The sequence below is a fragment of the Hyperolius riggenbachi genome, chromosome 8 (assembly GCF_040937935.1).
Source record: "Hyperolius riggenbachi isolate aHypRig1 chromosome 8, aHypRig1.pri, whole genome shotgun sequence".
Lineage (NCBI taxonomy): Eukaryota > Metazoa > Chordata > Amphibia > Anura > Hyperoliidae > Hyperolius > Hyperolius riggenbachi.
Window position 1 is genome coordinate 36945586 of NC_090653.1, and position 144179 is coordinate 37089764.

The following is a 144179-nucleotide window of genomic DNA, read 5'->3' on the forward strand; positions in this document are numbered from 1 at the left end:
TAGCGTTTAATGCGAAATTACGGCATGAACGAAACGCGAAATTTCGCATTGAAAATTACGCTTACGGTATTTTCAATTACGATTTTAATGGCAATTTCGCTACGCTAATTTCGCATCGTAATCGCAAATTTCGCATGCGTAATTATAGTAATGCGAAATTACGAAAATTTCAGCTCAACTCTACACCCAACACTAACCTACCCATTATCTATGTTTAACACTAAATCAACCACTATCATAGCCACAAGCTGGGGCAGGGCCTGTTCTTGTAGCAATGGGGCCCCTGGGCAAAATTAACCCGCCCCCCCAAAAGACACCCCCCCACACACAGGTAGCAGCATGAGGGATCCTTTGTTGCAGCCAGATTTCCTCCCAGGGTCCCAGAGCCAGCTGCCGACCCATTCCCCCCCCCCCACCGCCACCACCCCCCCAACTTAAAGGAACACTATCAATGCCCAAGTGTTCTAAAATGACAATACACAAATAATGTCTTTTAGATTTTAGCTATGTTTGGAATGTCTCATTTGCAGAGGTGTGAATCTCTGACATGCTAAGAACAGTGTAATATTAACCTTCTGCCGACCGCGTCACGCCGATGGGCGTGGCCGCGGCGGCAGCCCCAGGACCGCCTAACGCCGATTGGCGTAAAGTCCTGGGGCTCTGTTTTGCAGGAGATTGCGTGCTGGCTGCGCGCGCATCTCCTGCTCGGTGGGCTGAGCGTAGCTCCACCTTCAGTCTCCGAGCGGCGATCACCACTCGGGAGACTGTTAGACGGCGTAATCGCCGTCTAATTAGTGGTACAGCGCTGCGATCAGCAGCAGCGCTGTACTGGGGACAGCCGTGTGACACGGCTGTCCCCTCCATATGCTGGGAAGTGATCGGCTGTCATAGGCTGAAGCCTATGACAGCTGATCACGCTGATTGGCTGGTGGAGGGAGGGAGCAGGGCTACAAGGGAAAAAAAAGTCATTTTTATTGAAAAAATGTAAACATAAATATTGATTTGAAAAAAATAAACACAGGGGGGGTGATCAGACCCCACCAACAGACAGCTCTGTTGGTGGGGAGAAAAGAGGGGGGGAATCACTTGTGTGCTGTGTGGTGTGGTCCTGCAGCTTGGCCTTAAAGCTGCAGTGGCCAATTTAATAAAAAAAAGTGCCTGGTCTTTATGGGGGTTTAACACTGCAGTCCTCAAGTGGTTAAAGCAGAGTTATATTAAATGATTCTGGTATCAGGTTTCACACAAACAATTACAAATGTTTATGTTACACATCAGATACATTTCCTCTGCTCTCTGTGAGAGAAAGCTCTGCCTGTCTCTGACTGAGCTCTCTGCACACACAGAGTTAACAGATGCACTGTAAGGGAATTCTGCCCTCCCCTCATTGATCACTCTGGCGTCAGATTACAGCAGACTGCCTGTCAGAAAAGTGTGAATGGAATTAGATAACAGTAAACAAAGATATAAAGATTCAAATGTATACACCAGTACTTAGCAGCACTTCCCAAACATCTCAACTTGAAAAGAACATGTTAATCGATAGTATTCCTTTAACTGCCCCTGCAGAGTCTTTGGCAGAGTAGCATCTCACCTGCTCTGGCGGGCGTGATGATGATGGGAGTGCACAGAGCCACAGACTGACAGAGGAGTGTGCTCATTGGGACAGGTGAGATGCTACTCTGCCCAAGTCTCTGTAGGGGCCTTGGGAAGCAACAGTTAAATTGGGGGAGAGACGCCTTGTGAGGACCCTACAGGGCTCTGAGGCAATTGCCCCCTTTACCTCTATGGTAGCGCCGGCCCTGAAATGGGGTCCCCACTGCTACCCCAGACTACACAGTAGCTGAACTCCACCACCGCTATTCCTGCAGTCACTGCTGCTACCTGGTAACCCCGCCACTACTCAGGGTTTTACTACAAAACAGCCAAACTCCACTGCTGCTATCCCCGCAGTACCCGCCACTATCTGGTTCCCACCCCCATTACTCGGGGCTTGGCTACACCGTAGCCAAACTCCACCATCCCTGTCCCCACAGTCACTGCCATAGTCACTGCTGCTTCATAGAGTTTGGCTACACATTAGCTGATCTCCAGCACTTCTGCTGCTACCCGATGCTAGTCTAAGTTCTCAGGTGCCTCTGACTCCCAAATTACTCTCCATAGCTGCAATTTGTTTAAATATGCTTGGGCACCTATTCATGTGGCATGTTTCACATCCAAATTACCTGTTCCGCTGAGCACGCAGGTGAGCTCCTGTCACCCACTTATCCTTCTCCGGAATTAATTTGCTTAGCTCTGCTGGGTGCAACATAAGTTACAATATAAACTGCAAGTACCCTAATTTCAGAGTTTGTTCACTTGGTTTCCTCTGTGTCACACACCTGCATGCGCTGTGCTGTGTGTAAAGACATATTCTGTCACATCTGCAGGTGCACAATCCTTTTACATGTACAAAATAATCATATCCTAGAAGGTCTCAGGATTCTACTTTCACTTTCCAGCTACAGCTCTCTCATGTTATTGTCTGTCTGCCTGATAACTGCTGACATATATTACTAACCATTCTCCTATCAGAGAGCAGAGCCCATCCCATGGGCGGGGCTTCCTGTGTGCACAGAACCTGAGTCATAGTGTCACTGTGTTTGTGCATGAGAAGTTATGGTGACAGTCTTCATGGTGTCTCAGTGTATTCAGCCCCCTGGAGGATGACGATAGCCCCCCTCATCCTGCTTATCTTAGGGGTGTCAGCCGTGTATGGTGGTGAGTAGAGGATGTGAATGTTTATCTGTGGTGGGATATTTCCTCAATGTTTGTCACACATAGGCCTCGATTCATAAAGCATTCCCGCATTCGGAAATGCAGAAAACCGCTCACTTTACCGACCACACAGCAAAATCTGTATTCATAAAGGCTTTTTCCGTATGAAAAGCCGACATACGCGAGCAGAGTGATAAATCACCGCCTTGCGCGGTGATTATCATAGCAAAAGTAACAAGTAGTTAATTCATAAAGATTAGAGGTAGCGGTATGCGGACGGGTATTACCGCTACCTCTGATGTGGCGAGAAGCGTGCGGAATACAGTGCAGTGAATGGGACAGACCTCCCAAGCAGCAGCAGAGAGAACACCGCACGGAGGGATTCCGCCTGCTTCTCCTGTTTCCGCATGTCTCCTGACAGCCTAACGCCTGCCTACAGCGGAATATCTCCGCACGCCTGTCACATCTAGCTACATTTTTATGAATTACCACCCTGAAGGCGGAAATACCGACAGCGGTGTTTCCCCGCTCGACTTTCCCCGCTCGACAGCACTTTTATGAATCGAGGCCATAGTGTAGGTGTAAATGACATGAAGACATGACAAGACAAGGCACAGTAATGTTGAGTACGCTCACTAGACCAGTCTTTCTCAACCTTTTTAACCGGGAGGAACCCTGCAAATATTTTTGGGATCTCAAGGAACCTCTGAATTTAATTTTCAGGAGGCGTGAACTCTAAAAGAAGGTGTAGCTGTTTGTCATCATTACCACCTATTACAGTGCCCCTCATTATACTGTCTCCTTATTCCAGTGCATTTTAGTAATGTGGTCATCATTATTATAGTCCCCATTCAGCAATTATTTTTACAATATCCTCTATCTTAGTGTGCTCTATCATACTTCCCCCACGATGGGGGGAAATGCCAAGGAACCTCTGCAGAGAACTCAGGGAGGCCTGGTTGAGAAAGCCTGCCCTAGACTGTTCTTCACCAAGGCGGCTGGCCATCTCTGCTGACAATCTAGCATTAGTACAGGTGTCCCCTGAAGTTCAGTGTATACTACACATAACAGTCCATTGCCCCCCATCTCCAGAGCGACAATCTCATTTTTGGAGCCAAATTCTTCTGTTCCTCTTCAGCTGTAAACAGATGAATGTCTTTTCTAAAACTGTGTTTATATGAATCTAAATCAGGCCCGGATTTACATCACAGGAGCCTATAGGCACAGATGTTCTGGCACCTTAGACTTCTCCCTCCTTGAACTCACAAACTCCCGAACTGAACCGCACCACAAGTGTGCTGTCTGGCCCAGATGTCACTTCTTTCCTACTTCCCCTGCTCAGTGTAGGCAGCCACAGGTGTTCCTTAGTATTAGGTAGCCAGAGTAAACTATCATTTATGCTCCTCTCAGGACTTTGCATAGGTAAGGAGGGAGGGAGGCTCTTTGGGACAGGAGTGAGCCGCCTCTCCATCATCAGGTGCCTGTAGGCAAGCGCCTACAGTGCCTTACGGAAAACCCGCCCCCGCTCTAAATGTTATACCCAGCCTCTAAATTGATATATATATATATATATATATATATATATCTTATTTTTAAATGCAATGCATCACATCTCGACTGGACTACTGCAATGCTCTCTACACTGGCCTTCCAAAAAAGGTCTTGTACCGCCTACAGCTGATACAGAATACTGCTGCCAGACTGCTAACCAACCCCGTCACTGCCACATAACGCCAGTCCTGCATTCCCTTCACTGGCTACCTATAGAATGGAGGGTCCTATTCAAGATCGGCCTACTGACATTTAAATCCCTGAATAATCTGGGCCCTGGATACATGAAAGATATGTTGCAGCTGCGTAGCAATCCCAGCATTCTCAGATCAACAGGTTCTTATAATCTAGTCATACCCAGAGTCCACTTGGAAACTTTTGGTCCCAGAGCCTTCTGTCATGCTGCCCCTACGTTTTGGAACTTCTTACCTCAACAGATCAGGACAGCTCCATCCCTGGACGTGTTTAAATCCAGACTGAAAACCCACCTGTTCAGTTTGGCATTTGCAGAAATATAACTTTTGTTGTGTGAATACTTCATCCTACTACCAATTACTGAATCTGAGAGAGCCTAAGCGCTTTGAGTCCTATGGGAGAAAAGCGCTATAGAAATGTTATTGTATTGTATTGTATTGTATTGTAAAAATGTTGATAAGGAGCAGTGTGGTTAAAACTATGAGCACAGTGTTATTATTACATGGTTCTGTGCAGATACAATAGAGTCTCGGTTATCCGGCTTTCTGGTTGCTTGAGACTGTGGACCATATGCAATTCAATTCACCTCAGTTTTCTCCCAGGTGACGCATTCACGCATTATTAATAAAATGCCTTGTAAGCCACCAGCAAGCAAGAAAATACTCAAAAGTACTTTTTCAACTACAGAGTGTTGAAAAAGTTATTGTAAACAGAAGATTAAAAAATGATCTCCTAGGAGAAAACTTAGGGGACAAAATGGCATGCATACACTGTATATGGCCCCTTAATATTAAAAATAGGTTTAGCTAATAATAACACATCTTTATACAGTACATACTCTATATACATACCATTAACTCTGTATTAAATGTAAAAATACAGTAATTGAAAGTATATTAACCTTGGGGGAGCAGTGGAATCCAGTCTTTAAAGCGGTACTTGAAGAGACTCTGTAACAAAATGTTCAGCCTTATTTCTTCTCGCCTATAAGTTTTTATACCTGTTCTAATGTGGTCTGGATTACTGCAGCCTTTTCTAGTTGCACTGCAATATATCTATTCTTGTTACCTTTGTCAGGCTTTGTCAACACAGAGAGGAATGCACTGCCTCTGCTGTGATAGGGAGAAGTTATGCATGCCGTCTGCACGCCCTCTGCAGGCTCTGTGTGTGTGCTTTGTTTATCCCTCACAGACAGGTCTCTGCTCTCAGTTTCAGCTTGTCGTGCTGAGAAACTGAGAATCCCTGACAGGATTGCAGATAATTCACAATGTAATAAGAACTTGTAGTATACTGTAACATCATATATATTTACACATACATCACTCTGGTTAGCGGTCATGATTTTTGTTTGTAAACACTGCATAAAACTAGTGATTAAAAGCCAGGATTGTGGCAGGGAGCGGCGGAAACGGCAAAGAGGGATCCAGGAGATCAGTGACTCGATTGGTATGTTTTTTATTGTACAAATCGGACAGTACAGATTCTCTTTAAAGTGGAACTGAGGAATAAAAAAACCAAAGTGTTTCACTTACCTAGGGCTTCTGCCAACCCCTTGCAGCCTTCCTGTCCCGCACCAATCCTCCACGATCCTCCGTTTTCCTGCCGCCATCTAGTTTCGTTGCCACCAACTTGTTAGTCGACGGCAACTGCGCCTGCGCAACCCTGGCCACGCGTAGCTTTCTTTGCTTTCCTGTCCGCAATAGCATCCCATTATTAGCGCACGACGCTATTGCAGACGAGAACCCAAAGAAAGCTATGCATGTCCAGGGCCACGCAGGTGCAGTTGCCGTTCACGGTAACAAAACTAGCTGGCGGCGGGAGGACGGAGGATCGTGAAGGATCGGTGCGAGACCGGAAGGCTTCAAGGGTTTGGCAGAAGCCCCAGGGAAGTGAAACACTGTTTTTTTTTTATTCTTCGGTTCCGCTTTAAGTAAAAATAAACTGATGAGATGCATAATTGTATTAATCCTCCTACTCCTAAAATGACTTTTAGATATCCCACAATTTTATGTTATGTTTAAAAACTTTAAAAAAAAGTAGATTTATTGTTTTGTCTCAGCTCAATGAAACAGTCTGCCCCTTATCTCTGAGTGCTAAAATGTATGAACCATTGACCTTTTTATCTATCCCCTGCTCTCAGTAGCTCAGTTCTCCACCACTAAAGTTATAATTTCTTATCAGTGAGGAGGCTATAGTCCCACTGGAGAAAAACTCAGCATAGCTGAATATTAACTCTTTCAGACAGAGAAAAAAGAAAAGCAACACAGCATATATATTTGTGTGCTTGGCACTGTATATACAAATGGTTATCTCATCATGTCACATGCCACTTACACTTCCCTTTAAGCACAGCAGAGCTCACAAACATCCTAAGAAGTTGGCGTTCCCCATTGTGAGTCCTGCAGGCAGTTTGTGCTGGTTAGATGCTGCTGTTAGTTGAGTTCTGGATAACCAGGGACTCTACTGTACTGTATATATCTACAGAGACAGAGGAGTGAAAATAGGGTCTGCAGAGGTAGCAACTGCACCAGGGCCCCTAAACTAGAGAGTCCTTCGGGTGCCCTCCTTTAACTGCAGTATTAGATCTTCATTGGGCCATGCTTGTAATGATCACTTCTATATGTGCTTTGAATAGTGATAATCATTAAAAAAAAACTCTTTTCCTCCCCTGCTTGCACCTTTTGAACAAATGGTCCTGAGAGCTCTGTCTTCTACTACGTACGATTTTGCTGTGTTTTCCAATAGTATTCAAAACAAGTAGACAAATTACATTGTAAAATTGCAGCAAAATGGCAATGGGGTTGATTCATAAAGCAGCGCAGCTTAATGTAAGGAGCGCGAATCGTGTGCACGCTATGCATGGTAGTGCAGCTTACGCGCGCTCCTTTCAAATGGTGGCTGCTCCACTCATACTGCCAAGAGCCCTGTCGGGTCGATTGGCTTTATAGGACATGATCCCTGCATTTTGATTGGCCCAATAGCCTGCCTGTCAATTGACATGCAGCCTATTGGGCCAATCAAAGTATGGGGATCACGTTCACGTCCTATGATGCCATTGGACCCTACGAGGCTCCTGCCGGGATGAGTGGAGTGGCTGTTATGTGAATGGAGCATATGTAAGTTACCTGTGCACGCTAGGCAGCACTACCGTGCATAGCGTGCACATGACTCGCGCTCTTAATGAATCAACCCCAATGTGTTTGTGATTGCGTTTTGCAATTTGCAGTGTACAAGAGTCCTCAGTCTACAGACTGTTGCGGGGGGGGGCCCCGGGGTTTAAGACTAGGAGACCTATTAGCATTGATATAAGCCCACCGTTGACATCAGTTTCTAAATATTTGTGTACCTTCCACTGAAATGCAAATGCAAGCTGCTATATTTGTGAAACGATTATCTCCTCATATTTTCCTTTACGTTGATATGTCAGAGAGATCTGAGTTCTGGGAAGAACTACTGTATTTATTCTTGCTCTACTTGCCAGAATTAATTAAACACATGCTCATATTACCCTTAAAGGGAACCATAGAGGATCAAGAAAAGGTTTTATACATACCTGGGGCTTCCTCCAGCCCCATACGCACGGATCGCTCCCACGCCGCCGTCCTCCGCTGCCTGGATCCACCGGTACCAGGTCCAGTCATTGCCGTGAGTTGGCCAGTCGGCCGGCAGACGCGGCCAATTCTCCGCACACGGAGCTCCCTCCATAGACGTACGCATATGGCTGCCTACTGCGCAGCCGCATGCGTACGGCTATGGAGGGAGCCCCTGTGATGCGGACAATTGGCCGCGTCCGCCGGAAGTGACGGGCCCGGTACCGGCGGTTCCAGGAAGCGGAGGATGGCGGCGTGGGAGCGATCCGTGCGTATGGGGCTGGAGGAAGCCCCAGGTATGTATGAAATCTTTTTCTATTTTAAGAAACCATTCCTCTCTGGTTCCCTTTTACAGAGAGAATGACCTCAAATCCTCAATTCACTGACTGCTGTTTGGTAATAATCCTGCATTTGTTAAAATACCAAATGCAGGTTTTCAGACCTTTTTTTATGAATTCACTAAGTTTTTCCTACATGTGGGAGTCGAGCAATAATTTACCCACAGGAGTCTTTGGCAACTGCGCGGGGGTGAAGGATGCTGGTGGCAGAGCTCTCGTCTTTAGCATTCAGCTGCTGTGCTTTGTTACGTAAAAGTTTTTCAAAACACATTCCCAGCATCCCTTTAGTCAGTATGGCTCCCCCTAGTCCTGTGTATCAGCTATTCCCCTATACCTCTAAAGAGATACAGGGGAATCATTTTGAATGTGCTCTGCTCCTGCATCTGTCTTTTGTTACATGTGATGACCGCCCAGCAGTATATCGGCACCAATGGGCCGAGTAGCAGGACAGGGAGGCACTTCATGTTGGATGTCTGATTGTAAGTTACTGACAGCTCTAGCCTGGTCTTAGTTGCACTTTTACTTGTTTTACTGAATGCTGAAATCTTTGTGAATTCACAGTGTTAGACATAGCACTCCAATGGAGATAGGAGTGTGCTAAAGCTGATATGACCCTGATGCCCAAGGTTCACCAATTCAAAAAGCCAAGATCAGCAGCACCACTCTTATTCAGACATGTAATTAAAATCACATGCCAGTAAAATGGGCTTAAGGCCCATACACACGGGGCACAACTGTAGCTTGTTACATGTGGTGCGCGCCTGTCCGTGCGACAGTTCGCATGTGTGGATGAGGCGCGCGCCACGGACTGTCGCCAGGTCCCTCTGCGATTGAACGGTTCAATCGCCGGCAACTTCTGTCTCAAGAACCGTCCCTAGTCTGCCTCGCGTACCGACGTGTGTATGCGGACTAGGGACTAGAGACAACAGGCAGTGAAGGGAACATCCGGCGGGGGGACGAACCCTCCGCAGACAGCTTCCGCCCCATCTCTGTCCCTCTGTGCTACGTGTGTACAGCTGTCGCACAGAGGGGCCTCCGCCCCATCTCTGTCCCTCTGTGCTACGTGTGTACAGCTGTCGCACAGAGGGGACCTCCGCCCCATCTCTGTCCCTCTGTGCTACGTGTGTACAGCTGTCGCACAGAGGGGCCTCCGCCCCATCTCTGTCCCTCTGTGCTACGTGTGTACAGCTGTCGCACAGAGGGGAGCTCCGCCCCATCTCTGTCCCTCTGTGCTACGTGTGTACAGCTGTCGCACAGAGGGGACCTCCGCCCCATCTCTGTCCCTCTGTGCTACGTGTGTACAGCTGTCGCACAGAGGGGACCTCCGCCCCATCTCTGTCCCTCTGTGCTACGTGTGTACAGCTGTCACACAGAGGGGACCTCCACCCCATCTCTGTCCCTCTGTGCTACGTGTGTACAGCTGTCGCACAGAGGGGACCTGGCGATGAACTGTCGCTGCTTTGTCTCTTGTCTGCTTGCAACTGCAGACATTTGTGCCTCATGTGTATGAGGCTTTAGACGCAGCTACAGCCGCTGTTTTGAATGCTTCTTTGTCAAGCTGCAAGCTCATAATGACATGCTAGATAAACACACCACTTTATATACCTCTGGTCAGATGCAAGCTGACCAATCAGGCATACTATCTAAAAGGAGCGACCAATCAGCAGGTTCCTGTAGTAAGGAGGACCTGATGGGGAACTGAGATAAAAATAGAACTCCCTCTGACATCACCAATGACATCACTTAGGGGAGGTAATAGCTGGTAAAGGAGAGTAGGCTTGGCCAAAAGCAACTCCCAGCCAATGAGGGCTGTAGGTGGCTGGATAGTGTAATGGTTAAGGGCTCTGTCTCTGACATAGGAGTCCAGGGTTCGAGTCCTGGCTCTGCCTGCTCAGCAAGCCAGCATCCACTCAGCAGGAGACCCCAGACAAGTGTCCCCAACACCACCACCGCCCACAGAGCGCACCCCAGTGGACGCAGCCCTGGCCCCCCCAAAACAAAAGACGAGCACTTGGGTCGTGCTCTTCTCTTGGTGGACTTGGGCGACAGGGCTGCGTCTAAGCCCATTTTACTGGCATGTGATTTTAATTATGTGTCTGAATAAAGAGCTATTTCTTCAAGAGTGGTGCTGCTGATCTTGGCTTTTTGAAATCTTTGTGAATTCACATTTACTGGCAAGTATTAAAGGGAAGGTTCAGGGAGGGTGGGTAAAAAATAAAAATCAATTTCCACTTACCTGGGGCTTCCTCCAGCCCGTGGCAGGCAGGAGGTGCACTCGCCGCCGCTCCGCAGGCTCCCGGTGGTCTCCGGTGGCCGACCCGACCTGGCCAGGCCGGCTGCCAGGTCGGGCTCTTCTGCGCTCCAAGGCCTGGAACTTCTGCGTCCCACGCCGGCGCTCTGACGTCATCGGACGTCCTCCGGGCTCTACTGCGCATGCGCAGTAGTTCTGCGCCTGCGCAGTAGAGCCCGGAGGACGTCCGATGACGTCAGAGCGCCGGCCCCAAAGATCAGTGGCACGTGCCCCGTATCTATTCTGTGGTGCCCCGAATGTCCCCCAGGCACAGTCAGGCAGCTGGCAGCAGTACTCACCTCCGGACGCTTGGTCTTCAGATTCTACAGACATCTTTTCTTCCCGGCTTCTCCTCTAGTGTTTGAGAATGAATCAGATGCTAGAGCTCCTAGATTCTCAGATGCTAGGGGAGAATCACCAGTTACAGCGGATGTCTCCAGACTTAGAGAGCAGAGAGAAAAGAAGACGAGTAGTTCTTCTACTCTGCTAGGGGGGTTGGACTGAGACACAGTGAGGAGTGAGAACACACCCAACGATGCACGCTCCTATGGAGGCTACACGCACCACAACTTCCAGCATGTCACCACACCAGCCAGCATGCCCCATAGAGGCACCACAGCACCCAGCATGGCACCACACAGCACCCAGAATTTCCCATAGGGGCACAACAGCATCCAGCATGGCACCACAGCACCCAACATGGCACCACACAGCAACATTCCCCGTAGAGGCACCACAGAATCCAGCCAGCACAGACGTGGGTCAGGTGTCAAGTAGGTAGTTTGTGCAGGCAGATGGGTTTTAAGGGTTATGTATCGGGGGCAGGGGGAGGGTGTGTTACAGAAACGGCACCAACAACAAAATGGATCATAGTTTCAGGCTAAAACTACCTCCGTGGCTCCTAACCACCCGCCCCCTCCCCCACTTGCCACCACCAACTTTGCTGCAAAATAAAAGTAAATTATCTGGCGTCGACCATAGGCGCCTATAGATATATCACCATTCGATAGCCCGCGGTGCTTGATATATAGCGGGCTACCAGACACCCAAATTTCCACTTCGGCACCCAAATGCCGATAAAATACATTGGCATCTATGGGCGGCACCCACTTAGTCCACATGCCGCATAGGACCAACTTTCCTGCTTCCCTTGCAGAGCATGTGCTCTTATTAATGTTTTTTGCTAATGTTTAATCAATAATTGCAATAAAGCTGTGGCCTTTAAACTCTGATTCAGGTCACAACATCATTTGTGGTAGATGGTAAGGTCTTCTCATTGTGCCCTGCCTAGGGCATATACCTGGATTCTGCAGCAGTGCGAAGCTGTCAGAGGGAAGGTGCTCAGTGCTCTAACATGAAGAAATGGACAGGCCTGTTTCTGTTCACCTGGCTCTCTATGGTCTGGATGGTCAGTAATGTAAGTCAATGGGCGACACAGTGTCGACAGCGGGAGTGCAGTGCAACGGGAATCCCAGTGAAGTCCTTCCTGCCTGGCAGGAACTTACACAAGCTCTTTTTAGCATGTAGTTTCTACGGTATGTCCAAAAACGGGTTAATAGTGCAAAAAGGTTTGTGCATTGGGTAAAATGAAAGCATTGTGAGGGGGTGGGCATATTCCATCCTCAGGCAGTTCCTGTAAGAGAAGATGATGTGTAAAATGGCACTATGGGGGATGGGTATAGTCCAACCAGTGAGGTGATTTCCTGTCAGAGATCTCATTTGAAGACAAACCACCAACTGTCACTGAGCTGAACTCACAAGGAATGTGAAATAATTTACCAGCTTTCACTTTCTACTTCAACTCATAACATTTTTCAAATGCACCTGACCTGTGTCCACATCTTGTGTGGCTAAATTAACGCTAAATCATTATTTCTCCATATCTGGCTTCACTGTTAAACAGGGCTGGTTCTCTCATGAAGCAAGGTGAAACATCTGCATCAGGCACAGAGATTACAGGGGCAGCATGTTTGTACTGTGTGTTTACACTAACAGCATGCAGCCAGAGTAGGAGGAGAGCGAGGTGAAAAGGTCATCATTGGGGAAAAGCAGCTTGTTGTGCTGTGTGAGGAGTCTGACAGTGAGCGAGGAGGGGGGAGGCAGGAGAACAGCAGTGTTTCATTTGACTTGCACAGCAGAAGGGAGGAGGTGGCACTGCTGTCCTGATTGAGGAGGAATGGAGTGGCTGAGGGTGAGCAGTTGCTTTGTGACACACTCACAGCCAGCCAAGTGTGCTATTGTGTTGAGCTGCAGCATGTCATGTGTGAACATTAAATGAAGCAGAGCAAATTGTTGGGTGCTGTGTGATCATTCCATCCTCACAAGTTTGCCTCAGGCAGCAAAAAGTCTAGAACCGGCCCTGTCTCTGAAATGCCACATTTTACTTTTGCATGTAGGGAGACTTCACTGATCAATTCTGCTGGCCGGCCACACCCCCTCAGTAATCTGCTCCCATTGGCTGACAGTAGCAAGCTGTATTCTTGAAAAGAAACAATATACAGGTGAAACTCGAAAAATTAGAATATTGTGCAAAAGTCAAAGTCATCTATCTATATATATAATAGACTAAGTGCCTCAACCTTGGAGCAAGAAGAAGAAGTACTTTGCATGAGAAAATTTATGCTTGCTCAATTACCAAGTTTAAGGCCTCTTTTCCACGGACTGTTGAGCTGTGTGCTCAGCAAGCTGTTACCAGGCAGCAGCAAGCAGTTACCAGGCAGCAGCAAGCAGATATCAGGCAGCAGCAAGCAGTTACCAGGCAGCAGTGAGCAGTTATCAGGCAGCAGCAAGCAGTTACCAGGCAGCAGTGAGCAGTTATCAGGCAGCAGCAAGCAGTTACCAGGCAGCAGCAAGCAGTTATCAGGCAGCAGCAAGCAGTTACCAGGCAGCAGCGAGCAGTTACCAGGCAGCAGCGAGCAGTTACCAGGCAGCAGCGAGCAGTTACCAGGCAGCAGTAAGCAGTTACCAGGCAGCAGTAAGCAGTTACCAGGCAGCAGCAAGCAGTTACCAGACAGCAGCAAGCAGTTACCAGGCAGCAGCAAGCAGTTACCAGGCAGCAGCAAGCTGTTACCGGGCAGTAGTGAGCAGTTGTAAGAGTTTGAGAGGCATTTTACTGCCTATCAACTGTCCGTGGTAAAGAGGCCTACCCTAGCAAGTCTGGCTTTGCAAATCTGGCCTAATTGGCTATTCATGAGGCAATGCTAATGCAAATTTGCTTTTGCATGCCAAACTATGCAGGGTCAAAAAACCAATACCGCAAAGCGGTCGCCCTGCTACATGCCAGTGATGAGCGAAAATGCAAAAATTTGTTTCGACAAATTTTTACCGAATTTTCGCCTAATTTCGTGACAAGCAAATTTTTCATCTAATTTTTTCGCGTTAATTTTCTCCTAATGCCAGTCATTTTCGCGTTACTTGCGTATTATTGCTGACATTTTCCGCATAAGGGCATTAGCGTCCGCATTCAGAGAAGTTTCTTGCGCATCATTGCGGACATTTTTCCGTATAAACTTCCGCATAGACTGAATTTCCATGCGGATTATTGTGGACATTTTTCCGCATAAGGGCATAAGCATCCGCATACAATGAATTTTCGATGCTGGTCGAAAACGCAAATATTTCTGAAGATTTTCATGAAAATTCGCCAAAAACGAAAACGGGATTTTCGATGCGAAACTGCTACATGCTACATTAGCACTATCCAGGAGCGCCACAGGGAGGATTCCCAATGCCCCCTTTTTATACAATCGGGGGGACCGCGGGTCCCAGGCTCTCTCACTGCCTGGGAACCACAACGGCATCCCGGAGGGGGAGGCTAGGTGGTGCAGGCGACCCCCCCCAAGCGTGGCCAGTGCCGGGAGAGCCGTCTGCACCCACCTCCCAATATTAGAAACAGGCACTTACCTTAACGTCCATTGCGTTCTGCTACATGCGCATTAACTTGGGGGCACCACATGAGAAAGGAGTGAAGCATGGGTCACCCCAAGCTTTAGAGCTCAGGGCTGGCTCACATACAACACTCCAGAGGGGGGGGGGGGGGAGGACAGGCGCAGACTACTCACTCCAGGGCTCACACCACCAGAGCAAGCCATCCACCACCTGCCTCCAAAGGATACAAACTGCAAAAAATGCTTTCCATGAGAAAATTAATGCGCATGTAGCAGAACGCAATGGACGTTAAGGTAAGTGCCTGTTTTTAATATTGGGAGGTGGGTGCGGACGGCTCTCCCTGGCTCTGGCCACACTTGGGGGGGGGTTGGCTGCGCCACCCAGCCTCCCCCTCCGGGGTGCCACTGTGGTTCCCAGGCAGTGAGAGAGCCTGGGACCCTGCGGTCCCCCCGGTTGTATAAAAAGGGGGGCATTGGGAATCCTCCCCGTGGCGCTCCTGGATAGTGCTAATGTAGCATGAACTTATTCCCGCAGGGCGACCGCTTTGCAGTATTGGTTTTTTGACCCTGCATAGTTTGGCATGCGAAAGCAAATGCATATTTGCATGAGCATTGCCTCATTAATAGCCAATTAGGCCAGATTTGGAAAGCCAGACTTGCTAGGGTTAAACTTGGTGTTTGAGCACGCATACATTTTCTAATGGAAAGCCTAAAGGTGGGTACACACATCAGATAAAAGACTTTGGAAAATGAAAGATCACAGACCAATGTTACCCCCTTCCATGTAGTATGAGAGCCATACCTACACAGTCTATTCTATTGAGCTGAACTCCCCGTCAGATAAAAATTTTTGCAAGATGCTGCACACAAAGATGCTGTACACATGCAACAGATCAGTATCTGCAAAAGATCTGTTCCTGCAAAAAATCAGTTTCTGCAAAATGCATTCATAGTCTATGATATCTGCAGATCTCATGCTGGGCATACACGGTATGTTTTCTACCATGTAATCGAGCCGCTGATTGATAATTTCCGACGTGTCCGATACCCCGCCGGATCGATTCTGCGCTCGATACCGGCGGGCAGGACAAAAGAAGAAACGAGTGGAAAATAAGAAAGCGCTCGATTACACGGTAGAAAATGTACCATGTATGCCCAGCATAATACACACCTTGTTTGACGGACATTCATCTGCAGATCAGACAATCATCTGCAGATCCAAAGATCCATCCTGGTTGATCTGATCTGCAGATGATTGTCCGTTAAACAAGGTGTGTATGAGATCTGCAGATATAGACTATGAATGTATTTTGTAGGTACTGATCTTTTGCAGGAACTGATCTTTTGCAGATACTGATCTTTTGTGTCTGTACAGCATCTGTGTGTGCAGCATCTTGCAAAGATTTCTATCTGATGTGGAGTTCAGCTCCATAGAATAGACTGTGTAGGTATGGCTCTCATACTACATGAAGGGTGGTAAGATTGGTCTGTGATCTTTGATTTTCCAAAGACTTTTATCTGATGTGTGTACCCACCTTTATTCTTCTTGCTTCAAGGTTGAGGCACGTACTCTATTAGATAGATAGAAGATGCGGCGTATGCTACGACGCGGGTCGGCTAGTAGGTTATAATGTTGATGATTATGGCTTACAGCTTATGAAAACCCCCAAATCAAGATCTCAGACCATTCGATTATTGTGAAAATGTTCAATATTCTAGGTTCAAAGTGTCAGACTCTAATCAGCTAATTAATCCAAAACACCTGCAAAGGGTTCCGCCGGGTCCCCGCTGCTCATTAGCCCCCCGGGCCGGCTCCCGACCCCACAGCCCGGGTCGGGCTCTCCTGCCTGCAGTACAATGGCCGCTTGAGCCGGCCGCGGCTGCACAGCTCTAGGGCCTCCCCCCGATCCACGCTACAGGAGACAGGATGCTGTGGATAACCCACACATTTTGCTCACCCATTTGTCCTGGTTATTACAAAATGTAAAATACTGTATGTCCCTAGTACAATGTATGGAACAATATTTTATTTGGAAGTTAAGGTGTATTTTTTCCTTTTTGCGTCCGTCACTAATTACAAACCCTTATGTGCAAAAATAACAGTAATATACCCTCATGACATACACTCACCTAAAAGATTATTAGGAACACCGACCATACTAATATGGTGTTTGACCCCCTTTCTTGTATATCAGTAGAAAAGAAGCTTGCACCCTCCGTCACTAGCTTTATTTGCAAGTAGTCACAAACAGACATTGTGGAGTGAGATATAACATGAAACGTTGCGCCCATGTAACGCTAGGCCCACCGTTGTCCCCTACTCCCACCTCCAACACCAGCAACATCCATGTGACATTTAAAGGTACACAACGTTTGATGTTATATCTCACTCCACAATGTCTGTGATTTCTTGCAAATAAATGTGCCAAGTTAGTGATGGAGGGTGCACGCTTCTTTTCTACTGATATACAAGATATGCCAGACTTTCTTCCTTTGTGTATAATTGGAGCACATGTCAAGCAAGCTAGTGGAAGAGATAGCAGGTTGAATGTATAAGGTGTTTGCCACTAGTAGATGATTTCTCACCTTTGAGTATCACGCTAAAGGGGAAGTGCCACATTTTCTTTTTTTTTCTTGGCTTTAACAAGTTTGACCCCCTTTCACCTTCAGAACTGCCTTAATTCTACGTGGCATTGATTCAACAAGGTGCTGAAAGCATTCTTTAGAAATGTTGGCCCATATTGATAGGATAGCAGCTTGCAGTTGATGGAGATTTGTGGGATGCACATCCAGGGCACGAAGCTCCCGTGTCATCATATCCCAAAGATGCTCTATTGGGTTGCGATCTGGTGACTTTGGGAGCCATTTTAGTACAGTGAACTCATTGTCATGTTCAAGAAACCAATTTGCAATGATTCAAGCTTTATGACATGGTGCATTATACTGCTGGAAGCAGCCATCAGAGGCACATGGTGGTCATGAAGGGATGGACATGGTCAGAAACAATGCTCAGGTAGCCCGTGGCATTTAAACAATGCCCAATTGGCACTAAGGGGCCTAAAGTGTGCCAAGAAAAAATCCCCCAGACCATTACACCACCACCACCAGCCTGCACAGTGGTAGCAAGGCATGATGGATCCATGTTCTCATTCTGCTGTTGTAGCCCAGCCGCCTTAAGGTTGTGCGTGTTGTGGGTCCACAAATGCTTTGCTGCGTACCTCGGTTGTAACGAGTGGTTATTTCATTCAACGTTGCGCCTCTATCAGTTAGAATCAGTTGGCCCATTCTCCTCTGACCTCTAGCATCAACAAGGCAGTTTTGCCCACTGGACTGCTATATACTGGATGTTTTTCCCTTTTCACACCATTCTTTGTAAACCCTAGAAATGGTTGTGAGTGAAAATCCCAGTAACTGAGCAGATTGTGAAATACTCAGACCGGCCCGTCTGGCACCAGCAACCATGCCACACTCAAAATTGCTTAAATCACCTTTCTTTCCCATTCTGACATTCAGTTTGGAGTTCAGGAGATCGTCTTGACCAGGACCACAACCCTTAAAGCATTGACGCAACTGCCATGTGATTGGTTGATTTGATAATTGCATTAATGAGAAATTGAACAGGTGTTCCTAATAATCCTTTAGGTGAGTGTACATATTAAAAAAGTTGAGTCCTTAAGGTAACTTAAGTTTTGTTTTGTTTTTTAAATGTCACTTTTTTATTTTTTTATACAATTGTTTTATTTGGGTAACTATGGGAGGGGAGGTAAGGGACTAATTTATTGGGGTATTTTGTGTATTTTTATTGCATGTATTTTTAATATTTGGCCACTAGATGTCCCCCCCCCACTTTATCTTCCTGTGCATACTGTTAGTACCCCAACAGGAAGTAATGTGTGTTTGTTTTACCTTCAGTTTGTCAATGACCACAGCACCTTATTGATGCCGGTGATGATTGATCACAGGCGCTTAGAGCGGTGAATTGGAACTGATGTGTCTACTAACTGGTGGCGATGAGATCGCAGCCGGAGGTGTATATCTACACCCCTGGAACGGGTACAGTCCTCCCAGGGGGCGTAGATATACCGCCGCCAGAGCGGTAAGTGGGTAAGTTGAATTACTGAAATAAATGGACTTTTGCATGATGTTCTAATTTTTCGAGTTTCACCTATAGAGTTCTCCCAGGGATATCTCTTGCCAGATGGCCACATTGGGACAGAGCTCACGAACATCGATGGGCTGATGAGAAGAGCTTTTAGGCATGATGTGTATTCTGACCACCTCCAGTTTTTTATTTCAATTTCATGATGATGCAGCATAATGCTTCAATTGTTTAAATTACCCCCCCTCTCCCCTGTATTAATATACACTCCACACCTCATAATTGTCAAGTGAAAAAAGAATTTCAGATAGTTTTGTAAATGTATTGAAAAGAAAGAACTTAGAGACTCTGAAGTCTCCCAAAAATGAGGTTTTTACTTTAAAAACCTCATTAACATTATTGCCCCTCTTAAAACGCAGCAGAACCGCGGCTGAAAACACCCTAAATCACCCCAAACTCACCTCTTACTCGGCAGGCAAAATCCACGATGGAAACAGAGAATCCATGCTGTTCATATCGGCGTGTCGTTCGTAAGTCAGGCGTCCGTAAATCGGGGACTACCTGTCTCACATTTCAGTGTGTTTCATGTAAGTCTTTTCAGTCACTTTACCTGTTTACTACATACATTTCATAAGATTCTTTGATTTTTTTCCTCCATGTTGTTGTACATCTTTTTTTTCTGTTCTGCATAAGTCAAACTTTTTTCGGTATCATAGAAGAAAAAAATAAACTGAAGTCTTTAAAGTGAACCTCCAGACTAAAAATCGACTCAGCAGCACTGAAAAGGCCTGGTGTTTCTTTAACAGTTTCACAGCATCAGAACCTTGTTTCTCTAATACAAGCCTCATTTTTAGCTGCACAGAAGAAAACTGCCCGGGCAGTTTTCCCCTTATGCTGTGCAAAGCATGATGGGATTTCTGATGATGTTGTTCTCGTTCTGCTGTTTTGGTGCAATTATTTTTTTTTTTACATTTTGAATTTGACATTTGAAGCCTAGTGTGTGCAGCTGGGAGGGGTTATCAGGACACAGGACAGTTGGAACTGTGTCTCCTGCTCCTTGTCACCTCCTTTCAACCAAAAAGATGGCTGCCCCCATGACAAAGATGGCAGCCCCCATGAATCACAAACATTTGCCTGTTCTTTTAAAACAGTGTTAGTAAAAGATTATATTACCTATCTATTCTAATTAACATAACTAATGTAACTTAATAATAGTATGTTTGTTTAGGCTGAAGTTCCCCTTTAAGGAAGAAAGTGAATATTAACTTTTAAGGTAGCCATACACTGGTCGATTTGCCATCAGATTCGACCAACAGATAGATCCCTCTCTGATCGAATCTGATCAGAGAGGGATCGTATGGCTACCTTTACTGCAAACAGATTGTGAACCGATTTCAGCCTGAAACCGTTCACAATCTGTTGTGGTGGTGGTGGTGCTGCCGCCGCTCCCCCCGCCCGCATACATTACCTGCTCCGCCGGCGCGACTCCAGTCCCGAGGTCTCCGCTGTCTTCTCCGCTCTGGTCTCCGGGTCCGGCATGCTTTACTTCTTCCTGCCCGGCAGGAAGTTTAAACAGTAGAGCGCCCTCTACTGTTTAAACTTCCTGCCGGGCAGGAGGAACTGAAGCATGCCGGAGACCAGCGCGGACACGGAGCAGCGGTGACCGGGGGTAGTCGTGCCGGCGGAGCAGGTAATGTATGCAGCTCTATTGCGTCGGTCGTCGGGTACTCGAACGCCGCTAGCGACGCGCTCCCTACCCGCAGGCGATCGACAGTAGTTTTCCGCACGGAGCGATCGACGGGATCGGACGAAATGGATCGAAATTCGGCGTGTAGCGCGAACGATTGGCAGCAGATTCGATCCCAGTGATCGAATCTGCTGTCGAAACGGCGGCAAATCGGGCCAGTGTATGGCCAGCTTTACTGTAAAAGAAAAGAATTTTCATATCCTCTGAGAATGTTTGGGTGTGCACGTATGATATGTACAAAGAAAAGTATTTAACAAACAAAATTGTTGACGAAGGTATGCGGTGCAGCCATAAGGTGTCAGAAATGACAAATGATGTTAAATCATTACATAAAGGGGTGTACAGCATGATGGGACCCCCATGTAGCTATAGTAATTCCATAGAGGCCTGGGCCCATATACAACTAACTTTTCCACCTGAGTTATCTCCCAGGAGATCATTTTCATCTTCTCTTTAAAGAGAATCTGTATTGTTAAAATCGCACAAAAGTAAACATACCAGTGCATTAGGGGACATTTCCTATTCCCCTCTGTCACAATTTTGCCGCTCCCCACCGCATTAAAAGTGGTTAAAAACAGTTTTAAAAGGTTTGTTTATAAACAAACAAAATGGCCACCAAAACAGGAAGTAGGTTGATGTACAGTATGTCCACACATAGAAAATACATCCATACACAAGCAGGCTGTATACAGCCTTCCTTTTGAATCTCAAGAGATCATTTGTGTGTTTCTTGCCCCCTGCAGAATCTCATGCACTGAAGTTTCAGGCTGCTCTTTTCTTCCTGCAAACAGCTTTGCCCTTGTCTGTAATCCTCAGTATGTGAAAGCCCAGCCAGCTCAGAGGATGGTTTATCCAGCTTGTAAAAGATGAGAGAGAAGAGAAAATCTGCCATAATCTAAACAATACACAGGCAGTGTGCAGAGAGGGGCCTGGAAAGGGGAGTTCATATCAGAACCACAACACTGAAGAACTTGGCAGCCTTCCAGACACAGGCTGACAAGTCTGACAGGGGAAAGATACATTGATTTATTACAGAGACTGTGATAGTAGAACTTACTGCAGTAAGCCAGAACACATTAGAATAGCTTTTGGAACTTGTAGGATGATAAAAAACAGGATGAAATTTTTGTTACGGAGTCTCTTTAAACTAACTTTTCAGCATATTACAATTGAATAAGTAATATCAAATGTATTTTGAGTATATATATATATATAATATATATGCTTGCTGGTGACTTAAAAGGCATTTTATGACAAGGTGTGAAAATACCACCTAGTAGTAGAAAACTCAGGAGAAAAAGTGAATTGCATATGAGCCCTGTAGTCAAGACAAATAACATTTATATTGTGCTTTTCTCTTGGCGGACTCAAAGCGCCAGAGCTGCAACCACTAGGGCGCGCTCTATAAGCAGCAGCAGTGTTAGTAAATCTTCCCCAGGGTCTCCTACTGAATTACTGAATAGGTCAGGGGGTTGGGCAAAGTTTAAGCGGCCTGGGCCACATGCTGCGGACCACGGGCCGCATTCCTTAAATTTTGTCCCCTCCCTCCCTGCAGAGTTACAAGTGGGCGGCGGTGGATTTGAAACTCACCTCAGTCGCCGAATCCCGCGTCGCATCTCCAAGGCAACAGAGCGTCACGTGACAGGATGTCGGGACGTGCCAGCCTATCCCCTGCTGCCAGCTCGCAACTCTGCAGGGAGGAAGGATGGAGAAGAGAGGACTCCGGCCTATACAGCGTGATGGGAACCAACAAGGCTGTAGTGATTCCACAAGGGCCTTATTATATGGAGATTCAATTGCTATTGCTTTGTTAAATGGATAACACAATGCATGCATTTGATATAGGGATATAATGGCTCTACTTGTTATATTGGTTGCATGATGGCTACATTTCTAATGGGGAGACGATGCCTGTGCAACTTTTTAAGCCTGCACATTCTTATGATAGTATGCATTGTTGTTACGAATCCTGCATTTTCCAGTTCTGCCTGCTGGTGGCAGTGCTTGCCAGGGCTATGTAACCTTCTATGGTTCACCAGCAGGTGGCCTTCGTCAAAGACTTGCAATTCTTTGGCAGACCTGCAGGCAGAGCCGGGACAATGTCCTTCAGCACCCAAGGCTGAGACAGCAAAGTGCGCCCCCCCATCCCTCCCACCCTAGCTGTCACACACTAATTGCTATTAGACTAAGAGGCGCCCCAGGGCCCCCAACATCCCCAACACCTTAATCTCTAGTTATCTGGCTTGCAGTCACTGCTGTGCATGCCCTTTTCTTATTTCTTTGTGCTTCAAACACAATTGCGAATGACAGCTGAATGAATTGTGCGCCCCCTCCTACACTGCGCACTGAGGCTGGAGCCTCTTCCAGCCTCTGCCTCGGCCCGGCCCTGCCTGCAGGTGTTGCAAAAGAGCAGGCTCAGCAGGATCACTCACCAGCTGCATCTTGTTTATGCTAAATGCATTGTCTATTTAAAGCGGAACTTCAGCCTAAACAAACATTCTGTCATTAAGTTACATTAGCTATGTTAATTAAAATAGATAGGTAATATAATCTCTTACCCACCCCGTTTTAAAAGAACAGGCAAATGTTTGTCATTCCATGGGGGCAGGCATGTTTTTGGTTGAAATTAGGTGCCAGGGAGCATAAAACACAGTTCCAACTGTCCTGTGTGCTGATCACCCTTCCCAGTTGCTAGGCAATGAGAACAACAACATAGGAAATCCCATCATGCTTTGCACAGCATCAGGGGAAAAATGCCCGGGCAGTTTTCTTTGACGAGGCGGAGCTTAGCTTCTGTATAGCTAATAATCAGGCTAAGGTAATTAAAACAAAGTTCTGATGCTGTAAAACTGTTAAAGAAACACCAAGCCTTTTCCGTGCTGCTGAGTAGATTTTTAGTCTGGAGGTTCACTTTAAGGACTGCCCTTTCCTCTTTCCAGTTGCCAAAATATCCAGTACTATCTGGTGTTGCTGAACTCCTGGTCTCTCCCTTGATCTGTTCCTTGCCTCTGTACCTGCCTGCTCTAGTTACTCTTGGTTTGTTCCCGATCTGAATTTTGACCAATCTTCTGCTTGCTTATTTTCTTGCCTTGTATATTTGTAAATACTTCTTGTTTGCTATTAGATAGCTAGTTAGGATTCTTTGTATTCGAGGATTTGATTCTTGTGGCGTGTTTTTTGCTTATGTTTTATTTTCACTTGTATATAGTGCACTATTCTAATAAAGTATTATATTTTACCATATTCCTGTGCCCACTGCCCAGTCTTCAGTATTGCTGCAAATAGTGGTCAGTGGTCACTTGCTGATTTGTGCATGCACCCGTAACAATTGTGCTGCAATGTATGATCAGCGCTCTCTTTCTGTCTCCTCCTCAGACAGTCACTCGCTGCGGTACTGCAGAACAGCAGTCTCAGCTCCAGGATCTGGGCTATTTTTCTTCTCCTCTGTGGGATATGTGGACGACAGGGAGATCACAAATTATAACAGTAGCACCCGCCAGTGTCTTCCTATGACAGAATGGGTGAAGAAACTGGATCCTGAGTACTGGGAAAGAAACACCAAAATTAATCAAGGTGCTGAGGCTGTGTACAGGCGCAGAGTGCAGGTGCTGATGAGCCGATTCAACCAAACTGGAGGTAAGATAATTATTACGGTGTGTGTTAAAGGGTGACTGTAGGTTAGCTCTAACAGTGCAATAGCAATGCCCATTGCAGATTATGAAGCTAATTACAAAAAAGATATTGCAGTTTTAGAGCAGGTGCAGAGACGAGCAACAAAATTGATACGTGGGATGGAAGGTCTCACTTACCAAGAAAGGTTAGATAAACTGGCAGTGGCGTAGCTACAAACCTCAGGGCCCCGATGCGGAATTTGGACCTGCCCCCCCCCCTACATTAAATAGCCAGGTATAGGTACCTAGGGTATAGGTAGCCAGGTATCGGTGTTCCAGTATAGGTAACCCCGGAATAGGTGCTCCCAGTATAGGTAGCCAGGTAGGGATTAGATTGTGAGTTCCTCTGAGGGTCAGTTAGTGACAAGACAATATACTCTGTACAGTGCTGAGGAAGATGTTGGTGTTATATAAATACTACATAATAATAATAGGTGCTGCCAGGAATAGGTGCCCCAGTATAGGTAGTCAGGAATAGGTACCTCAGTATAGGTAGCCAAGAGTAGGTGCCTCAGTATAGATAGCCAGGGAGAGAGACAGGGACACGGAGAGAGACAGGGACACAGGAGAGACACAAGGAAAGAGACAGGGACATGGAGAGAGACGTGGACAGGGAGAGACAGGGACAGAGGGAAAGAGACAGGGACACTGTGGGGGAGACAGCCATAGGGAGAGACAGGGACGGGGGGACAGCCATAGGTAGAGAGACAGGGACACGGGGGGGGGGGGGGAGCCATAGGGAGAGACAGGGACACAGGGGGGGAGACAGCCATAGGGAGAGACAGGACACGGGGGGGGGGGAGACAACCATAGGGAGAGAGACAGGGACAAGGGGGGGGGGGGGAGACAGCCATAGGGACTAGGGAGAGAGACAGGGACACAGTAGGAGAGGCAATGCAGCCTGGACTTACAAAGCTCCAGACTCCTCGACCTCCCCACTGACTGTCTATGGCAGCAGTCCAGCAGAATTGCAGGCGACAAACACGACTTTCCCACACTGACTCTGGCTGAACCTGCAGCTCACTCGAGGGATGTGGGAGGAGCCAGGCCAGCCAGAGATCAGTGAAGGGCCAACTGGAGTGTGGAGGGGGCGGTCCGGAAGGTCAGGATGGAGTGAGTGACAGCAGCTGCAGAGAGGAGATGACGAGTAATCTCCTCAGAGATCAGAGCCAGCCCAGACAGCGTGACTTTGTTGTGTGTGTCTGAGGTATAGCAGTCACACACACTGAAGTGGCCACTGCTGTCTGAAGAGAGTGAGGGAGGGGAGATAATTGTTCTGGAGACCAGGCAGGCAGACAGTGCGAGGATGTGTCTGCACGCTCTGTGTCTGTCTGGGAGCCGCAAATGGAGTCGGCCAGGTTAATTAAGTGCCTGCCGCTGCCAGTATACACACACGCACAGGCGGGGCCCCGGGCCCCTCCCCTCAGGCTGCAGGAGCCGGGCCCAGTCGCGGGTGCGACCGCTGCGACCTCGGGCCCTACGCCCGTGTAAACTGGGTTTATTTAGTCTAGAGAAAAGACGCCTTAGAGGGGATCTAATTAACATGTATAAATACATCAGAGGGCAATATAATAGCTTGGCGGATGAGCTTTTTGTCCCTAGGCCTTCTCAAAGGACTAGAGGACATGATCTGCGCATGGAGGAAAAATGTTTTAGCCATTTATTTAGGAAAGGGTTCTTTACAGTAAGAGTGATTAAGATGTGGAATGCATTGCCACAGGAAGTCATTATGGCAAACTCTATACCTGCATTTAAAGGGGGCTTAGATGCTTTCCTTGCGTTGAAAGACATCCATGGCTACAGTTACTAGGTAATGCCTAATGATGTTGATCCAGGGATGTTATCTGATTGCCATCTGGAGTCGGGAAGGAATTTTTCCCTTTTGGGGCTAATAGGGATCGCCATAGCAACCATAGCATTGCTATGGGGCCCCATGGCTGGCCCTACGCCACAGGGGGCCCGAAGCTGAGACTGAGGACTTTTTTTTTTTAATATAAATAACTAACAAAGCTGGGAACCACCGCCGGGCCCCCCCTCCCTGCCGAGTCCCCGCATATAGCATTTAATGGGGGACTATCTTGGGCTGCGGATTGATCTCTCCTGGCCGGACCCGACAATTACTCTGTAGTTCCGGCCAGGGACTCTCTTCACAAGTGACTGGCTGCTGTTCTCCTTGTTCTGCCCCTCTCCAGCCGCATTAGCCAATCAGAAGAGTAAGGGGAGGCTCTCAGTCCTTTGAACCCAGGCGCGCCAGTTTGTCATCATCAGGAGATAGGATAGATTACATGCTGCCACTGCCACAGCTTCCCGGAGGAAGAGACTAGAGAGCCATCCTCAGCACACATTCAGCTAGCAGTGCACTGTCCTGTCCCCTACAGCACACGAGTGCACTGCTGCTGAGAGAGAGAGAGGCTCCACAGACGTGCCTGACAGCGTGCAGCCCTGCAATGTCTGCAAACTAATCCTATGGCACGCTGACAGGCTGTGTTCAGGAAGCTCACTCTGCACAGAGATGGGGGAGGGAGATAGATGTCTGGGTGCAGACAGAGAGAGGCTACTAAAGGAAGTCTGTAGCAGCCGGTAGTGTTGTCCGGATCATTGACGATTCGGATCTTAGATCCGAATCTCTTTTGTGAGTCGAATCATCCGAATCATCAAAATGAGTGATTCGGATCGCAAAAGGGGTGTGGCCAGGAGTGACACGCCCCCTCTCCACGGGCAGCGGGGTCCTGGAAGCAGAGCTCTGTTGGAGGGGACTCAGGGGAGCCAGCCTTGCAGGGACAGGTAGAGGGGACATGGGTGCCACTGCCAGATATGTGTATAGCACACATACTGGCTATAACGTGCTGCTGATTACAGGCTGTCTGTTCCGTAGTTGTGCACAGTGAACACATTGGAAGCTTTTGGCACAGCTCAGCATAGCTCAGTAACTTTGCAGTCACTGTGATTGCAGGGCAATATGATCCTCCTGCACTCGCTCTAAACATCTGCACTTTACTTCTGGGAATGCTTTGGGGAATGCTTTCTTTCACTGTGCGACGTTTGCATTAAAAGTATGACAGATGAACATATAGGTGAAATATATGTAAAGCATATGATTGCAGCATGTGGGTATTGTGTGCAAACAAACATTTCTGCTCTCTGCTCGTCCCTCCTCCCTTCTCTGTCCACTCCCTGCCCTCTGTCCATCTTCTCCCCTTCTCTGTGTGTCCACTCCCTCCCCTTCTCCTGTCCTGCTAGTCATTTCACCCCCCGAATGTTTCCCTTGTAAAATGATCCGAGATTCGGATCAAAGATCCGGATCTTTTCAATGATCCGATTCGAATCATCCGGATCATTGAAAAGATCCGAACTTCGCATCTCTAGCAGCCAGTGATCAGTTATCTCCTTTTTCCTGCTTCTTCTCTTCCTGGTCTTCTTTTCTTTCTCTCTCCCCAGCTGTATTTTGCCTCTCTACTGTCTCTTTCTTGCTCTCTTCTTGCCATCTCTCTGCCTGTTAGCTATCTCTATCTGTCAGCTGTCTATTTGCCTCTGCTGTCTTTCTCTCTCTCTGCCTCTAAGCTTTCTCTCTCTTCCATCTCTGTCTGCCAGCTGTCTTTCTCTCTCTCAGCTGTCTATCTGCCTCTCTCTCTCTCTCTCTCTCTCTCTCGCTGTCTCTGCCTCTCTGCTGTCTCTCTCTACCATTTCTATCTGCCAGCTGTCTCTCTTTGCCATCTCTATCTGCCAACTGTCTCTCTGCTGTCTCTCTCAGCTGTCTATTTACCTCTGCTGTATTTCTCTCTGCCTCTTAGCTGTCTCTATTCCATCTCTGTCTGCCAGCTGTCTTTCTCTCTCAGTTGTCTATCTGCCTCTCTCTCGCTCTGCCCCTCAGATGTGTGCCTCTACCATCTCTATTCACCAGCTGTCTCCCTTTCTGCTGTCTCCCTCCCTTTCTCCGTGCCCCCTCTGCTGTCTCTGTGCCCCCTCTGCTGTCTCTGTGCCCCCTCTGCTGTCTCTGTGCCCCCTCTGCTGTCTCTGTGCCCCCTCTGCTGTCTCCGTGCCCCCTCTGCTGTCTCTGTGCCCCCTCTGCTGTCTTTATCTCTCAGCTGTCTCTCTGCCCCTCAGATGTGTGTGTCTCTGCCATCTCTATTCACCAGCTGTCTCCCTTTCTGCTCCCTCCCTTTCTGCTGTCTGCCTTCCTTTCTCCCTGGCTCTCTGCTGTCTCTCCCTCTCTGCCTCTAGCTTTCTCTCTGCCCCTCAGCTGTGTCTCTCTGCCATCTCTATCTGCCAGCTGTCTTTCTGCTATCTGCCTCAGCGGTCTCTCTGCCCCCTCAGCGGTCTCTCTGCCCCCTCAGCGGTCTCTCTCTTCCATCTCTGTCTGCCAGCTGTCTTTATCTCTCAGCTGTCCCTCTGCCTTTCTTTCCCTCTGCCCCCCAGATGTGTGTCTCTGCCATCTCTATCTGCCAGCTGTCTCTCTCTGCTGCCTCTCTCTTTCTACCATTTTTATTTGCCATCGCTCTCTCTCTCTCTCCTGTCTCTCTCTCTGCCTCTTAGCTGTGTCTCTCTGCCATCTCTAACCGCTAGCTGTCTCTCCCTGCCGTATCTCTCTCAGCTGTCTATCTGCCTCTGCTGTCTTTCTCTCTTCCACCTCTGTCTCTCTCTTTCTCTGTCTCTCTCTCTCTCTCTCTCTCTCTCTCTCTCTCTCTCTCCCTCTCTCTCGTTAAACTCTGTGCATAAATACTGGGTGTGTTTCTCTCTAATTCCCCCTCATTTATGGCTGATCACAAGCTGTAACTTGATCTCTCCCCATGTCAACTGACTGCCATGGCAGATAAGCTCATATGAAAGCACATGATGTTAACAATTCGTCTACCTCCATGGATGTAGAAACAGTGCAGATTTATTGAATGTTATTCTGCTGTTATGTATCTTTTACAGCAGAGAGGAAGTTATGAATTCAGATCCACTTTAAAGGAAACATCAGGGTTTTTAAAAAGAGCAAGTCTACTTACCCGGGGCTTCCTCCAGCCCCTGGCAGCAGCTTATGTTTCCCTCCCAGCAGCAGCTCCGTTCCCAGCCGGTCCGGGTCCCCTCCGTTGCAGCAGCCGACCTGGTGAGGTCGGCAGGCTCTGCGCTTGCATAGGCACAAAGGCTGTCAACCTCGCCAGGTGGACTGCTGCAATGGAGCGGACCTTGGGCCACCAGCTGGGAAGGAAGCTGCGGCGAGGGACACTGCTAGGATTTGGAGGAGGCCCCAGGTAAGTAGATCTACTTTTTTTTTTTTTAAGTTTCCTTTAATCAATAGAGATTTTTCCATCCAGTCTGATTAAATTTTAACATAAAATGGATCAAAAATATTGTTCTGACTAGATGAAAAATCTTTGTCGAGGTTGAGGGTTTGGGAGGGGTGTGTGTGTGGGGGAGGGGGGCCCATGAAAAAAATTTGCTATGGGGCCCAGCCATTTCTAGCTACGCCCATGAATTGGACCATGCCTTGTAGGGGTTTTTTTTAGCCTTCCTCTGAATCAACAGGGATATGTGAGGGAGCAGGCTGGTGTTGTACTTTATACTGGTTGAACTCGATGGACGTATGTCTTTTTTCAACCAAAATAACTATGTAACTATGTAACTAATTCACAGCTTAGATCTGGGGGAGGGGCTTCAGGAAGAGATAACCTCTTCCAATCATTCAGTGACTCATAACTTGTTCACATGACCTTTGATGTAATTTGCCTCACGATACAATAAAATGATCCGATTTTACGTTAATTCAATAAAAATGATCGGATCTCCCGAAAAATTTGAAAGCTTTTTTTTTCATTCGACTGAAAAATCCGATCGGATTTCACGTTTTCTTCTATTTTAAACGATCCGGAATGCCAGATATTTTTCTTCAATCTTTCTAAAGATTGTATGTTGTGTGTTAGATTGTCAATTTATTAATATACATACCCTAGCAATTTTGTCAGAGTTTCCAATCATGTTTATCATAATTGGGGAAAAATTGAACATAGGTGTGTGGTACATTCGTCATATTTTTGAAATGTTACAATCAGTCAGAAAAATGTATTGCAATTCTTAAATGGAACAGATATTTAAAAATTGTATGGTGTGTGGCCACCTTTAAAACAGAAGGAAACTAGCTAAATTATTGCACGTTTCCTTCTGTTTTAAGAACACAAATTACATCAAGCATTGCTTTTTAGTAGGAGGGATTTTCGGTCTCTTGTAGCCCCCTATACATTCCTAGTGGTTTGGGTCACCCTGAGCTGCTTGGTGATGCTATGGTAACATTTGTCTCAGCACCACACAGACATGGGACTTGATTCACAAAGCGGTGCTAACTGCTCCCGCGTGCAAAACTTTGCGCGTGCGAAACGTCACATTGTGGTGCGACGAAAACGCACAGTGCGACGTTAAGGTCGCACTCAATGCGACCTTATAGGCACGTCGGGTGCGCCGTGTTCGTTGCACCGCAATGCGACGTTTTGTGCGCGGGACTTTGCTTGCAGCCTGATTCACAATTCTGCGCGCTAACTACTTTGCCCCCTAGTTATCACGCCCATAGCCTTTAGGCGTGATAACTAGGTTTGCACCGCTTTGTGAATCAAGCCCCTTGTGTGTGGGCAGCCCTTTACAGCCCTCTGTTAGGGGTTGTTGCTAAGGTGTGCCAGTAGGATCCAATGACCTGATGAACTCCATAGAGGCTCATGTGCTTCCATTGTACAAACCCATAGGCTGTTCTAACAGCAGCATACATACAAAAAATGGTGATGGGAAATTCGGGTGCAGAGCAAAGCTGGAAAATATCTCACCCTGTTCCTGCAAAAGTCCTGGAGGCGTTAATTACTATTCCTTCTGCAGGCCGCCATGAACTGTGGGTTAAGATGTAATTTGGCTGTCAACCTTTGCTGGCGGCTGAATTACGCAGGTTTTTTTTAAGTAATTTGGGCTCCTTCTTTTAATTTGTGCAAGGTAAAAGCAATTTTTTTACAGACACAATATCATTATTTATTATTATTTATTGACAATATCACAATCTTAGGTAGTCCCCAAACTTATGAACGCCTCACCTAGGAACGACCTGCCGATGAAAACGGGCCAAAAATGTGAAATTTGAGTCTGCAGGAACAAGTCAAAAACATTTTTCAAAAAGACCTTGTAATTTTTAAGAAAAAATTATTTTCAAAAATTCAAAGAATTTTTTTTTTTTAAACCATTTATGCCCATGGATATTTTTCACCTTACGCATCAGAGCAATTTTCACCTCCCATTCATTTACCAATAACTATATCACTAATTATCACAATGAATTGATTTATAGCTTGTTTTTTTTCCTCCACCAATTAGGCTTTCTTTGGGTTGTACATTTTGCTAATAATTATTTTTGTCTAAATGCATTTTCACAGGAATATTAAGAAAAAATGGAAAAAAAATCATTATTTCTCAGTTTTTGGCCATTATAGCTTTAAAATAATACATGCTACCATAATTAAAACCTATGTATTTTGTTTGCCCATTTGTCCTGGTTATTACACCTTTCAAATTATGTCCTTATCACAATGTATGGCGCCAATATTTTATTTGGAAATAAAGGTGCATTTTTCAGCTTTGCGTCCACAACTATTTACAAGCTTATAATTTAAAACATTTTCGTAATATACCTTCTTCACATGCATATTAAAAAATGTAGACCCTTAGATAACTATTTCTGTTTGGTTTTTTTTAATTGTAGTTTTTTTTTTTTTTTCATAAAATAAATTGATTTGGGTAATTTTTGGTGTGGGAGGTGAACAGTTAATTTTAAATGTAATAATGTGTGTTTATTTTATTAAAAAAATGTATGTAGATGTAGTTTTACTATTTGGCCACAAGTTGGCCACAGTGAAATTTCATAATTTTTTTAGCCCTGGAGGCAAAGTGCTCGCTTACAGGAAGCATATGGAGGACGGAAAACTTTTTTTTGTCAGAAAGACGGTGGCTTCTGATGAGAAGCCGTTGGTCTTTTTACCGGGGACTTAGATCAATGAATGGGAACTATGTTCCAATTTATTGATCACCGGGTTAATGGGGGGTGGCAGGGGAGTGTGCGGGCGAGCGGCTTATTAAATGGTTAAAACTGGTAAAATGACATTTTTCTGTGGTGCAATGAAGGCACAGGGGTGGCGGGGAGAGGTGGCACAGAGAGGGACACTGGAGGTACAGGGAGGGGGGCATAGAGGAGGTACAGGGGACAGAAATGGCCCAGTGTTTTGACTTATGGACAGATTGGGGTTAAGAACTAACCTACAGTCCCTATCTCATTAGTTAAATGGGGAGTACCTGTGCAGTGGGTCGCAAGTTTACATACACTCTCTTCCTATTTGGTGGCGTTGTCTATAATGTTGGTGTTTGAATTTGGATCCCAAATACAGCACTTCAGCACTGGACCTGTGGAGAGGGTCGGGCGGAGTTCGCTTGTGAAGCACAAATAATTGAACTCCCTCTGACCCTGTCCACAGGTCCAATGCTAAACGGTGCTGAAGTGTTGTATTGGGGTGAATTCTGAACTATGTTCTGAATTTGAACAACAGCACATCTACTACACATACAATTCATTACCTCATAAGTGTATTTGCACTTCAGGTTTCCTTTATTTAAGCAATTGGAATTTACTTTGCATAACTTCTGCTCGTCTATCAGTATGGGCCCATTTCCACTTGCTGCCGCACACGTCAGTGAGACGTGCGGCGGCACTTCCGGGTGTGCAGGATTGCAGGCAAATCCCAGAAGCCATGCCATGCACAGCTATGGGATTCGCAGCCTCCCGCACGAAATCTGTGGCCAGTGTCAGCCGAATCGTTAGGGTAAGCGATTCGGCCCGCGGGGCCATAGATTCCTATGGCAGAGTTTCCACGCGCGATTTGCCTGCGGGGAAACTCTGCGGATTCAGAGCGGTTTCCGCTCCAGTGGAAACGGGCCCTATTTCATCTCCCATTTACGTAAATAACTTTGCTCTATCCCTGTGTAACATGTTCTGTGCTGTGTGCAGGCCTCCATACTATCCAGGTGATATACGGCTGTGAGCTGAGAGATGACGGCACCATTGTGGGCTATGAACAACATGCATATGATGGCAGAGACTTCATGTATCTGGACATACAGAGCGGTATCTGGATCCCGACTGCACATGAGGCTCAGATCACCACACAGAGATATAATGGGCCAGACGTCAGAGAGGGAGAGGTAGACAAGTATTACCTGGAGAATGAATGCATCCGCTATCTGAAGCAACACATCATCAATGGGAAAGAAGATCTGGAGAAGAGAGGTGACTAACACTAATGACACAGCGCATGCATGACACAGCACATACATGACAGCGCATGCATGACACAGCACATACATGACACAGCACATACATGACACAGCGCATGCATGACACAGCACATACATGACAGCACATGCATGACACAGCACATACATGACACAGCACATACATGACACAGCGCATGCATGACACAGCACATACATGACAGCGCATACATGATACAGCGCATGCATGACACAGCACATACATGATACAGCGCATGCATGACACAGCACATACATGACACGGTGCATGCATGACACAGCACATACATGATACAGCGCATGCATGACACAGCACATACATGATACAGCGCATGCATGACACAGCACATACATGACGCAGCGCATGCATGACACAGCACATGCATGACACAGAGCATGCATGACACTGCGCATACATGACACAGCGCATGCATGACACAGCGCATACATGACACAGCGCATGCATGACACAGCACATACATGATACAGCGCATGCATGACACAGCGCATACATGACACAGCGCATGCATGACACAGCACATACATGACACAGCGCATGCATGACATAGCGCATTCATGACACAGCGCATACACAGAACCACCGATTTACTAATGCTTGTTGGTTGCTGGATTTCCTTAGACTAAAATTTGACAATTTTTCTGAAAATTTTGCCAAAATCCAATTAATTTTTTGCTGATTGTGATTTATGGGGATAATTCTTCCTATAAATTCCCCAGGGGTTTAGTGTGGTGTGCCTTCTTAAAACAGAAGGTATTTGCAATAATTCACCTTTAAATGAGTAACTGTGGTTACCAACAATGCATCACTACTAAATATGCAAATTAACTCTTTATGCCCCCGAAGCCAGGCTTACATCCAGAAAAGCTGGTGTATAGCAAGCCTATAGCTTGCTTATACATTTTGCAGAGCCACATCAACCCAACATGCAGGCAGCCTGTTTCGGACTGTTGGTCCTCATCAGTGCATGGCAGGGATTGATATGGTTCTGTGGGATGGGGACTTGGACCAGTACAGCAGAATACCCAAACAGCTCATGGTGACCACTAGGAAAATATAGGGTACTAAAAGCAAATCACACTGAGCGTTGCTTTTTAGTAGGAGGGCTTTTTTGGTCTCTTTTATTTTCGTAGTGGTTCTGGGTCACCCTGAGCTGCTTGGGTATCCAGGTTTTTAGGTTAACCTGATTGCACTATACGAGGCGGTGCTGACTAGTGTTAAAGGATTCCCAAACTGACATGTGACATGATGAGATAGACATGGGTATGTACAGTGCCTAGCACACAAATAACTATGCTGTGTTCCTTTTTTCATTCTCTGCCTGAAAGAGTTAAATATCAGGTATGTAAGTGGCTGACTCAGTCCTGACTCAGACAGGAAGCGACTACAGTGTGACCCTCACTGATAAGAAATTCCAACTATAAAACACTTTCCTAGCAGAAAATGGTTTCTGAGAGCAAGAAAAAGATAAAAAAGGGGAATTTCTTATCAGTGAGGGTCACACTGTAGTCACTTCCTGTCTGAGTGAGGACTGAGTCAGCCACTTACATACCTGATATTTAACTCTTTCAGGCAGAGAAAGAAAAAAAGGAACACAGCATAGTTATTTGTGTGCTAGGCACTGTACATACACCAGGGGCGTCGCTAGCCCTGTTTTGGGGGGGCACGTGCCCCCAATCTATCCTGGGGTGCCACGGATCTCCGCCCGGCCCCCTCTGGCAGCGGCTCCCTCCAGCCGCCGCCGCCGCGTCACTCAGACCTCAGGATCAGGCGGCGAGACGGCGACCAATCGTGCGGGCGCTAGGACCCAGCGCCCGCACTGATATGCGGAAGTGACATCACTTCCGCATATCGAGCGGGTGCGTCCAGCGCCCGCTCTTACTGGTCGGGTCGCCGCTGATCCTGAGGTCTGCTACAAGGTAAGGGGGGTGGGGGGAGCAGCGGCGGCGGGGGAGCCTCCCTGGCACTCACTCACTCCCTAAAGGGGCTCCCTGGCACTCACTCACTCCCTAAAGGGGCTCCCTGGCACTCACTCACTCCCTAAAGGGGCTCCCTGGCACTCACTCACTCCCTAAAGGGGCTCTCTGGCACTCACTCACTCCCTAAAGGGGCTCCCTGGCACTCACTCACTCCCTAAAGGGGCTCCCTGGCACTCACTCACTCCCTAAAGGGGCTCCCTGGCACTCACTCACTCCCTAAAGGGGCTCCCCCTGGCACTCACTCACTCCCTAAAGGGGCTCCCTGGCACTCACTCCCTAAAGGGGCTCCCTGGCACTCACTCACTCCCTAAAGGGGCTCCTTGGCACTCACTCACTCCCTAAAGGGGCTCCCTGGCACTCACTCACTCCCTAAAGAGGCTCCCTGGCACTCACTCACTCCCTAAAGGGGCTCCCTGGCACTCACTCACTCCCTAAAGGGGCTCCCTGGCACTCACTCACTCCCTAAAGGGGCTCCCTGGCACTCACTCACTCCCTAAAGCGGCTCCCCTGGCACTCACTCACTCCCTAAAGGGGCTCCCTGGCACTCACTCCCTAAAGGGGCTCCCTGGCACTCACTCACTAAAGGGGCTCCCTGTCACTCACTCATTCCCTAAAGCGGCTCCCCTGGCACTCACTCACTCCCTAAAGGGGCTCCCTGGCACTCACTCACTCCCTAAAGCGGCTCCCCTGGCACTCACTCACTCCCTAAAGGGGCTCCCTGGCACTCACTCCCTAAAGGGACTCCCCCTGGCACTCACTCACTCCCTAAAGGGGCTCCCTGGCACTCACTCACTCCCTAAAGGGGCTCCCTGTCACTCACTCACTGCCTAAAGGGGCTCCCTGTCACTCACTCATTCCCTAAAGGGGCTCCCTGGCACTCACTCACTCCCTAAAGGGGCTCCCTGGCACTCACTCACTCCCTAAAGGGGCTCCCCCTGGCACTCACTCCCTAAAGGGGCTCCCTGGCACTCACTCACTCCCTAAAGGGGCTTCCCCTGGCACTCACTCACTCCCTAAAGGGGCTCCCTGGCACTCACTCCCTAAAGGGGCTCCCTGGCACTCACTCACTCACTCCCTAAAAGGGCTCCCTGGCACTCACTCACTCCCTAAAGGGGCTCCCTGGCACTCACTCACTCCCTAAAGGGGCTCCCTGTCACTCACTCACTGCCTAAAGGGCCTCCCTGGCACTCACTCACTAAAGGGGCTCCCTGGCACTCACTCACTCCCTAAAGCGGCTCCCCTGGCACTCACTCACTCCCTAAAGGGGCTCCCTGGCACTCACTCACTCCCTAAAGGGGCTCCCTGGCACTCACTCACTCCCTAAAGGGGCTCCCTGGCACTCACTCCCTAAAGGGCCTCCCTGGCACTCACTCACTCCCTAAAGGGGCTCCCTGGCACTCACTCACTCCCTAAAGGGGCTCCCTGGCACTCACTCACTGCCTGAAGGGCCTCCCTGGCACTCACTCACTGCCTGAAGGGCCTCCCTGGCACTCACTCACTGCCTGAAGGGGCTCCCTGGCACTCACTCACTGCCTGAAGGGGCTCCCTGGCACTCACTCACTGCCTGAAGGGGCTCCCTGGCACTCACTCACTGCCTGAAGGGGCTCCCTGGCACTCACTCACTGCCTGAAGGGGCTCCCTGGCACTCACTCACTGCCTGAAGGGGCTCCCTGGCACTCACTCACTGCCTGAAAGGGGCTCCCTGGCACTCACTCACTGCCTGAAGGGGCTCCCTGGCACTCACTCACTGCCTGAAGGGGCTCCCTGGCACTCACTCACTGCCTGAAGGGGCTCCCTGGCACTCACTCACTGCCTGAAGGGGCTCCCTGGCACTCACTCACTGCCTGAAGGGGCTCCCTGGCACTCACTCACTGCCTGAAGGGGCTCCCTGGCACTCACTCACTGCCCGAAGGGGCTCCCTGGCACTCACTCACTGCCCGAAGGGGCTCCCTGGCACTCACTCACTGCCTGAAGGGGCTCCCTGGCACTCACTCACTGCCTAAAGGGGCTCCCTGGCACTCACTCACTGCCTAAAGGGGCTCCCTGGCACTCACTCACTGCCTGAAGGGGCTCCCTGGCACTCACTCACTCCCTAAAGGGGCTCCCCCTGGCACTCACTCACTCCCTAAAGGGGCTCCCTGGCACTCACTCACTCCCTAAAGGGGCTCCCTGGCACTCACTCCCTAAAGGGGCTCCCTGGCACTCACTCACTGCCTAAAGGGGCTCCCTGGCACTCACTCACTGCCTAAAGGGGCTCCCTGGCACTCACTCACTGCCTGAAGGGGCACCCTGGCACTCACTCACTCCCTAAAGGGGCTCCCCCTGGCACTCACTCACTCCCTAAAGGGGCTCCCTGGCACTCACTCACTCCCTAAAGGGGCTCCCTGGCACTCACTCACTCCCTAAAGGGGCTCCCTGGCACTCACTCCCTAAAGGGGCTCCCTGGCACTCACTCACTCACTCCCTAAAGGGGCTCCCTGGCACTCACTCACTCCCTAAAGGGGCTCCCTGGCACTCACTCACTACCTAAAGGTCCTCCCTGTCACTCACTCACTCCCTGAAGGGCCTCCCTGGCACTCACTCACTGCCTGAAGGGCCTCCCTGGCACTCACTCACTGCCTGAAGGGGCTCCCTGGCACTCACTCACTGCCTGAAGGGGCTCCCTGGCACTCACTCACTGCCTGAAGGGGCTCCCTGGCACTCACTCACTGCCTGAAGGGGCTCCCTGGCACTCACTCACTGCCTGAAGGGGCTCCATGGCACTCACTCACTGCCTGAAGGGGCTCCCTGGCACTCACTCATTGCCTGAAGGGGCTCCCTGGCACTCACTCACTGCCTGAAGGGGCTCCCTGGCACTCACTCACTGCCTGAAGGGGCTCCCTGGCACTCACTCACTGCCCGAAGGGGCTCCCTGGCACTCACTCACTGCCCGAAGGGGCTCCCTGGCACTCACTCACTGCCTGAAGGGGCTCCCTGGCACTCACTCACTGCCTAAAGGGGCTCCCTGGCACTCACTCACTGCCTAAAGGGGCTCCCTGGCACTCACTCACTGCCTGAAGGGGCTCCCTGGCACTCACTCACTGCCTGAAGGGGCTCCCTGGCACTCACTCACTCCCTAAAGGGGCTCCCCCTGGCACTCACTCACTCCCTAAAGGGGCTCCCTGGCACTCACTCACTCCCTAAAGGGGCTCCCTGGCACTCACTCACTCCCTAAAGGGGCTCCCTGGCACTCACTCACTGCCTAAAGGGGCTCCCTGGCACTCACTCACTGCCTGAAGGGGCTCCCTGGCACTCACTCACTCCCTAAAGGGGCTCCAAGGCACTCACTCACTCCCTAAAGGGGCTCCCTGGCACTCACTCACTCCCTAAAGGGGCTCCCTGGCACTCACTCACTCCCTAAAGGGGCTCCCTGGCACTCACTCACTACCTAAAGGGGCTCCCTGGCACTCACTCACTCCCTAAAGAGGCTCCCTGGCACTCACTCACTCCCTAAAGGGGCTCCCTGGCACTCACTCACTCCCTAAAGGGGCTCCCTGGCACTCACTCACTCCCTAAAGGGGCTCCCTGGCACTCACTCACTCCCTAAAGGGGCTCCCTGGCACTCACTCCCTAAAGGGGCTCCCTGGCACTCACTCACTAAAGGGGCTCCCTGGCACTCACTCACTCCCTAAAGCGGCTCCCCTAGCACTCACTCACTCCCTAAAGGGGCTCCCTGGCACTCACTCCCTAAAGGGGCTCCCCCTGGCACTCACTCACTCCCTAAAGGGGCTCCCTGGCACTCACTCACTCCCTAAAGGGGCTCCCTGGCACTCACTCACTCCCTAAAGGGGCTCCCCCTGGCACTCACTCACTCCCTAAAGGGGCTCCCTGGCACTCACTCACTCCCTTAAGGGGCTCCCTGGCACTCACTCACTCCCTAAAGGGGCTCCCTGGCACTCACTCACTCCCTAAAAGGGCTCCCTGGCACTCACTCACTCCCTAAAGGGGCTCCCTGGCACTCACTCACTCCCTAAAGGGGCTCCCTGTCACTCACTCACTCCCTAAAGGGCCTCCCTGGCACTCACTCACTAAAGGGGCTCCCTGGCACTCACTCACTACCTAAAGGGGCTCCCTGGCACTCACTCACTCCCTAAAGGGGCTCCCTGGCACTCACTCACTCCCTAAAAGGGCTCCCTGGCACTCACTCACTCCCTAAAGGGGCTCCCTGGCACTCACTCACTCCCTAAAGCGGCTCCCCTGGCACTCACTCACTCCCTAAAGGGGCTCCCTGGCACTCACTCCCTAAAGGGGCTCCCTGGCACTCACTCACTAAAGGGGCTCCCTGGCACTCACTCACTCCCTAAAGCGGCTCCCCTAGCACTCACTCACTCCCTAAAGGGGCTCCCTGGCACTCACTCCCTAAAGGGGCTCCCCCTGGCACTCACTCACTCCCTAAAGGGGCTCCCTGGCACTCACTCACTCACTAAAGGGGCTCCCTGGCACTCACTCACTCCCTAAAGGGGCTCCCCCTGGCACTCACTCACTCCCTAAAGGGGCTCCCTGGCACTCACTCACTCCCTTAAGGGGCTCCCTGGCACTCACTCACTCCCTAAAGGGGCTCCCTGGCACTCACTCACTCCCTAAAAGGGCTCCCTGGCACTCACTCACTCCCTAAAGGGGCTCCCTGGCACTCACTCACTCCCTAAAGGGGCTCCCTGTCACTCACTCACTCCCTAAAGGGCCTCCCTGGCACTCACTCACTAAAGGGGCTCCCTGGCACTCACTCACTCCCTAAAGCGGCTCCCCTGGCACTCACTTACTTCCTAAAGGGGCTCCCTGGCACTCGCTCACTCCCTAAAGGGGCTCCCTGGCACTCACTCACTCCCTAAAGGGGCTCCCTGGCACTCACTCACTCCCTAAGGGGGCTCCCTGGCACTCACTCACTCCCTAAAGGGGCTCCCTGGCACTCACTCACTCCCTAAAGGGGCTCCCTGGCACTCACTCACTACCTAAAGGTCCTCCCTGTCACTCACTCACTCCCTGAAGGGCCTCCCTGGCACTCACTCACTGCCTGAAGGGGCTCCCTGGCACTCACTCACTGCCTGAAGGGGCTCCCTGGCACTTACTCACTGCCTGAAGGGGCTCCCTGGCACTCACTCACTGCCTGAAGGGGCTCCCTGGCACTCACTCACTGCCTGAAGGGGCTCCCTAGCACTCACTCATTGCCTGAAGGGGCTCCCTGGCACTCACTCACTGCCTGAAGGGGCTCCCTGGCACTCACTCACTGCCTGAAGGGGCTCCCTGGCACTCACTCACTGCCTGAAGGGGCTCCCTGGCACTCACTCACTGCCTGAAGGGGCTCCCTGGCACTCACTCACTGCCCGAAGGGGCTCCCTGGCACTCACTCACTGCCTGAAGGGGCTCCCTGGCACTCACTCACTGCCTAAAGGGGCTCCCTGGCACTCACTCACTGCCTAAAGGGGCTCCCTGGCACTCACTCACTGCCTAAAGGGGCTCCCTGGCACTCACTCACTGCCTGAAGGGGCTCCCTGGCACTCACTCACTGCCTGAAGGGGCTCCCTGGCACTCACTCACTACCTGAAGGGGCTCCCTGGCACTCACTCACTACCTAAAGGGGCTCCCTGTCACTCACTATCGGCGTCCCTGTCACTCACTACTTAACTGGAGGCGCCTGTCACTCACTAGCTAACCTGGGGGTCCCTGTCACTCACTACCTAACGTGGGGGCTACCATATTAAGGGGGGATTCTGCCTATTTATGTGAAATGCTGTCTATTTACAGTGGTGTGAAAAACTATTTGCCCCCTTCCTGATTTCTTATTCTTTTGCATGTTTGTCACACTTAAATGTTTCTGCTCATCAAAAACCGTTTACTATTAGTCAAAGATAACATAATTGAACACAAAATGCAGTTTTAAATGATGGTTTTTATTATTTAGTGAGAAAAAAAACTCTAAACCTACATGGCCCTGTGTGAAAAAGTGATTGCCCCCCTTCTTAAAAAATAACTTAACTGTGGTTTATCACACCTGAGTTCAATTTCTGTAGTCAACCCCAGGCCTGATTACTGCCACACCTGTTTCAATCAAGAAATCATTTAAATAGGAGCTATCTGACACAGAGAAGTAGACCAAAAGCACCTCAAAAGCTAGACATCATGCCAAGATCCAAAGAAATTCAGGAACAAATGAGAACAAAAGTACTGTAATTGAGATCTATCAGTCTGGTAAAGGTTATAAAGCCATTTCTAAAGCTTTAGGACTCCAGCGAACCACAGTGAGAGCCATTATCCACAAATGGCAAAAACATGGAACAGTGATGAACCCTCCCAGGAGTGGCTGGCCGACCAAAATTACTCCAAGAGCGCAGAGAAAACTCATCCGAGAGGCCACAAAAGACCCCAGGAAAACATCTAAAGAACTGCAGGTCTCACTTGCCTCAATTAAGGTCAGTGTTCACAACTCCACCATAAGAAAGAGACTGGGCAAAAACGGCCTGCATGGCAGATATCCAAGGCGCAAACCACTTCTAAGCAAAAAGAACATTAAGGCTTGTCTCAACTTTGCTAAAAAACATCTCAATGATTGCCAAGACTTTTGGGAAAATACCTAGTGGACCGACGAGACAAAAGTTGAACTTTTTGGAAGGTGCGTGTCCCGTTACATCTGGCGTAGAAGTAACACAGCATTTCAGCAAAAGAACATCATACCAACAGTAAAATATGGTGGTGGTAGTGTGATGGTCTGGGGTTGTTTTGCTGCTTCAGGACCTGGAAGGCTTGCTGTGATAGATGGAACCATGAATTCTACTGTCTACCAAAAAATCCTGAAGGAGAATGTCCGGCCATCTGTTCGTCAACTCAAGCTGAAGCGATCTTGGGTGCTGCAGCAGGACAATGACCCAAAACACACCAGCAAATCCACCTCTGAATGGCTGAAGAAAAACTAAATAAAGACTTTGGAGTGGCCTAGTCAAAGTCCTGACCTGAATCCTATTGAGATGTTGTGGCATGACCTTAAAAAGGCGGTTCATGCTACAAAGCCCTCAAATAAAGCTGAATTACAACAATTCTGCAAAGATGAGTGGGCCAAAATTCCTCCAGAGCGCTGTAAAAGACTCGTTGCAAGTTATCGCAAACGCTTGATTGCAGTTATTGCTGCTAAGGGTGGCCCAACCAGTTATTAGGTTCAGGGGGCAATTTCTTTTTCACACAGGGCCATGTAGGTTTAGAGTTTTTTTTCTCACTAAATAATAAAAACCATCATTTAAAACTGCATTTTGTGTTCAATTATGTTATCTTTGACTAATAGTTAACGGTTTTTGATGAGCAGAAACATTTAAGTGTGACAAACATGCAAAAGAATAAGAAATCAGGAAGGGGGCAAATAGTTTTTCACACCACTGTATGTGCCTCATGACTGCTGAATTTGTCTTGTTGGGAGCCTTATGATTTGTTGGGGGCCTCAAGATTGCTGAATTTGTCTTGTTGGGGGCCTCATGATTGCTGAATTTCTTGTTGGGGGCCTCATGATTTGTTGGAGGCCTCATGATTGCTGAATTTGTCTTGTTGGGGGCCTCATGATTTGTTGGGGACCTCATGATTGCTGAATTTGTCTTGTTGGGGGTCACATGATTGCTAACTGCGAGACTATGGGAAAAGCTGAATCCTTATCATATGAGACAATAGCATTAAACCTACTTTTTTAGCTTTTTAAAACAGAAAATAAAACTGGGAGGTTCTAAAAAATTGAATACATTTTTCAGGAGTAGGATGGATGAAATTGTTTATCTTCACAGTTTATTTTCAACTTGGATTTTCCATAATGTTCATGTATGAGTTAAAACGTTTGTACAGTATTTAGTTTAAATTGCGGTTGCCACTTTGCGATAGATAAGTGACTTTTGGGTTGCAGTTTGGGTACTCGGCCTCCAAAAGGTTCGCCACCACTGTCATAATCTAATGTCCCACCATTGCTAGGTTCATGTAAATTTGTTTCCACCCGGCCGTTACCACACCTATATTCTGGTCCATGGCCCACCCATTTTTCGGTGCGGCACGATAAGCACGCCGCACAACGTGATCCTCATTTTTGGCACACTAGCTGCAGTGTGCTGAATTCTGCTGCTTACAGTATGTACAGTATACGCTGTTCTCTAGTGCTTGCACTGTGTGCTGATTTACCTCCAGTGTGTACAGTGTAAGGTGTTGCTCTGTGCCTTTACTGATTGTAAACCAGCTATATTGTATGCTGATCCCTGCTACTTTCAGTATGTACAGTATTAGCTGTAAAGCCTGGTACACTCATACAATTTTGATTAGCCAATTTTAGCTCTGTTCATAAAATTCATTGTCTGTTGGCCCACTTACTGCATGGGGGTGGTAAAATTGGGGGTCAGTAATTGACCAATCAAAATTGTATGTGCGTATACATCTTTGATCTATGCCTATACTGATTGTAAATTATCCAAATAAAGGACAGGGGGCTCCATCCAATATTTCGATGGGCAGGCCCGTTATCTGTAGCTTACACCGCTGCTAAGTTCATGTACATTTGGCCCCACCCATGGCCACGCCCACTCACCGCATGGCCACGCCCATTTTTTGCCATATAACTCCCCGCCTGGTGCCCACAGGTGCCCCCAATCTCCAAGGACCCTAGAAACGCCCCTGACATACACATGTCTGTCTCATCATGTCACATGCCACTTCGGGTATCCTTTAAGCCTTACCTAGAAAAAAATTAGTTAGGAAGTTGTAAATGGCAGGCTGTACTGACCTATCTGTCTATATTCAGCTACCTATGATTTCAACAGATCTTTTTTTGGTCCACACTGAACATGGCAGCATTAAATGTGGAAGAGCCTAGGACCATAATCAATCCCTGTTTCTCCAAAGGAAAGGTACAAAGCAGATCCATGATGAAATGTCACAAACTTTGGGTGACAGCGAGTGGCCTCTTCATATATGCATTAGTTAAATGTTTGGTTGTTAATTTTGAAATTAAAACTGGCCAGTTCTGTTTTGAAAGTTAGAAATCCTGTGGAAGGCCTGTCTTTGTGCCTGCAAATATGAAAGCCATCCGTTTTTTCGGGTGTGCGGAGCGTGAAATCGCCCGTGGCGCCGGATTGAGCAGGAGTAGGGTGGGCGCAGCGGTGGGGGAAGCGGGCATTGCATAGTTACAACTCACCTGCCACGATCCCTGCACGCAGCCTCTATCTTCTTCATGTTGGTAACAGCGCCTCCTGTGAGGACATGACCGCATGTCATCACAGCAGGGGGCGCTTACCAAAGCAACAGATGGGAACAGGAAAAAGAGGCTGCAGGAGATCGTGTGAGTGAGGTGAGTTGTAGCTAAGCTATGCCTGCTCCCCCGGCACTATGCCTGCTCCCCTCGCCACTGGAGGCACCTACCTATCTAACCTATACTTGGAGCACCTACCTATCTAACCTGTACTCTGGGCACCTACCTATCTATCCTATACTCTGGGCGCCTACCTATCTAACCTATAATGGTGGCAATTTTATGGGGTACCCTATACTGGAGGCACCTACCTAACTAACTTATACAGGGGGCAACTATGCCTGGCTACCTATACTGGGGGTAACCTATAGCTGGCTAAATATACTGGGGCAACTAGACCTGGCTGACCTATACTGCGGGCACCTATACCGCGGGCACCTATACCTATACTCATCAGTGGCTGTTTTGGAGTATTTTGCAAGAAATTAGTAAGATTGCCTGAATAAACTGGTAACTGGTGATGAGACATGGATTTACTGTTGTGACATGGATCTACTGTCCGCCTCCATCTCTGACCTCGTTCCCGGAGGTCTTGCGTGCTTTACGTCTACGAGACCGCTGGGAACAAGGTCAGAGATGGAGGTGGACTCAGAGCTGCTCAGCCGCGCTTGCTACTATGAGAACAGCGCAGGCGCGGCAGGACTCGGCGGCCATCCTTTAAGAAGGTAATTTTTACACTGCTATAATCTGCACAAGGCATTATCATACAACTGGAGGACATCCTGGGGCAATATGTAGACTATTGTGGCAGTTACAGCTTCCTAGCTCAATTTTTTTCTGGGTAAGGCTCAATTCTTGTCAGCACCTCCTTGTACTTGGCCTGTTTTTTCTCTAACTCGACCATAATTCTCCTAACTCTAATTACACTAACTCTAATTCATGCTTCATACTTTCATACAATGCCTCGTGTTACATAATAACCATAATTTTAACCACTTATTAAAAACTGAAGGTATATATACATCCAGTGTAGTTGTGCAGAGTGCACCACCAGTTTGTTACTAAGTGAGGCACATGTGGTATCAATTCAACTGTAACGAGTTGGTGTGTCTTAAAGTTTGGACCCATGTCACCTACAAAATAGGTATGGACAAACTCAATTCAACATAAAAAAGTCATTTTTAAAATTATGATCAAACTTAAGAAAGTTTTAGCAAAACTACAAGAGACATATGTGGTAACATTTTAACCGTGATAAGCTGTAGAATAGAGTTTAGAGAGGTTTAGGGTTGAGGCCCATGCCTTGTGTATTCTTTTTAGTCACAAATTGAAACAAAAGCAATTACATTTTCTAATATTCTGTACCAAAATAAAAGACTTGTAAAATGAAAACAAAGTGACAGAATATAAAAGATAAAACATTTATTGTTACCTTAGGAACTTGTTTTTTTTTTACATATGTATGCCATAAGGGTATATTACTATTATTTTTTACAAATAAGGTCTTGTAATCATCAATAGTGTACAAAGACAAAATAAAAAACACAAAACTGAAAAAAGACACCTTTATTTCCAAAAACAATACTGTCACCATACATTGTACTAAGAACATAATATAAATGTTGTAATAAACAGGATGGATAAGCAAATAAAATGTGTGTTTAATAGTTAGCACTGTTTATTATAATGCTATAATGGATGTAAATGCAGAAATAGTGTGTTTTCTCTATTTTTCCCCTTATTTTCCCTTTAAAACGCATAGGAAATAAGGTAATTACGAAACAAAATTTTCACACACTAAAAGCCTAATTTGTCCTGAAAAAACAGCATATACAGTACATCATTTAGGTGCGATAATTAGTAATAAAGTTATTGGCAAATGAATGGGAGCAGCACTGATATGTGAAAATTGCTCTCATCCTGAAATAGATCATATCCATCCCATAACAAGTATTGCCATGACCCCTTCACCACAAAATACCTTTTGCTATGCCCCCCACCCTATAACAAGTATTGCTAAAATCAGTCCATAACAAATAATGGCATGCCCTACGATAACCATTATTGTCAAATATCTTACCCCATAACAGATATTGCTGTGCCTTCTGCCCTACAATAAGCTTTACCATGTCCTCCATTAACCTGCACCGTCCTGCACCCTCACCCTATTACAAGTATTGCCATGCCCCTAACCCCATAATAAGTATAAGTATCCAGAGAATGAAAAATATTCTTAACAAATCATCTGAACACAGTGTGAATGCCACTATAGGCGGTCCCCTACTTACAAACAGTTTCCATTCCGGATCTGGACATAAAGTATAAACTAGGTTTTTAGGTTGTTTCCAATATGCTTCTAAGGTGCTTTATCCTCCCTGGCGGTAACCCCAAGCTATGCTCAGGCTAGCCACCGGAAGCTCAATGCAGAGCAATGGAGCACAGCGGGCGTTTTTACTCACCTACCGGGGGATCCAGATGCAGGCAGCCATTCTACTTCCTCTCCACGGAGGGTCTGAATCACTCTGGTCAGATCGCTGTCAGTGATCTTACTACAGAGTTACAGCACCACCCGGAGGACGTAGGGAAAATGGTAGCACTGGAGCCAAGGGAGGTGAGTGAGTGCTGGGGCTACTGCTGGCTTTCTGGCAGCATGATTGTTTCCTGATTTTAGGGTTTGAAACTTTCAGAAAAGACCCTAAAATCCAGAAATAATCATACCACCAGGGACGTTAATCTACATTTAATCTATTACTGATCAAAGTCATTTGGATAGTGTACTGGTAAGGCCATTGATGTAAGATTTGAGCATTAGATCAAGGTTTGAATCTTGACTCAAGCCAGTACGTAAAACAGTAAGGAGTCTTTGGGCAAGGCTTGCTAATGATCCTGGTAGCCCGTGGAGCATGCCCTAGTGGCTGCAGCCCTGAAGTGCTGTGAGTCCAGCAAGAGAAAAGCGCTATATAAATGTTCTGTGTCTTGTCTACTTACATTAGTTTATACAGTACTGTAACAACAAAAATCTTTATTAAAAAAATAGTATGTTTTGTACATGAAGACAATCGTGTTTGTTTGTATAAAATGCTGTAATTCAGTTCGTTTGTAAGTTGGAGGCTGTTTGTATATTCACGTCATCATATGTAATCAACACAAATATCAGATTGGTGAAGATATCAAGTCATGCATGACCAGGCTCGTACTGAGCCGCCGAAGTGCCGATGGTCCCATCGGTGGGCCCCGGCTGCCCCGCCTCCTGGGGGCCCCAATGCTGAAAAGGAGGGGGGCTAAGTGCAGGAAGGGGGGAAAGTGGGCACAGAGCGGCGGGGAGGGGGGAAAGCCTCCCCCTCCCTCACCTAGGGCCCCCCTTCCGCGCTCCCCCACCTCCAGAATTGCAGCCAGCCAGCGGCAGCAGCGGAGAATAGCTTACCGACCGAGAGTCAGATCGATAGCTCTGCGTGCCGCTGGTCTGGGCTTCTGCACTGACTGTCCAATCACGCTCTCGCAGTACTTCCTGTGAGAGCGTGATTGGACAGTGCAGTGCAGGAGGCCAGACCAGCAGCAGGACGCAGAGCTATCGATCTGACTCTCGGATGGTAAGTGATTCCTGTGCTCGCTGCTGGCTGCTATTTTGGACAGGGGGGAGCGCGGAAGGGGGGGCCCTAGGTGAGGGAGGGGGGGAGGCTTCCCCCCTCCCCGCTGCTCTGTGCCTGCTGCCCCCCCTTCCAGCATGGGAGGCTGAGACCTGCGGCTGCCTACCCAACTGGGGGGGCCCTAGGTGAGGGGGGGGCTTTCCCCCTCCCCGCTGATCTGTGCCCCCCCTTCCAAGCTGGGGGGGGGACTTGCATTTTGTGGGGGTATCTGCCGCCAACCTGATTGCATTTTGTGGGGGTATCTGCCGCCAACCTGATTGCATTTTGTGGGGGTATCTGCCACCAATCTTATTGCATTTTGTGGAGAAATCTGCTGCCAATCTTATTGCATTTTGTGGGGGGATATCTGCTGCCAATCTGATTGCATTTTGTGGGGATATCTGCCACCAATCTGATTGCATTTTGTCGGAAAATCTGCTGCCATTTGACTACTTGATGAATTATCATGAGGCATGTAACTACTTGATTCTGGTCAGACCTAATCTCTGTGAATAACACCGCTACTTATTTTGCTTTGTGTTTTGTTGTTTTTTTAAGTCTGCCCATGACTCATCATGACCATCCCGATGTTCTAGTGAGTGGTGACACCCATTTATTTTTGCTGCGGCGCGCTGTGCGTGCTGCATGTGGACATATCCCTATTGGAGACTGTCCTCAGAAGTGCTCACAATCTATTCCCTACCGTAAAGTCATGCAAAATTTCTAGAGTACATGTGTATGTGAGCCCAAAATGGGGGGGGGGGGAGGAGGTGAGGGGGCAGGCCCCAGGCTGAAACTTCCTTGGTGGGCCCTTAGTGTCCCAGTCCGACCCTGTGTATGACCTTCTTATATTTCTCTATCAGCTATTTTACACATATTCCTTTGTTGTCTGTCCTGTCAGTGCGGCCAGAGGTGAAGGTGTGGGGCCGTCAGCAGCCAGACGGGGTGACAAGACTTCAGTGTCTGGCATACGGGTTTCACCCCCGAGCTGTGGATGTGAAGTGGGTGAGGAATGGAGAGGACCATATTCCTTCAGATGAAGCCAGTCCCATCCTCCCCCATCCTGACGGCACCTATCAGACCAGAGTCAGTGTGGAAGTGCCAACAAGGGAGGGCGACACTTACTCCTGCCATGTGGAGCACAGCAGCTTGGATCAGACGCTCACTGTTACATGGGGTGAGTGACAGCAAGTTTTTCATGTTTTTGGGGAATTTCTTGAAATATAAAGGTACCTTTTACACTCATCAATTTTCCTGTTCAATACCCTGCAGATTATATTCACCTGCTGAGATTCATCTCCCCCAAAATGTATGGCTGTTTGAACTTTGACCAAAAAATTGATCAAAAGTATCCATCGGACAGGATGGAAAATCTGGGTTGATCGCAGCTGGTAGTTGATCTATAGACCATTACATTGCAGTACATTAAACAGTGCAATGCTGCGAATCAATAGATTTTCAATAGATTTTCTGCTGGAATGTGCGGTTTGTGGTAGGAATCACAGCAGGATCATCCATCAGGCAACCTAGGCAGGTGCCTGGGGCCTAGTGGGTGTTGAGGGGCCCACCTGCCACCTTCTCTGACTTCTCTCCATGCCTAGGACCCTATTACATTACATCTTAATCCATCTATGGTAGGAAACCATTCCTATTTGAATTAATTCTGGGGAGAATTCAGCATAGCTAAACAGCTTAGGCTGTGACATCATCGGGGGAAGGGGGGGGGGGCAGTATTCAATATACAACAATATATAGCTATAGGAAGTGTTTCTGATGCTGAAACCAGGAAAATAATCATGAAAGTGGGTATCTTAAAGAGAATCTGTATTGTTAAAATCGCACAAAAGTAAACATACCAGTGCGTTAGGGGACATCTCCTATTACCCCCTGTCATAATTTCGCCGCTCCTCGCCGCATTAAAAGTGGTTAAAAACAGTTTTAAAAAGTTTGTTTATAAACAAACAAAATGGCCACCAAAACAGGAAGTAGGTTGATGTACAGTATGTCCACACATAGAAAATACATTCATACACAAGCAGGCTGTATACAGCATTCCTTTTGTATCTCAAGAGATCATTATACACAGGCAGTGTGCATAGAGGGGCCAGGAGGGGGGCGATGCATCACAGAACCACAACACTGAAGAACTTGGCAGCCTTCCAGACACAGGCTGACAAGTCTGACAAGAGAGAGAGAAGTTGATTTATTACAGAGATGGTGATAGTAGAACGTGCTGCAGTAAGCCAGAACACATTAGAATAGCTTTTGGAACTTGTAGGATGATAAAAAACAGGATGCAATTTTTGTTACGGAGTCTCTTTAAATAATTTACTGCATTCTACTCTATGTCACTGCAGTGCCTCTTTAAACAATGCTTATTCCTCGGCTGGCTGAGCTTGCAGTGGTGACAGATACAGTTTGGTTGGATTGAACAGCAATCTGTGAGCTGTCCATACTTGTTCTTTTACCCACATCATCACCCTCAGGCAGTAGTCTGGGAGTGGCAACAGCCAGTCTCTCCCTGTGACCACAGAGCTGGACCGCCCACTTTTTCTCCATGATCCACAGGAGGAAGTAGACAGAGAAGATGGGTGGGATCAAGTGACCACTGTGTCCAGGGAAAGAAATTCCAACTGTACTGGAAGTTCCCTACTTTGCGCACAGAGCTCTGGGTCATGTGACTGACTTGTGACTGACTTTGACAAAGGGAATTTCTCAGGAACAGCCGCATCAAATATCGGAGCACTGTGAGTAATGTCACACTCTCCTATTAACTCTCCTATTAACCTTTACTAGCAATTAAACTTCCTGGAGGGTGAACTACAGCTGGAGACCACGGCTTCATTTAACCTCATTCCCAAAAAGTAACATGTTGTAGCATCTGCTAGTTGCTGGTGTCAGAGACTTCAGACCTATTCTGACAGAGCTCTAGCTTTTCACATAGCTAATGAACTGTCCTCTGAATTCTCCCAAGAGTGGTGTTTAATTTTAATATAAATAAGATGGTTCAGCCCTTGTTATCTCCACAGCTCTAGAATATGTAAGTAAGACTCATCTCACGCGCTCAACATTTTTCTAGATCTTTATCTCTGCTTTTCCCCAATAGACTGGATTTATTTAGTCTTCAGGGGTACATTTATTAGCCGGAACTTAGCTGTTTGGTTGTTACAATCCCAGCGGAGAACTACTGTTCTTCTTAAATATTACAAAGACCTTTTCCCAGGGGTGCTGCAATGTGGACGTTAGTACGCTTCCCGGTCAGTTGGGCACAGGGTGAGCCGAATAATGGCACCCTATTGCCGCAGATATACCAGGCAGCATCAAATGCTATTACCCCCCGAGTCGTTGCAACTCAGAGGAGGGCCAGATTTAGATTAGACACGAGCCTACAGGCACCTGATGATGGAAAGGCAGCTCACTCACCCTCCCCTAGTGCCTAATTCCTGCCTTCCCTATGCAGAGTCCCGAGCAGAGCGTAAATGAGAGGTTACTCACCAAGCTCTCGGCATTCCACTGATGAGCTCTCCCTGTAGTCGGGGGAACCACTAGCTACTTAAAGGGACACTGTAGGGAGGTCGGGGGAAAATGAGTTGAAGTTACCCGGGGCTTCTAATGGTCCCCCGCAGACATCCTGTGCCCACGCAGCCACTCCCCAATGCTCCGACCCCGCCTCCGGTTCACTTCTGGAATTTCAGACTATAAAGTCTGAAAACCACTGCGCCTGCGTTGCCCTGTCCTCGTTTCCCCTGATGTCACCAGGAGCGCACGTTGCAGGCACAGACCATACTGGGCATGCACAGTACGGTCCTGGTGACATCAGCGGGAGTGAGGACACGGCAACACAGGCGCAGTGGCTTTCAGACTTTAAAGTCTGAAATTACAGAAATGAACCAGAGGCGGGGTCGGAGCATTGGGGAGTGGCTACGCGGGCACAGGATGTCTGTGGGGGACCATTAGAATCCCCGGGTAAGTTCAACTCATTTTCCCCCGACCCCCCCCCTACAGTATCCCTTTAATATTGAAGGAACTGTTCTGGCTACCTAATACTAAGGGGCACCTATAGCTACCTATAACAGGCAAGGGAATTAATGGAGAGGTGACAGCTGGGACAGCCAGCACACTTGCGGTGCGGTTGGTGGGGGTTTGTAGGTTTATGGAGTAACCAAGCAGCTCAGGGTGACCCAAACTACTAGGAATGTATAGGGGGATAAAAGGAACCAACAAGCCCTCCTACTAAAAAAGCAAAGCTTGGTGTAATTGCCTTCTTAAAACAGAAGGAAATTTGCAATAATTCAGTTATAAGTGAACATTTGTGGTTACCCACAATGCACTACTACTAAATATGCAAATTATCCCTTTTTCGCCCTTGTTAAGCCAAGCAAGCATCCAGAACCGCTGGTGTATAGCAAGCTTATAGCTTTAAGTTTTACACAGCCATATCAAACCTACATGTAGACAGCCTGTTTCTTTGCCATGTACTGATGAGGACCAAAAGTCCGAAAACAGGGATAATTTGCATATTCAGTAGTAGTGCATTGTGGGTAACCACAAATGTTCACTTATAACTGAATTATTGCAAATTTCCTTCTGTTTTAAGAAGGCAATTACACCAAGGTAGGTTTATGGAGGGAGCAGTCTAAGGTGCCAGGACATCTGTGCCTATAGGCTCCTGTGATGTAAATCCGGGCCTGACTCAGAGGGAGAAATCATTTGTGATCCCGCTCTCGCCAACTCCCGAATTACACTGTTTTTATCACTACACGGCCATAGATGTATTAACATTATGTTTATGTTGGTGCCCAGGTCAGGCACAGAGCAGGGAAGAGCCTATTTTTTTGTGGCTCCTGTCCCTAAACGTCATGTGACATGCAGAGACAGGAGCTACAGGGAGATGAGAGGAGTGAAGACCTGTTGCTCTGCTCGCTGGAAGAAGCTAAATGATGATGCTCTGCACCTTGGCACAGGAAAGGGCCCCCTAGACATCAGAGGGTCAGAAGAAGGCACAGTAATGAGGGAGGGCACTACAGAGGGGGTGGAGCTAGTTGCTCTCAGCCAGTAAGAGAATTTGACCGCAGTCCTTTTACAGCTACTACATGATTTAAAGGATCACTGATTTGCTTCTCGCAACTAATCCTATTATTTATAAATATCTTGTATGCTTGTAGGAAAAAAATAGAATCACTTTAGTTATATCCTTGGTCAAGCTTATCTGTCAATATTTTCATCTCTTAATAGAAATAAAATTAAATTTCCCAGCCATTAAAGTAACACTGAAGTATCCTGGAAAAAAGTCAGATCGGTACTTACGTATTATCCCATCTGTAGAGTTTGGCAGCTTCTTGTAAAAGTTCTATTTGCTGCCCTACCACGATCTAACAATTTCTGGAACGCTGGAAGCCCTGGCTTTCCTTTGCACCAGGTCCCGAGTCTGTGTAATGCTTAGTTCCAAAGTTAAAGGGCTTTGGAGGAGGGGTGTCCCCTGCACTTGGCTGCAGAAAGCATGATTACATAAGTACCAGACGAACCCGACATTAATGATCAACAGCTCACCCGGGAGGTAGTCTTCTTTTTTCGCAGCATGAATCTGTTTTCAAAACTTGTGTCAAGTGCCCTGGGGGTCATTACAGAAGCAGAAGAAGCAGCCCCGCTATGCACCCTTGTCTCCTCTCTCAGATTGTGATACTGCCCGAGGCTGGAGACACCATTCCACTGTGTTCTCTGCAGCCAAAAGCAGGGGACATACCTCTTTCAACCCCCCTAACTTGGGAACGAAGCATTACACCAAACGCGGGACCTGGTGCAAAGGAAAGACAGGGCTGTCAGCAGGGGCATAGCTACAAATCTCTGGGCCCCATAGCAACTTTTTTTATGCCCCAGCCCCCCCCCCCCCCCCCCCCCACATACACACACACACACACACTCACACATATATTAAATGAAAGTTTATGGAAATATTATTGTGGCAGTTACTTAGCTGGGGCTTCTTCCTGTCCCCTGAAGTCCTCCTGGTCCCACACTGTCATTCTGCGCTGCTCTATTCCCCCGCTGTCCCCCTCCAACTGCCGCATGCATGGCCCCCTTGACAGGAACATTTTGCTCTTTCGCAAATAAAAAATTGCTACTGCACTTGCGCAGAACGCTCCCGGCAACAAGAGGAGGATCAAAGATATGTGCAGCCATGCAGCCAGCGACTGGTTGAGTCACCCAGCTTTCAGAGGGGGACAGCGGAGGAACGGAGCAGTGTGGAATGATGGTGAGGGAGTAGGAGGACTTCAGGGGCTCAAAGAAGCCCCAGGTAAGTAAGTGGACACAATATTTTCTTCAAGAGAAACAGAAAACAGCAAAGAACAGATACTTACCTATGGCAAGGGAACGCTTTGGGACCCATAGAACCTTCCCAATCCTCTCAAAGTCCCCATGTTCCTGCGCTAACACCCTCATCAGAGGCCATGGAAGGCTCCAGAAGCCGAGTGCTCCTGAAGACGGCTGTGTACTGCACATTAGAGATGGCCGCAAACTTTTCCTGAAGTCCGGTTCGCCCCCATAGTGCATCATGAGGGTCAACTTTGACCCTCGACATCACAGTCAGCAGGCACATTGTAGACAATTAGGCTACACTCCCTCCTGGAGCCCCACCCCCCTTATAAAAGGCAGGCAGCGTCAGGCATTGGACTCACTCGTGTGCCTGCAGTAATTAGAGAAGGGAAAGCTGCTGCAGACTCTCATAAGGAAAGCTTAGTTACGCTCTTGTAGGCTTGTTAGCTTGCTCCTGGCTGATTGGTATTGCTAAAAAAGCACCCCTCAACAGCTCTTCTGAGAGCTAATCTTGTTCTTGTGATCTATTTTTGTGTGTGTGTGTGTGTGTGTGTGTGTGTGTGTGTGTGTGTGTGTGTGTGTGTGTGTGTGTGTGTGTGTGTGTGTGTGTGTGTGTGTGTCCGTCCCACTGACACTTGTGTTGCATAGACAGCCTTGGTAATTCCTACTGTGTGTGTGCCACTGCCAGCCAGGCCCAGCACATTCAGTGACTACCTGTGTGTGTGACAGGTGCACATCAGGGATGCTCGGATGTGCCTCATCCACGAATTCGGAAATCCGCCTGGTTGCAAAAAAAAATCCGCATTCGGCCCCGCCGCATGCGGATTTTCGTCCGCGTCCACGCAACCACGCGGATTTTTTCCCGTGAATGGCGTAATCACGCGCGGATTCACGCCCGGAGGCGGATTTTCTTTTAACGTTAATAACAAAGCCCCCATACATGCTACAGTCCCCCAAATAGCATGGATTATCGAGGTGATAAGGGGCAACATAACTTCAACATAAAAAAATTCCCCCCCAAAAAATTTTTCTAGAGAAAATGGATTTTAAAGTGAAATCAACACTTTAAATGGGGCTATTAATTGGTAATAAGTGGTTTTAAAAAGGGATATACGCGTTAAGCAGTCAAAGAGGTGAAGGCGAGTTCCAATGGCACTTGGCGGCGAAGGTACCGCTGGAGGAGGATGAGTGGCTGACGGCAAAAAGGCTCCAGAGAGGTTTTTGTAATTTTTTTTTTTTTTTTTTTGCAGCAATTAGCAATGACATCGCAGCAGAGTTGTCAGTGGACACGGGCAGTGTGAACGCAGAGTGCAGTGGTGGTAGCGACTGAGTCAGGAGAAGGACTATGCGGGCGGTCAGTTCAGCAGCACAGAAGGACCACGGCAACATACTGGTGGTAGTAGTAGCAGCACAGCGTCATAGTGCTGGCCAAAAAATTAAATGCACCCGGTGACCCGGGCAGTGTGAACGCAGAGTGTAGTAGCGACTGAGTCAGGAGGACAAAGCGGGCGGTCAGTTCAGCAGCAGCAGCAGCACAGTAGTAGTAGCACAGCGTCATAGTGCTGGCCAAAAAATTAAATGCACCCGGCGACCCGGGCAGTGTGAACGCAGAGTGTAGTAGCGACTGAGTCAGGAGGACAAAGCGGGCGGTCAGTTCAGCAGCAGCAGCACAGTAGTAGTAGCACAGCGTCATAGTGCTGGCCAAAAAATTAAATGCACCCGGTGACCCGGGCAGTGTGAACGCAGAGTGTAGTAGCGACTGAGTCAGGAGGACAAAGCGGGCGGTCAGTTCAGCAGCAGCAGCAGCACAGTAGTAGTAGCACAGCGTCATAGTGCTGGCCAAAAAATTAAATGCACCCGGCGACCCGGGCAGTGTGAACGCAGAGTGTAGTAGCGACTGAGTCAGGAGGACAAAGCGGGCGGTCAGTTCAGCAGCAGCAGCACAGTAGTAGTAGCACAGCGTCATAGTGCTGGCCAAAAAATTAAATGCACCCGGTGACCCGGGCAGTGTGAACGCAGAGTGTAGTAGCGACTGAGTCAGGAGGACAAAGCGTGCGGTCAGTTCAGCAGCTCAGAAGGAGGACCATGGCAACTTACTGGTAGTAGTACCATAACACCAAAAAATTAACCAAGGTAGGCACTAGGCAGGTAGTAAATGTCTTTATAAAGGCAGGCATAGTTAACAACAGCACATGCAGGCAGCAGCCACTTCATGTCCCCCTGTGTCCGACAATAGGGGCCAGAAACTCACCTTCCACCCAAGCCTGGTTGATTTTCAGGAAGGTGAGTTTGTCCACAGAGGCGTGGGAGAGCCGAGAGCGCTTCTCTGTGACCACGCCACCGGCCGCACTAAAGCATCTCTCTGAGAGGACACTGGAAGGAGGGCAGGATAGGAGTTCCAGGGCGTACTGGGAAAGCTCGCTCCAGATGTCCAGTCTCTTGACCCAGTACTCCAAGGGGTCCACGGGGCTGTCGGTGTCATTGAGCCCGCTGGATGACCCCATATAGTCAGACACCATGGTGGTCAGTCGTTGCTTGTGCTGGTTGGTGGTGGATGCTGTGGCGGGCACCTCTGTTCTGGGCTGCTGCACTGCATACAGGCTCTTGCTTAGGCTCTTCAGGTCTCCGGGGCGCCAGTTGCTGCTGCTGCTGCTGGTGGTTGTTGTTGTGCTGCTAGTGGCAATGGCAGGCACCTCTTGCTGGCTTGGCAGAGCAGTTACAGTGGGGGTGGAAGGCTGGGGGAATGCTTCCAGTAGTCTGCGCACAAGGGCCTCCTTCAACTCCCTTGTGCGTTGCTCGGTGGTGGATGGCGTCATTAAGTCTCCCAGCTTCCCCTTCAGACGGGGATCAAGCATCAAGGTAATCCAGATGTCCTCCCTTGAACGCATCTGGATCACCCGGGGGTCCCTGCGAAGGCAGCGCAACATGTGCACAGCCATGGGAAACAAGTGGGCCCTGCCAGCAAGATCTCCCTCGTCCTCGCCATTGTCCCATAACGCATGCCTGTCCTCTTCCTGTGCCATGTCGTTGTCCTCCTCAAACCGCCATCCACGTACAACGCCTGCTGCACTCTGCTCCTCCTCCTCCTCCTCATTCAGGTTAGGGACCTCCAACTCTTCCACTACCTGCTGTGAGCCCTCCTCTGAGCTGGACTGTGCTGCCATCTGCTCCTGTTCTTCCAACTGCCTCAGGGCTTCATCCCCACGCTCAATTAAATTGTCCATTGCCTGCTCCAGTAGACAAACCAAGGGCACCCACTGGCACACAGAGGCCCGCTCCTCACTGACCATCTTGGTTGCCTCCAGGAAGGGACTCAGCACCAGGCATACTTGCTGCATCAGTGTCCACTGAGTGGCAGTAATCATGGGGACTTGCTGGTTGCTGGGGACACTTGGGTCTAGCATGTAGGCCCTAAGAGCCAGCCTGTGCTGACACAGCCGCTCCAACATGGCCAGAGTCGAATTCCAGCGAACTGGCATGTCGATGATCATCCGGTGTTGTGGCCTTCCATACTGCTGCTGTAAGGTGGACAAGAGTGCAGAGGCAGTGGCTGACAGGCGGAAAAAGCGTTCCACCGCCCGGGCATCCTGCAGCAGCTCGCTCATCCCCTGGTAGGTGCGCAAGAAGCGCTGCACCACAAGATTGAGCACGTGGGCCAAGCAGGGGATGTGCTGGAGGTTTCCCTGCTGCACTGCTGCCACCAGGTTGGCCCCGTTATCGGCTGCCACATACCCCACTTCCAGGCCTCTGGGGGTCAGCCACCTCCGCTCCTGCTTCCTGAGGGCGGCCAGGACGTTGGTGGCCGTAAGCCTCTCCTTCCCCAGGGTCACCAATTTTAAAAGGGCTTAGCAGTGCCGAGGCTTGGCGCTGCTGCTGCCGAGGCAGGCTTGCTTTCCGGGTGCTGAGGGAGTGTCGTGACAGGACCCTTCTGCATCCCCCCTGATCCCGCGTGGTGGCACCACTAGCTGGGCTGATGCGCTCTTGTCCTCCCTCCCTTCCATCAGTGTCACCCAGTGGGCCGTAAAGGACAGGTAGCGACCTGTCCCAAATCTGCTACTCCACGAGTCCATGGTCACGTGGACCCGCTTGCCCACAGAGTAGTCCAGGGAACGGGCCACGTTTTCCACCGCAAACTTGTGGAGTGCTGGGATCGCGCTCCTGCTGAAATAGTGGCGACTGGGGACTTGCCACTCGGGGATGCCAAATTGGAGCAGCGTCCGCATGGCGCTCCCCTCCTGCACCAGGGAGTAGGGAAGCAGCTGTGATGCCATGGCCCGGGCCAGCAAGCCATTTAGTTTGCGGATCCGCCTGTGGCTTGGAGGCAGAGGCTTGGTCAGACCCTGAAAGGTGTCGCTCAGCAGGGTCTGACGACGCTGGGATGCAGGGGAGACAGAGGAGAGAGACGAACACTGGCTGCCAGCCTCAATGTCTGTGTCCTGAGCAGCCGAGGTGGAAGAGCGCTTGCGTGCTACTACTGCTGCTGCTGTGGGGGATTCACGACCCTGAGGGAGGGAGGATGCTGCTGCGCTGGTGGGCCTTCTGCTCTCAGGAACCCCTGCCAGCAGTGCCTGCTTCCTCTTAAAGTCCGCATACTCGCGGCAGTGGCGGCTTCTCAGGTGGCCCTGGAGGGATGAGGTACCCATCTTGCTCAGACTTTTCCCACGGCTCAATCTTTTGCTGCATAACCTGCACACCGCATACCTTTTGTCATCAGTACATTCCTCAAAGCAATCCCACACTGGTGACTTTAATTTACTGCGGCCCCCACTAGCAGAGGGTGCAGCGGAGCAATGTGTGGTAGTAGTTGCCGGGGGTTGCATGGTGGTGGTGCCGGCTGAAGCAGTGTCCTGTCTACTTCCTCCACGCCCACTGCTGCCGATGCCCCTGCCCCTGCCTGACATATGGCGATATCCTTGCCTAGGCCGAGGTGACTCGTCATCCTGCTCTGACCATTCTTCCACGGACTCAGCAGGCTGCACATAGTTAGGGTCCACAACGTCATCATCAGCAGCATCATCATAATCCAGCTCTTCCTCTGACTCCCCCGCCTCCTCTTCTGTCCCTACATCCCCAGACACAGACCCCTCTTCTTCATCACCAGAACTCAACAACGCTTGTGATTGTGGCCCGATCTCAATCTCTGCCACATCAGTCCCCAGTAAGTCCTGTGCTTCTTGCATCAGCAGGTTCCCAGATGCCGGACTGAGGGACAGAACGCTGTCATCCTGGGAGGGCTGCTGACCAGTGGGTGCTGGGGTGGATGTCACAACAAGCGTGGGATGTTGGCTGCTGCTGCTACTGCTTGGAGTGGTGCTCCCAGTAGAGGTCTGGGAGGAAGTCATGATGTCCATGAGTACGTCAGGTTCCATTTGCTCAACCACCACACGGGGACCAGAAACTTTAAAATATTTGGACAATGGCGTCCGCTGACTCGGCCCAGGCTTTGCTGCCCCCTTTTCTGCTGCATCACGACCACGTACAGCTGGGCATCCTCTCCCTGGACGTGGAGCAGTCCCAGAAGTGGCTGAGGCAATTGAACTCCCTTTCCTCTCACCCCGCGAAACCCTGCCAGACATGTTGCTAGTAATGAATCACTGGATGCAGTGGGCACAGTACAAGGTCACTGAAGGATGCAGTGGGCACAGCACAAGGTCACTGAAGGATGCAGTGGCCACAGTACAAGGTCACTGAAGGATGCAGTGGGCACAGCAGTGGGCACTGGATATACAACTAGGTCACTGAAGGATGCAGTGGCCACAGTACAAGGTCACTGAAGGATGCAGTGGGCACAGCAGTGGGTACTGGATATACAACTAGGTCACTGAAGGATGCAGTGGGCACAGTACAAGGTCACTGAAGGATGCAGTGGGCACAGTACAAGGTCACTGAAGGATGCAGTGGCCACAGTACAAGGTCACTGAAGAATGCAGTGGGCACAGCAGTGGGCACTGGATATACAACTAGGTCACTGAAGGATGCAGTGGGCACAGTACAAGGTCACTGAAGGATGCAGTGGGCACAGTACAAGGTCACTGAAGGATGCAGTGGCCACAGTACAAGGTCACTGAAGAATGCAGTGGGCACAGCAGTGGGCACTGGATATACAACTAGGTCACTGAAGGATGCAGTGGGCACACAAGGATGTCACACTGTGTAATGAGATGCTCATATGCCAGCGAGCGAGCGAGCAGTGGGCACTGGGCACGGCACAAGGTCACTGACAGAATGAATGAACAGCGCTGGCAGAGAGTGGCGGCGCTGGCGGTGTGACTGGCTGCCTGCAAATAGTACAAGTGTATAACTGTCACTGGAATATACAAGTGAACACTGCAGCTGCACTAACCTGCCTGCCTGCACTCTACACACAGATAATCCCCACTCCCACTACACTGCAGCACTGAACCTGCCTGCACAGCACTACACACAGTTAAATAATCACTAGACTCCCACACTCCCACTACACTACACTGACTACAACTAACTACAGCAATCACTCACTGACTAGCTAACTGTGTACAGTATAAGAGCAGTGTTAGCAAAAAAAACGCTTTGTTTTTAACACAATAAATGCACTTGCTCAAACAACAATGGCCTGGAGATAATCCTCTCAGCACCACAGTCTAGTAGCAAGGACAGAGCTTTTCCATCATGGCCGCCGCTTTATATTCAGGAGGGGAGGGCATAGCTCCCCTCCTGTGATTGGTTGCTAGGGCCTGGCTGGGGCACTCTGATTGGCCTGCAATGTGTCACTTCCGCACAGTTTGACGCATTTCTGCAAACCACGACTTCAGCGCCGGGTTTCACGAGCGTGAATGCGGATTTCTGTCCGCATTCACGCGTAGCCGAAGCAGATTTTCGTGGTTGAAAATCTATTCACGGCTTAGCGTGTCCGAGGCGGAATGCGTCAAAATGGTCGTGAATCCACGCGTAAGCGTGATCACGACCTGGCGGTGAGCACCACTGGTGCACATTGTAATACCCATCACTGCATATACCTACTACCTGTTGTTCACTTCAGTGCACCCACCTACCTACGTGAGTGCACGCAGTGTCACTGTGCCTGTCTGGTACCTGTCTGTGTGTGACAGGTGCACATTGTAATACCCATCACTGCATATACCTTCCTGTTGTGTTCAGTGCACCCACCTACCTACGTGAGCGCACGCAGTGTCACTGTGCTTTTCCGGTACCTGTGTGTGTGTGACAGGTGCACATTATAATACCCATCACTCCATATACCTTACCTACTACCTGTTGTTCACTTCAGTGCACCCACCTACCTACGTGAGCGCACACAGTGTCACTGTGCCTGTCCAGTACCTGTCTGTGTGTGACCAGTGTACATTATAATACTCATCACTGCATATACCAACTACCTGTTGTTCACTTCAGTGCACCCACCAACATACGTGAGCGCACGCAGTGTTACTGTGCCTGTCCGATACCTGTGTGTGTGTGTGTGTGTGTGTGTGTGAGACAGGTGCACATTGTAATACCCATTACTGCATATACCTACCTGTTGTTCACAGTGCACCCACCTACCTACGTGAGCGCACGCGGTGTCACTGTGCCTGCCTGGTACCTGTCTGTGTGTGACAGGTGCACATTGTAATACCCATCACTGCATATACCTTCCTGTTGTGTTCAGTGCACCCACCTACCGAAGTGAGCGCACGCAGTGTCACTGAGCCTGTCCGGTACCTGTCTGTGTGTGACAGGTGCACATTGTAATACCCATCACTGCATATACCTACCTGACAGTCACTGTTGTTCTATCATTGAGCTCCCACAGCTCGGCGACCATATAGGCTTGAAAACCGCCTCGGCCTGCGCTCTCGCCACGGTGCGCACCAGTCTAGCACGGCTGTCACTACACAAACAGTTGTTTTGCTTGCTGCGTGTTCTAAAAAAAAATTATGAAAATCGGTCCAGCAGGGCCTGAGAAATCCTCCACGGCTGCTTACCCCAAGCTCAGCTCGGGGTTTCCGGAGGGAAGGTTAAGGCACTGAGCTTGAAAACCGCCACAGCCTGCACTCTGGCCATGGGGCGCACCAGTCCAGCACGGCCGTCACTACACAAACAGCTGTTTGCGGTGCGTTACACAGCGAGTTTGGTGTGTCAGTGTGAAGCAGTACTCTAATTACACTCCTTGATTGATGTATACATATGCAAGATGTTTTAAAGCACTGGGCTTGAAAACCGCCACGGCCTGCACTCTGGCCATGGTGTGCACCAGTCCAGCACAGGGACGGATCTAGACCAAGTTGCCCCAAGTTGCGCCTGGGGCAAAGTCAGGTTTTGGTGCCTAAACTGCCATTCCCCATCCACATTTTGCCGCCTTTTTAAGAATTTAACAAACTGCGCCTGGGGCAAGAGACCCCCTTGCCCCCCCCTAGATCCGTCCCTGCGGCTGTCACTACACAAACAACTGTTTGCGGTGCGTTACACATTGAGTTTGGTGTGTCAGTGTGAAGCAGTACTCTAATTACACTCCCTGATTGATGTATACACATGCAAGATGTTTTAAAGCACTTTAGGCCTGCAATTTAGCATGCAATGTGATTTCTGCCCTTAAAACGCGGCTTTGCGTCAAATCCATATTTTTCCCCGGGACTTTTGGCATCTATCCCACTCCGCCATGCCCCCCTCCAAGTGTTAGACCCCTTGATTATCTTTTCCATCACTTTTCTGGCCAGCATAAGTGTTTCTAGTTTTCAAAGTTCGCCTCCCCATTGAAGTCTATTGCGGTTCGCGAAAGTTTGCGTGAACCGAACTTTTGCGGAAGTTCGCAAACCCGGTTCGCGGACCGAAAATCGGAGGTTCGGACCATCTCTACTGCACATGTGTGAGCACGCTTTCCTGCACACACGTGCAGTACAGAGCCATCTGTCTTCAGGAGCACTTGGCTTCTGAAGCCTTCCATGGCCTCTGACAAGGGTGACAGCGCCATAGGTAAGTATACTTTTTTTTATTTTAAAATTCACTTCAGTATTGCATCATTACACGACGCACACGCGCACACACACCCCCTTCTCCCCACACAGTAAGTTTCACTCCTACCCCTTCTACACACACTGCAAGATAAAACACACACCTACCTTCCCCTATACTGTATACATACTGGACAGGGGTCGGGGAGTTGGACGTCTCTCTCTGCTGCCGCTAAACTCCCCGCAATGTTAAATACTATTTCCCCTCCCCCCTCTGAGTTGTAGCAACTCAGAGGGAGGTGTAATTTGGGGTCTGGTGATGGCCAGATCCCCGCGTTACTCTGCGTAGGGCAAATATCATAGCATTGCTGCTATCACAGCACCCAGCTTCGGCGCTGTGCGCCAAAGTTACCTGCTTCGCCTATCCCCCCCGACACAGAGTAAGTTACAAGACACACACACACGCACACACCAAGTTACAGAATGCACACACCTCTCACACAAACACGAATACACACACTGTACATATACACACACTGACACTGTACACACATACACACTACATACTCACACACACAGTGTAAACACACAGTCTGCAGGCACACGCGCGCTGCAACTGCTTTCACCATGGCCCAGCTACTCACAGTGCTGGATGGAGCACTTGAAATTCTTTTCTTTTTCCACCGATGCTGTGACGGGCAGACAGGTGGGAAGGGGCGGAGCTTCACGCACAGACATGTGGGAGGGGCGGAGCTTCACACTGGGGGCAGAGCTACATGTGGAAGGGGCGGGGTCACAGCCAGCACTGCTCTTCTGTGTTCCAGGCCAGGCCGATACTATGAAGTAAATATCGGCAGTCGGAGGGATATGCAGAGAGGTGGCGGTGGAAAATAGTCTCATTTCACCTGCCAGCCTCTCTGCAATGCGGGGGGTAGTCACTCCAGCATTCCCGAATGGGCCCTGCGCCCATGATTAAAAAAAAGAAAAAGCACCAAAAAAAAAGGCAGCAGGACAGGCGGGCCCCCCAGTTCATGGCGAAGGTATCTGGGTCCCCATAGCAATTGCTCTGGTTGCTATGGTGATCCCTACGCCACTGGCTTTCAGCGTTACAAAAATGGTTAGATTGTGGTAGGGCAGCAAATAGAACTTTTACAAGAAGCTGCCAAACTCTGCAGATGGGATAATATGTAAGTACTGTAAGATCATACTCACCTATGGAGAGGGAAGGTTCTGGATCCCATAGAGCCTCCCCGCTCCTCTCTCCATGTACTTATTCAACTGCTGCCCCGCCCCCATCCCTGTTGAAGCTATTCGACCATCTGGTTAAATTTGCCTTTGGGGTTCCTCAAAGGGATCCCATGGTTTTTGTTATACATTATGTACTTCCTCTCTAAGGGCCCTTTTCCACTAGCAATCGCAATCACAAATCACAAACGCCAGCGATTGCGATTGTGATTTTTCATTAATTCTGTTATGCGATTGCGATTTGCGATTTTCATTGCATTGCATTATCATTGTAAAAATCGCTCCAGCAAGCGATTGCGATTTGCGATTAGCGATTTTCAAATCGAATCACTGTAGTGGAAAATACTTCTCGTGATTGCTATGATAAAGTAACAACCCTAGCGATTTAAAAATCACTAGCGATTTGCGATTTTGCGATTCAGCAATCACAATCGCTCTAGTGGAAAAGGGCCCTAAAGCCTTACCACCTATGTAATGGAATTAAAGTACCACTATTGCGAAAAAAAACTGCCAAAATAGTAAGATACCAGCCAGCCTCCCTACTCACTTGCACACTATTTTGTCAGTTAGACTGCTGTTCAGGAAATGCTGTTGAAAACAAAGAAAACCACAAATATTTTAGCCTTAAAGGGGCACTATGGCGAAAAATAGTAACATTTAAAATATGTGCAAACATAAACAAACAAGATGTACATTTTTTCCAGAGTAAAATGAGCCACAAATTACTTTTCTCCTATGTTGTTGTCGCTTACAGTAGGTAGTAGACATCTGACAGAAGTGACAGGTTTTGGACTAGTCCATCTCTTCATGGGGGGATTCTCAGGGATTTATTTTTTTTCAAAAGCACTTAGTGAATGGCAGTTGCTCTGTCCAACTGCCCAAAAACTGTGTAGTGAGCAGGGAAGCTGGCCAGCATCATTGTTTAAATCCTTTTTAGGGAATATCTTTATAAAGAATAAAAGCCTTGCTGAGAATCCCTCATGAAGAGATGGACAAGTCCAAAACCTGTCGCTTCTGTCATATTTCTACTACCTACTGTGACAGCAACATAGGAGAAAAGTAATGTATGGCTCATTTTACTCTGGAAAAAATGTACTTCTTATTTGTCTGTTTGCACATATTTTACATTTTTTCACCATAGTGCCCCTTTAATAGCAATTTGACTACAGCTAAACATGACTACAGCATATTTGCAGGCTTTGTAGTTGGGTCACAGTGAAATCCAAGATGGCCACCCCATAGTAGTCGGAAAAGCTAAAAGTCTGATTGTAAGTCAGAAATTGTTTATAATGCCTGGTACACGCAATGTCATTTTCCTGTAAGATCGACAAGAAATTTCCTATCGTTCAATATTTTCCAACATGTCCGATCTGCTTCCAATCAAGTAAGGGATGAATTTTGAGAGCAGTAGTACTGCACAATCCTTCCCTTTTTCTGAAGCAGATCAGACATGCTGGAAATTATCGAAAGAAGGGAAATTTGCAATTCCACTTTCTTCTTTTTGAGGGAGAGTCCTTATTTTGAGAAAATTCCTCTGCCCCTCTTTGTGCCTGAGTTGTCCCTCTGTTAGGTCTGCAGATTATATACTACAAGTGTTTATACTTTAAATGCAACCCCTAATTGCTTATTTTAAAGAGAGTCTGAAGCGAGAATAAATCTCGCTTCAGACCTCATAGATAGCAGGGGCACGTGTGCCCCTGCTCAACTGCCGATATCGCGCCGCTAAACGGGGGTCCCTGATCCCCCCAAATCCCCTCCGTAATGCGGGGGAGCGCTTCCTGGTTGGTGCAGGGCTAACCGCCGCAGCCCTGCCCCACGCGCTTCTGTCAGCACGTATCTCCGCCTCTCCCCCGCCCCTCTCAGTCTTCCTTCACTGAGAGGGGCGGGGGAGAGGCGGAGATCCGCCGCTGACAGACGCGACTGGAGGCAGGGCTGCAGCCGTTAGCCCTGCCTCCAGGAGCGACCAAGTCTGCGACCAAGTGTCGCAGTGGGGGGTTTGGGGGTCAAGGGACCCCCGTTTAGCGGCGCTATTGCGGCGTTTTAGCAGGGGCACACGTGCCCTTGCTAACTATGAGCTCTGAAGCGAGATTTATTCTTTAAAGAGCAGTGTATGTTTCCAGTAATCAGTTGTAACCATTGCCGGACCTATTGATGTGCGAAATATTGACTTTTCCAAACTCTAAGGTTGGGAGGTTTTCTTCCTGATCTGTTCTTCTCAGATGGGATCTCAGCATTTATCACATCTCATGTTTTCTCTCCTAGAACCAGACAATGGCTTTCCAATGGCTGTGATTGCTGCTGCCATCTGCTGTCTGCTTCTTGTAGCTGCAGTTATTGCTGTAGTCATCATATACAAAAGTAAGTGTCACATCTGGACTGTCTGTTATCAGAGCTGTTTATTATTCCCAGATGTTACCTCCCATACCATTATAAATGAATGGATGCTCAAAACTGAACTTCATAAAATAAAAAAAAAAAACTCTATATCGTCCCCTTAACAATAATCCATTTAGAACAGGGGGTAACAATAGACCCTGCAAGGGATGCAGCCGCAAAGGAGCCCAAAAGCCAAAGGGGACCCCATCCTAAGAGACTGACGACTAAAGGCATGGAGAGAAAAAATGTTCTGCTCTCTGCACAATTGTTCTAATGACTGCATCTGCTCAGCCCCTGATAAATCATACAAAGTTTAGTAGAAAAATATTTGTAAAAAGTCCCTATTCAGTGTGCAGCAGGCTCTTGTGTACAGCACCCTACCCCCAGCTTCTCTACCCCTCACCAAGTACACTGTACTGTAGTGATGCAGGAGAAGTCTGCAGAGCCAGTTTTGCTCCATTAGAGGTGGACAGAGTGAGTGTTCTGCACACCATGTGTGTCTGTATGGGTGAATACATGCATGTTTTATCGCAGAATCTAATGTAATTGATAAAGAAAGTTGTGCAGTAGCCAATTGAATAACATTGGTTGTCACTTTACCTGTGCGGAATGCAAGGGAAGAGGGGGGGGGGGGGGGCGGTATTGGCGGGAAGAGGCCCCATCCAAAGATTTGCTAGGGGGCCCGGTGATTTCTTATTACGCCTGTGATTTACAAGCAGTGATGACAGCACATACTCCCACTCAGCCGCTAACCAAGGCCCACTTTAGCACACATAATTGCTAGGTTAAAGGTTAGAATTTGTTTAGTGATAGGAGAGCAACAAATAATCTCTGTCAATAGAGTATAGGAAATCCTTGCGTCACACTACTTATAAAAATAGCTTTTCTTTAAAGAATGACCATAGAAGGGGCTTCAGGTACGGTGACCATACGTCCCTTATTACCCGGGACGCGTCCCGCCTTCGGGGTCTGCTGTCCCAGGCTGCATGAGGTCCCAGGAAATGTCCCGCTTTTAGCCGCGGGACGTCCCGGCATCGGGACTCTGGCCACCGTACTGAATGAACTGGCTGCAGCGTCTGATAGATGCTGCGCCAGTTCATAGCCTGCAGCCCCGCTCCAGCCTGCATAGTCTCTGGCAGGCAGAGGCCAGGGCTACGGGAAGATGGCTGCTGAAGCCCTGTACTGAAGACTATTTGTGTCACCAGTACAGGGCTTCGGGCGCCCTCTTCCCGAAGCCCTGCTCTGCCTGTCAGCGCGGGAGACTGTGCAAGAGCAAGATTGTGCAGGGAGCAGCGCGCCAGAGGCCGGCCAGGAGCGAGAGGAGACTTCTGTCAGGTGAGTAAATGCTTTTTTTTCCCAGGTGAAATGTTGCCCAAATTGCATTTTCTGCTAAAATGTTGCCCACATTACGTTTATTTTGTGCTGACATGTTGCCCATTGCGTTTATTTTGTACTGACATGTTTGCCCACATTGCATTTATTTTGTGCTGAAATGTTGCCCACATTGCGTTTTTTTTGTGCTGACATGTTGCCCACATTGCATTTATTTTGTGCTCACATGTTTGCCCACATTGCGTTTATTTTATGCTGAAATGTTGCCCACATTGCGTTTATTTTGTGTTGAAATGTTGCCCACATTGCGTTTATTTTGTGCTGACATGTTTGCCCACATTGCATTTATTTTGTGCTGACATGTTGCCCACATTGCGTTTATTTTCTGCTGACATGTTACCCACATTGCGTTTATTTTCTGGTGTCTGGGGTACCTGTTGCTGCATTTATTATTTAATGGTCATCGTTGGCTATGTTTGCTGCTTTGGGGTTACGGTACACTATTAAATAGCATCACACAGTTTCTGCACACCCATGATGCGAATCCTTGTTTGACCACATCATGGCGTAAACACTACTTTCTTATGCCTCGCTGTTACATCATTACGTTAGCTCCGCCCATCCAATGTCATGGCCAGGCTCATTTTTCGTCGAGGCACGCGTAGCAGCCCCCCCCATTTCTCTGCGCGGCGCCCCCCCCCCCTCCCCCCTCATTTTTCAATTCTTTATTTTTATCTGGTAAACAAGTAATATAGATGCTAACCAGGCAATCCAAAAGTTAAGATCACTATTACTTTTTTTGTTGATAAATGATTATTCCCCAGTTTACCTGACTCTTATTTGGTACATTGCCGCACAAAGGAAGTTGCAGGGCATGCTGGGTTGTCTTTTTTTGCTTCTTTACTTTCCTCTCAAACTTAATTAATGCAACCTGATTGGCTAAAGCCTCCTTTCCCCCCCACCCCCACCCCCCAATTTCCCCTCCCACACCTCTGTTCCTCTATGATTGGCCAATATTTATCATGCTGAGACAATGCACTTTCTATTGCAGAACTGGGTGGGAGTGCCTGAAGACTGGGAGGAGGACAGGCAGGGCCGCGCCTGGGCAGGTGCTGCGGGTGCATTGCACCCATGCGCCTCTCTCTGTCAGGCGCCGCCCGGCCGCCACTCACCCACTCTGGCCGCCGCTCCCTCCCTCCCTCTAGCCGCGTCCATTGGGCGCAGGGGGGGGGCGTGGTGACCCGGGTGACTGACACCCAAGGGGGTGTCGCCACGACCCCCCATGGTGGGGGAAGAGCAGCACTAGAAGGAGGGGTGGGGACAGAGGCGGGGAGGGGGGACAGATCCTCCCCTCCCTCACCTGGGTCCCCTCCTTCTGCCTCTCTTCCCCGCTGCTGGCCGCCCGGTTCATCTCCCCGCTGTGGGGACCGCCTCCCGGAGGCAGAGCAGGGCTACGGCAAGACTATTTGTGTCTCCAGTACAGGGCTTCGGGCGCCATCTTGCCGTAGCCCTGCACTCTGCCTGTCAGCGCGGGAGATCATCGCTGGAGGATCGTCGGGGAGCTGCATATCAGAGGCCGGCCAGGTGAGTGAATTTTTTTTTCACAGCACTGCTCCCCACATAACGATTATTTTCTGGTGATAGCTCCCCACATAACGATTATTTTCTGGTGATTGCTCCCCATATAACAATTATTTTCTGGTGAATGCTCCCCACATAACGATTATTTTCTGGTGATTGCTCCCCATATAACAATTATTTTCTGGTGAATGCTCCCCACATAACGATTATTTTCTGGTGATTGCCCCCACATTGCGATTATTTTCTGGTGATTGCTGCGCACATAACTATTATTTTCTGGTGATAGCTCCTCATATAACGATTATTTTCTGGTGATTGCTCCCCATATAATGATTATTTTCTGGTGAATGCTCCCCCCATAACGATTATTTTCTGGTGATATCTCCCCACATAACGATTATTTTCTGGTGATTGCTGCGCACATAACTATTATTTTCTGGTGATAGCTCCCCATATAACGATTATTTTCTGGTGATTGCTCCCCATATAATGATTATTTTCTGGTGAATGCTCCCCACATAACGATTATTTTCTGGTGATTTCTCCCCACATAATGATTATTTTCTGGTGATAGCTCCCCACATAACGATTATTTTCTGGTGATTGCTCCCCACATAACGATTATTTTCTGGTGATTGCCCCCACATTGCGATTATTTTCTGGTGATTGCTGCGCACATAACGATTATTTTCTGGTGAATGCTCCCCAAATTGTGATTATTTTCTGGTGAATGCTCCCCACATAACGATTATTTTCTGGTGAATGCTGCACGCCTAGCGATTATTTTCTGGTGATTGCTCCTCACATAGCGTTTCTTTTCTGGTGAATGCTGCGCAAATAGTGTTTATTTTCTGGTGAATGCCCCCACATTGTGATTATTCTCTGGTGAATCCTGCGCACATAACGATTATTTTCTGGTGAATGCTCCCCACATAGCGATTATTTTCTGGTGAATGCTCCCCACATAGCGATTATTTTCTGGTGATTGCTCCCCACATTGGGATTATTTTCTGGTGAATGCTCCCCACATAGTGATTATTTTCTGGTGAATGCTGCCCACATTGCGATTATTTTCTGGTGAATGCTGCCCACATAACGATTATTTTCTGGTGAGTGCTCCCCACATAATGATTATTTCCTAGGGACTGCTCCCCACATAGCGATTATTTTCTGGTGAATGCTGCCCACATTACGATTATTTTCTGGTGAATGCTCCCCACATAACGATTATTTTCTGGTGAATGCTGCACACCTAGCGATTATTTTCAGGTGAATGATCCCCACATAGCGATTATTTTCAGGTGATTGCTCCCCACAATGGGATTATTTTCTGGTGAATGCTCCCCACATAGTGATTATTTTCTGGTGAATGCTGCCCACATAACGATTATTTTCTGGTGAGTGCTCCCCACATAATGATTATTTCCTAGGGACTGCTCCCCACATAGCGATTATTTTCTGGTGAATGCTGCCCACATTACGATTATTTTCTGGTGAATGCTCCCCATATAATGATTATTTTCTGGTGAATGCTCCCCACATAACGATTATTTTCTGGTGATTTCTCCCCACATAACGATTATTTTCTGGTGATAGCTCCCCACATAACGATTATTTTCTGGTGATTGCTCCCCACATAACGATTATTTTCTGGTGATTGCCCCCACATTGCGATTATTTTCTGGTGATTGCCCCCACATTGCGATTATTTTCTGGTGATTGCTGCGCACATAACGATTATTTTCTGGTGAATGCTCCCCACATTGTGATTATTTTCTGGTGAATGCTCCCCACATAACGATTATTTTCTGGTGAATGCTCCCCACATAGCGTTTCTTTTCTGGTGAATGCTGCGCAAATAGTGTTTATTTTCTGGTGAATGCCCCCACATTGCGATTATTTTCTGGTGAATGCTGCGCACATAACGATTATTTTCTGGTGAATGCTCCCCACATAGCGATTATTTTCTGGTGAATGCTCCCCACATAGCGATTATTTTCAGGTGATTGCTCCCCACAATGGGATTATTTTCTGGTGAATGCTCCCCACATAGTGATTATTTTCTGGTGAATGCTGCCCACATTACGATTATTTTCTGGTGAATGCTCCCCACATTGCGATTATTTTCTGTTGAATGCTCCCCACATTGCGATTATTTTCTGGTGAATGCCCCCACATTGCGATTATTTTCTGGTGAATGCTGTGCACATAGCGTTTATTTTCTGGTGAATGCCCCCTGCATAACGATTTTCTGGTGAATGCTCCCCATATAACGATTATTTTCTGGTGAATGCTTCCCACATAGCGATTATTCACTGGTGAATGCTGCCCACATTGCGATTATTTTCTGGTGAATGCTCCCTGCATAACGATTTTCTGGTGAATGCTGCCCACATAACTATTATTTTCTGGTGAATGCTCCCCACATAACGATTTTCTGATGATTGCTCCCCACATAACGATTATTTTCTGGTGATTGCTCCCCACATAACGATTATTTTCTGGTGATTGCTCCCCACATAATAATTATTTTCTGGTGATTGCTCCCCACATAACGATTATTTTCTGGTGAATGCTGCCCACATAACGATTATTTTCTGGTGATTGCTCCCCACATAACTATTATTTTCTGGTGAATGCTGCCCGCATTGCGATTATTTTCTGGTGAATGCTCCCTGCATAACGATTTTCTGGTGAATGCTGCCCACATAACTATTATTTTCTGGTGAATGCTCCCCACATAACGATTTTCTGGTGATTTCTCCCCACATAATGATTATTTTCTGGTGATTGCTCCCCACATAACGATTATTTTCTGGTGATTGCTCCCCACATAATGATTATTTTCTGGTGATTGCTCCCCACATAGCGATTATTTTCTGGTGAATGCTGCCCACATAATTATTATGGACATGGGTGTGGTTATGTGGTTGGGTGCGGTTAATTTAACCACTCCTAAAAGCGCCAGATAAAATCTTGCACCCAGGTGCCAGGCACCCCAGGCTCACCCCTGAGGACAGGCAATGCATACACAATCAGACAGAGGAGGGTAAGGGAGGAAATGACATGAGGATTTGCTTCAAGATAGACACACAGTTAAAACGGAGAATCCTAAGAAGCATTTTCTCTTTTTTATCCTGTAGAAAAATCACTAAAATCAAACCGTGGACAGTGCAATACATCTGTTATGTAATTGGAGCAAGTATTTATCCACTTATAGATGTGTTTTTTTTTTTTTTTTTTTAGATAGTATGGCCTCCTCTTTAACACATGTAATTCTGCTTGATGCAATTTACTGCACACACCTAACAGGGCTCGACCCAATTCACATTTCTCCTCAGTTTTATTCTAGGTGATATTTTCACATTATAAATGAAATACAATTTAAGCCACCAGCAAGCAAGAAAATATTCAGAATAATGTTGGTAGTACAGTACTTTTTCACCTACTTTTTGGTACACTTGCAGAGTGCAAAAGTAATTTTAACTGCGCTAAGTTCCAGGATGCAGATTCTAAGTCCTAATTAGCCCCCCCTGTATGTTCTAGGACATAGAATCTATGTCCTGCATTAAATCTCGCTGTTTGCCGCCGCTGCGCGGTCACGTGCACAGTCACGTGAATGATCCTGTGAATGATTGTTGCTGTTAGCTAGCAACAATCATTCAATAAAGTTAGGGGAAAAAAAGTTGTAAAAGTAAAAAAAAAAAAATTAAAGTGACATGGGCCCAATAAAATAAAAAGTAATTTTTTTTTTATTCCCCATTAATTTTTAAACCAAACTTAGCCTATTAACCCATTATTAACCCCTGCAATACCTATGCCTGTTTATAAACGTTTAATGACTGCCGCCAGTAGCAATCGGATGCAATCGTTGGGGCGAACGTTTCAGGCTCCAATGCTCTACAGATGTAACGCTCTGCCATTGCCTAGCAAAGCATCTGTACAGCTCTATGCCCCCTGAACTGTCGCCCTAGCGAACACATTCGATCGCCACAGACGCACAGACTGGGGATAACGGTCCGCCACATGCTCAGCTAGAAGTAAAATGTGGCATATGGGGTATCATTTTAATTGGAAAGTGCCAAATAATTTATTTGTAAATGTTTTATAACTGTGGGACATGTGAAAATTAGGGAGGGGGAAAATGAAAAAAATGTTTGTTTTCTGCATTTATGCCTAATTTTTCCCCATAAATGGTTTGGGGAGAAAAATATTGCCCAAGGAAAGCCTAGATTGTACTGAAAAAAACAAGATATGTATCACTAAGATGGCATAGATAATTAAAAAGTTACTGCTGTATCAAAACGACAAAGCTTAAGTGTCAAAAACGCCAGGAACTTTAAGTTGTAAAAACCGTGGAACGCAAAAGGGTTAAACAGAAAATACAAAATGATCTTTAGGAGAAAAGAGGGAGCTGCCCATTATTAGAATCACTCAGGAACAGGATCGGTTCTCTCATGAAGCAAGGTGAAACACTTGCAACAGGCGCAGAGATTACAGGGGCGGCATATTTGTTCTGTGTTTTTACAAACACAGCATGCAGTCAGAGTGGGAGGAGAAGTGAGAGGAGAGCAATGTGAAGAGGTCATCATTGGGGAAAAGCAGCTTGTTGTGCTGTGTGAGGAGTCTGGCAGTGAGTGAGGAGGGGGGAGGCAGGAGAGCAGCAGAAGGGAGGAGGTGACACTGCTGTCCTGACTGAGGAGGAATGGAGGATGGCTGACTGGCTGAGGGTGAGCAGTTTGTTTGTCACAGACTCACAGACATCCAGCCCGTGTGTTATTGTGTTGAGCTGTAGCATGTCATGTCTCAAGTTATTGCATATGCTCCATTGCTGACTGAGGGGAGGGGGGTTTCAGGTGGCAAAAAGAACTGGCCCTGGAACTGGAGTGACAGCACTAGAATGAGGAGACCAAGCGAGGACAGGGAAGGCTCTATAAAATCCAGAGTTTTCCCTCTATAGGTGAGTATCTGATTTAAAAAAATAAATAAATCACAAAACAGTGTTCTAACATCTTGTGAAATTCATATCATGAAGAACTGAGGCTGGAAAAGGGAGATGCTACCCATTAGTGTAATGTTCCTAATAAAGTGCTCACTGGGTTTCTATATTATCAGCGAAGCAGGTTGTTTCTGTGCGGTGACACTAGTTGCTACTCAGCGCCTCCATAGACTGTAATGTAAATTTGCAACCATGGGGCTCTGGCTGCTTAGGGTCCATTCACACTGAATCAGTTGCTGTCACTTATAACTGAACGGACAGCTGATGTGCAAGGTAATGTCCATGTGTCCCTATGTGTCCTTAACTGAAGCTTTTTCACAATGCACTACGGAAGCGTTCAGTGTGAATATGCCCTTAATTGATGCACTTGAAACAAAAAGAAAAACCGAGAGCCCAATATAGTGCAGTAAGTCTAACAATTGTTGGCGAAATAATTAACAGATGTGGATATACTCACAAACATGGGTTACCACATAGGCAACCACTTGAATTGCAGGTGGGGAGCATTAGGACCTGACCCCACTCAGGTTTAAGAAGTCGCTCTCTGTAGATAGAAAGAAGGGGACAGTCCCCTCCACCCAAGGTGGACTATATACTGTGCAAATTTGGACAGAGGCGCCAGGGCAGGTTAAAATGATCTAAAACCAACTAAAAAGGAGGAGTACAGGTGGACCTACCTCCTGAAATGATGGACAATCGAGATTGTTCAAATCGCAAATAACAATTTAATTTGGCACTCCGCAACGCGTTTCGCAGGTATAACCCGCTTCATCAGGCAAGGGGAGTGCAAGCTCAAAAAGGTCCAATAGTATAGACAGAGGCGCATTGCCACTATTGGACCTTTTTGAGCTTGCACTACTTGCCTGATGAAGCGTGTTATACCTGCGAAACGCGTTGCGGAGTGCCAAATTAAATTGTTATTTGCGATTTGAACAATCTCGATTGTCTATCATTTCAGGAGGTAAGTCCACCTGTACTCCTCCTCTTTAGTTGTTTTTAGATCATTTTAACCTGCCTGGCGCCTCTGTCCAAATTTGCACATGCCCTTAATTGAATTTAAGAGGATAGAAATGGAGTTTAGCTATTATATACAGTCATGTGAAAAAATATGGGAACTGAATGTAAGTTTGCACAATAATGTACGCTACTGTCAACAACAAAAAAGAGGAACATCTGATATTGGGTTGTATCCAAAAAGGGGAGACACTATAATAATACAATAACATTTGTAAAGCGCTTTCTTTCCATGGGACTTAAAGCGAATAGATACTGTATAACCAGGGGCGTAACTAGAAATCACTGGGCCCCCCTGCAACACTTTGGATGGGCCCCTCCACCCGCTTTCTTCACATGTAAACTAAGATAAATGTTATTCAGTTGGCTAGTGTACACTTGAACGTGTTTTCCCCATGCAGATAGAAAACAGAAGACAGCAGTGAAGCACTGCACACATTTTCTCAATTGCATTAGCTTCTGTGATAAAACGTTTTCACACATACAGACACATTGGGCTGGATTCACTATAGTGTGATAACGGCTATCACAGCAGTTATCGCGCGATCTGCCGTACGCAAAGGTTTTCACGCACACAGCATTACTTTGCGTGATAAACAAAGGTTTGCGTGCGATTACGTGCGCGTTTCACATGAAACCCACGCGTGATCATGTGCAAACCTTTGCTTATCACACGAAGTAACGCTGTGTGTGTGAAAACCTTTGCGTGAGGCAGATCACATGATAACTGCTGTGATAGCCGTTATCACACTATAGTGAATCGAGCCCATGGTGTGCAGAAAATACATACAGAAAACTGACAGGCAAGTGTGCTCCCAGCCTCAACTTATTACACTCACTCTGTCCATCTCTGATAGAACTGGCACTGACTTCTCCTCCACTCAGAACACAGCACTTGGGGAGGTGGTGAAGAGGCTGGGGGTCAGGGAATTGTACACAAGACCCTGCTGCACACTGTATAGTGAATAGGTATAAATCTTTGTCTGAGAAACTTTGTACGATTACTTATCAGTGGCTGAGCAGAACAATTTTGCAGAGAGCAGAATTTTTTTTCTCTCTGTACCCTTAGTTGTCAGTCACTCAGGAAATAGAAAATAAACTTCTCCCCCCACTGGGGCCCACTGCAGCTTCTGGGCCCCCCTGTGGCTGCATTCCTTGCAGGGTCTATAGTTACTCCCCTGTATTATAACCTCGAATATAAGTCAATCTCGAGTATGAGTCGACTCCAATATTTGACCCTCTTAAATGGACTCCGAGCACCTCTCATGGGCATGCCTTTAAGACTCCGACCAGTACTGCAAAGTACTTAAAGGTGCATACCTTTCTGTAGCTTGTGCTCTCCTCTTTCATTTGATGCCTAAATCGCCGTTCTACACCAAATAGTTTTCATTCTATTTCAATCTAAAAATTATGGCTGCCATCTTGGCTTAAAGGCATGCCCATGAGAGGTGCTCTGAGTCCCTTTAAGCTGGAATTTTTTATTGACTTAAAGATAAGTCTACCCAGCAAAGTTATTGGCTGCACTTGGGGACCAGGAAGCAAACACAGTGAATCCAGCGCAGGAGACTTGGGCGCACAGGGAGTAACTTCGGCGCCATCAGAAGACGGAGCTGAAGTTTCTTTTAAAACACAATAATTCGGCTTCCAGCAATTGGTGGAAGCCGAGTTATTTCATTCCCCACCATCTATGGCGGCCTGGAGGGGGAACAGTATTTGACACGGCCAGGACTTGTGCAGCAGCCGGACCAGCCATATACTGGCTGTATCCTGCGCCCAAGTCTCCCGCGCTGATATCTCTCGTACGCCCAGGAGGGGTTAATGACTGCACTTCATACAGTATTGCAGCCATTAACTCCTCCTGTCCCTAAAGTGTAGCCAATACCTCCTCCAGGCCCCCAAGTGCAGCAGTTTTCACAATATCCCAACATCTCCCCCCCACCCCTTTCCATATCGATTGTTGTGGACAGGACTTTCAGACCTGTGTTTTCTTGGCATTGAATGAACACATGGAGAGAGGAGTGGGAAAACTCCATGGGATCCAGAGCCTTCCTTCTCCATAGGTGAGTATCCAGGGGCACAGCAATAGCCATAGCAGTTGCTATGGGGCCCTGGAGCAGAGGGGGTCCAGGAGGGTCTTTATGTATTTACTATTACATTTCTTGTGTTCTTCCACCCTCTGACTTTTTCTCAGTGTCCATGGACAGTATGCAGTTTAGATTGTATGAGAATGTAAATTACTCAATCAGCTCTTATCCATAGGGTAGGGGGAAGTGGCAGTGCTCAAGAGTGCCTACTTCTGATGGCCCCATAAAATACCTTCAGCGTGTGGGGGGAATGGGCAGGCGGTTGAATGAGTGTGTCTGCCTGAAGCTGTGCGGGATAGGGAACCACGCCTCCAAGCTGCCAGCCCCTCCTCCGGACCACCAAGCAGCAGTCAGCTTGCTGCCGAGTGTCTTCCTCATCCTGCAACCACATACATATTCATACCTCCCAACTTTTTGAGATGAGAAAAAGGGACACTTAAGCCACGCCCCTGCCACACCCCTGGCCATGCCCTCACCACGCCTCTAGTCACGCATACCATAAAGATTTCATAAGAAACATATGTTGTTTTATAATTCAAACCACGCTGGTCCTTTCTATCCTGGTTCATTTTCCTTCATAGTAACATTTTAAAATTAATAATATATACATTTAAAGGTTGGGAATAAAGTTTAGAGTCAATCAAACACATTTTTAGTATAGAAATATATATATTTACATAGAAAGAGGGACAAAGTCCTGAAAGAGGGACAAATGAGGGTGAAGGAGGGACAGAGGGACAGGGCTCCCAAAAAGGGACTGTCCCTCCGAAAAAGGGACAGTTGGGAGCTATGCATATGGAATACAGGACCCCACCCCACATGTTGCTGACCCTGCACCCTATTGTTCTTACTACCAGCCTTGCCCCCAGTCCTTCGAGTAGCTCTCACTTTCCTCGCTTCACTCAACCTCATCAAGAACCTCAATAAACCCATCCTTTTCCCTGCACTCCTTACACTGCCAAAGCTACCTCGACACCCTCCATCATCTCCTGTTCTCCCCTCTAGACCCTCAGTAACGCTTCCATCTGAAAATGGCGCCTGTGAATAATGGCGCACAGTGTTGCTGCTAATCCATTTGCCGCTTATCGCTATTTAACGTTAAAGCCTTATTGTTATTTAGTGTTAAAGCCTTATTGTTATTTAGCGTTAACACACAGAACCCTCTCTGTACCTATCCCTAACCCCTAAACCCCCCCTTGGTGGTGCCTAACCCTAAGACCCCCCCCCCAGTGGTGCCTAACCCTAAGCCCCCCCAGTGGTGCCTAACCCCAAGACCCCCCCCCCTGGTGGTGCCTAACCCTAAGACGCCCCCAGTGGTGCCTAACCCCAAGACCCCCCCCCTGGTGGTGCCTAACCCTAAGACCCCCCCAGTGGTGCCTAACCCCAAGACCCCCCCCCCCCCCCCTGGTGGTGCATAACCCCAACCTTGACAGTGTTACATTAAATCCATTCACCATTTTGCAGTTAAATAACGTCTGCAGTTTGGCTTATGTAGGGCGCTATTGATAAATAACGTTAGTGTGTGCCACTATTGATAAATAACGATAGTGTGTGCCACTATTGATAAATAACGTTAGTTTGTGCCGTTTTTCTTCTTTTTTCCCTGTGCGCCATTATTATGCAGTACTAACGATAAATAGCGATAAGCGTATCTTTTTAATGCGGCGCCATTTTTATGCATAGGGGCTGTGCGCCATTATTCACTGATCCCTCAGTAACAGGGCTGGGCTGACACAGAGGCGAGCAAGGCTCCTGTCATTAAATGAGAGCACCACTTACCCTGGTCCCAACCTGGCTGCAGAGCCTGGAACCTGTGCGCTCTTTTCCATTACAGCTTTTTGCAATCCGATTTCTATCGCTTATGTAATGCAAAACGCTACGTACACTCCCCTACTTTGTATCGGAGGTCCAGTGCAAGAAAAATTCTGCGGAACTGACAAATGGGGAAAAACCCCATCGCAATCATAATGCGCTAAAGGAAACATGCCTGCATTGTTTCCATCAGTCTCTTAGCGATTGAACTGAAAGCTTACTCTTTATTAGCCAAAAGCTTACTCATTTTCTTCTAAGTTAGCCAATAAATAGTATCATCCTCAGGGCGTAATGCTAGGTACACACCATACAATTTTCTGTTAGATTTACCTGCCAGATAAAAAATTTCCAACATGTTGGCAATTATCTATCTAACCATCTATCTGCCCAGCAATTAGGCATTGTTCTAATCAGCAGGAGATAACCAGAAGACAATGCACCAGAGTTAATGACCAGTTTCTACCAGTACTTTACAGAAAATCATCTAATTACAGAAAATCTTACAGAAAAATCTAACAGAAAATTGTATGGTGTGTACTAGGCATAACAATAGACCCTGCAAGGGATGCAGCCACAGGGGGGTCCAGAAGCTGTCTTGAGAGATTGACAACTAAGGGCATGGAGACAAAAAAAAATTGTGCTCTCTGCACAATTGTTCTAATGACTGCATCTGCTCAGCCACTGATAAGTAAACATACAAAGTTTTATAGACAAAGATTTGTAGACAGTCCCTATTGAGTGTGCAGCAGGCTCTTGTGTACAATGCTCATCCCCCAGCCTTTCCACCCCCTCACCAAATGCTCTGTACTGTAGTAATGCTGGGGGAGTCTACAGAGCCAGTTCTGCTCCTTCAGAGGGCAGAGTGAGTGTAATAAGCTGAGGCTGGGAGAACACTCGTGTGCCGGTTTTTTGTATGCGTTTTCTGCACACCATGGGCTTGATTCAATAAACCGTGATAACTCATATGCGTTTTCACGTTATTGCGCATTTTCGAATGCAATCGCTAATTCCGTGCGCAATCGTGAATTTGCGCACGAAAATACGCCCATTTTTGCTAGAAAATTTGTGACTCCGTGTGAAAATTCGCTATTGCGCGCGAAAACACTAGCGCAGCCGTGATATGAATTGTCACGGTTTAGTGAATCAAGCCCTGTATGTATGTTTGAATACATGCACGTTTTATCACAGGAGCTAATGTAATTGATAGAGAAAATGCTCCCAGTGCTTCACTGCTGTCTGTTTATATCTGCATGGGGAGAACACATTCAAGAGTGCACTAGCCAACTGAATAACATTGGTTCTCAGTTTACCTGTGCAGAAAGCGAAAGGAAGGGGGGGGGGGGGGAGGAATTTCCAAAGTTTTGCAGGGGGGCCCAGTGATTTCCAGTTACATTTCTGATCATCCTGATTCAAAACCTCATACTTTTACTGATGACTAATACCGTACAACACTCTACTGCTTCTACAGACTGCAGGTGTCAGGTTTTGTTGCTTTATATTATGCAATTGACAAGTGATCTCTGGCAGGGCCATGCCGAGGCAGAGGCGAGAGAGCCTCAGGGCGCAGGGTAGGAGGGGCGCACAACTCACTCAGCTATCATTCCCCTGTTGTGTTTGAAGCAGAGAGGAATAAGAAAAGGGGATACATTGCAGTGACTGTAAGCCAGATAACTAGAGATTAAGGTGTTGGGGGCTCTGGGGCGCCTCTTAGTCTAATAGCAATCAGTGTGTGACGGCTGGGGTGGGAGGGATGGAGGGGCGCACTTTGGGGTCTCAGCCTTGGGTGCTGGAGGACCTTGTCCCGGCTCTGATCTCTGGTATGACCCACCTGTGTTTGCAGCTGAGGCTAAGAGCTATTTGCTATTAGATGACCTTTGTATGAAGTCTTGCATATAGTTTGTATTTAGTGTTTCCTAGTTGTAACACCATAATTTATTCATTTCAGAGAGGAAAGCTGGCTACAGGAGCACCAACAGTAAGTGTTCCATTACATGCTGTTCCTGCAAGTTATTGCATTGTGTAGTATTTACAGGATATCTATAGGGAGAGGAACATTTGTATAACTAACTAATCTCCTTGTATTGTGAACTAACATTATTATTTATGTTATACTAGGCTTAAGGCCCGTTTAAAAACAAAACGGGTACTAGGCTCTTACCGCATAAGCCGCGTGCACGCACGCCGCCGAACGGGCACACACCCGCCCTCCCAGCCCTGTCCTCCTTCTGGATGACGCAGGGACACATGGAGTCTGTGTACATCCCTTTGCACAGACTCCTCTCCAGAGGGCAGCACAGTGTGTGGTGTTATAATGGCCGTTTCTAGGGGCAGGCGGGTCGGAACATCACCCGGGGCGCAGAGGCTGGGAGCACATGCAAAGTGCACAGCAGGAGCAGTTAAGATAACTCACTTCATAGTGGATGACATCATTGGACACCTAGGACCAGGTAGGAGATGCGGCGAGTGTGGATCCCGGCAAGGTGAGTTGTAACTACTCACACTGAGCACTCTGCAGCCTCCCCCCACCACCACTCTCTGGCTACCTAAACGGGTCATTCTGGCTTCCTACCAGGGGTCTCTCTGGCTACCTACAGGGGGGATCTCTCTGGCTACTTAAATGGGGGGGATCTCTGGTGACTTACACTGGGGGCTCTCTGGCTATCTACACAGGGGAGAGGGGGCTCTCTGACTACCTTAACTGGGGGGCTGCATCTGGCTACCTAATATTGGAGGTTCATGTGGCTACCTATGCTGGGAGAAGCTGCATATGTCTAATTAATACTGGGGGTTCCTCGGACTACCTATACAGGGTGTGGGGGCTACCTCTGGCTAGCTATGTTGGGGATACTAAATTCTGAAGGGCACTTCTGGCTACCGCACAAAGTAGTGTGCCCGAGTCTACAGGTGGGCGGAGGGGGAATTATACATCTTCACACTGAGAGCTCTACAGCCTAGAAACTGCCCTTTGTGTGATCTCTGTGCTGTATATGGGAGGCATCTGTGTTATATTATAGTAGTAGTGATTATGATTATTATTATTATTATTATTTATATAGCGCCAACATCTTCCACAGCACTGTACAGAGTATATAGTTACGTCATGAACTGTCCCTCAGAGGAACTCACAGTCTAATCCCTACCATCGTCATATGTCCATTGTAGTCTAAGGCCAATTAAAAGAATTAACGAATCTATATGTTTTTGGAATTTGGAAGGAAACCAGAATGCCCAGAGGAAACCCACATAGACATGGCGAGAACATACAAAGTCCTTGCAGTGCCCTGGCTGGACTGGGAATCAAGCGCTGCAAGGGAAGAGTGCTATCCACTACACCACTGTGCATCCCCCCATTATTACCCTTATTCACGGATCCTCTAGGAGGCAGCACAGAGTGTGGGGTGATCCATTTGCAGTATATGGGGGGATAATATATTATCTAAACCATCTTGCTACTTGCCTAGAAATGTTCAAACGTACCCTCAAGAAGACACACCTGTTCAAACAAGCCTATAATTTGCTATAGTTCTAATTTAAAGCTCGCTGCCTCTTCCACTAATCCCTTTGTCTCCTCCCCCAGTGTCTCCACCGGGGCTGGAATGGAAGCTTGCTATGGCAGGGACCTCCCCCTTGTGTTCCCTGTTTCCAGGGGTGTAGCCATAGCAGCCATAGCAACTGCTATGGGGCCCCGGACCAGAGAGGGCCCAAGTGTTACTTGATTTATTCTCCATTAACTTTCTTGTGTTCCTCCACCCTATGAATGTGTCTCAGTGTCCATCAGCTATATGCAGTGTAGGTTGAAGGGGAATGTAAATTGCCCAGATAACTCCTATCCATAGGGTAGGGGCAGGTAGCATTGCTTAATAGTGCCTACATCTGATGTGCCCAATGAAAGTTTTACTATGGGGCCCCATGATCTCTAGTTACTCCACTGCCTGTTTCTGTGCATTTTATCAAATGATCACTTCAAACTACACATCAGTTGCATGTATCTGTACTTGTGTCACTGGATGTCCTGATTGTACAGTATGCTAAACTTCTCATGTATCTATGCTCCCCAGTATTATGTTTTAGTACATTGTACAGCGCTACAGAAGATGTTGGTGCTATATAAATAAATATAATACTAATTTGCATTGCTGGCATAATATACGTGATAAATAATGTCACACTTTCTTTTACAGCTTCAGATACCAGTTCTGACTCCAAGTAGCCAAAATCCTGTGTGTCCATCATGTCAGATTACGCGGGAGCAACAAGAAGTGGAGATCTGACTTCCTTTCTATGCAAACGGAGCCTGTCTGGCCGTCTTCTGTTTGCTTTCACCATTGCATATGGCGTCTTTTAATGTGAAGAGAGTTTGTCATGTACTGTAAATTATTAGCTAGGAAAAATGCTACTTTTAGCTGATGAGATATTCGGCACCCCACGCAACTGGTGTTCATGTTAGCTGCCATCCTGAGGAAGCCCCAGGAGGCAGGGTGAAACATGTCAGTGGGTGGTTTAATTCTTGAAGAATGTGTGCACATGCGCCTGTACCGACCTGCAAAGCACGCCAACATCTCAGGGATATTTGGACGCTGCATCCCTGCACTTCCGAAGGTTTGCGAACCAATGGACATGTGAGTGATGCCTTCATTGTGTTGTTCGAACACAACTGGTATTCAGATTATGATCCAGAGGATCCACACTAGTTACTGTAAATGGCCATTTCATCTTGTCCAAATACACAGCATGAACTGTCACTCTTACACCAGGAATATGATTATTGCAACCAAGCGGAAGAGTATTGCTGTGGAGTGGCTGGATGGTGTAATGGTTAAGGGCTCTGTCTCTGACACAGGAGACCAGCGTTCAAATCTTGGCTCTGCCTGTTCAGTAAGCCAGCACCTATTCAGTAGGAGACCTTAGGCAAGTCTCCCTAACACTGCTACTGCCTATAGAGCGCGTCCTAGTGGCTGCAGCTCTGGCGCTTTGTGTCCGCCAGGAGAAAAGCGCGATATAAATGTTCTGTGTTTGTTGTTTGTTTGTTTGAAGACTTATAGTGTTAGGTCCATTGGTACCAGTGGAACTAACATACACCTGTCTTTAAATTCTAACAAGTAGCATTTAGGGGCCAATTTGTTAAATTAATTGGGCTCGATTCACAAAGCGGCAGTATGGCAGTTTGGATGTCTTAGAGGTTAAGACGTTCAAACTGCAGCGCAAATGACTTTGTGCGGCGAAAACGTTGCACTGCATGCGGTACCGCAGTGCGCTGATAACGTCGTATATGGTGCCCCTTTAATGTCGCACCAGTGCGCCCGGCGGTGCGATCTTTAGGGCGCACTGGTGCAACGTTAAAGGGGCACCATATATGACGTTCACCAAGGGGCACCATATATGACGTTCACCAAGGGGCACCATATGCGACCGCACTGCATGCGAAGTGCGACGTTTTCGGTGCAATGTAGTTTTGCGCGAATATTAGTGCGCGCAAAGCTACTTTACATGCGCTAATGTGCTTTTCACTGCGGGGCTAACACTTAGTGCCGCTTTGTGAATCAAGTCCATAGTGTCATGACATATAAAAACCTGATATCAGGGCTTTAACCTCCTTGGCGGTAACCCCGTGTGTGACACGGGGTAAGCCGCCGGAGGGTGCCGCTCAGGCCCTGCTGGGCCGATTTTATTAATTTTTTTTTTGCTGGACGCAGCTAGCACTTTGCTAGCTGCGCCAGCACTCTGATCGCCGCCGGCCCCTGCCCGATCGCCGCTATCTGCTGCGGCGCGGGCCCCCCCCCCCTCCAGACCCCAGCGCTGCCTGGCCAATCAGTGCCAGGCAGCGCCGAGGGGTGGCCCGGGACTCCCAATGACGTCCCGACGTCAGTGACGTCGGTGACGTCATCCCGCCCCATCGCCATGGCGACGGGGGAAGCCCTCCAGGAAATCCCGTTCTATGAACGGGATTTCCTGATCGGAGATCGCCGAAGGCGATCGAAGCGGGCGGGGGGGTGCCGCTCAGCAGCGGCTATCATGTAGCGAGCCCTCGGCTCGCTACATGATTAAAAAAAATTTTTTTAAAAAAAAAACTGCTGCGCTCCCTCCTGGCGGTATTTTTCATACCGCCAAGGAGGTTAAAGAGACTCTGAAGCGAGTCTAAATTCTCTTTATTAACTTGTATTCCTTTGAATCAACCTCAGCCCTGCTAAACCGCCGCTATCCCGCAGCAAAATGAGGGGTTTATACCCCACAAATCCCATCTGCAAAATCCACGACTTTCTTGGTCGTGGATTTTTCTGCTCATGGAGGCAGAGCTATGAGCTGCAGCTCTGCCTCTCAGCGTGTCAATCTGCCGGCGGATCTCCGCCTCTCCCCGCCCCTCTCAAAGAAGGAAGACTGAGAGGGGCGGGGAGAGGCGGAGATCAGCAGGGATTGACGCGCATGGAGGCAGAGCTGCAGCCATTAGCTCTGCCTCATTCAGGAAGCGCTCCCCGGACACAGGAGAAGGGATTTGGGGGGGTATAGACCCCTCGTTTTGCCGCGGGATAGCATCGTTTTAGCAGGGCTGAGGGTGATTCAAATGAATACAAGTTAATAAAGAGAATTTAGACTCGCTTCAGAGTCTCTTTAAGTTGGAGGTTTTCCTCCAACCATAATTGCTGCATTATATAAAAACCGTCGTCAGTCAGTGCGCATGCGCACGCACCTGTCCCCTGCGCACGCACCCATCCACCCGTCACGCAGGCATGCTCCCGGCCGGCCCGCCTCCTAGCCCGCCCTGTGTCCTGTGCCAACGGCTGTGTCAGTGCAGGACATGCGGATGTAGCGCAAAAGCACTGACACATGGACAGGACGCAGGGACACTTGCTAACTATTAGGTAGGATATGAGAGTGTCAGTAGTTTGTAACGATTGTCACATCTTGAGGTTGGCAGGTTGGTGGCAGGCAGCATTTATTCCTGATCCACTGTAAAGTTAGTGGAGAGTCGCACGACTTGCACAGGCGTTACTCTGGGTGGTCTGTGCATGACTCTTCTATCCGTTTCATATAGTGGAATTTGGAATTGTATGTACCGTATGTGCACTTTGTTTTGTGATTTTAGGTGTCAAGGGGTTGCAGCCCCCCATGGCATTGCTTACAGTTTTTTGAGAGTGCAATAAAGTATTTTAGAAATTTTTCTAACCTTGATTAAGCGGTCCGCCGCTTTTGTGTCAATGTCTTGACAATACCTTAGTGGTACTGCTCCCTAGGGACATGGTATGTTACAATTAGTGTTAGTGTTTGGATGTTGGTGTTGTTGCTATATTCAGCCTGAATATGGGTGTTCGCATTCGGTTTGGGTTAACCCGACAAACACGTGATTCAGCTGTACAAATTCGGCAAAGCCCTTATGCATGCTAGAATCACCAGATTTGCTGTGTATATTAAGGGGAACAGGGGGATCAGGAGAATTTTTTTTTTTCAGAAAGACTTTTTGAGAAAACTGATTTTCTCATTGACATGGCTTTCAAAGGCTGGGAAATGACATTCGCTGTGGTACACTTTAAATTGGGAGCCCTGGAAGGAATTTCAGAGTTTGTCTGGGGCCGGCGGCGGGGATCGTGTGCGACGCTCCTCGTCATTCATCAGTTATCTGGGGATATTGAAGTGGGACATTTTCGAGGATACTGGCGTGGGATTATCCAAAAGTTAGATTTTATGTTTAACTAGCTGATTGCCCGGCGTTGCCCGGGTATGTATTTGGCTGGTGTTGGCTCCGCCTACTTTTTCTAACTCTAACACATAATTACTCACTGACCAAGTTTGTGAGCTTTGCGGTCTTTGGTATCAATAATCTGCTTTGAAATGAAACAAATCTGATTGGCTGTGTGTGGCTCCACCCCATTTCTGAATTTGAATCCCAGTCACACAATAACCAACTGTACCAGGTTTGAGGCCTGTGCCATTAACAGTTCAAGAATGGCAGCAATTAAATATTCCCCTTGAAAAGCAACAGATGAAGTTTGATTCACTTTTGTAGGCTCCACCCACTTTTCTGAATATTAATCCCAGTCACCCAGTGACCAACTGTGCAAAGTTTAAAAACCCTGGCATTAACAGTGTAAGAATGGCTGCAGTTTACATTTTCCCAGTGAAATGTGTATTTGTCTCCACCCACTGATGATCCGGCGTTGCCCGGGAATGTATTTGACTGGTGTTGGCTCCGGCCACTTTCTAACCCTAACGCACAAACACTCAATGACCAAGTTTGTGAGCTTTGGGGTCCTTGTCATCAATAATTTGCATATTCCCATAGAAATGAAACAAATCAGATAGGCTGTTTGTGGCTCCGCCCCTCTCCAGCATTCAAACCCCAGTCACCCAATGACCAACTGTAGCAAGTTTGAGGCATCTGCTATTAACAGTGTAAAAATGGCAGCAATTTAAATATTCCACTTGAAAATCAACAGGAGAATTTTGATTGGCTATTATAGGCTCCACCCACTTCCCTGAATATTAATCTCAGTCACCCAGTGACCATCTGGGCAAAGTTTGAGAACCCTGCCATTAACAGTGTAAGAATGGCTGCAGTTTATATTTTCCCAGTGAAATTTGGTTTTGGTTCCGCCCACTATTTGTAACCTAGACACACAGTCACTCAATGACCAATTTTGTGAGCTTTGGGGTCCTTGGCATCGATAATTTGTACTTTCCCATGAAATGAAACAAATCTGATTCACTGTTTGTGGCTCTGTCCCCTTTTCTGAATTTGAACCTCAGTGACCCAATGACCAACTGTACCAGGTTTTAGGCTTGTGCCATTAACAGTGCAAGAATTGCAGCAATTTTAATATTCTCCTTGAAAAGTGACATGTGATTTTTGATTGGCATTTTTAGGCTCCACCCACTTTTCTGAATATTAATCCCAGTCACCCAGTAACCAGCTATGCTAAGTTTGAGAACCCTGCCATTAACAGTGAAGAAGGGCTGCAGTTTACAATTTCCCAGAAAAATCTGTTTTTAACTCCACCCACTTTTTATAACCTTGACACAGTCACTACTCAATGACCAAGTTTGTGAGCTTTTGGGTTCCTGGCATCAAAATTGTGCTAATGGAAGCAGTTTATCCAGCAAAGAAATCTGGTTCTTTTTGGCTCCGCCCCTTTACTGAATTTGAACCCCAAACACTTAACAACTGACTGTAGCAGGTTTGAGGCCTCTGCTATTAACAGTGTGAGAATGGCTGCAGTTTCAATATTTCCCTTGAAAATCAATAGGTGAATTTTGATTGGCTCTTGTAGGCTCCACCTACTTTTCCGAATATTAATCCTAGTCACCCAGTGACCAACTGTGTGAAGTTTGAGGACCCGGCCATTAACAGTGTAAGAAAAGCTGCAGTTTACATTTCCCCATGTAAAAAGTTAGTTGTTTTTGTCTCCGCCCACTATTTCTAATCTTGACATACAGTCACTTAATGACCAAGTTTATGAGCTTTGGGGTCTTTGGCATCAATAAGTTGCATTTTACCTTTGAAATTAAACAAATCTGATTGGCTGTTTTTGGCCCGCTCCCTTCAGAATTTAAATCCCAGTCTCCCAGTGACTGACTGTAGCAAATGTTAGGCCTCTGCTATTAAGAGTGTATGAATGGCAGCAATGTAAATATTCCCCTTGAAAATCAAAAGGTGAATTTTGATTGGCTGCTGTAGGCTCCACCCACTTTTCTGAACATTAGTCCCAGCCACCCAGTGGCCAACTGTGTCACGTTTGAAAACCCTGCCAATAACAGAATGGCTGAAATCAATCTAACAAATCTGATTGGCTGTTTGTGGCTCCACCCCTTTAGTGCATTTGGACCCCAGTCACCCAATGACTGACTGTATCAGGTTTGAGGCCTCTGCCACTAACAGTGTAAGAATGGTAGCAATGTGAATATTCCCCTTGAAAATCAATAGGTACATTTTGATTGGCTGTTGTAGGCTCCACCCACATTTCTGAATGTTCATCCCAGTCACCCAGTGGCCAATTGTGTAAAGTATGAGAACCCTGCAATGTAAAAAATGAAGTTGTTGGCACCGCCCACTTTTTCTAACCTTGACATACAGTCACTCAATTATCAAGTTTATCAGCTTTGGGTTCCTTGGTATCAATACTTTGTATATTCCCATTGAAAAACAAACAAATCTGGCTGTTTGTGGCTCTGCCCCCTTCCTGAATTTGGGCCCCAGTCACCCAGTGACCAACTGTACCAGGTTTGAGGCATCTGCTTTTACCAGTATAAGAGAATGGTAGCAGATGAAATATTCCCTTTGAAAATCAAATGGGGAATTTTTATTGGCTGTTGTAGGCTCCACCCACCTTCCAAAATCTTAATCTGTCACCCAATGACCAACTGTGCAAAGTTTGAGAACCCTGCCATTAACGGTGTAAGAATGGCTGCAGTTTATATTTTCCCAGTAAAAGTTGTTTTGGCTCCGCCCACTTTTTGTAACCTCAACACACAGTCACTCAATGACCAAGTTTGTGAGCTGTCAGGTTCCTGGCATCAAAAATGTGTGAATGGAAGCAGTTTATCCACCAAGGAAATCTGATTGGCTGTATGTGGCCCCGCCCCTTTAGTGAATTTGGACCCCAGTCACCCAATGACCGGCTGTAGCAAGTTTGAAGCCTCTGCAATTAAAAGTGTAAGAATAGCAGCAGTTTAAATATTCCCCTTGAAAATCAATAGGTGAATTTTGATTGGCTGTTGTAGGCTCCACCCATTTTCTTGAATCTTAATCGCATTCACCCAGTGACCAAGTGTGGCAAGTTTGAGAACTCTGTGATTAACAGTCTAAGAATAGCTGCAGTTTACATTTTCCCATTTAAAATGAACGGCTGAAATTTGATTGGCTGTTTTATGATCCACCCACTTTTCCTGGATTTGTAACCTCGGTCACCAAGTGACCAACTGTGCCATGTGTGGGGACTCTGGCTTGATTACTGTGAGAATGGCAGCCTTTTACATTTTTTTCCATTGACTTGAATGGGTGGAATCTGATTTGCTGTTTGTAGCTCCGCCCAGGTGTTCAGGGGGGCCGCGAGACCCCCAGAACATATCATCCCAGGTAGTAAGGGATCTGTGTACCAAGTTTCGTTCAAATCGGTCAAGCCGTTTTCGCGTGATCGCGGCACATACATACACACATACACACATACACACACACATACATACATACATCCGATTTTATATATATAGATTTAGAATAATAAAGGACTTTTTCCCTCGTCCTGTTTTTATTTCACTTTTAACTCTGTGTGGAAATGGGGTAAGGGGTACATCAGAAGAGAACCCCCATACTCATTTTAACTGGGGAGGGATTGGGTATCTGGGGGACCCCCAGACGGTACCGTGAATCCCCCCCCCCCCCTTCCGGGCCTACTCCCACAGGCGTGAGGGTACTTATCCCCATTCTCCTCCTGGGCACCAGAGGTGGGAAGAACGAGCCATTGACCATGTGATCTAATATAGCTCAGGCTGCGGAGCCCCATGTTGTCTGGGCTCCGCATTCTTGCTACACCAGTCTGCATGGAGACAGGGAGTTAAAGAGACTTGGGGGGAGGAGCTATACATTATACATTAAAGTGTCCTGCAGCAAATGTCATTTTCCCGGCTTTAAAAATAATTTTTTCTTGGAATTTTTAAAATCGATTTTGATACATTTTGTTTCCCTTGTTCCAAAGATGGTGATTCTGGCATGTATGGGGGCTGTGCTAGTAACCACACATTTCTGTGCTATTGACTTCAATGCAACTCGATCGATTGGTAATTCGATCGACCCAAAATTCTTGGCCTGTTCATAGTTACATAGTTACATAGTTACATAGTTATTTTGGCTGAAAAAAGACATACGTCCATCGAGTTCAACCAGTACAAAGTACAACTCCAGCCCGTCCCCCACATACCCCTGTTGATCCAGAGGAAGGCGAAAAAAACCCCACCAGGCATGGTCCAATTAGCCCCAAATGGGAAAAATTCCTTCCCGACTCCAGATGGCAATCAGATAAAATCCCTGGATCAACATCATTAGGCATAACCTAGTAATTGTAGCCATGGATGTCTTTCAACGCAAGGAAAGCATCTAAGCGAAAGCATCGATCGAATGGCCGTTGAATCAAACAATGAGCTATGCAATCAACTCTAGTACAATGTGCTCACCCGACTTTGGAGTTGTAGTCATTTAAATGAAATTCGTTCCAATGGTCAAAACTTCATAAGAGGCGGGGTCAAACCAGATTTGTTTGTTTTTTTTAAAGGTAAAAATGCATTTTTACATGTAAACATGCCTGATTTTGTGTAAATCAATAAAGTGGACCTGAACTCGGAACTTCCTCTCTGCTCTAAAAGATATGCAACCGCATAATAACCTTTAAAGGACTTACGAGGCCTGTTTGCGCCCAAAAAAATAAAAAAAGTGAGATACCTGTGTAAGTTTGTGAGGCACGGAGGACGCCGTCCGCGCCCTCCGTGCCGTTCCGCCGGGTCCCCGCCGCTCAGTATCCCCCCGAACGTCCCCTGACCGCACGGCCCGGGTCGGGTTCTTCAGCCTCCACAAAGATGGCCGCCGGAGCTGGCCGCGGCTGCGCAGTCCGCATAGCCGCGAGTGCGGCTGCGCAGCTCTAAGGCCAACCCCCCGATCCACACTACAGGAAACAGCCTGTTACGTGGATCGGGGGGTTGGCCTTAGAGCTGCGCAGCCGCACTCGCGGCTATGCGGACTGCGCAGCCGCGGCCAGCTCCGGCGGCCATCTTTGTTGAGGCTGAAGAGCCCGACCCGGGCCGTGCAGTCGGGGGACGTTCGGGGGGATACTGAGCGGCGGGGACCCAGCGGAACGGCACGGAGGGCGCGGACGGCGTCCTCCGTGCCTCACAAACTTACACAGGTATCTCACTTTTTCTTTATTTTTTGGGGCGCAAACAGGCCTCGTAAGAAACGATTCTTTGTTACAGCTGATACAAATCCTGCAGTAAATCTTTAGTATGTCTACTTCCTGCTTTCATGGAAGCAGACATACAGTAGGGTTAACATCCTTGAATCAATCACTGCGCTACTTCTTTGCCCTGTAAAAATCATAAAAAGCACATAGTGCCCAATACTGCTAAAATCAAGCTATAGGTAACACCCCGTGTTGCACACCTGGGGGTAGTGCCACCACCTTACAGGGGAAAGCTCAACAGGTCCCCCCTCCGTGCTTGCACTCACCAGAAGAGCGTCTTGCTCTATAGCATATCAAACATAGATCCAAACTCCTTTGCCAGCCAAGGGGAAGTAGACAGTTTATCAAGCGTAAACCCGTTTAATAATTAAAGGACATCTCGTAGGCTTACAGTTTGTAGGTAACGGCTCCACCGCGGACAAACAGAGCCGCTCGCTCCCACTGTATCTCCCTACTTCCGGGTGACGTCACTACGTACCTCCGACTCCGCCCTACGCGTTTCGTCACAATCCGTGACTCATTCAGGGGCTGGAGGACAACAGTGACGCCGGACTTTTAACCGCACAGCGCCCCCTCCGCCGTAGCTCCGCCCGCAACCCGCCCACTCCTGTTGCTAGGCATCGCCGCAGCGTGCTGGCTCTGTTGCCGCTGTGCAGCTTACATCATATACCAATAAACATATAAAATCAATCTACACAGACCTTAGTAAAAATTCACAACAGGGTTACTCTATACATCTCAACCCATTTAGCTCCTCATTTGAGTACCCTGTGCTTCACATCTTGTTAAAAATGACTCACGGATTCCCCTGCATAAATTCTATTAAAAGAGACCACTATTCATTCTAATCCTATCTGGACCCTGTTAACATCAATAATAATTGGCAAAAACACCCCAAATTCATAGTGCATTATACTAAATACATTATACTAAATACATTAATCCCCGTTTCCAATGTTATTATATCCTCATACACATAATCCCTATGCAGTTCTACATAGCCACCCTACACCACCTATTTAAAGTGATAAGTGCATCTCCATACGCCACTTACAAAAATTAGTTAATTCCCCATTATACTTATCATATACACCTTTAATTTACCCCTATTCATCTCCGTAAAGTGACAATACTTCCCACTACAATTATTTAGCGGCAGTGCTCTGCACTACCGCTCACACTCACCTCTTAAAGTGACAGTGCATCCCAATATATATTTCATATTCACCACTAGAGTGATAGTGGATCCCAATAACCCCTATCATCATCTCAATAAAGGCTGGGAACTATGTATAAATTAGCAACATATCCCTATATCCTTCATCACCATATTGTATTCCTGCTCTTTTATCAGCTCCATACAAAGCTCCCCTTCCTATACCACAAAAAGTGACAGTGCTATAACTTATTAACATTAATTATCAAACTCCATAACACACTCCCCTGACACCATAATAATATACATCCGTGTACATATAAACACATCAACCTAAACCATCATAACCCACTTCCCAGCTTTGTATTAACCTAATTATTAGCAATATAACAATTGATGTCTAACTCTATATTCAAACCTCTTGGAGTGAATGAGCCCAGTTTATAGATCCATTCGGTCTCTTTCTTACAAAGCTGTTGCAGTCGGTTAGATCCGCGCCAATGCGACCGCACATGCTCCACTGCAACAACTTTGAGACAACCTGGATCTTTATTATGTACCTCCAGAAAGTGGGCCGACACGTTATGCCACTTAAATCCTTTCCTAATGTTATACATATGCTGATAAATTCTTTTCTTAAGTGGCTGCGTAGTCCTGCCCACATACTGGAGGCCACATCCACACATTAGGACGTACACCACGTACGTTGTAGCACAAGTCATAAATTGTCTCACTTTAAAATCTCGTTGATAGACATTAGATCTTATCACATCTGTATTCACACTGGATGTTTCACTGCATATGCAGCACCCCCTGCATAAGTGGAAACCCGGTCTCTGCCAAGGAATGGCTACCTGAGCGGGCGGGTCGACGCAACTTGGCACCAAAATATCCTTTAAATTAGGTGCCCGTTTATAAATAAACTTCGGTTTCTCTGGAACAATGAGATTCAGTCGAGCATCTTGCTGTAGTACTGGCCAATGTTTAAGAAATATTCTCTCCACCTGTTTATATTGTGCATTAAAGGAAAACTTAAGTCAAATAAAAAAAATGACATTTACTCACCTGGGGCATCCCTCAGCACCCCGAAGCTGGATGGTGCCCTCGCAGCCCCGCTCCGATCGTCCTGTCCCCGCCGGCGGCTACTTCCGGTTCGGCGACAGCCGCCGACAGGCTGGGAACGCGGCTGATTTTCCGCGTTCCCAGCCGCTGCTATCACCCTCTATGCTGCTATAGCGTATATATAGACGCTATAGCAGCATAGAGGGTGATAGCAGCGGCTGGGAACGCGGAAAATCAGCCGCGTTCCCAGCCTGTCGGCGGCTGTCGCCGAACCGGAAGTAGCCGCCGGCGGGGACAGGACGATCGGAGCGGGGCTGCGAGGGCACCATCCAGCTTCGGGGTGCTGAGGGATGCCCCAGGTGAGTAAATGTCATTTTTTTTTTACTTAAGTTTTCCTTTAAACGTGGAGATAAAAGGGATCTCGGGGGGTGCAAGATCCCTATTTCTTCTCCCCCCTATCAATCCATCCCTTTCCATATCAGCTACTTCTCCTTCCAATTCACTAATCCTCTCAGGACAGTACCCCTTCTCGACAAATCTCTGAGTTAGAACAGACACCTGCTCATGGTAATCTGCTTTTTGGGTACAATTCCTCCTAATCCTCTGGATCTGTCCCTTCGGGACCGCCCTCAACCAAGAGGGATGATGGCAACTTCCCATAGGGATAAACCCATTCCGATCAGTTTTCTTAAAAAAACTCTTCATAGATAATTGGCCTTTATTCTTAAAAATAGTGAGATTCAAGAAATCAACATTTGATGTATCAATCACTGCTTCCAACTTAATATTAGGGCACAGGTTATTCGCCTCCTCCAGGAATAGGCTCCACTCCTGGACCGAGGCCCCCCATATGATAAAAAGGTCATCAATGAATCTTCGCCATTCTATCACCCTCTCAGGACATATCTGGATGGCCCTCTCCTCCCACTCCGACATGTATATATTAGCCAGGGCTGGGGCGAAAGGCGCCCCCATAGCACAGCCTTTAATCTGTGCAAAGAATTCCCCTCTATGCCAGAAGTAATTCCTGGTTAAGGCGAACTCCAGAAGCTTCAATAAGAACTCAACCTGTTTTAGGGGTAGATTTCCTTCTCTCTTTAGAACATCACCCACTGCCCTGACCCCCCCCTGGTGGTCAATGTTGGTGTAAAGAGATGCAACATCTGCTGTGTGACCAGCAGTGTCCCATCTCCCACCTTCATACCTTCCAATACCTGAAGGGTATGCAAGGTATCCCTAAGTACCCTTGGTAGTTTCACCACCATAGGTTGCAGGAAGAAGTCTAGATACCTGTCCACCCGGTATGTGACCGAATCAATCCCATTTATAATGGGCCGGCCTGGAGGATAGGACATGGACTTGTGCACTTTCGGTAGTTGATAGATAATTGGGGTTCTGGGATTTCTTGGTACAAGATGCTCGAATTCCTTCTCACTGAGTAAACCCTCATCGAACCCCTCCTTCAAAATTCCAATCAATTCCTTCTTCTAAACAGACACCGGGTTACCACCCAATTTCCTATATGCTGTTACATTCCCAACCAGTCTATCCAGCTCATTAAAATATTGCCCATGATTTAAAATACCCCCCCCCCCCCCTTGTCTGCTGGTCGAATGATTAACTCTTTCTCTTTGAGCAATTTACAGACAGCCCGATCGTTACTTCTGATCCGGGCGGTCTGCACTCGCTCCAAATCACCAATAACCAGATTTTTAAAAACATCTATAGCTTGCTTACTTGCATTATTAGCAGGATTAAATACAGAATTGTTTCGCATATTAGAATGCATATACTCCCCACCCTGATTTACTTTGTTGTTCGGACCCTCTTTATCCAAGAAATACCTCTTAAGGTTCAATCTACGAACAAACTTATGTACATCTATAAAGGTGTCGAATTTATTTAAATTATTTTTTGGGGCGTACTTCAAACCCTTATCTAACAATTTCACTTCAGATTTGTCTAATTGTACCCCGCTCAGATTAAAGATACCCTCCCCTTTCCCTATTCCCTTCTTTTCTTGTACCCCCCTTCCTCCTCTGACTCCTCTTCTTGCTCTCTTTTTCTGACATTTTTTGGAGTGAAGGGTTAACATCCTGTGTTTACAAATTAGCTGCTCTGCAGAAGCAGCCAGCTGAGTGATCAAATTACATTTGTGATTAGTCACAGATAAGGGGGAATTAGATGGGCTAAACTCTCTAAATACGCACAGGGTGGATTTATCTGTTTTCCTTCTGTCCTTTGCAAGAGCTCAGGTCCACTTTAACTGTGCTCTCATAGGAAATGAAGTAAATAAACAGACTTTTTAATGTCCTTTCTCTACACTATCTGCTTGCTCACCAGTTATTTTGCGTATTACACGGAAATGGACTCGTCTAAAGTAACACGTGTGAAACCTACTTACAGCATAATGCCGATTTGTGAATCAACCCCAATGTCTGATGTCTGTATTTACACTCACCTAAAGGACTATTAGGAACAACTGTTCAATTCCTCATTAATGCAATTATCTAATCAACCAATCACATGGCAGTTGCTTCAATGCATTTAGGGGCGTGGTCCTGGTCAAGACAATCTCCTGAACTCCAACCTGAATGTCAGAATGGGAAAGAAAGGCGATTTAAGCAATTTTGAGCGTGGCATGGTTGTTGGTGCCAGACAGGCCGGTCTGAGTATTTCCCAATCTGCTCAGTTACTGGGATTTTCACGCACAACCATTTCTAGGGGTTACAAAGAATGGTGTGAAAAGGGAAAAACCTCCAGTATGTGGCAGTCCTGTGGGTGAAAATGCCTTGTTGGTGCTAGAGGTCAGAGGAGAATGGGCCGACTGATTCAAGCTGATAGAAGAGCAACATTGACTGAAATAACCACTCGTTACAACCGAGGTATGCAGCAAAGCATTTGTGAAGCCACAACATGCACAAACTTGAGGCGGATGGGCTACAACAGCAGAAGACCCCACCGGGTACCACTCATCTTCACTACAAATAGGAAAAAGAGGCTACAATTTGCACGAGCTCACCAAAATTGGATAGCTGAAGACTGGAAAAATGTTGCCTGGTCTGATGAGTCTTGATAGAGTCAGAATTTGGCGTTAACAGAATGAGAACATGTATCCATCATGCCTTGTTACCACTGTGCAGGCTGGTGGTGGGGGTGTAATGGTGTGGGGGATGTTTTCTTGGCACACTTTAGGCCCCTTAGTGCCAATTGGGCATCTTTAAAATGCCAAGGGCTACCTGAGCATTGTTTCTGACCATGTCCATCCCTTCATGACCACCATGTACCCATCCTCTGATGGCTACTTCCAGCAGGATAACGCACCATGTCACAAAGCTTGAATCATTTCAAATTGGTTTCTTGAACATGACAATGGAGTTCACTGTAGTAAAATGGCCCCCACAGTCACCAGATCTCAACCCAATAGAGCATATTTGGGATGTGATGGAACGGGAGCTTCATGCCCTGGATGTGCATCCCACAAATCTCCATCAACTGCAAGATGCTATCCTATCAATATGGGCCAACATTTCTAAAGAACGCTTTCGGAACCTTGTAGAATCAATGCCACGTAGAATTAAGGCAGTTCTGAAGGCGAAAGGGGGTCAAACACTATTAGTATGGTGTTCCTAATAATCCTTTAGGTGAGTGTATATAGTCACTGTTACCAGGGCCGGGCCGAGGCATAGGCTGGAGAGGCTCCAGCCTCAGGGCGCAGTGTAGGAGGGGCGCACAATTCATTCAGCTGTCATTCCTAATTGTGTTTGAAGCAGAAAGAAATAAGAAAAGGAGATACATGGAAGTGACTACAAGCCAGATAACTACAGATTAAGGTGTTGGGGGCCCTGGGGTGCCTCTTAGTCTAAGAGCAATCAGTGTGTGACAGCTGGGGTGGGAGGGATGGAGGGGCACACTGTGGTGTCTCAGCCTTGGGTGCTGGAGGGCCTTGTCCCGGCTCTGACTGTTACACAGGCATGTTGTCATACTGGATCTATGGGGGGTATATGGGCTCTTAAAATATTATTTTTTTATAGACTGAAAAATAAAACAGAAGGATTCATACGTTTGTTTACATGGAAGGTTTCATAAATCTATATTGTTTATTTATATATTTTATGGTGATAATGGTGGGAGAAGAATATAATATTCTGTTTCTTATGCATTGATCATTGTTTTTTTTTTTTTTTTTATAAAAAATAAATAGATAATTAAGCAACTTTGTTACATTGAGTGGTACTATTCTTGTGTTATTAGACCATACCTCTCCCATCATAGTTTTCACAGGTACAGTAAAGCCCCCGTTATCCAGAACTCAGTTAACCAGAAGACTCAAGCAACCAGAACAAAACCCCTGGCCTTGCAGGATGCAGAAATCTACTTTTACACTTCTTTATACAGTAATAAACCTCTTAGTTAAAGCCAATGGGTACCGTTTCTAAAAACAAAAAGTCGTATACTCACCTAAGGAGAGGGAAGGCTCGGTCCTAATGAGCCTTCCCTCTCCTCTCCCGGTGCCCTCGGTGCAGCGCTGGCTCCCCCGTTCGCGTCCGCCGCCGCAGGGACTTCGGAAGGCTTCGGGAGCACTCGGGCTTCCGAAGACGGGCCGCTCCATACTACGTACGCGCGAGCGCGTCATAGAGGGCGCTCGCGCATGCGTAGTATGGAGCGGCCGCGTCATCGGGAGCCCGAGTGCTCCCGAAGGCTTCCGAAAGCTCCCGAAGGTATGCGGAAGTGGCAGTATTTGACCGAACTGGTCGAATACTGCCACGGGGGATCCTGCGCGGGACCGGGCACCGGGAGAGGAGAGGGAAGGCTCATTAGGACCGAGCCTTCCCTCTCCTTAGGTGAGTATCCGACTTTTTGTTTTTAGAAACGGTAAACATTCACTTTAAGTCTGGCGGCTGGCCTTTGTCTTAATTTGTTTTAAAGGGATACTGTAGGGGGGTCGGGGGAAAATTAGTTGAACTTACCCGGGACTTCTAATGGTCCCCCGCAGAAATCCTGTACCCACGCAGCCAGTCACCCATGCTCCGGCCCCGCCTCTGGTTCACCTCTGGAATTTCAGACTTTAAAGTCTGAAAACCACTGCGCCTGCGTTGCCGTGTCCTCGCTCCCGCTGATGTCACCAGGGGCGTACTGCACAGGCACAGACCATACTGGGCCTGCGCAGTATGCTCCTGGTGACATCAGAGGCAGTGAGGACACGGCAACGCAGGCGCAGTTGTTTTCAGATTTTAAAGTCTGAAATTCCAGAAGTGAACTGGAGGCGGGGCCAGAGCATCGGTGAGTGGCTGCACAGGCACAGGATTACTGCGGGGGACCATTAGAAGCCCCGGGTAAGTTCAACTCATTTTCCCCCACCCCCCCTACAGTATCCCTTTAAGTATTGCATTTCACCATTCATATAGTTTATGGTGAGTATACATAATACTATGGGATACCTGTAAGGCAATGGAAGTAAGGGAGAAGTGACAGCTGGGCCAGCCAGCACACCTGCGGTGTGGTTCGGTAGGCGTTTGTAAGTTCATGGAGGGTGAAGACTAAGGTATCAGGACATTTGTGCCTATAGGCTCCTGTGAGGTAAATGCAGACCATATTTCTAGGCCAAAGTTTTTGGTACAAAATCAAGTAATTGAGCACCCCAGAAAGAAGTGTGCAGTGAACAGGGAGGCTGGCCAGCATCTTTTTACAAATCCTTTTCTGAAAGTGTCTTTACAAAAAATAAAGGCAAACGCGACTTTTTGGAGCTTTCAACCCTATGTAAATAAGCTTGCTAAATACGGTGATGACATTTTAGAATTTTCTCCTAAGTGATATTTTCCTACCTTGTCAATAAAATGCCTTTTAAGCCACCAGCAAGCAAGAAAATACTCCAAATCATTTGGATAGTATTTTTTTTACCTGCTTTTTGGTACTTTTTCAATTGCAGAGTGCTGGAAACTTATTTTAAAGAGAAGATAAAAATGATCACCTAGGAGAAATACTCAGGGAAACAAATAATAAGCTAAGGGCCATAGTGTCAAAGGAGCCTAAAGGAGGGATCACACTTGTAAGATGATTTCTCACAAGTGGTTTTCTGCACAAAGTGTGTGTTGCATTGTGCAAAAAAGTAGTGCAGGTTGTACAGTATAGTGCAGCCCATAGGAAAACATTAGAAAAAATTGTATATAGAACAAAAATAGTATTAAGTGTGTGCTCTATGTGCAGGTACCAGCACTGGTATAAATATGACACTTGCAAAAAGAGAAGAGGACAAACCAGTAATTGCTGCTCAAAAACTGCACTTTTATTTTTTGGTAATTAAAACACACACATAAATTACATGAAAATGTCAGGTGATTCCTGACAGTAAATAGTACTGTAAATACAATATACGTGCTGCAATCTAAAAGGACAGTAAGGAAAAAGTCCCTTTTGAAAAGCCTATTTGTCTATATGGGGATCCATCCCTACCAAGCTGAGTTGAAGGTACATAGGAGTAGGGCACAGCTGATGACGTAGCACGTCCTGATGAAGCTCCGGTGGGCGGGGCGAAACGCGTAGACGTCATGCTACGCTCTATTACATTTTACAGCCGGGTCTAACTCATGTGAGCCGCCGCCATTACCACACGTGGGAGAGCCTGCCTGCCGGCGCCTAGCTAAGCCACCAGCAGCCGCTTTTCACTGAACCTGTATGCAGCCTATTGATTACAGCACACCACTGGACCAGATAAGTGATTTCAACGTATTGCTGCCACTTATAGCTTGCATTAATGGCATACTACGGATATTGATCTTATAACTACTGGATGCCTAGCATTTCCGCATTAGGCTATCTTGCCTGCTACTATCACAAACGCCTGGAGCTTTGTTTGCAACGCCATAATAATAGCAAGATGACTGTTAAATGTCAGCAATTCCACAAACAAATTGAGGTGCTAATTGCTATGCGCAACTGACTATGTGACTTTTCTTTATTGATAACATCAGAAGATTTGCTCTATAGCGCCCTATCCACTGCCCGTAAGAATATCTATATCTAAACTGGGCGACCTTCGTGGATATAGCAGTGGTTTGGCTGGCCCAGGTGGAACTTGGCATATTATAAAGACTATCCGGCAATTTAAAACCCTCTGTCGACCTATATGTAACGGTGTGGTGATATACATTTATGTGGAGATGATTTACTATTGAAGGAGTACGCTTGGACTGAGAACTGTACATCAACTAATTGCTGGCCTAGCACAGGAGGGCCCTCCTGTTTGCTCCCAGCTACATCATCTATTATGCTGCAATTCGATTCTAATTTTTGAATCTTTTTAGGTCTGCAGTACATGTGGCGCCCTCCCATTTACAATCCAATTTCAGCGGTTTTGAATTGAAAAGCTGTTGTGAATCTCAGTGTGGTATTGGCACAAATGATTTTTGGCAGCATCTGTATATATTGCAGTGTTTACCGGCTCTCTCGCATTCTATGAATAGCCTATTTTCGATCATATTGGTCACACCCTTTTATCCTCTGTGAGTGGTTATAACCTTTATAAAAATACCAAATGTTGGTTTCCTCACAGGTCAGGATAGGGTGTCCTCAATATCTTTGACACATTGTATAGTATTGGTCTTATTGTTTGGGTGTCCTCCCCTTCTACTGCAGGTTGCTGATTGATTGATCATTGATCATATTGGTCACGTCCTTTCTGCCCTCTATGAGTGGTATTTGCCCCCAGGATATTTATACCTGGGTCCCCTCTCGGGGTCACAGTTGGGACGTCACCAAAGACAACATACCAGCTTCACTTACATTAGGGGTGGGCTGGCAGCTGTACACTTGCTGGACCTATTAGCTGTGCCCTACTCCTATGTACCTTCAACTCAGCTTGGTAGGGATGGATCCCCATATAGACAAATAGGCTTTTCAAAAGGGACTTTTTCCTTACTGTCCTTTTAGATTGCAGCACGTATATCATAGGAAAACATTACCTGCGTTTTTGCGCGCAACAAAATGCCTACAAACTTTCTTAGAGTCATGCAATGCAGTAAACATAGCAATGTAGTATCTGTAAAAAAAAGAAAAAAGTTCATAAATAAACTACTGCAAATAAAAGCAAATGGGAAGTCCAAGCTGCTTGATATAATCCTCTGCTACTAAGGATATAAATACACAAATTCTCTCCACAATACAAGCACTTCAGTTCCCACAGAGTCCAGTAAAAACTCCACTAGCTTCAGAAGTTTTGCACAGATCTTCTGCACTCCATCACCAAACTACTCACCAGATGCTGGGGACTGAGCAACAGACCATAGTGCATATAGGATCGGGGGGGGGGGGGGGGGATCACAGAGATGCTAGTTCATCCTCCACCTTGATTAAGCCGCCGGCCGGGATCAACACCACTTTCCCCTCCACGTTTGGAGGATGCAAGAAGTGAAATAAAAGGTGCACATAGTGAAGATCTGTTTTTAAAATCCTGCTAAAACAAAATTAACCACTTCAGTACCAGCAGTGTCTGGCCCTGGTTTCTGGACCAGAGACTGCTGATTTGAAAAAAAAGGCGCTTACCAGCGTCACACCACATGAACCCACTGCTACCACCCATCAATCCACTTTCCCATCGCCGCAGGTCCCTCGCTCTGCCCTCACTATCACAGCAGAGCTCCCTGAGCCGGTCAGGAGCCGATTTCATTGGCTCCTGACCCTGTCATCAATTTGAGCCAATGGGATTGGCTCACATTGACCACGGAGTCAGGAGCCAATAAAATCGGCTCCTAACCGACTCTTTCACCTTATACATTCGAGCAATTTTCACCTCCCATTCATTCACCAATTACTTACTACTTATCACAATGAATTGATCTATATCTTGTTTTTTTTCACCACCAATTAGGCTTTCTTTGGGTGGTACATTTTGCTAAGAATTATTTTTTTTTCTAAATGCATTTTAACAGGAATATTAAGAAAAAAAAATGGAAATAATTCATTATTTCTCAGTTTTCGTCCATTATAGCTTTAAAATAATACATGCTACCATAATTAAAACCCATGTATTTTATTTGCCCATTTGTCCCGGTTATTACACCATTTAAATTATATCCCTAGTACAATGTATGGTGCCAATATTTTATTTGGAAATAAAGGTGCATTTTTTCAGTTTTGCGTCCATCACTATTTACAAGCTTATAATTTAAAAAACAATAGTAATATACCCTCTTGACGTGCATATTAAAAAAGTTCAGCCCCTTAGGTAACTATTTATGTTTTTTTTTTATTGTAATTTTTTTTTTATTATTAATAAAACATTTATTTGGGTATTGTGTGTAGTGTGGGAGGTAAACAGTTAATTTTAAATGTAATTGTTTGTGTGGTTATGTAAAAAAAAGTATGTAGATGTAGTTTTACTATTTGGCCACAAGATGGCCACAGTCTTTTTTTTCTTGCTGTAAGCGAGTGCTTTTGCTTACAGGAAGTGAAGGGAGGACGTGAAACTTTTTCTTCTTTTGAAAGATCACGGCTTCTAATAGAAGCCGTCGGTCTTTCTATCGGGGATTTAGATCAATGAGTGGCCATTCACTGATCTCCGGGCTAACAGGCGGTGGCACAGGAGCGTGCAAGGGCATGTACGAACGGCTGTGGGTGCGCACAGCAGCGCGGCAGCAGCCTTTTGGGCGTAGCAGATACGTCTAAAAGGCTTAAATCATTAAGCAATACCAATTGCCTGGCTATTCTGCTGATCTTCTGCCTTTAGACCCTGAATAAGCATGCAGCAGTTCAGGTGTTTCTGACATTTTTGTCAGATCTGACAAGATTAGCTGCATGCTTGTTTCTGGTGTGATTCAGCCAATACTGCAGCCAAATAGATCAACCGGGCTGCCAGGCAACTGGTATTGCTTAAAAGGAAATAAATATGGCAGCCTCCATATACCTCTCACTACAATTGTCCTTTAATTCACCTGATACTTGATACGCCTCAACAGCAACACCTCCAGACCAATGCTCTTATTACAAGCTAAAATTACTAATAAAACAGTTTAGGTCTCTCTCCACATTAAACACTTTCGGAGTAATCATTCTGAAGTATGTGGATCTATTTGGTTTTAAAGTCTGTCACAGAATCCTCTCTCTATACCTTTGCGGGCCAACCTCAATGTCTACTGGCCAGCTTACTCCCTTATAAAGTTCCAGGAGGCCGCAATAGCAGCATAGGGGGCGATATACAGGCTGGGAACGCGAACAATCACTCGCGTTCCCATGCCTGTCGGCCGGTGACGGCCAAACCGGAAGTGTTTGCCGGCGGGTCCTGGACCATCGGAGCGGGGCTGTGATGGCACCAATCGTCTGCAGGGGGCTGAGGGAAGCCCCAGGTGAGTTCATCTCATTTTTTTTTACTTGACTTTAGGTTCACTTTAATGATCCAAAGGGGCTGATTCCCAAAACTTTCTCATATGATCTCCCCCTATCTGTTCTTACCTTATCTATAGAAACCTGGAAGCATAGCATAGCCAGTTATTCAGTGTCCCCTGATAGAGGTCTCATAAACACAGACATCCCCAACACAAGAGAGGCATTCACCAATACAGCAACATGGAGGTATAATGGTGACATTTCTGTACCTGGCTTCTCACTATCTACCTTTAGGACTACAGAGTACCCAGCAAGCTCATGGTGAACCAGAACTCCCAGGAGTGTGTAAGGGGCTGAAAAGGACTAAGAAGCCTCGTTACAATTTCAGTGTTTGCTGTAGGCGCTATTTTACCCAGATACGCTGCTGCGTAGTATGTTGCCGCTTTATAAATACAATAAATAAATAATAAATGTAACTTATTCTATGTTGGAGTATGATTACTTTCCACCAGTAGGTGGCAGCATAGCACTGCTTTTTGCCCAACTACATAAGGTACATGCAGCCGGCTGCTACTGGGAAATCGTGCTTTCCTGGATATCGCTTGGTCCATGCTGTACAGCGGGTGGCGCTGTGCTCACTGACTGGAGACGGGAAATTCCTTGTTAGCTGCAGCTATAGAGAAAACTCAGCGTTCATGTACAGGACGTTCTAAAAGCAAATATTATGAACAGTGATACTTTCTACCATGCACTATTTACAGCAATCTGATCAACTATTTATGAATTATTTGCTATGTTTTATATGTTCATATTGTTCTGTAATTTCTAACCACTTTGCTATTGTAGATAAAAGAATAATAAATGAATAAATGTGGCAACGTTTTTTTATTAATGTTTATGTGTTGCATATACAAGGTATGGTGACGATATTAGACAATAAAATATGGGTATATTTTCATGCATTATGTCATCTTTTTCTCCTAATAAAACATGACATTTCTCCTAATAAAACAAAGTTTATTTAGGCTTCATTATGATTACAATACAATACAATAATAATACAATACAATAACATTTCTATAGCGCTTTTCTCCCATAGGACTCAAAGCGCTTAGGCTCTCTCAGATTCAGTAATTGGTAGTAGGATGAAGTATTCACACAACAAAAGTTATATTTCTGCAAATGCCAGACTGAACAGGTGGGTTTTCAGTCTGGATTTAAACACGTCCAGGGATGGAGCTGTCCTGATCTGTTGAGGTAAGGAGTTCCAAAACGTAGGGGCAGCATGACAGAAGGCTCTGGGACCAAACGTTTCCAAGTGGACTCTGGGTATGACTAGATTATTAGAACCTGTTGATCTGAGAATGCGGGGATTGCTACGTAGCTGCAACATATCTTTCATGTATCCAGGGCCTAGATTATTCAGGGATTTAAATGTCAGTAGGCCGATCTTGAATAGGACCCTCCATTCTATAGGTAGCCAGTGAAGGGAGTGCAGGACTGGCGTTATGTGGCAGTGACGGGGTTGGTTGGTTAGCAGTCTGGCAGCAGTATTCTGTATCAGCTGTAGACGGTACAAGGCCTTTTTTGGAAGGCCAGTGTAGAGAGCATTGCAGTAGTCCAGTCGGGATGTGATGAAGGCGTGGACTAAGGTTGGCAGATCTTCTGGGGGGATGAGGTGCTTGATTTTTGCAATGTTCTTCAGGTGAAAATAGGATGATTTCACCACAGCAGAGATTTGAGTTCTGAAGTTTAAATCCCCATCAATTAGAACTCCCAGGCTACGCACATGATCAGAGCTGCGTAGATCCGTGCCTCCTATTCCCAGTGGTGAAGACTGCAAGTTAAGTTGTTTTGTTATCATGCTCTGCCCTCCAATCAGAAGGACTTCAGTTTTGTCTGCATTTAGTTTCAGCCAGTTGTCATTCATCCATTGCTGTAGTTCACGTAAGCAGGCGTTTATAGTTAGAGTTGGGTCTGTCACACCAGGCTTGAAGGAAAGATATAGTTGGGTGTCGTCTGCATAGCAGTGGTATGTCAGGCCATGTTTTTGGATTAGTTTTCCCAGCGGTAATATGTAAATAGTGAAAATCATGGGGTGTGGTTTCAAAAGTGGGCGGTGTTAAAGGAGGTGGATAAATATTTTTTTTCCATAGTAAAAACCACCTCTTTCTTATAGCTTGCCCTGGTCATCTAGCGGACCCACCCCCGTTATTTATTGCTTTTCCTGGCGTTTAGTGGTCCTTCTCTCCTTTATATATTTTCCCTGGTGATCTAGTGTACCCCCCTCCCCTTATAGCTGTCCCTCATAGTCTAATCATTCCCCCCCCCCCCCCGATATATTTTCAACTATTTCTCTAGTTTTCCCCCCTTATAGCTTTAATTTGTAGAGGGGGGGTTAAACAAAAACTAAAAAACTGACACTTACCTTGGGCTTCTACCGGCCCCCTCAGCTGTCATGTGCCTGCCCCATCCTCTACGATCCTCTGTTCCCCGCCGCTGTCACCGTTCAATCAATCGTCTAACTAGACGAATACAACTGTGCACAGCCACGCGTGTCCCATCTCCCGCTCGCGTCTCCGGGAGCTTACTGTGCAGGTGCAGTAAGCTCGAATAATTGGTGACAGCAGCGGGGAATGGAGGATCGTAGAGGACGGCGCGGGCACATGACAGCTGCAGGGGGTCGGTAGAAGCCCCAGGTAAGTGTCACAAACAGAACCCCTTTGTAGTGACCCCCTCTTTCCTACAGCTTTCTCCCTGTTAGTCTAGTGGCCCTCCTCCTTTAACTCCTATGGCACTGCCTGGTGGTCTAGTGATCCCTCTTCCTTCCTGCAGTTTTCTCTGGTAGTCCTCCACACACGCCCACCCACCCTTTGCAGAGATTGGTAGTAAGAGGCTCTCCCACCTCTTCCCATTCCTGCAGCGATTGTAGGGCATCCCCTGACTTGTACTGATGATGCATTGCTGACCTGATGTCATCAAGCTGGGGCCCAGTACATGCAAGACCCATGCAAGACCCCTTTTTCAAATCCAAATAGTTTCGGATCCGGATACCCAGATATCCGGATTCGAATCGGATCTCCGAATCCAACTTTTTGGTATCCGAGTAAACTCGGATATCCGAACCCGATATCCGACCGGATTCGGATATCCGGATAGAAAACCGGAAGTGACCTGAAAATGGCTTAAAATGCTTGTTCACTTAATGCTGCTGAGTACGCCTGTGGGCGGTTATTGAAGCTGAACCTTGCAGATCATTAAGATTCCCTCTGGATGACACCTCTCTCTCTCTCTGTCTCTCTGTCTCTCTCTCTCTCTCTCCCTCTCTCTCTCTCCCTCTCTCTCTCTCTCTCTCTCTCTCTCTCTCTCTCTCTCTCTCTCTCTCCCTCCCTCCCTCCTCTCTCTCTCTCTCTCTCTCTCTCTCTCTCTCTCTTTCTCTCTCTCATCTAAACTAACTATCCACCCAGATTTCGAACTTCAGCTGGGAAATCCAATTTTGCTCGGATAGTGGAGAAAGTTCGGATTATCTGGGTAGTTCGGATATACGAAATCTTGCTGAGCACCACTGCCTAGCATTGCCAAAGGGGGAGGGGAATCAGACAGCTGTGTAGCATGCACTGGTGCCCTAAATGTTGTCTGGAGTAATGAGAAGGGCCGCAATATGTAATATAGGCCCTACATGGAACTGTGGCAACCGGGGATAAGCTTAGTGAGTTAGTTGGTTTTCCCTTTCTGAGGTAGCAGGGATCTTGATTGGCTGTCATTTCACTGCATAAAGGTGGTGTTACGCTAAAGGGTGTTGATTGGTCGGCACAGGTGTGAGGTGAACTCTGCCAGGTGTTGCTAGGGTCAAACATTGTTGCAACAACCAATGGCAGGCATCTAAGGTGTATATAAGTAGGTCCGTTGGCAGGTCTAAACTGCCTTTGTTCCAGAAGCGGCTGGGCGAGCTCTTGAGCTTGTAATACTGCTTGTATTACTGAGCCCCCTGCCGCAATGGATATAGTAAGGCGTTTGGCCGCAAGAGCCGAAGAGCCGGGAGGTCTGGAGACCCTGGCGCGCTGCCTACGGCTGGCCGAAGAGGAGCGGAGGGAAGCGGGAGAAGCGCAGAGAACAGCCGAGCAGCCAGCGAAGAGACTGAGGAAGAAGCGTCGGACTTACTCGCCTGATGAGCCCAGCGGTGGTGGTCCCAGGTCCGGGAGCGGCAAGACATCGGCATCGGGCGGTCAGGCGAAGTCCAAGAAAGGTTCCGGTTTCCAGCGGCAGAGCAGAGGTCTTAGCGGGCAGGCGGCGGCAGCGGCGGTGAAGTCTGGCTCCTTTGAAGCCCGCCCTGCTCAACAGTCCGTGCCGCCGACCAATCATGAAGCGGCGGAGGCTTGTCCGTTAGATGGAGCGGAAGGATCGGCCAGTCGGGCTGCGGCTAGGCGCTATGTTCTGAGCGCCTGTGAAGGAATCCCTGCAATCGGAGCATCAAGCGGAGATAGCTCCGCCCACTTCTCGGCGGCCAATCGGATCGCCGCCGGCGCTGGCTGTGAGCACGCCCCTTCTGTCAGCGCTGGCTCCTCCCATTCCCTGGCGACCAACCGGGTGGCCGCCGGCGCAGCAGTTTTCAATCCTAATTCCTTAGGTTTTCATTTTGAAGAAAAATTATTTTTTGATAAATGTCTGCCAATGGGCTGCTCACTTTCTTGCAGCTACTTTGAGAGCTTTTCCACTTTTTTAGATTGGGTGGTGCAGTTCATTTCCGGTTTTAATTCAATAATACATTACCTGGATGATTTTTTATTTATGGGCCCAGCAGACTCTGGCATCTGCCAAAAATTACTAGTAACATTCACTGTGGTATGTCAAGAATTCGGGATCCCATTAGCTTCAGAAAACGGTCCGTCCAAGCACATGTATAGAGTTTTTAGGCATTACAATAGATTCAGCGAAAATGTCTTTTCGCTTACCAGAGGCAAAATTAGTTCAGTTAAAAACTTTAATTTTTACCCTTTTAAGAAAGAAGAAAGTTTTGCTCAAAGAAATGCAATCTTTGCTTGGTTCACTTGCGTTCGCTACCAGGATAATGCCCATGGGTCGTGTTTTTTCCCGTCGTTTGGCCATGTCCATTAAGGGTTTAAAGTCACCTTATTCACATGTTAGGCTAACTTCTGATTTGAAAGAAGATCTTTTAGTATGGGCCGAATTCTTAAATAGCTATAATGGCCGTTCTTTATGGCAGGATGCGTTCCAAACAAACTCAGAGCTAAATTTTTTCACTGATGCATCCGGCAGTGTCGGCTGCGGTGCATTTTTTAATGACAGATGGTTTGCTGCTAGGTGGCCTGCGGAATGGCGTCAAAAGGAGGTGACGGGAAACATTGTCTTGTTAGAGTTATTCCCAGTTGTAGTGGCCTTATATATCTGGGGAGGTCAACTTAAGGGCAAGAGAATTGTTGTACAATCTGACAACAAAGGAGTAGTTTATGCCGTCAATTGCCTTTCTTCAAAATCACCCATTGTTGTTAAATTGTTAAGGTTATTAGTTTTATACACTCTTAAATTTAATATTTGGTTGAAAGCTCAACATGTCCCAGGTATAACAAATGTCATCGCGGATGCTCTCTCCCGATTTCAGATGGAGAGATTCTGGTCATTGGCCCCTTCAGCGCGACCCAAGGGAGAGGAAGTGCCAGTTTTCCTGTGGAACTTGATATGGGATTAATTAGAGACAGAATTCGTCAATCAGTTTCTGTTGCGACCTGGAGGTCTTACTCAGTCGCATGGAAAAAATGGATTCATTTTGTGCAGTTGCTAGGTTTGAATGAAAATCACATGTCAGAAGGGGTTGTTCTACAATATGTATCCTCCTGCATAAAAAAGGGCCAGTCACATTCTCATATTGTCAAATCCTTGGCGGGTATTTCCTTTTTTATGAAACTCAAGAATTTGCCGGCTTGTAATTCCTACTTCTCGGTTAGGCAAATGTTGAAAGGTCATAGGCGTTTTTCTTTTAAACCTGACAGTAGGCAGCCTATATCCTTGGAGATGTTGGCTTGTATTTGGGAAGCTGTAGGTAGCGTTTGTTTTTCTAATTTTGAGTCATTACTTTTTCGTTGCGCTTTTACGTTAATGTTTTTTGCAGCCTTCCGGGTCTCCGAACTTATTTCTCGTAGCTCCTCCGGGGGCGGGGGTTTGCTATATGAGAATGTGACTGTTACCCCTTCAAAAGTAAAGATTTTTCTCCAGTCTTCCAAAACTGACCAATTAGGCAAAGGGGTTTTCATTGAATTGAATTCTTGGGTGGGTCACAAATTATGCCCTTTGTAGAACTTAGTTAATTTCCTGGCAGTAAGAGGTCCCGCACCGGGTACGCTCTTACAGCATGAGAATAGCTCCTCATTATCTATCTTTGAATTTAATTCAGTACTGAGGCTTTGCTCCCGCGCTGCTGGTTTGGAAGGGTTCAGGCTAACGTCTCATTCTTTCCGCATAGGGGCGGCTACAGAAGCGGCCAGGTTGGGCCTTTCTGACAGCATAATCAAGAAGGTTGGGAGATGGAAGTCGGGAGCTTTCAAGTTTTACATTCGTCCTTAATATGGTTTTTATTTTTCAGGTACAAAGAAAGTGGTGTGGATAATAGGCCACTCTTATGTTTTTTGGGCACATAACAGAGCTTATCGAAGATGCTATTCGACTAACTTGAACATGGATCCAGCTGAGTATGCCATCTATTGGCATGGGGTGAGAGGAATGGTTTGGTCACAATTTAAAAATGTTATGTATGATTTAATGTTGGTATGGCCTTCCCCTGATGTTTTAATCGTACACTTAGGCGGTAACGACATAGGTAAAATGAAATCCCTGGAACTTTATTTCAACATTCGAGATGATCTCTCCGTTTTCCATGCCTTTTTATCAAAAACAGTAATCATTTTTTCCGAAATTGTCCCTCGTTGGTTGTGGTTGCGGACGGCTGACCTTTTTCCCTGCGAAAAGGTCAGGCGTCGGTTAAACCATAAATTGGAGACATTTTTGCCAGAAATTGGAGGATTTTCATTCAGGCATGTGGATTTGGAGGGAGGCCCTCAGGGTCTTTATAGGCAGGATTGGGTGCATCTTAGTGATGTGGGATTAGATATTTTTAATTTAGACCTCCAGTGCTGCATTGAGAAGGCTGTTGGTGGTGGGGTGCCAGGCTAGTATAGCCTGGCTGGTGGGGTCCTACTGGTTGTTTCAGTATTGTTGTGATCCGAACCGTATTGGTGGATCAGTTTATGAGTGATTTTATGTTTCATTTTAAATAATAAAGTTATCTCTTATTGAGTTATTTTGGACCTCAACTAATTTATTAATTTATTGACTTTATCAATAAAGTTGGCCACGGCCTATTAAATGCCAGCCTGGAGTGTCCTGTGTCCTTTATTTATTCTGTAGATAATCTAGTTAGGTTATTATCCAGGTGTTGTCTTCAGTTCCATGAGAAGGGCCGCAATATGTAATATAGGCCCTACATGGAACTGTGGCAACCGGGGATAAGCTTAGTGAGTGTTGGTTTTCCCTCTCTGAGGTAGCAGGGATCTTGTTTGGCTGTCATTTCACTGCATAAAGGTGGTGTTACGCTAAAGGGTGTTGATTGGTCGGCACAGGTGTGAGGTGAACTCTGCCAGGTGTTGCTAGGGTCAAACATTGTTGCAACAACCAATGGCAGGCATCTAAGGTGTACCGTATTTTTCGGACTATAAGACGCTCCGGACCATAAGACGCACCTAGGTTTAGAGGAGAAAAAAACAGGAAAAAAAATATACTAAACCTGATGCGTCCATGGTGCAGGGCGTCTTGTGGAGTTTCTCCTGAGCTCCTAAGGTCAGTGAGTTGAGTCAGGCTAGGCTGAATTCACCAATTATGGTATAATATATCAATTAATAATACATTAGAGCAGCTTAAAAAAACAATTAAGTGCAAAGTGCAGTTAGTGCATATAATAAGAGCTGAAACCAGGTAAATGGAGAGAACACCTTAAAAAAACAATACCACCATGTTTGATAAGTACTGTTGTGAATAAAATAACATTTATTATATAATGTATAAGTAAAAAGAATGGAGCAGTGAAGTGAGAGACCATGTGCTGGGAAATGCTGCTTGCTAGCAAGAATTAAAAAGTAAAATTAGAGAGGCTGTGTGGAGCGTATCATTTGATAATGGCGCCTGGCGCCTATGCGTTTTAATGGCGCCGCATAGAAAAGATACGCTTATCGAAAAATAGCGTTAGTTGGGCTTTATAATGGCGCGCGTTAAATTTTGTTTAAAGCTGGCGCACTGTCTCGTTAATTATCAATAGCGGCAATACTTTAGTAATTATCCGAACCTCATTATATTGTATTTTTTCGTTAAAAATTCTATAATGTTATAATTTTTTTTCTAAATCCTAAAAACGAGTCTTATCTCAGTTTACCGTTAAGATATTACAATTGCAATGTTCTTTAATGCCTTTAATCGTTAATTCTCGTTGACATTGTTTATCTATTGTTTCCGTTAAGCTTCGTGCCTTTTTTACTATCAATAGCTGCTGTAAACGTTGTTTATCGTTTAATAATTATACACGTTATTATTGAAATTTACCGTTAGTCTTTTTACTTGGTTTTAACGTTAATTAGCGTTAATTAATTTTTTATTTTATTTTTTTTACATATTTTTGATACGGTATTTACCGTTGTAATTTCAAATTTAGTTTTTCTTCATTCATATGCTTTATTTATATAGACTTATGCTAATATTTATAAATTTAAATCCTAATATTAAATCCTAATATGAATTGATGTATGCATATTGTATAATGTATAATGTATAATCTATTTATTTATTATGTATATTGTAATTATCCCAGTGTTAATTTTAACAAATAAAACTTACATATAAATCAACTACTATATCTTAATCCTCGATTTTACCTGATATTTTTTTCCCTATTAGTTAATTTATCAAAGTTCTATATATCTATTACCATTATTGTGATGTCTCATAAGATTATTAACAGTGTATGTCTACATTTATTGATTTCAATGTTTAACCACTTCCCGACCGCCCACTACACAGGGGCGGCGGGGAAGTGGAGCCCTTCAGGACGGCCTCACCCACAGAGGTGGCAGTCCATTTAAGGGCATGGGCGGAGCGATCGCGTCATCCGTGACGCGATCCTCCGCCTCCGCATGGCGCCGCTCACCAGTCGCAACATCCCGCCGGCCATACGGAAGCGCCGGCGGGATGTTAACCCGACGATCGCCGCATACAAAGTGTATAATACACTTTGTATTGTTTACAAAGTGTATTATACAGGCTGCCTCCTGCCCTGGTGGTCCCAGTGTCCGAGGGACCACCAGGGCAGGCTGCAGCCACCCTAGTCTGCACCAAGCACACTGATTTCCCCCCCCCCTGCCCCAGATCGCCCAAAGCACCCATCAGACCCCCCCCTGCCCACCCCCCAGACCCCTGTTTGCACCCAATCACCCCCCTAATCGCCCATCAATCACTCCCTGTCACTATCTAAAAACGCAAATTTTTTTTTTATACCCCCCCCCCTGCTCCCTGCACCCTCCTGATCACCCCCCCAACCCCTCAGATTCTCCCCAGACCCCCCCCAGGCCCCCCCCCCATGTACTGTATGCATCTATCCCCCCTGATCACCTGTCAATCACCTGTCAATCACCTGTCAATCACCCGTCAATCACCCGTCAATCACCCGTCAATCACCCCCTGTCACTGCCACCCATCAATCAGCCCCTAACCTGCCCCTTGCAGGCAATCTGATCACCCCCCCACACCAATAGATCGCCCGCAGATCCGACATCAGATCACCTCCCAAATCCATTGTTTACATCTATTCTCTCCTCTAAACACCCACTAATTACCCATCAATCACCCATAAATCACCCCCTATCACCACCTGTCACTGTTACCTATCAGATCAGACCCTAATCTGCCCCTTGCGGGCACCCAATCACCCGCCCACACGCTCAGATTGCCCTCAGACCCCCCCCTTATCAATTCGCCAGTGCATTAATTACATCTGTCCTTCCCTGTAATAACCCACTGATCACCTGTCAATCACCTGCCAATCACCTATCACCCATCAATCACCCCCTGTCACTGCCACCCATCAATCAGCCCCTAACCTGCCCCTTGCGGGCAATCTGATTACCCACCCACACCATTAGATCGCCCGCAGATCCGACATCAGATCACCTCCCAAATCCATTGTTTACAACTATTCTCTCCTCTAAACACCCACTAATTACCCATCAATCACCCATCAATCACCCCCTATCACCACCTGTCACTGTTTCCCATCAGATCAGACCCTAATCTGCCCCTTTCGGGCACCCAATCACCCGCCTACACGCTCAGATTGCCCTCAGACCCCCCCTTATCAATTCGCCAGTGCAATATTTACATCTGTTCTCCCCTGTAATAACCCACTGATTACCTGTCAATCACCTATCAATCACCCGTCAATCACCCCCTGTCACTGCCACCCATCAATCACCCCCTGTCACTGCCACCCATCAATCACCCGCTGTCACTGCCACCCATCAATCAGCCCCTAACCTGCCCCTTGCGGGCAATCTGATCACCCACCCACACCAATAGATCGCCCGCAGATCCGACGTCCGATCACCTCCCAAGTGCAGTGTTTACATCTGTTCTCTACCCTAAACACCCACTAATTACCCATCAATCACCCCCTGTCACTGCTACCTATCAGATTAGACCCCTATCTGCCCCTAGGGCACTCAATCACCCGCCCACACCCTCAGAATGCCCTCAGACCCCATCCCTGATCACCTCGCCAGTGCATTGCTTGCATCTATTCCCCCCTCTAATCACACCTTGAGACACCCATCAATCACCTCCTGTCACCCCCTAGCACACCTACCCATCAGATCAGGCCCTAATTTGCCCCGTGTGGGCTCCTGATCACTCGGCCAAACCCTCAGATCCCCCTCAGACCCCCTTCCGATCACCTCCCCAGTGCATTGATTGCATCTATTTTCCCCTCTAACCACCCCCTGAGACACCCATCAATCACCTCCTGTCACCCCCCTAGCACTCCTATCCATCAGATCAGGCCCAATACAACCTGTCATCTAAAAGGCCACCCTGCTTATGACCGGTTCCACAAAATTCGCCCCCTCATAGACCACCTGTCATCAAAATTTGCAGATGCTTATACCCCTGAACAGTCATTTTGAGACATTTGGTTTCCAGACTACTCACGGTTTTGGGCCCGTAAAATGCCAGGGCGGTATAGGAACCCCACAAGTGACCCCATTTTAGAAAAAAAGACACCCCAAGGTATTCTGTTAGGTGTATGACGAGTTCATAGAAGATTTTATTTTTTGTCAAAAGTTAGCGGAAATTGATTTTCATTGGTTTTTTTCACAAAGTGTCATTTTTCACTAACTTGTGACAAAAAATAAAATCTTTTATGAACTCGCCATACACCTAACGGAATACCTTGGGGTGTCTTCTTTCTAAAATGGGGTCATTAGTGGGGTTCCTATACTGCCCTGGCATTTTAGGGGCCCTAAACCGTGAGGAGTAGTCTTGAAACAAAAATGACCTGTGAAATCCTAAAGGTACTCCTTGGACTTTGGGCCCCTTAGCGTACTTGGGGTGCAAAAAAGTGCCACACATGTGGTATCGCCGTACTCGGGAGAAGTAGTACAATGTGTTTTGGGGTGTATTTTTACACATACCCATGCTGGGTGGGAAAAATACCTCTGTAAATGACAATCTTTTGATTTTTTTACACACAATTGTCCATTTACAGAGTTATTTCTCCCACCCAGCATGGGTATGTGTAAAAATACACCCCAAAACACATTGTACTACTTCTCCCGAGTACGGCGATACCACATGTGTGGCACTTTTTTGCACCCTAACTGCGCTAAAGGGCCCAAAGTCCAATGAGCACCTTTAGGCTTTCACAGGTCATTTTGCGGAATTTGATTTCCAGACTACTCCTCACGGTTTAGGGCCCCTAAAATGCCAGAGCAGTATAGGAACCCCACAAATGACCCCATTTTAGAAAGAAGACACCCCAAGGTATTCCGTTAGTAGCATAGCGAGTTCATAGAAGATTTTATTTTTTGTCAAAAATTAGTGGAAAATGACACTTTGTGAAAAAAACAATAAAAATCAATTTTCCGCTAACTTTTGACAAAAAATAAAATCTTCTATGAACTCACTATGCTACTAACGGAATACCTTGGGGTGTCTTCTTTCTAAAATGGGGTCATTTGTGGGGTTCCTATACTGCCCTGGCATTTTAGGGGCCCTAAACCGTGAGGAGTAGTCTGGAAATCAAATTCCGCAAAATGACCTGTGAAAGCCTAAAGGTGCTCATTGGACTTTGGGCCCTTTAGCGCAGTTAGGGTGCAAAAAAGTTCCACACATGTGGTATCGCCGTACTCGGGAGAAGTAGTATAATGTGTTTTGGGGTGTATTTTTACACATACCCATGCTGGGTGGGAGAAATAACTCTGTAAATGGACAATTGTGTGTAAAAAAAATTAAAAAATTGTCATTTACAGAGATATTTCTCCCACCCAGCATGGGTATGTGTAAAAATACACCCCAAAACACATTATACTACTTCTCCTGAGTACGGCGGTACCACATGTGTGGCACTTTTTTGCAGCCTAACTGTGGTAAGGGGTCCAAAGTCCAATGAGCACCTTTAGGCTTTACAGGGGTGCTTACAATTTAGCACCCCCCAAAATGTCAGGACAGTAAACACACCCCACAAATGACCCCATTTTGGAAAGTAGACCCTTCAAGGTATTCAGAGAGGGGCATGGTGAGTCCGTGGCAGATTTCATTTTTTTTTGTCGCAAGTTAGAAGAAATGGAAACTTTTTTTTTTTTTTTTTTTTCTCACAAAGTGTCATTTTCCGCTTACTTGTGACAAAAAATAATATCTTCTATGAACTCACTATGCCTCTCAGTGAATACTTTGGGATGTCTTCTTTCCAAAATGGGGTCATTTGGGGGGTATTTATACTATCCTGGAATTCTAGCCCCTCATGAAACATGACAGGGGGTCAGAAAAGTCATAGATGCTTGAAAATGGGAAAATTCACTTTTTGCACCATAGTTTGTAAACGCTATAACTTTTACCCAAACCAATAAATAAACGCTGAATGGGTTTTTTTTTTATCCAAAACATGTTTGTCCACATTTTTCGCGCTGCATGTATACAGAAATTTTACTTTATTTGAAAACTGTCAGCGTAGAAAGTTAAAAAAATCATTTTTTTGCCAAAATTCATGTCTTTTTTGCTGAATATAATAAAAAGTAAAAATCGCAGGAGCAATCAAATAGCACCAAAAGAAAGCTTTATTAGTGACAAGAAAAGGAGCCAAAATTCATTTAGGTGGTAGGTTGTATGAGCGAGCAATAAACCGTGAAAGCTGCAGTGGTCTGAATGGAAAAAAAGTGGCCGGTCCTTAAGGGGTAGAAAGCCCTAGGTCCTCAAGTGGTTAAATGTTCGCTGGCACCATCTAATGGTGTAAATTGGAATTATTCCTACTAGTTTAAAAAATCAAAAAAAATTATATTTGTCACAGATTTTACATTTAGTGAACATTTAATTTATGTACTGTATTTTGTACTGTAGCTATAAAATTTAACTCCTATGTAATCCTATGTACAGTCATTTAGCATTTGTTCACACATCTCATATATTTCCTTTTATTTCCCATACGTAATTATTTTAATTTTTAATCCAATTTCAGGCTTCAAATTTAAATATTGTAATTTCAAATCTAGTTAACCACTTGAGGACCGTGTGCTTTAACCCCCTTTATGGACCAGCCACTTTTTTTCCATTCAGACCACTGCAGCTTTCACGGTTTATTGCTCGCTCATACAACCTACCACCTACATGAATGTTGGCTCCTTTTCTTGTCACTAATAAAGCTTTCTTTTGGTGCTAATTGATTGCTCCTGCGATTTTTACTTTTTATTATATTCATCAAAAAAGACATGAATTTTGGCAAAAAAAGGATTATTTTAACTTTCTGTGCTGACATTTTTCAAATAAATTAAAATTTCTGTATACATGCAGCGCGAAAAATGTGGCCAAACATGTTTTTGATAAAAAAAAAAAACCCGTTCAGTGTATATTTATTGTTTTGTGTGAAAGTTATAGCGTTTACAAACTATGTTTCAAAAAGTGAATTTTCCCATTTTCAAGCATCTATGACTTTTCTGACCACCTGACATGTTTCATGAAGGGCTAGAATTCCAGGATAGTATAAATAGCCCCCAAATGACCCCATTTTGGAAAGAAGACATCCCAAAGTATTCACTGAGAGGCATAGTGAGTTCATAAAATATATTAATTTTTGTCACAAGTAAGCGGAAAATGACACTTTGTGACAAAAAAAAAATAAAAAATAGTTTCCATTTCTTCTAACTTGCGACCAAAAAAAATCAAATCTGCCACGGACTCACCATGCCCCTCTCTGAATACCTTGAAGTGTGTACTTTCCAAAATGTGGTCATTTGTGTGGTGTGTTTACTGTCCTGGCATTTTGTGGGGTGCTAATTTGTAAGCACCCATGTAAAGCCTAAAGGTGCTCATTGGACTTTGTGGCCCTTAGCGCAGTTAGGCTGCAAAAAAGTGCCACACATGTGGTATTGCCGTACTCCGGAGAAGTAGTATAATGTGTTTTGGGGTGTATTTTTACACATACCCATGCTGAGTGGGAGAAATCTCTCTGTAAATGGACAATTGTGTGTAAAAAAAATGAAAAAATTGTCATTTATAGAGATATTTCTCCCACTCAGCATGGGTATGTGTAAAAATACACCCCAAAACACATTATACTACTTCTCCTGAGTACGGCAATACCACATGTGTGGCATTTTTTTGCAGCCTAACTGCGCTAAGGGCCACAAAGTCCAATGAGTACCTTTAGGATATCACAGGTCATTTTGAGAAATTTCGTTTCAAGACTACTTCTCACGGTTTAGGGCCCCTAAAATGCCAGGACAGTATAGGAACCCCACAAATTACCACATTTTTGAAAGAAGACACCCCAAGGTATTCCGTTAAGTTTATGGCGAGTTCATAGAAGATTTTTTTTTTTTCCCAAGTTAGTGAAAAATGACACTTTGTGAAAAAAAAAAAATCAATTTCCACTTACTTTTGACAAAAAATAAAATCTTCTAGGAACTCGTCATACACCTAACATAATACATTGGGGTGTCTTTTTTCTAAAATGTCGTCAGTTTGTGGGGTTCCTATACCGCCTTGGCATTTTACGGGCCCAAAACCGTGAGTAGTTTTGAAACCAAATGTCTCAAAATGACTGTTCTGGGGTATAATCTGGGGATGTGATCGGAAGGGGTCTGAGGGGGATCTGAGGGTTTTGCCGAGTGATCAGGAGCCCACACGGGGCAAATTAGGGCCTGATCTGATGGGTAGGTGTGCTAGGGGGTGACAGGAGGTGATTGATGGGTGTCTCAAGGTGTGATTAGAGGGAGGAATAGATGCAAGCAATGCACTGGCGAGGTGATCAGGGCTGGGGCCTGAGTGCATTCTGAGGGTGTGGGCGGGTGATTGAGTGCCCTAGGTGCAGATAGGGGTCTAATCTAATTGCTCTGAGTAATAGTGTTTGATTGATGGGTAATTAGTGGGTGTTTAGGGTAGAGAACAGATATAAACATTGCACTTGGGAGGTGATCTGACGTCGGATCTGCGGGCGAAGTATTGGTGTGGGTGGGTGATCAGATTGCCCGCAAGGGGCAGGTTAGGTGCTGATTGATGAGTGGCAGTGACATGGGGTGATTGATGGGTGGCAGTGACAGGGGGTGATTGATGGGTGATTGACAGGTGATTGACAGGTGATCAGTGGGTTATTACAGGGAAGAACAGATGTAACTAATGCACTGGCGAATTGATAAGGGGGGGTCTGAGGGCAATCTGAGCGTGTAGGTGGGTGATTGGGTGCCCGCAAGGGGCAGATTAGGGTCTGATCTGATGGGTAACAGTGACAGTTGGTGATAGGGGGTGATTGATGGGTTATTGATGGGTAATTAGTGGGTGTTTAGAGGAGAGAATAGATTTAAACACTGCGTTTTGGTGGTGATTTGATGTCGGATCTGCGGGCGATCTATTGGTGTTGGTGGGTGATCAGATTGCCCGCAAGGTGCAGGTTAGGGGCTGATTGATGGGTGGCAGTGACAGGGGGTGATTGATGGGTGATTGACAGGTGATTGACAGGTGATCAGGGGGGATAGATGCATACAGTATACAGGGGGGGGGGATCTGGGGGGTGTCTGGGCAGAATCTGAGGAGTGGGGGGGTGATCAGGAGGGTGCAGTGGGCAGGGGGGGGGGGATAAAAAAAAATAGCATTGACAGATAGTGACAGGGAGTGATTGATGGTTGTTTAGGGGGGTGATTGGGTGGAAACAGGGGTCTGGGGTTTGGGAAGGGGTGGGTCTGAGGGGTGCTGTGGGCGATCTGGGGCAGGGGGGGAGAAATCAGTGTGCTTGGGTGCGACATAGAGTGGCTGCAGCTTTCCCTGGTGGTCCCTCGGACACTGGGACCACCAGGGCAGGAGTCAGCCTGTATAATACACTTTGTAAACATTACAAAGTGTATTATACACTTTGTATGCGGCGAGCGTCGGGTTAACATCCCGCCGGCGCTTCCGTATGGCCGGCGTGATGTTGTGGCGGGTGCGCGAAAACGAGCGGCGGCAGAGGATCGCGTCACGGATGACGCGATCGCTCCGCCCATGGCCTTAGAAGGACCGCCGCCTCTGTGGGTGAGCTGGTCCTTAAGGCCTCCACTTCCCTGCCGCCCCAGTGCGTTAGGCGGTCGGGAAGTGGTTAAAGTTTTTATTATTGTAGCTGCTGTATTTTCCAATATAGGTACACTATTCCTACCGTTAATTTTGAAGTGAATGTACTGTTTACTGATGAAATAAAATAATAAATATTAAGTTTTTGGTACTATCTCTACAAGACACTTGTGTTAAGCTATGCCTGACGCATACTTGATGTGTGCATACATCCGATATGCGAACATATTGGCATTTTCCAGTCTACCTACTTAGGCCGATTACTGTATTCAGTGTGTGTCGTTGTTATGTGTGAATGGCATCGTTGTCGACGTGATTGTAAGCTGACAATAGTGTCCGAACAGCAGTTGTGTCAAACCGCTGTTATTTCTTAAGTTTCTGATGCTTGTTAACCTTTTGTCTTAGTATCATATTAAATGTATAATACGGTTTTTACTGTATAAAATTTTAATTATGTTTACCGCCTTCCTAGGTTGTCACAATTTTGTATTGAACACCATGGTATTTTGCAGGTCTTCCAGTATGCACGGAAAAACACTGTCTCCCCCTCCCCCCCTGACCTACGGCTTTACCCCACATCTCCCCACACCCCCCTCTTCACACTCATTCACAACCATGTTTTCTCCCAATCATTACTGTACTCATCCATAAATATATCCCTGTCACTATTATACAATAGTACGTGATCTTGCCCCTGGTGTCTCCTTATCACTAACACCCTTATATTATAAAACAAGCCTCCCCCTCCACCCTACCCCCACATTTTCTTTATATATCTATTCTCTCCTGTAATTATCCACGCATCACATTTAAATCCACCGTCTATTACCGATCAGTCATCCTCTACCCTTACCTGTCACTGATAACCATCAGATAACACCTTAAATTTTGGTTTAACCAATCACCCACATTTATCCTCAAAATGCCCGCATATCCTGCGTCATTTAACCACAAAAGTGAATATTATATATCTGTTATCTCCTGTAAACACTGATCAACACCCCTTCAATCACCCTGCCATCACCGCTCACTGCTACACATAATCTTAGATACAATTATTTCCCATGTACTCATCAAATCTCCATGCACACACCTTTACATTCCACTTATACCCCCCTTTTCAATTTTATCATTATTTTTATTTCATTATTTATATTTAAAAAAAAAAATTCACCTTCAATCACTCATTGATCACCTATGGATCAATCACCCCGTCAACACCAGTCATTGCTCCCCATCACTTCACATACTATTCTGCCCCTTGTCGGCACCAGAACACCCGGAAACACTACTACAATGCTGTCAGACCTCCTGTATCACCTTCACAGCACATTATTTAACAGCTTGTTTTACTTTTAATCACCCATTGATAAACCATCAATCATCCACCATCAGTCTACCCTTTTCACCACCTTTCACTGCTAATTTTTATACCCATCACATCATAGTCTGACCCTTTTTATCAACTAATCATCTGCCCACTTCTGCATATAGTCCTCACATTGTCCAATAAAATCTACTCGCCATTGCATTGCTTGCATCAATTCCACCCTTTAATAATACCATGATACATCCAACAATCACCTCCTGTTACCAGCTGTCAGGCCCTATCACACCTACTCATCACATCAGTCTCCAGTTGGCTCCGTGTGTGCTGTACATCAGTATCTAAAACCTTCATATTTCCTTGAGATGATCATATCCCCTTTTGACCTCCTCCTCATGTCATTGATTGTATCAACATTACCCTGTAATCACATCCTGAGACAACCATCAATTACCTCCTGTTTTCACTTGTCAACTGCAAACACTCATAACCATTACATCCTCATTTAATCTTCAAGTCTTTGTGCCTCTTGTCACCTGTTCAAACCCTCATCTTGCCCACTGTATAGCCTTTAAAATGAAATGTAAGAACATTAATGGTCCTTAATACTTTATTGTGGCTTCAATCAAAAGTTTTGACCGACAATCCAATAAGTCGCCCATCCTTTTTTGTGTTAACCACTCAATTTTTATTAAAAAATTTAAATTTCTCCTTCAGTTTTATTCAAAAAAGTAAAGTATTGTATTGTTATTTGTCTATGCACCCAATATATAACATGTCCATGATCTATGCTGCCATTTCCAATTAACTAATTCAGAACATGCAGCGTTTATTGCAGTTTACTTTAAATACAAACTGTTATGTAAGATTACACCTTGCTTATGACCTGTTCGCTATAATTCATCATCTCATATCATTTTTCATCTTTATATACCCATGAACAGTCCTTTGATTACATTTTTTTCATGTTTTCTCCAATACCTCCCCCTCCCTCTAAACTTACAGTTAATTATCGGAACAACATAAGTGGGAACATGTATCAAAAATATACTCCAAGGTATTCTGTTTTGAGTATGCTTCTATTATGTTATTTTTTTTTTCATAAAATTGTTTTAAAATGATAGGTTTTTGTTTAGATTTTTGTCAGCACAGAAATATAATCTGATTACTTTTGATCAGCAGTATTACCAACAATACAGATGTATACCTTATTATTCATGATCTGCATAATCATCATCAATACAATAATGAGTAACCTCTGGACACCTAATAAAGTGTAATTTTTGGTGGTGTAACATTAAAATGCTATATTCGTTGGGGCGGGAGATACAGACACTACTGTATCCAGTGGACAACTGAGGAACTGGAGGCCTTCGGTCTGTGCAGGCACAGTCTTTTTGAGAGCAGTATCTGGACATACCGAACCATCTAGGCATTCACTTATAGTATGGGTATCATACTGTACAGCAGCCAAGCATTCCAAGATGGTTTAGTAAGTTGACTGCACTGCATCCATAGACTCCCACATAGTAAAGCAATCATACTGCAGTGCAAGGAGTACTCTCTGTGGAACAGGAGGTCCTTGCAGCTAATACACACTTGGTGGATAGTGTCAAAGATAATAAATATAGACTGCTCAATTGAGGAATGACTGACAGCCAGAAGGGTCAGACAGGCCAGGTAGGCTACACTCGAGCATATGAGGTACAGAGACAGAATACTGATTATGTAAACGTGTACAGCAAACTTTTGGGAACTGGTAGACAGATAGGCAGAGGTACCGAATCAGAAAGGAAGAGAGAGGTCATGAAAGCAAGACGTCATAAGAGATATTTCATCAGCACAATCCTATTTTTATGTGTGAGGTCCCAGTTTTGTACACCATGGAAATATTCTCATAATTATAAAATTTTCCTAATGTAGCGTGTGAGTTCTTTGTTCTCTACACCCGTGAACTGTTGTAAGGTATAACTGAGTAATGCCACAGTAATCCTAAGCTTGGTTTTGAGTTGTTTGTTCTCAACACCCTTGAACTCTCCTAAAGTATAACAGTAAATAATGACACCGGTTACTTTGAGACCTGTATTGTTTTTATTGTACATTTTTTTTTCACATTCTTGCAATGTACTGTACAAATTCTACTAACTTTTAGCGCAGTAAATCTTCATAACTCAAAGACCAAAGTGTATTAATTAACGTTTACATTTTTAGATAGATTCAATCTGCATTTACAACACTGTATAACATTTTACACTTTCAAATTTTATTTGTAATATAAATTACTACAATGAAACATAACTAGAATTACATACATTACACCTAAAATATTGGTATATGTATTGATACATTGGTATATTTCTACTAAAAGTACTTAAATTCCTCAAATTTATATATAACGCAGTTTTTGTCTTTAATGTTTCCATGACTTAGAATGCGTACAGCAAATACAGTGATAATTTTTATTTTTAATTGTACATTTTTACTTGTAAAATGTAAGATGCAATACATATATCACCTCCAGTTACAATTAGCTACAATTATACATCATGCCATCCTCCAGGAAAAAAAATAATAATATGTTGCCCCTTACTTTGAACTGATTGCAATCCTACCAGTCTAATTAAAAAAAGAAATTTTTTTGGGTAGAATTTCCTTTCTTATTTTTTTTTTAGATATGTCTTTCATTGATGTTCACAAATCAGAGCTGAGTAGTACAACTTTATTATAAATTACCGTTTTAGGATTAAATATTCTCAAATCTTATTCCACTTTTGAACCAAAATAATTTTTTGGATAAAAATAAATACTGTGGTATTGAATAATATTCAATAATTTCTAATTTAACCTTTTGCTTACATTCCTCCATACTATACAAAAATATTGCAAATAGACACTTTTAACACATATTCTTTTATTGAACAGTACACATACAATTTTGATTTTGTTGAGAATGCCATTTGTGTTTATCAACAAATACTATTTCAAGTTGACTTGAATTAAGTACTTCAAATATTTTTAAATACTGCTCACAAGAAAAGATTGGCTGTCCATTAAATATTTAATTGAAAAAAATTAATTTCACAGTCATGTGGTAAAGTAGTAATTTTTGAAACCAAATGTTTTTTTTTTTTTTAAATTCACTTAAGGTTAGAGAAAATATGTGTAGAGTATTCACAATACCTGTATTTTTTTTTTTTTTATTGATTATAGTCAACAGTATAATGAGCCATTGTAAAATACGGATAATTTGAGATTTTAGAATAAGGTACAATTAAACTTATTTTTCAAAACTGTAAGCAGTGTGTTAAAAAAAATTTTAACACTGATTTGTAACATGTAGTATACTCTACAAATAGTTTAGACTCTTAATATCCAAATATTTGAATCCAATAATTTTTGGCGTCAGTTATCTTAATTAAGCTTCAATTTCCTTTTTAAATTGTCATTTTACTGCTTTCACCAAATTTCGGTATACCATGAAGAAAGTAAGCAAAAGTGTTTTGAAAGAAAGAAGTAGTCAAAATAGTAAGGGACTTACACAAGAGAAGAAATTACAGAGATTGTAATATTCAAATCGATTAATCCTTTTCAATCCAAGGCAATGTTGAATGCAATGCCGCGTAAGTATTCACAGAAAGTACGACGGCTGTATTCACTCACAATTTTTGAAATCCTTTCATTACAATCTCTGTACCTCCTTCTCTTGGGAGGAGCTCGTTCTCCCCTCACAAACAGCTCCACCAAGGCATCTCTGCCTTTTTGAATTGTCCTTAGGCCATCAACGAAGCGCCAGAACGTGCTGTGTTCCATCCCAAACTCAGTACGGAGCTTGCGATGCTCAGCTTCCACAACATTATTTGTCCGATCTTGGCCAGTAAGAGTACGCTCATACACCGACCACCAAGCGGGTTGGAAAATCGGTGTAATCTGCCTACCCTCACTGACTCCAATGTACACACGAGAAAACCACTGAAGCACTGGTTGTAGATCTTGTCCAATGTCACATTTGATGGCATCCACTGCCGGTTCTAAATCTAGAACTGGGACAAAAGCCAGAGCCGCTACCATGCGTGCACGTAAAGCAAACTCTGGGTCGGAAATGTATTTCCGACTTAGTCCCAATGAGTCCAATTTGCGTTTGATATTCCGCGTCAGATGAAATAAACAACCATCAATACTGCAGGAGGGGAAGATGGCTCTGACAGCATTAATGGCTGCTATTTCAAAATCCGTGGAATAGTGTTCAGGGTTTAAGTCGGGCCACAGTTGGTGGATCGCGGTAAATAATTTGAGGTACGTTCTTTGCAGTTTGTTCGGCAGTAAACAGTACATTAGCGGAACCACATAGTCTTCTCTTCTTGCCAGAAGTACAAACACCTGTTTGAAAATTAGAGGTGTAATCTTGAAAGTACCATCTCCATATAAGCTTTTAACCATGTGTATCCAAGAACTGATTGTACTTCTGGCAAAAATTAGAATCCTATGTGGATCCTCCGGACCGGAATCGTACTGCAGGAAAACTTCACATTCATCCTCCGTTACCCAATACATTTTATATTGCTCGGGAATGTTCAAATCTTGAACACTGGTAGGAGCCGGAGGAGTAATACGAAGTGCCTTTCGTGCGGACCGGATCATCTGGGTTAAATAAATCCGCGGAGGAAGTAATCCCAACACGGCCGGAGGAACATTCCGCAATGTACTGTTGATTACTGCCGAAGGCACTTCCAAAGTTCTTCTGGCCCTTTCCTTGATGGCATTTCGGATATTGGATACCAGGATTAATTCTGGATTTGGTCCGTGGTTATGTTCCCTTACTATTTTAACTACTTCTCTCCGATTTGCTAAAGTGTGAACTCTACCCAAACATTTTGGATCACCACATTTCCTCACACATCTCCAAAAGTTTTTGGAACGGTCAAGGCTGCAACGATCGAAGAAGTATAGATATCCGTCATGTGCCAACTTTTCCCTTCCTTTATTACTAATGACAGAGCTAGAAGTACCAGCAGCGTTGTCCTGTAAAAAAATTAAAAAAATTTATTCAAAATGTAAACTGTACTTTGTTTACAAGAACGAATTTAAATATTTTATTGAATTATAACAATTTATATCCAACAACCAATTTTTTTAATTAACATTTAATTCATTATATAAACTCAATTATTAATTCTAAGCTACCAAGCACATGCATTGTTAATTATATTTATCATTATAAAACTTTCACACACTTCATCATTTTACCCAAAGGTTATTTGTAAGGTAATTTAATAATTATTTAAAGTACTAATGAGTACAGTTGTAGGAATTTTTTTTTTAATAACAGCATAAAATTATTGGACACGGAGTACAACGTATACATCTTCCGTGCCTTATTTTATGGTTACCCTCGCTAGTCAACCCCCCACACGGGGCCCTAACGCACTGCCCCTCTTGTGCTCTCAATCCTGCAGGAAGGTGGTTGGTAGAATTGCCTTCTGATGCGTAGCTCTATTGACAACCCCTCCATCTACGGAACAGTCTTATTACTGTAATGTGTCTTGGTTTGGTTGCCCTTACAGCTGCAAATAACTAGCTGCTGCTTTGTGTAGTGCACAGCCTATTCAATATCGGCTGTCCACCTTTCTTTATTTTTTAAATACCAACCCCGCCACATCTTCACTTTTCCGTTGTTGTGAATAATAAACGTCGTATAACAGACACAACGTCATCCAATGCATGAACGGAGTAATATTAACTATACAGTGGGGCACCTACCTAATCTAACCTATACTGGGGGTCACCTACCTACTTTAACCTATAATGGCGTGCACCAACCTAATCTAAAATACACTGAGGTACACCTACATAATGTAAGCTACACTGGTGGTCAACAAAGCAATGTAACCTACACTTGGGGGCACCTAACTAATCTAACCCACAAGGGGGACCAGCTACCTAATCAAACATACACTGTATGTCAGCTGCCTAATCTAACCAATGCTGGGGGCAGCTACCTATCTAAACTATACTGGGGGCACTTATCTAACCTGTATTGTGGGCACCTACCTAGCTAGCCTATACAGATGTCCACTATACTGTATATTTATATTGCAGCAACTTACCTAAATAACCTATAATGAGGGCACAGACCTATGTAACTTATGCTGTGGGCAAGTATTCGGTCTACCTATATTACAGCCACCCACTAAGCTAATCCGTACTGGTGCACCTATCTATGTAAATTATACCGGGTGCACCTGCCTATCAGAACCTATACTGTGGTCAACTATACTGGCTACCTATAGTGTAAGATCCTACCTGGCTAAGCGATAGCGTGGGCAACTATACTGGCTCACCTATGACTGGCTACCTATACTGTGTGTACCTATACTAAGTTCAACTCTACCTAGCTAACCTATACTGTTGGCACCCATAACTTGTCAGGTGTAGTGTTGTGGGGGGTCTAAATTTTTACACCCAAGCCCTGTCTGCATTTTAGACTAGAAAATGCACTGCCCTGCGTGTTTCCTGACAATTAATCAGTGGACACTTTTAATCACTTACTAATAGTTAGGTTGTTGACAGTGCATTTGATTATTCTCATGTGCAGTGTCAAAGTGATGTCTATGGATGTTTGCAGGATTTTCCCCTTGGCTGGAGATTTTCGAACGTGAAAACACATTCACGTTCGTTGATGTAAGTCAAACGCTATAAACCATTACTTCAGATTATACACAGCGCCTTCATTGTCATCTTCTCTGCCTCGTACTGCTTCCTTTAAGCTTCCTTACGCAGGGTTATATGTTCTTAGTTCAACAAACAAACCTCGCACTTCAACAAACACTGTGGCCATATTTTGTCAAAATAGTACAAATATTTCCATAATAATTTGACATACATATAATAACACATTACATTGACATAATACAGTACATCATTCACTCATACACTACGCATAACTTATTATTTTTTTAATAAAAAAATGAAAAAAAATAATTAAGTGAAAAAAGTATTTGAATTTCAATGCCTTTACGGTATAATACCGTTCCTTCCTAAACCTCGTTCTTCTAATTAGGGATTTATGCAAAACTATGAGAAGGTCAACATATTTTATACATTACATATTGTGTACAAATATTGTGATAGGGACATAATTGAAAGTAATTTATATTCAGGACAAATGGAAACTTAAACTGAAATGTGTTATTTAAAAGTAACAAGCATTATTTAAAATCTATTGATGTCCTACTACTTACAACCGAATTTTTTTTTTATTATTTTTAATTTTTTTACACTTCAAATAAATTTCAAAACAAATTATTATTTTAAACAATTTCAACCTACAGAAAGCATTATTGTATCCAAAAATAACTATATATATATCATTTCATTGCGCTAATTACTAAAACAGTTATAGACCAATAAATGGATGCATCACTGCTTAAAGTACAACTTTTATTCCGTTTAAGTATTAAAAACGATTATTGATTGGTGAAGTAATTACATTTTTTACTCAAAAATGTTTTTATTCTGGTAATGTTCTTTTATTTTTAAAATTAATCAATCAAAAGGTTTTTTATCAATAATGTTTTAATGTCCTGACCATGTGTTATATTTTTGTTACTCATATTTAATTATGAACTATTCTTTTAACAATTAAAAATATTTTAATTAATATAAATTAGAATTTTTTAATATAAAATGTGAGACTACATTGTTTATAATCTCCATCACTTTGTATAATGGATGTTATAAAAAAAAAATATTTCAAGCTATGCATGTAATGTATAAATTTATTTAAATTTAAATATAATTTTCACTCTACTTCTATACTCATTATTTATCTTTTCTTAAAGAGAACCCGAGGTGTGTTTAAAGAATGTTATCTGCATACAGAGGCTGGATCTGCCTATACAGCCCAGCCTCTGTTGCTATCCAAAACCCCCCTAAGGTCCCCCTGCACTCTGCAATCCCCCATAAATCACAGCCGTGCTGTGAGGCTGTGTTTACATCTGTAGTGTCAGTCTCAGCTGGTCCCCCGCCTCCTGCATAGCTCCGGTCCCTGCCCCCGTCCCTTCCCTCCAATCAGCAGGGAGTGAAGGGATGTATGCGGGGACTGGATTTCTGCAGGAGGCGGGGAGAGCAGCAGACTGACACTATAGAGATAAAGACAGCAAGGTTTGACAAGCTGTTTGACAGCAGCTTGGTTGTGATTTTTGAGGGATTGCAGAGTGCAGGGGGACCTTAGGGGGGTTTGGGATAGCAACAGAGGCTGGGCTGTATAGGCATATCCAGCCTCTGTATGCAGATAATAGTCTTCAAACTCACCAGGGGATTTCTTTAAAAACTTATTTGTGACTGTACTGCTCAAAAAAAATCTGAGTTTTATTAACAATAAGAAGTGATCAATATTAATTTATTGTCATCTAAATATCACATTTCATTTTTTCATTTTTGATTCAAATACAATTGCTATACACATCAGCGCCATGTTAGTGTAATTAAGTTATGTATAGTGTTTACTATATACATTTGTATTTACCGTCATGTTTCAAGTGTATTGTACTGTGGATTTTCAACAAAGGAATTTTCAAAGTAAGTCTAGGCACAGGTATGCGGTTCACACTTTAGCTGAAAAAAACAAAATTTAGAATCAATATCATTCATCACTTTCAATAAAAACATTTATTGCGTACTGTTATCGTCATTAGAACAATATTTCATTTGTTATACAAAGCAGTGTGGCTATGGAGAAAGAAGAAGCGTGACAATGGATGGCATAGTCATCGTGCCAGTATGTGAGCAGATACATACATTACCTTGTCTTTTGTCTTTGATCGCTAATGAAATAGCTCATGTATTTATTTATTTAATTATCTTGATTCAACTAGTTTTTAAAACTACATTTTGCGGATGAAACCACATGGTGATCGCACTTTTTCACTAGTAAATGTAATAAATTAAATAATTGATGAAGCTGATTGAAGTAAATATTTGCAAAACCACATACGTTTATGTAAGTACCCTCTTTCCATGTAATTAAGACATCCCCTGAAAGAAAGCCCTAGTAGGAATTTTGAGCATACTCAAAATATAAGCACTACCCTGAAAGTAAGCCCTAGCAGCAGTAAGGGTGGAAAATATGGAAACTTTTGTTATTAATGTAGCCCATAGACTGGCGAGCAAGTAGACACAGGAGGACAGGGGAAAGAGGACATGGGTACAGAGAGGGACACCAGGGGACACTCAAGGTACGAAGGAGAAAAAAGTGACACACAAGAGGTGTATCCATTAGAGGAAAAGGTGTCAATGTCACAGTGGGGATGTCAGGAGGACACACAGCTCATGAATTTTTGTGTTCATAGCAATAAGACATCACCTGAAAATAATCCCGAGCACATATTTTTGTGCAAAAATTAATATAAGACACTGGCTTATTGTCGGTGAAAGACGGTATCAACATACATCCTACGCCAATGAAAATGCCCTGCACTGTCACGTGGATTCACGCTGCCTCTCTACACAGCGACTCCAGCAAACAACTGTATTTAATATACGTTTATAATATTTGTTATGATAAATTTGAAGTCTAATGCTAATTTTTTTACTCAGTTTACATAGCTATGAATTAAAAATAAGGTTACACGATGAAAGTATATGTTGCACCATTAAGACTCATGTTGTCAACTTTTAATTTTTTACATTTGTAAAATTATTAGAAATCAATTATTCAAATTGGTTGTTGATAAAATCCTGTTCAAATAATGTAATAGATACCTGTCTTTTTGCATTCAGCGTTCAGATTCAGCAACACTACTTCTTATTGTACGCTCACGGCTCTACGAGAAATCTGACAATGGAAATCTCAGTGGAGTAAGTGCCAAGGTATATCTGTGGGCAGTGGCGGCGCTACACTGGGGCTTGCCCAGGCTTCAGCCCCAGCTGGCAACTTGCTAGCCCCTCTTAAAGCCCCCCCCCCCCCCCCGCTGGCCGTGGCCACCGCAAGTCTGTTAGCCAGCCGCGCTAATAAGGGATTCGGGAGCCTGCTTTATTCCTCCCTCCCTCCTCCCTTCCTCTGAATGCCCCCACCTGCTGTGAATGACTGTCCCCCCCCGTAGGCAGTGTGTGCGGAGGAGAGCGGAGCGGTAGGTCCTCTTACCGCAATCCATGCTCACCGGCAACTAGTCTCTTGCTTCCTGTTTACCATGACGTCACAGGAAGCAGGAGACTAGTTGCCGGTGAGCATGGATTGCGGTAAGAGGACCTACCGCTCCGCTCTGCTCCGCACACACTGCCTACGGGGGGGACAGTCATTCACAGCAGGTGGGGGCATTCAGAGGGAGGGAGGGAGGGAGGAATAAAGTAGGCTCTCGCATCCCTTATTAGCGCGGCTGGCGCCTCGATCATTTTCTTCCTGTCTTCTCTCCCCAGGGCAATCTCCTCACACACAGGGGCACCTACTACCCACTGGCACCCTCCTCCCCACCCAGTGGCACCCTCCTCCCCACCCACAGGTACCCTCCTCCCCACCCAGTGTACCCCCAGCCCACCACCACCAGCCAGGCCTGAGCTGACCTGGGGCCCCCAGCCCACCACCACCAGCCAGGCCTGAGCACTTCCACCCAGCCCACCACCACCAGCCAGGCCTGAGCTGCCCTGGGGCCCCCAGCCCACCACCACCAGCCAGGCCTGAGCTGCCCTGGGGCCCCCAGCCCACCACCACCAGCCAGGCCTGAGCTGCCCTGGGGCCCCCAGCCCACCACCACTAGCCAGGCCTGAGCTTCCCTGGGACCCCAGCCCACCAGCCACGCAGGCATGAGGCCTCCAGCCCACCACCAGTCAGGCTTGAGGTGCCCTGGGGCCCCCAGCCCACCACCACCACCAGCCTGACTACATATACTGGGGACAGCTATACGCCTGGCTACATATACTGGGGACATCTATACACCTGGCTACCTATGCTGGGGACACTGTCTGTCTGTCATTATGTGCATTTACTGGTGAAAAGTTGTCTCTTATGTGCATTTACTGGGGAAATGCTGTCTGTCATTATGTGCATTAACTGGTGAAAAGCTGTCCCTTATGTGCATTTACTGCGGAAACGCAGTCTGTCATTATGTGAATTAACGGGTGAAAAGCTGTCTCTTATGTGCATTTACTGGGGAAATGCTGTCTGTCATTATGTGCATGAACTGGTGAAAAGTTGTCCCTTATGTGCATTTACTGCGGAAACGCAGTCTGTCATTATGTGCATTAACTGGTGAAAAGCTGTCCCTTATGTGCATTTACTGCGGAAACGCAGTCTGTCATTATGTGAATTAACTGGTGAAAAGCTGTCTCTTATGTGCATTTAATGGGGAAACTGTCTGTCATTACATGCATTAACTGGTGAAAAGCAGGCTCTTATGTGCATTTAATGGGGAAACTGTCTGTCATTACGTGCATTAACTGGTGAAAAGCAGGCTCTTATTTGCATTTACTGCGGAAACGCAGTCTGTCATTACGTGCATTAACTGGTGAAAAGCTGTCCCTTTATGTGCATTTACTGCAGAAACGCAGTCTGTCATTATGTGCATTAACTGGTGAAAAGCTGTCTCTTATGTGCATTTAATGAGGAAACGCTGTCTGTCATTACGTGCATTAACTGCTGAAAAGCTGATTCTTATGTGCATTTACTGGTGAAAGGCTACCTGTCATTATGTGCGTTTACTTCATTTTTTTTTCATGTAACTACGTTAGCTGGTACAACTACATTACAGTTAGCCCCGCCCACATGACATCATGACCACGCCCAAATTTTCGCCGCGGCAAATTTCCCCCCCCCCCCCCAAGCCCAGGCTGCCAGCCCTCGTGCCCCCTTTGAGCCCCCCCAAAAATCTGAAGCTGGAGCCGCCACTGTCTGTGGGCGAGAGCGATCAAAGGATTAGTTTAAGGAAAATTGCATATTTTCAAACAGGACATAGCTCATTCTACATCCAGTTTCATAAGCAACAATTCCTGTTTACAATTTAACAATTACCTGTCCCCCCACGCAAATAATTCTGCTGCACCAGCAACACCACTTCTGATTGGAGGCTCGGTAAATGGTCAACTGGAGGTCTGCAAATGGAAATCCCAGGCGAGTAAGTGACAAGGTAAAGCTGTGGGAGAGAGCAATGAAAGGATTCGGCCAATTAAATTTTCAATTTTCCAAACAACACACTGCTCCAGCTACATCAACCTTTGAACAGCAATAAACTAGTCTAACACTGATCAATTACCAGATGCTACGCAACAAGATGTCCGCTGCTGCAACAACACTTCCGATTGGAGTCTCGCTCAAGGGTCAACGGGACGTCTTCCAATTGGTAATCCCAGGTGAGTAAGTGCCAAGGTAAATCTGTTGGAGAGAGAGATTAAATGATTAGGCCAATGAAAGTTGAACTTTTCCAAACAACACACTGCTCCAGCTACATCCGCCTTTGAACAGCAGCGAACTAGCCTAACATCTATCAATTACCAGATCCTCCGCATCAAGATGTCCGCTGCAGCAAAACCACTTCCGATTGGAGGCTCGCTCAAGGGTCAACGGGACGTCTTCCAATTGGTAATCCCAGGTGAGTAAGTGCCAAGGTAAATCTGTTGGAGAGAGAGATTAAATGATTAGGCCAATGAAAGTTTAACTTTTCAAAACAACACACTGCTCCAGCTACATCCGCCTTTGAACAGCAGCAAACTAGCCTAACATCTATCAATTACCAGATCCTCCGCACCAAGATGTCCGCTGCAGCAAAACCACTTCCGATTGGAGACTCGGTCAAAGGTCAACGGTACGTCGGCCAATTGGAAATCACAGGTGAGTAAGTTCCAAGGTAAATCTGTTGGAGAGAACAATGAAAGGATTAGGCCAATGAAAATTGCACTTTTTTTAAAACAACACACTGCTACAGCTACATCCACCTTTGAACAGCAGCAAACTAGCCTAACATCTATCAATTACCAGATCTTCCGCACCCAGATGTCCACTGCAGCAAAACCACTTCTGATTGGAGGCTCGCTCAAGGGTCAACGGTACGTCGGCCAATTGGAAATCACAGGTGAGTAAGTGCCAAGGTAAATCTGTTGGAGAGAACAATGAAAGGATTAGGCCAATGAAAATTGCACTTTTTTTAAAACAACACACTGCTACAGCTACATCCACCTTTGAACAGCAGCAAAGTAGCCTAACATCTATCAATCAAACCCTGTTACTGTTAGCCATTAAATTACATCCCTATCTGCCCCTAGGGCACTCAATCACCCGACCACACCCTCAGAACGACCTCATACACCAGCCCTGATCACCTCGCCAGTGCATTGCTTGCATCTATTCCCCCCTCTAATCACACCTTGAGACACCCATCAATCACCTCCTGTCACCACCTACCACACCTACCCATCAGATCAGGCCCTAATTTGCAACATGTGGGCTCCTGATCAATCGCCCAAACCCTCAGATCCCCCTCAGACCCCCTTCCAATCACCTCCTCAGTGCATTGATTGCATCTATTTGCCCCTCTAACCACCCCCTGAGACACTAATCAATCACCTCCCGTCACCCCCCTTAAAACTCCCATCAATCAGATCAGGCCCAATACAACCTGTCATCTAAAAGGCCACCCTGCTTATGACCGGTTCCACAAAATTCGCACCCTCATAGACCAACTGTCATCAACATTTACAGATGCTTATACCCCTGAACAGTAATTTGGAGACATTTGGTTTCCAGTCTACTCACGGTTTTGGGCCCATAAAATGCCAGGTCGGTATAGGAAAACTAAAAAGTGACCCTTTTAGAAAAAAAGACACCCCAATGTATTCCGTTAGTTGTATGACGAGTTCATAGAAGATTTTATTTTGTATCAAAAGTTAGCGAAAATTTATTTCTATTTTTTTTTTTCACAAAGTGTCATTTTTCACTAACTTGTGTAAAAAAAAAAAAAATATAATTCAATGAACTTGCCATACACCTAACGGAATACTTTGGGGTGTCTTCTTTATAAAATGGGGTCACTTGTGGGGTTCCTATACTGCTCGGGGATTTTAGGGAGCCTAAACACTGAGGAGTAGTCTAAAAAACAAATGCATCAAAATGACCTTTGAATAGGACGTTGGACCCCTTAGCGCACCAAGACTGCAAAAAAGTGCCACACATGTGGTACCGCCGTACTCAGGAAAAATAGTATAATGTGTTTTGTGGTGGTTTTTAACACATCCACATGCTGGGTTGGAGAAATCTGTATGTAAATCCATGCTGGGTTGGAGAAATCTGTATGTAAATCAACAATTGTGTGTAAAAAGAAAAAAAAAAAGGTCATTTACAAAGATATTTCTCAAACCCAGCATGGGTATGTTTAAAAAAAAAAAAAAAAAAGACATTATACTAGTTCTCCTGAGTAAGGCGGTACCACATGTGTGGCTCTTTTTTACAACCAAAGTACGCTAAGGGGCCAAAAGTCCAATGAGCTCCTTAAGGCCCGGTTCACACTTGCGGTTGTCTGCCAAACGGACCGGATGACCTGACCGGATCCGGATCGGAACCGTACGGTTCTGATCCGGATCCGGTCAGGTTGCATCAGGTGTTCATCAGGATGCGATCCGGATCCGTTTGGAAAAAGTTACGTAAAAAAAAAAAAATTTTGGGGTCTGGGAGGTCAGCAGAAGGGGGACCTGTGGAATCAGACCCTCCGCTGTTTAGCACTCACCTCCACCTCCGACATGCTGCCAACATCTCCAGCTCGTGCTGCTCCACTCCAAAATGCTTGACCATGTGTCCCCATCCAATATCGCCGCAACAATCCGCATAGGAAGTGGTGTAGAACATCTGGATTTTTAGCCAGTGTGTTGTGCGCTATCCGGTTCTCATTGCTTTGTATTGGCCAGATGGTGCAGTCCGTCTCCGCCCCGGATACGGCTGCCGGAGGAGCCGGACCAAAAAATAGCGCATGTTGGAACGGACGCCGGAGTCCGGATCCGGTCCGGCTCCGGTCCGGACGACACGGACGCATGTGGACGGTGGCATAGACTTTCATTGCTATGCCGTGCGTCCGTTTCGTCCGTTACGCATGCGGTGCGGCTCCGGCACGGCGATTCCGGATAGCCACCGCTAATGTGAACCGGGCCTTAGGCTTTACAGCGGTGCTTACAATTTATCCCCCCCCCAAAATGTCAGGACAGTAAAAACACCACACAAATGACCACATTTTGGAAAGTAGACAGTTCTAGGTATTCAGAGATGAGCATAGTGAGTCCGTGGCAGATTTCATTTTTTTTTGGTCTCAAGTTAGAAGAAATGGTTTTTTTTTTTATTTTGTCAAAAACTGTCATTTTCCACTTACTGGTGACAAAAAATAATATCTTCTATGAACTCACTATGCCTCTCAGTGAATACTTTGGGATGTCTTCTTTCAAAAATGGGGTCATTTGGGGGGTAATTTATACTACCCAGGAATTCTAGAGCATCATGAAAATTGTCAGGTGGTCAGAAAAGGCGGCGATGCTGGAAAATGGGAAAATTCACTTTTGGCACAATAGTTTGTACACGCAATAACTTTTACCCAAACAAATAAATATAGGCTAAATGGGTTTTTTTTTTGCAAAAACATGTTTGTCCACATTTGTAGCGCTGCATGAAATTTTACTTTATTAGAAAAATGTCAACACAGAAAGTTAAAATCATTTTTTACCAAACTTCATGTCTTTTAAAATGAATATAATAAAAAGTCAATATCGCAGGAGCAATCAATTAGCACCAAAAGAAAGCTTTATTAGTGACAAGAAAAGGAGCCAACATTCAATTAGGTGGTAGGTTGTATGAGCGAGCAATAAACCTTGAAAGCTGCAGTGGTGTGAATAGAAAAAAAGTGCCTCATCCTTAAGGGGGGTAAAGCCAACGGTCATGAAGTGGTTAAAAAGACCTGGAGCACTTATGCTTAAAATAATACAGATAAATTCATGTCTTAACATGCTAAGGTAATTTTTATTTAACGGTAAATAGCGATAACGATTAACGATAAACAACATTACACAAATTGTACAGTTGGTATATGATCCATAAATCATTAACTTTAAATAGCAATAACCAGGAGAGTTTAGGCTAATCAACGTTAAGAACACCATAACTAGTTAACTGTAAATAGCGTTAACAAGGAAAATATAGCGAGACGATAAAACGTAAAATTTTTATTGTGTAACGGTAAATACCAATAAGCGGGAAATTTACTTAACGGTAAATAACAATAAGCGGGAAATTTACTTAACGATAAATAACGATAAGCGTACAGCCGTTTAGCGGCATCAGCATGCGCCATTTTTCTCAGGCGCCATTTTCGGATGAATGCGTGTGGAGATGGAGAAGAGTCAGCCTAGAAATATTGATAGAAATCAGCCTGCCTAGGAAGGATAGGAGAGAAGCGCCATCAGTGTCACTCACCCTGCTCGTCCCAGGAGCAGTGACAGTGGTGTCCCCAGGCTAGGCTCCAACTTCTTCCTCTGTGTGCATCGTGGCTGCAGCTTTTAATGTCACTCACGCTGGTGCTGTGGTGAGCGGTGATAGTGGTGTCCCCAAGCTAAGCTCCAGCTTCACTCTCTGTGTGCAGATCGACACTTGCTACTCACGATGCTGGATCCCGGGAGCTGTGACAGCCACAATGTCCCCACGCTAGGCTGATACCTCCCGCTCTATCTCCGTGCACAGCGGCTGCATCGTGGCTGCAGATCGTCACTTGCCACTCATGCTGCTGGATCCCGGGAGCTGTGACAGCCACAATGTCCCCACGCTAGGCTGATACCTCCCGCTCTATCTCCGTGCACAGCAGCTGCAGCCCGAACTTTCGCGCTGAAGTGTCCCGAGTGCAGCGGCTCTTCTTTCCATAGCCCGGCAGGTGTTGCACTTTACGGTAATCTACCGTAAAGTACAGTAATCTACCGTAAAGTACAATGCCTGCCGGGCTATGGAAAGAAGAGCCGCTGCACTCGGGACACTTCAGCGCGATCAGACTGATCAGACTGTTCGGGCCTCAGCTGCTGTGCACGGAGATAGAGCGGGAGGTATTCTCCTAGCGTGGGGACATTGTGGCTGTCACAGCTCCCGGGATCCAGCAGCGTGAGTGGCAAGTGACAATCTGCAGCCACGATGCAGCCGCTGTGCACGGAGATAGAGCGGGAGGTATCAGCCTACCGTGGGGACATTGCGGCTGTCACAGCTCCCGGGATCCAGCAGCGTGAGTGGCAAGTGTCGATCTGCAGCCACGATGCGCACACAGAGAGTGAAGCTGGAGCTTAGCTTGGGGACACCACTATCACCGCTCACCACAGCACCAGCGTGAGTGACATTACACGCTGCAGCCACGATGCACCGCTGTCACTGCTCTCTGTTTAGTCTCCAGCCGCAGGGCTTCCGAGGGAGGGAGGGAGGAGAGACGGGACCACTAGACTACCAGGGATTAATTTTTACGGGAGGCAGTAGTTGCACATTCGGACCATAAGACGCAGGCACAATTTCACCCTCTTTTTTTGGGGGAAAAAGTGCGTCTTATGGTCCGAAAAATACGGTATATAAGTAGGTCCGTTGGCAGGTCTAAACTGCCTTTGTTCCAGAAGCGGCTGGGCGAGCTCCCCTCCCGCCACTCCCTATTCGCTAAGAAGAGATCGTCGTGGTCAAAACTTTATTGGTCAACATTACGCCTGGAGGCGTTGAGGGATCTACTCGTTGGGGTCCTACTGGTTGTTTCAGTATTGTTGTGATCCGAACCGTATTGGTGGATCAGTTTATGAGTGATTTTATGTTTCATTTTAAATAATAAAGTTATCTCTTATTGAGTTATTTTGGACCTCAACTAATTTATTAATTTATTGACTTTATCAATAAAGTTGGCCACGGCCTATTAAATGCCAGCCTGGAGTGTCGTGTGTCCTTTATTTATTCTGTAGATAATCTAGTTAGGTTATTATCCAGGTGTTGTCTTCAGTTCCATGAGCACCCCTACTGGGGAAGTTCCTCTATTGTTGTATCCACAATTTGTCCCATAGCCAAGTATTTGTAAAAATGAGATTGCACTGCATAGTGTGTTATATGGGTGTTGGGGGGGAGGGGGGGTTAACTTGTCTGAGGCAACAATTTAGGTGAGGAACAGGCCTGGGAGTGGCCAGAGAGGCTACAGGCAGTACAGTATGCATCCCCAATGACTCTGCTGAGAAAAGTGACATAACAGAACTGCCTCCTTGTGTTTGTCAGGCCATCCACTACCTGCAGCTGCTGCCTCACCCCACCTCACGGGCGAGCCCTTATGCCAACTAGTGGAAAGGAAACTTTCACCTCTTTCCCCTCCTGTGAGCAGAAGAGGATAAAACTATAGAGAGAAGATATGCAGCACGATGCAGCAATAGGAAGACACAAGTACAGAGCTGCACTTTTCGTTGTGAACTGTGGGTGTCACACAACTGAGAGTGGGCGGTGCCAAGTCATGGGCATGCCATTCAATTACATGAACCTGAGATTTACCCATACAATATGCCTCATGTATTACTGGGCCACAAACAAGCACCGTTGCACCTCATGCCACTCTGTCCCACATGCAACTGTACACGCAGTGTGCCTACTGTTCCTGCAAACAGGATGTACAGCTACAGTCTGCCATTCTACTGCTGCTGCACGTGGTCGCACACCTGCGCACGCTCCTGTGGGTTACCGCATGTCCTCTTTAACCCCTGTCATATGTGGGCAGTGGTGCTGAGGCTTACCACTCGTCCTGATCACTCCCATGCCACCGCATTGCACTGCAGAGTGCCCTATTAGCACCCATGACTTGGCTGACTCAGCAGCATGCCCCCTGTTGTGGCTGTGCTTCATGCTCTCCTGCCTTCCAGCATGTGTGCTCTCATCCAGACCACAGTACTGCATGTGCAGTATGTCCAATCCATCCCCCTTGTACTGCGGTCTAGATGGGAATGCAGGAGCTAGAGGGGCACGTGAGCTAGGAAGGAAGATCTAGGGGGAGTGGCCACAAAGGGGGAGTGGACATGCTGCGCATGCACAGGTCGGCTGAGTCACGGCCATTAATGGGGAATTTTGCAGAGCAGCAGGAAAGTGATCAGGGGGAGTAATGAGCCCCAGCACCAATGTCTTAGGCAGTTTTCAATGGCTGATTTGTTTTAATGTGCACTTTGCCCACCATAAACCTCTGGCACTTGCTGACACTCTATGGTAATCACAGGTACTTTTTGATTTTACTCGAGGTAATCGTGGTTGAAAACTTGTGAGCGCGTAATCACTGAAAATCATTACGTGTGGTCCTAGCCTTAAAGGGAATCTGAAGTGAAATAAACTTATGGCATGATGAATTGTATGTGTAGTAAAGCTAAGGAATAGAATAGAGTACTGGTTAAGGGCTCTGCCTTTGACATGGGAGACCAGGGTTTGATTCCTGGCTAGGGTCAGTAACTATTCAGTAAGGCGTTCAAGGCAAGACTCCCTAACACTGCAGGGTGGCCTCCTGAGCGGCTCCCAGTGGCTGCAGCTCTTGAGCGCTTTGAGTCCAACAGGAGAAAAGCGCTATACTAATGTTTGGATTTGTTTTTTTTTAGAACATTAGTAGCAGAGAACTCTGTCTCCTGAAGCTTATTATCTCAAGTGTCTGTCACTGTATTTTGTATTTTTCTGCAGGGAACAGTTCAAAAGTTCAAAAAATATTAGAGAATGATGCAATGTTATAAAAAACGATATAACTGAAAATAAAAATATGAGACTATTCTCTTTGCTACTAATGTTCTAATTGGTAGTTGCTCCAATTCTGTCATAACTCGGTGGATATCTGACACATGCTATAAAAGCCTGCATTTTATATTCTGTCATCATGCTCTGAACCAATCGATATCAAACTCGCTTGAGGTGATGGAATCATTTGGAATTATTTATCAAAGTCTGTCTCTGGGTTTCTGCAGGACAGGCTATAGTGCAGGAATTTGGCCACTTAATGACTTTATGGCCCGGTGCACACCAAAACCGGCTAGCAGATCCGCAAAATGCTAGCAGATTCTGAAACGCTTTTTTGTTATTTTTCTGTAGCGTTTCACCTAGCATTTTGCGGTTTTGTAAAGCATTTTTGGTGTAGTAGATTTCATATATTGTTACAGTAAAGCTGTTACTGAACAGCTTCTGTAACAAAAACGCCTGCAAAACTGCTCTGATCTGCCATTTTTCAGAGCGGTTTGCATTTTTCCTATACTTAACATTGAGGCAGAAACGCCTCCGCAATCCAAAAAATGCCTCACCCCGGGAGTATGCGTTTCAGCAAAACGCCTCCCGCTCTGGTGTGAACCACCGCATTGAGATACATTGACCAAGCGTATCCGCAGTCGCAAGCGGCTGCAAAAACGCCAAAAAACCCGCTCGGTGTGCACCAGCCCTTTGAGGGGGTCTGGTTGTCCAGGCATCTCCTTATCTTTACTAGAATGGGGAATCTTTCTGGAGGAGCTTTATTGACCTCTTGGTAGATAACAACCTTTTTCCTGTGTAGCAGAGGTCTGGTTGAAAGG

General features: G+C 46.2%; 1 protein-coding gene across 1 annotated transcript; it reads left to right on the forward strand.

The window, feature by feature from the left end:
• The first annotated feature begins 2616 nt into the window (after positions 1-2616).
• Positions 2617-85772, forward strand: LOC137528723 (class I histocompatibility antigen, F10 alpha chain-like). The gene is made up of 7 exons (XM_068250234.1): positions 2617-2757; positions 23827-24087; positions 33133-33411; positions 49201-49476; positions 67052-67147; positions 81933-81962; positions 84169-85772. Exons 1-7 carry the CDS (start codon positions 2646-2648, stop codon positions 84195-84197), a joined length of 1083 nt encoding a protein of 360 aa, XP_068106335.1. The 5' UTR covers positions 2617-2645; the 3' UTR covers positions 84198-85772.
• Positions 85773-144179: the final 58407 nt, after the last annotated feature.

What these genes read in the sequence shown, in the direction of transcription:
- LOC137528723 (XM_068250234.1), top strand. Translation starts at nt 2,646, where the DNA reads ATGAGAAGTTATGGTGACAGTCTTCATGGTGTCTCAGTGTATTCAGCC. An exon ending in GACGCTCACTGTTACATGGG is followed by an intron (nt 49,477 to 67,051) that starts GTGAGTGACAGC and finishes TTTCTCTCCTAG; the next exon opens with AACCAGACAATGGCTTTCCA. An exon ending in TGTAGTCATCATATACAAAA is followed by an intron (nt 67,148 to 81,932) that starts GTAAGTGTCACA and finishes TATTCATTTCAG; the next exon opens with AGAGGAAAGCTGGCTACAGG.